This window comes from Tachyglossus aculeatus, chromosome 8, assembly GCF_015852505.1.
Source record: "Tachyglossus aculeatus isolate mTacAcu1 chromosome 8, mTacAcu1.pri, whole genome shotgun sequence".
Lineage (NCBI taxonomy): Eukaryota > Metazoa > Chordata > Mammalia > Monotremata > Tachyglossidae > Tachyglossus > Tachyglossus aculeatus.
Genome location: NC_052073.1, coordinates 35380013 through 35521916, shown reverse-complemented (window position 1 = coordinate 35521916; position 141904 = coordinate 35380013). Strand labels below are relative to the sequence as shown.

Here is a 141904-nt window from a genome sequence, read left to right as displayed (position 1 = left end):
TTCGGGGGACGGGGGGCGGGGGGAGGCCGGGAGTGGCGACGTGGTTCACCCATCACAACGCAAGCGGGGTCGGGAGGGAGGGTGAGGGGGACCGAATCCCGTCATCCTGGGAGGGTGGGGGGCTCGCCCAAGGAAAACCCAGCCGGGGATGGGGGGGGGGGGGGCGTCCGCGACCCCCTCCCGTCCCCCCCTCCGACCCGCGGGATCCATCGGAGCCCATTAGGGCCGCCACGATCCAAACCTGAGGGGAGGCCCGGCCCCGTCTCGTCTAAGCGCTCAGCGCAGTGCTCCGCACACAGTGGGCGCTCAATAAATACGACAGTGAATGAATGAGTCCGGGGGGGGTCCCGCGTCCCCGGGGGACGAGGCCCGCCGCCGGCGGCCCGAGCCCAGAAAGCCCACCCGCCCCCGCGCAAAAGAAAAAATATACATTATATCCGACGGGAGTAGGGTTTCTAGACGGGGCCGGTGGAGAGGGGGGAGTGGGGTGGACGGAAGCGGGGGGGGGTCCGGGGGTCCGGACGGACTCGGGGGGCGTTTCTTTCAAGCTGACGTTCTGGATTCGGCGACGGTCCGAGCCTGGAGGAGACACGGTAACGGGGGGTGGGACCGGTCCCCATCTCGCCCCGCCCCGAGACCCTGACCGAGAAGCGGGGCGGCCCGGCGGGTACATATATGTGTATATTCATTCATTTGTATTTATTGAGCGCTTACCATGTGCAGAGCACTGGACTAAGCGCTCGGGAAGTCGGCAACATCTAGAGACGGTCCCTACCCGACAGCGGGCGTATTTATTACTCTATTTTATGCAATAATAATAATGTTGGCATTTGTTAAGCGCTTACTATGTGCAAAGCCCTGTTCTAAGCGCTGGGGGGGGATACAAAGCGATCAGGTTGTCCCATGTGGGGTTCACAGTCTTAATTCCCATTTTACAGATGAGGGAACTGAGGCTCAGAGAAGTTAAGTGACTTGCCCAAGGTCACACAGCAGACATGTGGTGGAGTCACAATTCGAACCCATGACCTCTGACTCCAAAGCCCGGGCTCTTTCCACTGAAGCAGCGTGGCTCGGTGGAAAGAGCCCGGGCTTTGGAGTCGGGGGTCGGGGGTTCGAATCCCGGCCCCGCCAGCTGGGTGACTTTGGGCAGGTCGCTTCACTTCTCGGGGCCTCGGTGACCTCATCTGGGGAATGGGGATGAAGACTGTGAGTTTTTAGACTGTGAGCCCACTGTTGGGTAGGGACCGTCTCTAGATGTTGCCAACTTGGACTTCCCAAGCGCTTAGTCCAGTGCTCTGCACACAGTAAGCGCTCAATAAATACGATTGATTGATTGACTGGGAGCGCCCCGTGGGGCAACCTCATCCAGCACTTAGAACAGTGCTTTGTGCATAGTAAGCGCTTAATAAATGCCATTATCATCATTATTATATATATATATATATATATATGTATTTATGACTATTTTATGTGTACATATTTATTCTGTTTATTTTCTTTTGTTAATATGTTTTGTTTTGTCGTCCGTCTCCCCCTTCTAGACTGTGAGCCCGCCGTTGGGTAGGGACCGTCTCTAGATGTTGCCAACTTGGACTTCCCAAGCGCTTAGTCCAGTGCTCTGCGAACAGTAAGCGCTCAATAAATACGACTGATTGACTGATTGACTGATTGCCCCTTCTAGACTGTGAGCCCGTTGGGTAGGGACTGTCTCTGTATGTTGCCAACTTGTACTTCCCAAGCGCTTAGTCCAGTGCTCTGCGCACAGTAATCGCTCAATAAATACGACTGATTGATTGATTGATTGACTGATTGCCCCTTCTAGACTGTGAGCCCACTGTTGGGTAGGGACTGTCTCTATATGTTGCCAACTTGGACTTCCCAAGCACTTAGTACAGTGCTCTGCACACAGTAAGCGCTCAATAAATACGAATGAATGAATGAGGGTTCTCCTCCCGGCTCCGCCCCTTGTCTGCTGCGGGACCTTAGACCGCTCACTTCATTTCTCCGGGCCTCAGTTTCCTCCTCTGTCATATGGGGATGAAGCCCGCGAGCCCCCACGCGGGACAGGGACTGGGTCCAATCTGTTGAGCCCGTTGTTGGGTAGGGACCGTCTCTATCTGTTGCCGACTTGTACTTCCCAAGCGCTTAGTACAGTGCTCTGCACACAGTAAGCGCTCAATAAATGATTGAATGAATGAGCCCGGACAATGATAATAATAATGGTATTTGTTAAGCACTTACTATGTGCCAAGCACTGTTCTAAGCGTGGGGGGGGGGTACAAGGTGATCAGGTTGTCCCACGTGGGGCTCACAGTCTTCATCCCCATTTGACGGATGAGGTAACAGGCTCAGAGGATAATAATAATAATAATAATGATGATGGTGTTAAGCGCTTACTCTGTGCAAAGCACTGTTCTAAGCGCTGGGGAGGATACAAGGTGATCGGGTTGTCCCACGTGGGGCTCACAATCTTCATCCCCATTTGACAGAAGAGGGAACTGAGGCCCAGAGAAGTGAAGTGACTTGCCCAAAGTCACACAGCTGGCAAGTGGAGGATCTACCCTGGTGCTTAGTACAGTGCCTGGCACATAGTAAGCGCTTAGCTCTCCTATTGAGAGCTCCCCTCCTCCAGGAGGCCTTCCCAGACTGAGCCCCCTTTTTCCTCTCCTCCTCCCCATCCCCCCCGCCCTATCTCCTTCCCTTCCCCACAGCACCTGGATATATATATATATATATATATATACTTGTACAGATTTATTACTCTATTTTACTTGTCCATATTTACTACTCTATTTTGTTAATGATGTGCATCTAGCTTTACTTTTATTTATTCTGATGACTTGACCCCTGTCCACATGTTTGGTTTTGTTGTCTGTCTCCCCCTTCTAGACCGTGAGCCCGCTGTTGGGTAGGGACCGTCTCTAGATGTTGCCGACTTGCACTTCCCAAGCGCTTAGTACAGTGCTCTGCACACAGTAAGCGCTCAATAAATACGACTGAATGAATGAATGAATGAATGAAAGAATGGAGTCAGAGGTCATGGGTTCAAGTCCCTGCTCCCGCCACTTGTCAGCTGGGTGACTTTGGGCCAGTCACTTCAATTCTCTGGGCCTCAAGTGACCTCATCTGGAAAATGGGGATGAAGACTGTGAGCCTCCCGTGGGGCAACCTGATCACCTTGTAACCTCCCCAAGCGCTTAGAACAGTGCTTTGCACATAGTAAGCACTTAATAAATGCCATTATTATTATTATTACTATTATCTTCACCCCCATTTTTCAGATGAGGGAACTGAGGCGCAGAGAAGGGAAGAGACTGGCTCCAGGTCACCCGGCAGGGCCGTGGCGGAGCTGGGAGGGGAACCCTGGTTAATCTGCTTCCCGGGCCCCGGGCTCTACCTGCTAGGCCACACTGCTTCTCGCTACACCAGTCGTTAGCCATGCGTCCCCTGCCAGCGCTTAGAACAGTGCTATGCACATAGTAAGCGCTTAATAAATGCCATCATTATTATTATCATCATCATCAACAAGCTCACCTACACGCGGACTCCAAAATTCGCCATTTTGGCCACTCCCATTTCTATTATTATTATTAGCATGGTATTTGTTAAGCGCTTGCTCTGTGCCAGGCACTGTGCTGAGCGCTGGGGTGGATCCAAGCTAACTGGGTCGTACCCGGTCCCCCGTGGGGCTCAGGGTCTCCATCCCCATTTGAGGCAACCGAGGCCCAGGGAAGGGAAGGGAGCCGGGATGAGAGTTGTGGCCTTCCGGCTCCCTTCTCTTTCCTGTTGTTTTCCCATTTGTGCCCCTGGGGCCCGGCCCGACCCAGCCTGTACTTCCCAAGCGCTTAGTACAGTGCTCTGCACACAGTAAGCGCTCAATAAGTACGATCGAATGAATGAATGACCCCTGCCCGCCCGCCCCCCACCCCCTCTCCAGGTCTTCCTCTGCCGGGCTGGCGGTTTCTGCGGGGGCGGGAACGGGGAGGAGGAGGAGAAAAAGCAGGAGGAGGAGAGGAGGAAGATGAGGGGAGGAGGACAAAGGAGGAGAGGAAGAAGAGGAGGAGAGGAAGAGGAGAAAAGGAGGTGCAGGAGAGGGGGATGAGGAAGAAGATGAGGACGAGAAGAAGAGAGGAAGAGGAGAAAAGGAGGTGGAGGAGAGGGGATGAGGAAGAAGATGAGGAAAATGAGGAGAAGAAAAGGAGGAAGAGGAGGAGGAAGATGAGGAGGACAAAGGAGGAGAGAAAGAAGACGAGAAGAAGAGGAGATGAGGAAGAAGATGAGGAAAATGAGGAGGAGAAGAAAAGGAGGAAGAGGAGGAGAAAGGTGAGGAGGACAAAGGAGAAGAGGGAGAGGACGAGGAGGAGAAGAATAAGAGAAAAGGAGGTGGAGGGGAGGGGATGAGAAAGAAGATGAGGAAAATGAGGATGAGAAGAAAAGGAGGAAGAGGAGGGGAAGAGGAGGAGAAAGATGAGGAGGACAAAGGAGGAGAGGGAGAAGGCGAGGAGGAGGAGAGGAAGAGGAGAAAAGGAGGTGGAAGAGAGCAGGGATGAGGAAGAAGATGAGGAAAATGAGGATGAGAAGAAAAGGAGGAAGATGAGGGGAAGAGGAGGAGAAAGATGAGGAGGACAAAGGAGGAGAGGGAGAAGAAGAGGAGAGGAAGAGGAGAAAAGGAGGTGGAGGAGGAGAGAGGAGATGAGGAAGATGAGGAAAATGAGGAGAAAAGGAAGAGGAGGAGGAGAAAGATGAGGAGGACAAAGGAAGAGAGGAAGAAGACAAGAAGAGGAGGAGAGGAAGAGAAGAAAAGGAGGTGGAGGAGGAGAGAGGAGATGAGGAGGAAGATGAGAAGGAGGAGAGGAGAAAAGGAGGAAGAGGAGGAAAACAAGAAGGATGACAAAGGAGAAGAGGAGGGGAGCAGGGAAATGAGGAGAAAAGGAAGAGGAGGAGGAGGAGGAGAAGAAGATGAGAAGAGGAGGAGGAGAGGAAGAAAAGAAGGTGGAGGAGGAGAGAGGAGATGAGGAGGAAGATGAAAATGAGGAGGAGGAAGGAGGAGGAAAATAAGGAGGATGACAAAAGAGGAGAGTAGGGGAGGAGGAGAAGAGGGGGAGGAGGAGGAGGAGAAGAGGGGGAGGAGGAAGAGAAGAGGAGGAGGGGAGGAGGATGAGGCGGCGGGTTGGGCCTTGTGGCCCCGCTCCTGACTCGGCCCTTTCCGGTCTCCGTTCCCAACCAAGCCTGCACTGTAAACTTCCTCTTCCTTCCTTCCTTCCTTCCTTCCTTCCTTTTGGGGGCCCAGATGTCTCAGCGACTACAATGGTGGGGACCCCCCCTGCTCCCCCTCCTGCTCCCGGGTCGGACCCGTCCCCCGCCGCACCCTCCCCGCGCAAAGCCGGCGGGCCAACTGGGCGCCCCGCCCGCTCGCACACAGCAAACGCCAGCTGCCGCCTCGGGGAGCAGCAGCGCGGGCCTGGGCGTCACGGGGACCCGGGTTCTAATTCCGCCTCTCTGCCGTGTGACCCTGGCCCGGTCACTTCCCTTCCCCGGGCCTCAGTTCCCTCCGTCAAATGGGGGTCGGAGCCCGTGAGGCCCACGGGGGACGGGATCCGCCCCAGTGCTTCGAACGGCGCTTGGCACCTAGTAAGCACGTAACAAATACCGTCATCATTAATAATAATGAAGCAGCGTGGCTCGGTGGAAAGAGCCCGGGCTTTGGAGTCAGAGGTCATGGGTTCGAATCCCGACTCTGCCAATTGTCAGCTGGGTGACTTTGGGCGAGTCACTTCGCTTCTCCGTGCCTCAGTTCCCTTGTCTGGAAAATGGGGATTAAGACTGGGAGCCCCATGTGGGACAATCTGATCACCTTGGAAACTCCCCAGCGCTTACAGCAGTGCTTTCCACGCAGCAAGTGCTTAATAAATGCCATCATTATTATTAACAATAATAATTAATTAAATACTTAATAATAATAATGATGGTGACATTTATTAAGTGCTTACTACGTGCAAAGCACTGTTCTTACTATACTTATAATAATAATTATTATTATTAACAGTGCTTTGCATCTTGTAAACTCCCCAGTGCTTAGAACAGTGCTTTGCACATAGTAAGTGCTTAATAAATGCCACCGTTAATAACAATAATAATAAATTAAATAATTGATAATAATGATGATGATATTTATTAAGCACTTACTACATGCAAAGCACGGTTCTTATTATATTTATAATTATTATTATTATTATTATCAGTGCTTTGCACCTTGTAAACTCCCCAGCGCTTAGAACAGTGCTTTGCACATAGCAAGTGCTTAATAAATGCCATCATTATTATATTATATATTATTAACACTATTAATATAATATATCATTAATATATAACATATTATTAAATTATACATTGTATTATTATTATTGATAATAATGATGATGACATTTATTAGGCGCTTACTATGTGCAAAGCACTGTTCTTATTATACTTATAATAATAATAATAATTATTATTATTAACAGTGCTTTGCACCTTGTAAACTCCCCAGCGCTTAGAACAGTGCTTTGCACATAGCAAGCGCTTAGTAAATGCCACCATTATTATATCATATATTATTATATATTATTAATATAATATATTAATATAATATATTACATATCAAATTATACATTGTATTATTATTATTATTAATAATGATGATGGCATTTATTAAGCGCTTACTATGTACAAAGCGCCGGGGTGGTTACAAGGTGATCAGGTTCATCCATTCACTCACTCAATTGTATTTATTGAGCGCTTACTGTGTACTGTGTATGTACTAAGGTTGTCCCACGGGGGGGCTCACAGTCTTCACCCCCATTTCCCAGATGAGGTAACTGAGGCCCAGAGAAGTTAAGTGACTTGTCCAACGTCACACAGCTGACAACTGGCGGATTATTACCATTCCTATTACTAATAGTAATACTATCACTACCCTGACTTACCCCGGGGCGGGGGGCGTGCGGGGGTCACTCCAGCTTGAGGAGCTCCACGTCGAAGATGAGGGTGGCGTTGGGCGGGATGATGCCCGGGTGGCCGGTGGCACCGTAGGCGAAGTCGGGCGAGATGGTCATCTTGGCTCTCTGGCCCACGCTCATCTGAAAACGGACAAGAGGCGGCGGCGGCGGTGGCCGGACTGAACGCCGGGGAGCATCCAACGCAGTCCCCCGCGCACCGATCCCCGCCCACAAGGCGCGGACGGTCGATCTTTAGACTGTGAGCCCACTGTTGGGCAGGGACCGTCTCTATATGTTGCCAATTTGTACTTCCCAAGCGCTTAGTACAGTGCTCTGCACACAGTAAGCGCTCAGTAAATACGATTGATGACGATGATGATCGACCGTACGTACTGAACACCCGTTACGATAATAATAATGGCGTTTGTTAAGCGCTTCCTATGTGCGAGCGCTCAGGACAGTGCTCTGCACACAGTAAGCGCTCAGTAAATACGATTGAATAAATGAAGGAAATCAATCAATCAATCAATCGTATTTATTGAGCACTTACTATGTGCAGAGCACTGTACTAAGCGCTTGGGAAGTACAAATTGGCAACACATAGAGACAGTCCCTACCCAACAGTGGGCTCACAGTCTAAAAGGGGGAAAGCACTGTTCTAAGCACTGCGGAGGTTACAAATCTGGTTGTCCCACGGGGGGGCTCCCAGTCTTCATCCCCATTTTCCAGAGGAGGGAACTGAGGCCCAGAGAAGTGAAGTGACTTGATGATGATGATGGCATTTGTTAAGCGCTTACTATGTGCAAAGCACTGTTGTAAGCGCTGGGGGAGGTTACAAGGTGATCAAGTTGTCCCACCAGGGGCTCACAGTTTTAATCCCCATTTCACAGATGAGGTAACTGAGGCCCAGAGAAGTGAAGTGACTTGCCCGAAGTCACACAGCTGACAGTCGGCAGAGCCGGGATTTGAACCCATGGTCTCTGACTCCAAAGCCCGGGCTCTTTCCACTGAGCCACGCTGCTTGCCCAAAGTCACCCAGCTGACAATTGGCGGAGCCGGGATTTGAACCCATGACCTATGACTCCAAAGCCCGGGCTCTTTCCGTTGAGCTACACTCCTTCTCTGTTATTCTCACTATGGGAGGAGCAGCAGACTGAGCACTTGGAGAGTCGGTAGACGCCATCCCTGCACTCGAGATCTTACTATCGACGGTCAGCTCCTTGTGGGCAGGGAACGGGTCGTGGGTTCAAATCCCAGCTCTGCCCATTGTCAGCTGTGTGACTTTGGGCAAGCCACTTCACTTCTCTGGGCCTCAGTTCCCTCATCTGTCAAATGGGGATTAAGAGTGTGAGCCCCCCGTGGGACAACCTGATCACCTTGTAACCTCCCCAGGGCTTAGAACAGCACATAGTCAGCGCTTAATGCCATCATTATTATTATTTATTATTATTTATTGTTGTGCCGTCCTCTCCCGATCGCCTACTACAGTGCTCCGCACACAGGAAGCGCTCAATAAATACGAACGAATGGCGTGAACAGGATCGCACGCCGCTCCGTGCAGAGCACTGGGGAGGGAGCGCGAGGGTCGGTGGCCACGGCAGTCGAGTGCTTATTAATGATAATAATCATAGCATCATAATTGTGGTGCTTGTTAAGCACTTACTACGTGCCAATTGTGGTGCTTGTTAAGCACTTACTATGTGCTGGGCACTGTACTAAGCGCTGGGATGGAGACGAGCAAATCAGGTTGGACACGGTCCCTGCCCCGCGTGGGGCTCACGATCTTCACCCCCCTTTTACAGCTGAGGTCGCTGAGGCCCAGAGGAGTGACGTGACTCGCCCAAGGTCACACGGCAGATAAGGGGCACAGTCGGGATTAGAACCCATGACCTTCTGAGCCCGAGGCCCGGGCTCTACCCTCGACGCCATGCCGCTTCTCCAACAGTTTAGCCCAAAGGCCCTGACCGGCATGCGGACGCCACCTCAATCCGTGCTATTTAGGGGGCGCTTACGGCGTGCAGAGCGCACTGTACTAAGCGCTTGGGGGAGTCCAATCCAGCTGCTTCGAGAAGCAGCGTGGCTCAGTGGAAAGAGCCCAGGCTTTGGAGTCAGAGGCCACGGGTTCAAATCCCTGCTCCGCCGATTGTCAGCTGTGTGACTTTGGGCAAGTCACCTCACTTCTCCGGGCCTCAGTTCCCTCATCTGCAAAATGGGGATGAAGACTGGGAGCCCCAAGTGGGACAACCTGATCACCTTGTATCCTCCCCAGCGCTTAGAACGGCGCTTTGCACATAGTAAGCGCTTAACAAATGCCGTCGTCATTATTATAACTAAGAGAAGCAGTGTGGCTCAGTGGAAAGAGCCCGGGCTTTGGAGTCAGAGGTCACGGGTTCGAATCCCGGCTCCGTCACACGTCTGCTGTGTGGCCTTGGGCAAGTCGCTTAACTTCTCTGAGCCTCAGTTACCTCATCTACAAAATGGGGATGAAGACTGTGAGCCCCACGTGGGACAACCTGATCACTTTGTATCCCCCCAGCGCTCAGAACGGCGCTTTGCACATAGTAAGCGCTTAACAGATGCCAACATTATTATTACTATTATTATTTATTATTGACAACACGTCCGGGCCCATGTCGTCTCCCCGGTTAGAACGGCAGCCCCCCGTGGGCGGGAAACGGGTCCCTTCTCCGTCTTCTCCCGTCCCTGGCGCTCAGTACGCTGCCCCGCGCCCGAGGGGCGCTCGGTAAAGCCCACAAAGGCTACTAGACCGTTCACTAAGTAGTCCCGCTGGGTGGACGCCGGCGGGAAGGCAGGCGGGCCAGCTCTTCCGCTAAACGGGATAAAGCCACATGTGGTCGGAGGGAGGGGGATGAGGGAGACGCCGCCTGCCAGAGAGAGACGATCGCAGGGAGACAGAGACAAAGAGACGGAAACAGAGACACGGAGAGGGAGAGAGAGGTGGGGATGGGGCACACCTGGGCGACGCCTTCCTCCCAGCCGCGGATGACTTCCTGTTTGCCCATGACGAACTTGAAAGGTTTGTTCCTGTCCCGCGACGAGTCGAACTTCTTCCCGTCTTCGAGCAACCCTGGGAGACGCCGAGGGAAGGGATCGTCCGGGAGCCGGCCCGGGATTGGGGTGGGGGGGACCGTCCGGGATGGGGAGCCTGTCCCGAGGGAGTCCGCTGAGGGGGGAACCCCCCGGCCCCGGGGAGCGCCTGCCGGAGGGGAGATCTCTGAGGGGGGAGATGGCCGGCCGAGGGGCGCCCGCCGGAGGGGACATCTCTGGGGGAGAGATGGCCGAGGGGAGAGTCAGGCCGGGGGAGCCGGCCTGAAGGGAGCCCGCTGAGGGGAACCGGCCGGCTGAGGCGGGGGCCTGCCAGGAGAGATGGGTGAGGGGAGAGCCGGCTGAGGGGAGACCACCTGAGGGGAGACCACCTGAGGGGAGCCTGCCGAGGGGAGAGCTCGGCTGAGGGGAGAGTGCGGCTGAGGGGAGAGTGCGGCTGAGGGGAGACTGCCGAGGGGAGAGCTCGGCTGAGGGGAGTCCACCTGAGCGGAGAGCTCGGCTGAGGGGAGTCCGCCTGAGGGGAGAGCCCAGCTGAGAGGAGAGCCGGTTGAGGGGAGAGCCCGGCTGAGGGGAGTCCACCTGAGGGGAGAGCTTGGCTGAGGGGAGAGCCCAGCTGAGGGGAGTCCTCCTGAGGGGAGAGCCCGGGTGAGGGGGGAGGCCGGCTGAGGGGAGAGCCCAGCTGAGGGGAGTCCTCCTGAGGGGAGAGGCCGGGTGACAGGGGAGGCCGGCTGAGGAGAGAGCCCAGCTGAGGGGAGTCCTCCTGAGGGGAGAGGCCGGTTGAGGGGAGCCTGCCTGAGGGGAGCTCGCCTGAGGGGAGAGCCAGCTGAGGGGAGTCTGCCTGAGGGGAGAGCCAGCTGAGGGGGGAGCCCGGTTGAGGGGAGAGCCCGGCTGAGGGGAGTCCACCTGAGGGGAGAGCTCGGCTGAGGAGAGTCCGCCTGAGGGGCGTCCACCTGAGGGGAGAGCCGGCTGAGGGGAGACCGCCTGTGAGGGAGCCCAGTTGAGGGGAGACCACCTGAGGGGAGCCTGCCAAGGGGAGAGCTCAGCTGAGGGGAGTCTGCCTGAGGGGAGAGCCAGCTGAGGGGGGAGCCCGGCTGAGGGGAGTCCGCCTGAGGGGCGTCCACCTGAGGGGAGAGCCGGCTGAGAGGGAGCCCGGCTGAGGGGAGTCTGCGGAGGGGAGTCTGCTGAGGGGAGTCTGCTGAGGGGAGTCCGCCTGAGGGGAGAGCTCGGCTGAGGAGAGTCCGCCTGAGGGGCGTCCACCTGAGGGGAGAGCCGGCTGAGAGGGAGCCCGGCTGAGGGGAGAGGCCGCCTGTGAGGGAGCCCAGCTGAGGGAAGACCACCTGAGGGGAGTCTGCCAAGGGGAGAGCTCGGCTGAGGGGAGTCTGCCTGAGGGGAGAGCCAGCTGAGGGGGGAGCCCGGCTGAGGGGAGTCTGCCTGAGGGGAGAGCCAGCTGAGGGGGGAGCCCGGCTGAGGGGAGTCTGCCTGAGGGGAGAGCCAGCTGAGGGGGGAGCCCGGCTGAGGGGAGTCCGCCTGAGGGGCGTCCACCTGAGGGGAGAGCCAGCTGAGAGGGAGCCCGGCTGAGGGGAGTCCGCCTGAGGGGAGTCCGCCTGAGGGGAGAGGCCGGCTGAGAGGGAGACCACCTGAGGGGAGACCACCTGAGGGGAGTCTGCCAAGGGGAGAGCTCGGCTGAGGGGAGAGCCGGCTGAGGGGAGAGGCCGCCTGAAGGGCGTCCGCCTGAGGGGAGAGCTCGGCTGAGGGGAGAGCTCGGCTGAGGGGAGTCCGCCTGAGGGGAGAGCTCGGCTGAGGGGAGTCCGCCTGAGGGGAGAGCTCGGCTGAGGGGAGTCCGCCTGAGGGGAGTCCGCCTGAGGGGAGAGGCCGCCTGAGGGGAGAGGCCGCCTGAGGTGAGTCCGCCTGAGGGGAGAGGCCGGCTGAGGGGAGTCCGCCTGAGGGGAGAGGCCGGCTGAGGGGAGTCCGCCTGAGGGGAGAGGCCGGCTGAGGGGAGTCCGCCTGAGGGGAGAGGCCGGCTGAGGGGAGTCCGCCTGAGGGGAGAGGCCGGCTGAGGGGAGTCCTCCTGAGGGGAGAGGCCGGCTGAGGGGAGTCCGCCTGAGGGGAGAGGCCGGCTGAGGGGAGTCCGCCTGAGGGGAGAGGCCGGCTGAGGGGAGTCCGCCTGAGGGGAGAGGCCGGCTGAGGGGAGAGCTCGGCTGAGAGGAGTCCACCTTAGGGGAGAGTCCACCTGAGGGGAGCCTACCTGAGGAGAGAGCCCGGCTGAAGGGAGCTCACCTGAGGGGAGAGCCCACCCGAGGGGACAGCCGGCTGAGGGGAGTCCACCAAAAAGGTGGCCTCCGAGGGGAGTCGGCTGAGGGGAGCCCACCACAACGGAGCCAGCCCAGGGGGAGAGCCCCCGCCACGGGGACAGCCGGCTGAGGGGAGCCCAGCGGAGGCCGCCACATTTGCACTCGCGCTTTTTGTTCCAAACTTCCAAAAGTCCTCGTACGGTCAGCCTGGGCCCGTCCCCACCCACAGACCCAGACCCTCTCCCTTCCCCCTGGCCCACCTGCGGCACCGTTTTGGCTTTTAACGGTATTCGTTAGGTGCTCACTGTGTACCGGTCTCGCTTACTAAGCGCCGGGGCTAGATCCAGCTAATCGGGTCGGACGACATTCCGCACCCCTCGCCATTTGACCCGCGGGGGGGGGAACCGAGGCCTAAGGGAGTGAAATGACTGGTCCAAGGTCACCCGGCTGAGGAAGGGCAGGATAAGAACCCGGGTCCCGGCCCCCTGGGTCGTAGCCGCTAGGCCGCAGTGCTTCTCGGGGGGCGGGGGGGGGAAGGTGGGCGAGGCCGGACTGAGGACCCCCAAATCTTGGGGGCTGCGCCCCATCTTGCTCTTTCCCACGTGCTCCTTGTGACGTCGCGACTCACCGTGGCACACGACAAGGAACCAACGTGACGCGAGCGGGTTCTCCCTAAGCGCTCAGTACAGTGCCCCGCATGGAGCAGCTGCTCCATAAATACCATCGACTGTCTCCTAACTCCTCCCCAACGCCCAGCAGGTGCTCAATAAGTAGCACCGGCCGACTCTTCCCTAACCGACGGACTCTCCCGAGCGTCCCGTACAGTGCCCCCCGCGTAGCGGCGGCTCCGTGAGTGCCACTGCCTGTCTCCCCAGCAGCGTGGCTCAGTGGGAAGAGCCCGGGCTTTGGAGCCGGGTCATGGGTTCCAATCCCGGCTCCTCCAGTTGTCGGCTGTGTGACTTTGGGCAAGCCGCTTCACTTCTCTGGGCCTCAGTGACCTCATCTGGAAAATGGGGATGACGACTGGGAGCCCCCCGTGGGACAACCTGATTACCTTGTAACCTCCCCAGCGCTTAGAACAGTGCTTTGCATGTAGTAAGCGCTTAATAAATGCCATTATTATTATTATTATTATCCCAACTCTATCGGACTCCCCCAAACGCTCAGTACAGTGCTCTGCACACAGCAGGTGCTCGATAAACGCCACCGCTGGGTTGCCAGATGGTCAGCTCCTTGAGGACAGGGATTGCCTCTTCTAATTCGATCGGACTCTCCCAGACGCTCACCGCAGCGTTCTGCCCACGGTAGGCGCTCAATAAATAACGGGAATCTACTGGCTGATGGCGCGGAGGCTCCTCGTTGTTTGGAGCTGTCCCAAATGGTCAGCCCGGTGCTCTGCACACCGTAGGCGCTCTATAAGCTCCCCAAAGGCAGGGACGGCGTCCACCGACACTACGGGGCTCAGCCCGGCGCTCTGCCCGCCGTGGGCGCTCAGCAAGTAGAACCATCAGCCGACCGAGCTGAGCGCTGGGGCGGATTTGTGGCCCCGAGCTCGGCCCCGATGGGGCAAGGGGAAGTCGAGGGACTCGTCCAAGGTCACCCGGCCGGACCGGGGGCGCGGCCCGCGGTGCCAACCGTCTCGCTGGCTCCGGTCTGGGGAACGGGGCAGAGGCGTGTGCGACTGTGGGGAGCGTGAGAGACGTCCCCCTCGTGTCCCCCCGGCCCCGCAGACCCGGGACCGGGGGAGGAGGAGGATGGGGGAGACGCTGGGAGATGTTTGGACCCTACCTCCTGAGGGGGCTGGCGGGTGGCAGGTGTGTAGCGGGCAGAAGGAGAAAGGAAAATGCCCTCTGCCCGGCCGCCCCCGATGGGGCACTCACCTGTGTAGTGGACCACGCACGTCTGGCCGCGTTTCGGGAAGGTGCGTCCTGCGGGGGGACACGGGGGGGGGGGGACACGGTCAGGGGGTGAAAGGGGATGGGGGAGACCCCAGGCCCGGGGGGAGCACTGCCGGGGGGAGGGGAGGGGAGGAGAGCACAGACGGGGGCGGGGGGGGGAGCACGGGGGAGGAGGGAGACAGACAGAGACAGAGAGAACCCAGGCGGGGAGGAGGCCGGGGGCGGCCAGAACATAGGGTACTGGGGGGGGGGGGGGGAGGGGACTGCGGGGGACGGGGGCGCTGAGCAAGCCGGGGAAGGCGGGGGGCGGGGCGGAGGGAGGGAGGGAGGAGGGGGGCAGGGGGAGCACTGAGGGGGAGGAGGAAGGGGGGACAAGGGAGCACTGAGAAGGGGGAGGAAGAGGAGGAGGAAGAGGAGCAGGGGAGCGGGGAAGAGGAGGAAGGAAAGGGGGCAGGGGGGCACGGGGGAGGGGAGGAAGAGGAGGAGGAAGAGGGGCAGGGGAGCCCCGTGGGGGAGGAAGGAGGAAAAAGGGCAAGGGGGCGAGGAGGAGGAGGAGGGGGAGGAGGAGGAGGAGGAAAGGGGCAGGGGGGGCACCGAGGGGGAAGGAGAGGGAGCAGGGGGGCACGGAGGAGGGAGGAAGGAAAGGGAGCAGGGGAGCACCATGGGGGGGAGTGAAATGGAGGGAGCAGGGGAGCACTGAGGGGGGAGGAAGAGGGGTAGGGGGGCACTGAGGAGGAAGAGGGACAGGAGAGCACTTGGCGAGAGGAAGAAACGGGAGGAGGGGAGCACCGCGGGGAGGAGAGGGACCACCGGTGGGGGAGGAAGAAGAGCAGGGAAGCACCGAGGGCGAGAGGAAGGGGGGAGGAAGGAGAGGGAGAAGGGGAGCACTGAGAGGGGAGGAAGAGGGGCAGGGAGGTCGGGGAAGGAAGGAGAGGGAGAAGGGGAGCACCGAGAGGGGAGGAGGGGGAGCAGGGAGGTCGGGGGAGGAGGAAGAGGGGCAGGGGAGCACAGAGGAGGAGGAAGAAGGGGGCAAGGAGGACGGAGGAGGGAGGAGGAAGAAGGGCTGGGGAGCATCAAGGGCAGAGGAAGGAAAGGGAACCGGAGCGCTGAGGGGGGGGGGAGGAGGAGGAGCAGCAGCAGGGGAGCACAGAGAAAGAGGAGGAGGAAGAAGGGGGCAGGGGAGCACCTACGGGAGAGGAAGGAAAGGGCTCAGGGGAGCACTGAGGGGGGGAGGAGAGGAGCAGGGAGGGCGGGGGAGGAAGGAGAGGGAGCAGGGGAGCACTGAGAGGGGAGGAAGGGGAGCAAGGGAGAACGGCGGAGGAGGAGGAAGAAGAGGGGCAGGGGAGCACGGAGGAGGAAGAGGCGCAGGGGAACACTGGGGGGGGAGAAGAGGAGCAGGGCGGGCGGGGGAAGGAGGACAGGGCGCGGGGGAGCACCGAGGGGGAGGAGGAAGAGGGGCGGGGGAGCACGGAGGAGGAGGAAGGAGACAGGGGAGCACCATGGGGAGAGAGGAAGGAGAGGGAGCAGGGGAGCACTGAGGGGGGAGGAGGAAGGGGGCAGGGGAGTACGGAGGAGGAAGAGGGGCAGGGGAGCACTGAGGGGGGAGGAAGAGGAGCGGGGAGGACGGGGGGAAGGAGAGGGAGAAGGGGAGCACGGGTGGGGGAGGAGGAAGAGGGGCAGGGGAGCACCATGGGGACAGGGGAAGGAGAGGGAGCAGGGGAGCACTGAGGGGGGGAGGAAGGGGAGCAGGAGAGCACAGAGAAGGAAGAGGAGGAGGGAGGACGGGGAGGAAGGAGAGGGAGCAGGGGAGCACCGAGGGCGGAGGAGGAAGAGGGGCAGGGGAGCACCATGGGGACAGAGGAAGGACAGGGGAGAACTGAAGGGGAGGAAGAGGAGCAGGGGAGCACAGAGGAGGAGGAGGAAGAGGAGCCGGGGAGCACTGAAGGGGGAGGAAGAGGAGCCGGGGAGCACTGCAGGAGGGAGGAAGGAGAGCAGGGGAGCACTGCAGGAGGGAGGAAGGAGAGCAGGGGAGCACTGCAGGAGGGAGGACGTGGGTCCGGGTGTGGGCGATGGTCGTCTCACCGTCTCCGGGGGCGATGGTCTCCACGTGCACGCCCATGGCGGGGGGGGGGGGGGGGGGGGCTCTGTGTGTGTGTGTCTGTGTGTGTGTGTCTGTGTCTGTGTCCGTGTGTGTGCGCGCGCGATAGGCTGCGCGAGGCGCTGCGGTCGCCTGTCGTGGCCGGACTGCTCGCCCGCCCGCCCGCCCGCCCGCGCCCAGCGAGAGGAGGGGCGGCGCACGTGCGCGCCCCCGCGTCCCGCCCCCGCCCCGGACGTGGCCACGCCGCCGCCGCGGGGGCGCGCACGCACACACGTCACGCACGCGCGTCACGCCCGCCCTCCCGCCCGCCATCTTGGGCCTCCACAGCCAACCCGGGCCTGGGCGTCGTGTGGGAGGCGCCCACACGGGGACGGGGGGAAACTGAGGCCCCGAGTTCATAATAATAACAATAATGATAATAATGGTGGTTTTGGTTAAGCGCTTACTAGGTGCAAAGCACCGTTCTAAGCGCTGGGGAGGTTACAAGGGAACTGAGGGAGCTGAGGCGCAGAGAAGTTAATGATAATAATAATAATAATAATGAGGGCATTTATTAAGCGCTTACTATGTGCAAGGCACTGTTCTAAGCGCTGGGGAGGTTACAAGGTGATCAGGCTGCCCCACGGGGGCCTCACAGTCTTCATCCCCATTTGACAGATGAGGGAACTGAGGCCCGGAGAAGTTGAGTGACTCGCCCAAAGTCACCCAGCTGACAACTGGGAGAGCCGGGATTTGAACCCATGACCTCTGACTCCCAAGCCCGGGCTCTTTCCACTGAGCCACGCTGCTTCACTCATTCCATCGTATTTATTGAGCGCTCCCTGTGTGCAGAGCGCTGTACTGGGCGCTTGGGAAGGCCAAGTCGGCACCAGATAGAGACGGTCCCTACCCAACGACCGGCTCACGGTCTAGAAGGGGGACAGAGACGACAAAATATGTGGTTCCCAAGCGCTTAGTACAGTGCTCTGCACACAGTGAGCGCTCAATAAATACGATTGAATGAATGAAGGTGGTCGGGCGTCAAGTCATCGGAATAAACCAAGCCCTGTGCTAGGCACTGGGGCTGAGGCCGAATAATCAGGGCCTTCGTGGGGCTCGCAGTCTCAGTAATAATAATAATTGGGGTGTTCTTTTAAGGAAAAATACTCCTAGAAAGGCAGCGTGGCTCAGTGGAAAGAGCCCGGGCTTGGGAATGAGAGGTCACGGGTTCAAATCCCGCCCCCGCCACTTGTCAGCTGGGTGACTCTGGGCGAGTCACTTCACTTCTATGGGCCTCGGCGACCTCGTCTGGAAAATGGGGATGAAGATTGTGAGCCCCGTGGGGGACAACCTGATCACCATGTATCCTTCCCAGCACTTAGAACAGTGCTTTGTGCATAGTAAGCGCTTAATAGATGCCATTATCGTTATTATTGAGGCCGAAGAATCAGGTCCTTCCTGGGGCTCGCCGTCTTAGTAATGATAATAATAATTGTCTTTTTTTAAGGAAAACCAGTCTTAGTGGTAGTAATGCTAATGACTGTGGCACTTTGTTAAAGGCTTACTATGTGCCAGGCACTGTAATAATAATAATAATAATAATAATAATAATAATAATAATAATGATTGTGGTATTTTCTCAAAGGCTATGTGCCAGGCACTGTAATAATAATAATAATAATAATAATAATAATAATAATTGTGGTATTTTGTCAAAGGCTCACTATGTGCCAGGCACTGTAATAATAATAATAATAATAATAATTGTGGTATTTTGTCAAAGGCTCACTATGTGCCAGGCACTGTAATAATAATAATTGTGGTATTTTGTCAAAGGCTCACTATGTGCCAGGCACTGTAATAATAATAATTGTGGTGTTTTGTCAAAAGGCTCACTATGTGCCAGACACTGTAATCATCATCATCATCAATTGTATTTATTGAGCGCTTACTGTGTGCAGAGCACTGTACTGAGCACTTGGGAAGTACAAGTTGGCAACATAGAGAGACAGTCCCTACCCAACAGTGGGCTCACAGTCTAAAAATTATTGTAATAACAATAATAATAATGGTGGTGTTTCGTAAGTCTTACTGTATGACAGGTACTGCGATGATAACAATAATAGCGATCATTGTGGTATTGGTTAAATAATAATGGTATTTGTTAAGCGCCTACTATGTGCCAAGCACTGTTGTAGGCACTGGGGGAGACACAAGGTGATCGGGTTGTCCCACGGGGGGCTCGCGGTGTTCACCCCCGTTTTACAGATGAGAGAACTGAGGCCCAGAGAATAATAATGATGGCATTTGCTAAGCACTTACTATGTGTTTTAAAACCCTGTTCTAAGCGCTGGTTGAGGGGGGATACAAGGTGATCGGGGTGTCCCCCGTGGGGCTCAGTCTTCATCCCCATTGTAAAGATGAGGTCACTGAGGCCCAGAGAAGTGAAGTGACTCACCCAGAGTCACACAGCTGACAAGTGGCGGAGTGGGGATTATTCATTCATTCATTCAATCGTATTTATTGAGCGCTTACTGTGTGCGGAGCACTGCACTCAACCCACGACCTCTGACTTCCAAGAGAAGCGACTCGCCCCAAGTCACCCAGCTGACAGGCGATAGAGGCGGGATTAGAATCCACGACCTCGGACTCCCAAGGGAATAATAACGTTGGTATTTGTTAAGTGCTTACTGCGTGCCAAGCACTGCTCTAAGCGCTGGGGCAGATACAAGGTGATCAGGTTGTTCCACGTGGGGCTCCCGGTCTTCACCCCCATTTGACAGATGAGGCCACTGAGGCCCAGAGAAGTGAAGTGACTCGCCCAAAGTCATGCGGCGGACAAGTGATAGAGGCAGGATTAGAATCCACGACCTCTGCCTCCCAAGAGAAGTGAAGCGACTCGCCCGAAGTCACGCGGCGGACAGGTGATAGAGGCGGGATTAGAATCCACGACTTCTGCCTCCCAAGAGAAGTGAGGCGACTCGACCAGTCACGCGGCGGACCGGTGATAGAGGTAGGATTCGAACTCACAGCCTCGGATTCCCAAGCCCAGGCTCTTGCCACTGAGCCACGCTGCTTCTTGGCTTACTCTGCGACCGAAAATGGACTACTGCTCCTACTAACTGCGGTATTTGTTAAAGACTTACTACGCGCAAGGCACCGTACTACTGATGATGATGGTATTTATTAAGCACCTACTATGTGGCAGGCGCTGTGCTGAGCGCCGAGGTGGATCCAAGCTAATGGGGTTGGACCCGGTCCCCATCCCCCGTGGGGCTCACCGTCTCCATCCCCGTTTTCCGGATGAGGGAACCGAGGCCCGGAGAGGGGAAGTGACCAGCCCAAGGTCACACGGCGGACGAGCGAGGATTAGAACCCAGGACCTGGTTCTACCCACTCCGCCGTGCCGTTCCTACGCGCTCAGTATGTGCTAAGCGCTGGGGGCGATTCACGGCAATCAGGCCCCACAGTCTGAATAATAACAATAATGATGACAGTGGTATCTGATCAGCACTTACTATGCACCAAGCCATGTGTTAAGCGCTGGGGCAGACGCATTCAATCGTATTTATTGGGCGCTTACAGTGTGCAGAGCACTGTACTAAGCGCTTGGGAAGTACAAGTTGGCAACATATAGAAACGGTCCCTACCCAAGAGAGAATAATCAGTCCCCGATGGAGCTCGCCGTCTTAAGAAATGATAGTAATAATTGCGGTGTTTGAGCCGCTGACAGTCTTATTCCACGGCACCTGTGTATATATACATATATATATATATATATATATATATATATATATATGTATATATATATATATATATATATACACACAAACATACATACATATATATATATACACATATATATATATACACAAACATACATACATATATGTTTGTACATATTTATGTATATGTTTACGTATTTATTCTTCTCTTTTATTTGTAGATATTTATTCTATTTTATTTTGTTAATATGTTTTGTTTTGTTCTCTGTCTCCCCCTTCTCGACTGTGAGCCCGCTGTTGGGTAGGGACCGTCCCTAGATGTTGCCAACTTGGACTTCCCAAGCGCTTAGTACAGTGCTCTGCACACAGTAAGCGCTCAATAAATACAATTGAATGAATGAATGTTGGATAGGGACCGTCTCTAGATGTTGCCAACTTGTCCTTCCCACACGCTTAGTACAGTGCTCTGCACACAGTAAGCGCTCAATAAATATGACTGAATGAATGTTGGGTAGGGACCGCCTCTAGATGTTGCCAACTTGTCCTTCCCAAGCGCTTAGTACAGTGCTCTGCACACGGTAAGCGCTCAATAAATACGATTGAATGAATGTTGGGTAGGGACCGTCTCTAGATGTTGCCCACTTGGACTTCCCAAGCGCTTAGTACAGTGCTCTGCACACAGTAAGCGCTCAATATGATTGAATGAATGAAGTAGTAATAATAATAAAACGGTGATGATAATAATTGTGGTATTTGTTAAGCGCTTCCTACGTGCCAGGCACTGTACTAAGCGCTGGGGTGGATCTAAGCTAACCAGGTGGGACCCGGGCCCCATGGCCCACTACATCCATCCCCACTTGACAGTGGAGGGAACGGAGGCCCAGACAAGTGAAGTGACTTGGCCAAGGTCACACAGCAAATCTAGTGCTTGGTACATATAATAAGCGCTTAATAAATACCATTATTATTATTATTAGATAAGGGCAAGTCTTCACTCCTCTGGGCCTCTATTTCCTCCTCTGTCAAATGGGGATGAAGACCGTGAGCCCCATGGGGGACAACCTGACCTGATCGCCTTGTATCTCCCCCAGCGCTTAGAACAGTGCTTGGTACATAGTAAGTGCTTAACAAGTGCCATCATTATAAGGGGGTGGAGCTGGGATGAGAATAATAATAATGGTATTCGATAGGTGCTCACTATGTGCCGCACACTGTTTATTACTTTATAGTAATTATTAATCAATCAATCAATCGTATTTATTGAGCGCTTAGTGTGTGCAGAGCACTGTGCTAAGTGCTTGGGAAGTACAGGTTGGCAACATATAGAGACGGTGCCTGCCCAACAGTGGGCTCACAGTCTGAAAGTAATTTATTTATTTTATTTGTACCTATCTATTCTATTTATTTTATTTTGTTAGTATGCTTGGTTTTGTTCTCTGTCTCCCCCTTTTAGACTGTGAGCCCACTGTTGGGTGGGGCCTGTCTCTATAGGTTGCCAACTTGGACTTCCCAAGCGCTTAGTACAGTGCTCTGCACACAGTAAGCACTCAATAAATACGATTGATATATAGTATATCTGTATATATCTGTATGTATTTATTACTCTATTTTACTTGTACATATCTGTTCTATTTATTTTATTTTGTTAGTATGTTTGGTTTTGTTCTCTGTCCCCCCCCTTTTAGACTGTGAGCCCACTGTTGGGTAGGGACCGTCTCTCTATGTTGCCAGCTTGTACTTCCCAAGCGCTTAGTACATTGCTATGCACACACTAAGCGCTCAATAAATACGATTGATTGATTGTTCTAAGCACTGCCGAACCCAGGTCCTTCTGGCGGCCGAGTCCGGGCTCTCCCCGGCACAGAGCAGCGTGGCTCCGTGATGACAGCCCGGGCTTGGGAGTCGGAAGTGGTGAGTTCTAATCCCACCCCCGACCCGCTCGGCTCGGACCCAACCCGGCGCTTAGTACTGGGCCCGCCGCCTAGTAAGTTCTCAACACGTACCGCGACGACGACGACGGATTATTCCTATTATCCTCTCCGCGCCCCAACGGTTGGAGCGAAGGCTGTGCGGCGGCCTACTGGGTGGCCTCGGGCCCGCCGCTCGACCTCTCTGGGCCTCGGTTTCCCCCTCTGTAAAATGGGGCCGGGCCCCCTTAATCACAGCTGCAGGATTTCTGAAGCGCTCACTACGAGCCGTACTAAGCGCCGAGGTGGATCCGAGCAGATCCGGTCCCCCGTGGGGCTCACCGCCGTCACCATCATCATCATCAGTCGTATTTATTGAGCGCTTACTGTGTGCAGAGCGCTGGACTAAGTCATCATCCCCGTTTTCCGGATGAGGGAAGCGACCGTCCCGAGGTCACCCGGCAGACGACCTCCTCCCGTCCCGGTCCCTGGCGGGAAAGGGATGCCCCCATTCCCGCCCCGCTTGCCCCCAACAGTTCATTCATTCAATCGTATTTACTGAGCGCTTCCTGTGTGCAGAGCGCTCAATACTGCGCGATAATATATTACACAATTCTAATTAATCACACGTTACTTCCCAAGCGTAGTCCAGTGCTCTGTGCAATAATATTATATTACACAATTCTAATTAATCACACATTACTTTCCAAGCGTGGTCCAGTGCTCTGCACCCAGTAAGCGCTCAATAAATACGATTGAATGAATGAACATACAGTATTATATAATATTATATATCAATAGAATAGTAACGTTATATTGTGATGATCCAGTGCTCTGCACCCAGTAAGCGCTCCATAAATACGATTGAATGACCATATAGTATTATATAATATTATCTATCAATAGAATAGTAACATTATATTGTGATGATCCAGTGCTCTGCACCCAGTAAGCGCTCCATAAATACGACTGAATGACCATATAGTATTATATAATATTATCTATCAATAGAATAGCGACATTATATTGTGATGATCCAGTGCTCTGCACCCAGTAAGCGCTCCATAAATACGACTGAATGACCATATAGTATTATATAATATTATCTATCAATAGAATAGCGACATTATATTGTGATGATCCAGTGCTCTGCACCCAGTAAGCACTCCATAAATACGACTGAATGACCATACAGTATTATATAATATTATATATGCAGTACCTGTCATACAGTAAGACTTACGAAATCCCACCATTATTATTATTGTTATTACAATAATTTTTAGACTGTGAGCCCACTGTTGGGTAGGGACTGTCTCTATATGTTGCCAACTTGTACTTCCCAAGCGCTTAGTACAGTGCTCTGCACACAGTAAGCGCTCAATAAATGATTGATGATGATATATCAATAGAATAGTAACATTATATTGTGATGATCCAGTGCTCTGCACCCAGTAAGCGCTCCATAAATACGATTGAATGACCATATAGTATTATATAATATTATCTATCAATAGAATAGTGACATTATATTGTGATGATCCAGTGCTCTGCACCCAGTAAGCGCTCCATAAATACGACTGAATGACCATATAGTATTATATAATATTATCTATCAATAGAATAGCGACATTATATTGTGATGATCCAGTGCTCTGCACCCAGTAAGCGCTCCATAAATACGACTGAATGACCATATAGTATTATATGATATTATATATCAATAGAATAGTGACATTATATTGTGATGATCCAGTGCTCTGCACACAGTAAGCGCTCCATAAATACGACTGAATGACCATATAGTATTATATAATATTATCTATCAATAGAATAGTGACATTATATTGTGATGATCCAGTGCTCTGCACACAGTAAGCGCTCCATAAATACGACTGAATGATGACATAGTATTATATAATATTATCTATCAATAGAATAGCGACATTATATTGTGATGATCCAGTGCTCTGCACCCAGTAAGCGCTCCATAAATACGACTGAATGACCATATAGTATTATATATTATCTATCAATAGAATAGTGACATTATATTGTGATGATCCAGTGCTCTGCACCCAGTAAGCGCTCCATAAATACGATTGAATGACCATATAGTATTATATATTATCTATCAATAGAATAGTAACATTATATCGTGATGATCCAGTGCTCTGCACCCAGTAAGTGCTCCATAAATACGACTGAATGACCATATAGTATTATATAATATTACCTATCAATAGAATAGTGACATTATATTGTGATGATCCAGTGCTCTGCACCCAGTAAGCGCTCCATAAATACGATTGAATGAACATATAATATTATATAATATTATATATGCAGTACCTGTCATACAGTAAGACTCACGAAATCCCACCATTATTATTATTACAATAATTTTTAGACTGTGAGCCCACTGTTGGGTAGGGACCGTCTCTATATGTTGCCAACTTGTAATTCCCAAGCGCTTAGTACAGTGCTCTGCACACAGTAAGCGCTCAATAAATGATTGATGATGATACATCAATAGAATAGTAACATTATATTGTGATGATCCAGTGCTCTGCACCCAGTAAGTGCTCCACAAATACGACTGAATGACCATATAGTATTATATAATATTATCTATCAATAGAATAGTGACATTATATTGTGATGATCCAGTGCTCTGCACCCAGTAAGCGCTCCATAAATATGACTGAATGACCATATATTATATAATATTATCTATCAATAGAATAGTGACATTATATTGTGATGATCCAGTGCTCTGCACCCAGTAAGCGCTCCATAAATATGACTGAATGACCATATAATATTATATAATATTATCTATCAATAGAAGTGACATTATATTGTGATGATCCAGTGCTCTGCACCCAGTAAGCGCTCCATAAATACAATTGAATGAACATATATTATATATTATATATCAATAGAATAGTAACATTATATTGTGATGATCCAGTGCTCTGCACACAGTAAGCGCTCAATAAATATGACTGAATGACCATATAGTATTATATAATATTATCTATCAATAGAATAGTGACATTATATTGTGATGATCCAGTGCTCTGCACCCAGTAAGCGCTCCATAAATACGATTGAATGACTATATAGTATTATATGATATTACCTATCAATAGAATAGTAACATTATATTGTGATGATCCAGTGCTCTGCACCCAGTAAGCGCTCCATAAAGACGATTGGATGACCATATAGTATTATATAATATTATCTATCGATAGAATAGTGACATTATATTGTGATGACATCTCAATAACATGGAGCGCTCAATACTCAATACCGTGTGCCGAGCGCAAGGGTGCGAGTGCGAGGGCGGTGCGCTTTTGTCGCTTGACCTCTCTGGGCCTCGGTCTTCCTCCGTCCTCCGCGCCCTCCCTCCCGCCCGGCGTGCCCGGATCCGGCTCCCGGCTCCTCCTCACGTTGTCTTTTTTATTCGTTTCTCTCTTTCCAAGTCCACCGCGATGCCAACCGGAGGGGTGGGGAAAGGGGGGGAGATTTGGGGGCGGAGGGGAGGAGGAGGAGGAGGAGGAGGAGGAGGAGGAGGAGGAGGACGCGGCCGGAGGGTCACACTAGCCGCTGGACGATGACGGCGTTGAGGAGGTCGGCTTCCTTGAGCGTCTGGCTCTCGTCCGTGAGCTCTTTGTTGGGGAAGGCGGTGGTCAGCACGAAGCCCGTGGCGGCCATGGCCGGGCACGCGGCCACGATGAAGAGGCGGACGTCCCGGACCCTGCGCGGGGGAGACCCGACCGGCCGGCCGGCGGGGCGGGGTTGGGGGGTCGGCCCAATTTCCGGCGCCCTCCGTCTTGGGGAGACCGAGGCAGGCACTGGGGGACGGGTTCGGCCCCCCTCCCCTGCCAAATTGGGGACCCCGCCAAAAGCGCTTTTTGTGGTGTCCGTTAGACGCTTCCTCTGTGCCCGGCACCGTACTAGGCGTTGCGGTAGACACAAGAGGATGATGATAACATTCTCTATAATCAATCATATTTATTGAGCGCTTACCGGGTGCAGAGCACCGTAGTAATAATAATAATAATGATGGGATTTATTAAGCGCTTACTATGTGCAAAGCACCGTTCTAAGCGCTGGGGAGGTTACAAGGTGATCGGGTTGTGCTCCCAGTCTTCATCCCCATTTGACAGATGAGGGAACTGAGGCCCAGGGAAGTGAAGTGACTCGCCCAAAGTCACCCAGCTGACAGTTGGCGGGGCCGGGATTCGAACCCATGACCTCTGACTCCAAAGCCCGGGCTCTTTCCACTGAGCCACGCTGCTTCTCTTACGTACTAAGCGCTTGGGAAGTCCAAGCTGGCAACACATAGAGACGGTCCCTACCCAACAGTGGGCTCACAGTCTAAAAGGGGGAGACAGACAACAAAACCAAACATACTAACAAAATAAAATAAATAGAATAGATAGGTACCAGTAAAATAAATAGAGTAATAAATATGTACAAACATATATACAGGTAAAACGGTGGGCCCGCTGTTGGGTAGGGACCGTCTCTATATGTTGCCAACTTGTACTTCCGAAGCGCTTAGTGCAGTGCTCTGCACACGGTAAGCGCTCAATAAATACAGCTGAATGAATTAAACAGTAATAATAATGCTGGTATTTGTGAAGCGCTTACTATGTGCGAAGCACTGCTCTAAGCGCTGGGGGGGGGGGGGCGGGATACAAGGTGATCAGGTTGTCCCCCATGGGGCTCCCGGTCTTCATCCCCATTTTCCAGATGAGGGAACTGAGGCCCAGAGAAGTGAAGTGACTTGCCCAAAGTCACCCAACTGACAAGCGGCGGAGGCGGGATTAGAACCCACAACCTCCGACTCCCAAGCCCGGGCTCTGGCCACTAAGCCGTGCCGCTTCTTTAACTGGGGTGTCTGTTAGGGGCTCACCCTGTGCCGGGCACCGTACTAAGTGCTGGAGGAGATACAAGCGAATAATAATAGTAATAAAAATAATAATAATAATAATAATAATAATGATGGTATTTATTAAGCACTTACTATGTGCAGAGCACTGTTCTAAGCGCTAGGGAGGTTACCAGGTGATCAAGTTGTCCCACAGGGGGCTCACAGTCTTAATCCCCCATTTTACAGATGAGGGAACTGAGGCCCAGAGAAGTGAAGTGACTCGCCCAAAGTCACCCAGCTGACAACTGGCAGAGCCGGGATTTGAACCTGTGACCTCTGACTCCAAAGCCCGGCCTCTTTCCGCTGAGCCACGCTAGTAATGAGGCATTACTAAAATTATCGATTATTATTATTTTTAACATTACCGTGATATCTGTTAAACGTCTACTGTGTGCCCAGCACAGTACTAAGTGCTGGGAAAGAAGCCCGGGCTTTGGAGTCAGAGGTCGCGGGTTCAAATCCCGGCTCCACCACTTGTCAGCTGGGTGACTTTGGGCAAGTCACTTGGCTTCTCTGGGCCTCAGTGACCTCATCTGGAAAATGGGGATGGAGACCGTGGGACAACCCGATCACCCTGTAACCTCCGCGGCGCTTAGAACAGTGCTTTGTGCATAGTAAGCGCTTAATAAATACCATCATTATTATTATACAAGATGATAAGGATAATAATAATAATGGCTATACGAAACGCCGGGGTAGATACGAGCAGACGATTATTATATATGTTAAGAAAAAAGAAGCAGCGTGGCTCAGTGGAAAGAGCCCGGGCTTGGGAGCTAGAGGTCAAGGGTTCGAATCCCGGCTCCACCACTTGTCAGCTGTGTGACCTTGGGTGAGTCACTTCACTTCTCTGAGCCTCAGTTCCCTCATCTGTAAAATGGGGATTAAGACTGTGAGCCCCACGTGGGACAACCTGATCACCTTGTATCCCCCTCCAGCGCTTAGAACAGTGCTTCGCACATAGTAAGCGCTTAACAAATACTATTATTATTAATTTTATTATAATATAATATAAATCGAGAGAGAATATATTATAATATAATATGTTAATAAATATATTGTATTATATTATATTACATTATATATTAATGATATAATAATAATGATAATAATGGCATTTGTTAAGCGCCTACTATGTGCGAAGCACTGTTCTAAGCGCTGGGCGTTCCCTACGTCCCGGGCACTGTACTAAGCGCAGGAGTAGAAACGAGCAAATAATAATAGCAGTGTATTATCAAACTTATTATTATTATTACGGTATCTGTTAGGTGCTTACTACGCGCCCGGCACACCGCCGAGCGCTGGGATAGACGCAAGCCGACAGTGACAACGCTCATCGCCGTTGTATTCGTTCAGCGCTTCCTACGTGCGGGGGCGGATCCGAGCCCACCCCGGGGCTCCCGGGCTTCGCCCCCATTTTCCAGAGGGGGGAACCGAGGCCCGGAGGAGGGAAGTGACCCGGAAGATGAGGGAGGGGAACCCGGGAGCTCCCTAGGCCGCGCCGCTTCCCTCCCGGCCGGCCCCGATCTCGCTCGCCTCCCCGTCCAGACGGGCAGCTCCCCGAGGGCAGGGACGGCGCCGACCCACTCCGTTGGGCTCCCCCAGAGCGCTCAGTACAGTGCTCCGCGCACGGTGGCTCTTTTAAGGAGGGGAACGGGCCCTTTCTCCATCCCGTCTTTTCCGCGGCGCCGACGACGGTACCCCACCCCGGCGACCGGACCGCCCCGGGGGTCCCACTGACCTGTGGCTGTGGTTGAACCTGTGGACGAGCCTCCGTCCGTCGGCGAGGCGCACCTGGACGTTGGTGGTGGGCTGCGACTCGTCCAGGGCCGGGCTGGGGGCCGCGGGGGCGGGGGCGGGCGCCGAGGAGGAGGAGGAGGACGAGGCGGCGGCGGCGGCGGCGGCGGCGGGGGCGGCGGACGGGGCGGGGGGCTCGGACGCCCCCCAGCCCGCCGGCTCCGCGCCCAGCACCTGAGGGGCCGTGCTGGGGAGGGACGGAAGGAAAGGGATTCGATGACCGCTCTGGCCCGCCTCCTCCGGGACGCCTTTCCGGGCTTCTCTCTCCATCAATCAATCAATCAATCGCATTTATTGAGCACTTACTGTGTGCTGAGCACTGGACTAAGCGCTTGGGAAGTCCAAGTTGGCAACATCGAGAGACGGCCCCTACCCGACGGTGGGCTCACGGTCTAAAGGACCGTGAGAGTCTAAAAGACTCTCCCCTCCCCACCCCCGCCGCCTCCGGGACGCCTTTCCGGGCTTCTCTCTCCATCAATCGATCAATCGATCATATTGATCGGGCGCTTACTGTGTGCAGAGCACTGGACTAAGCGCTTGGGAAGTCCAAGTTGGCAACATCGAGAGACGGCCCCTACCCGACGGTGGGCTCACAGTCTAAAGGACCGTGAGAGTCTAAAAGACTCTCCCCTCCCCGCCCCCGCCGCCTCCGGGACGCCTTTCCGGGCTTCTCTCTCCATCAATCGATCAATCGATCATATTGATCGGGCGCTTACTGTGTGCAGAGCACTGGACTAAGTGCTTGGGAAGTCCAAGTTGGCAACATCGAGAGACGGCCCCTACCCGACGGTGGGCTCACAGTCTAAAGGACTGTGAGAGTCTAAAAGACTCTCCCCTCCCCGCCCCCGCCGCCTCCGGGACGCCTTTCCAGGCTTCTCTCTCCATCAATCGATCAATCGATCATATTGATCGGGCGCTTACTGTGTGCAGGGCACTGGACTAAGCACTTGGGAAGTCCAAGTTGGCAACATCGAGGGACAGTCCCTACCCGACAGTGGGCTCACAGTCTAAAGGACTGTGAGAGTCTAAAAGACTCTCCCCTCCCCCGCCTCCTCCGGGACGCCTTTCCGGGCTTCTCTCTCAATCAATCAATCGATCGTATTTATTGAGCACTTACTGTGTGCTGAGCACTGGACTAAGCGCTTGGGAAGTCCAAGTTGGCAACATCGAGGGACGGTCCCTACCCCACAGTGGGCACACAGTCTAAAGGACTGTGAGAGTCTAAAAGACTCTCCCCTCCCCGCCCCCGCCGCCTCCGGGATGCCTTTCCGGGCTTCTCTCTCAATCAATCGATCGTATTGATTGGGCGCTTACTGTGTGCAGGGCACTGGACTAAGCGCTTGGGAAGTCCAAGTTGGCAACATCGAGAGACGGTCCCTACCCGACAGTGGGCTCACGGTCTGTGAGAGTCTAAAAGACTGTGAGAGTCTAAAAGACTGTGAGAGTCTAAAAGAGTCTCCCCTCCCCGCCCCCCGCCGCCTCCGGGAAGCCCTCCGGGACTGGCCTCACCTGCCCAGCTTCTGTCCCTGGCCCGTGAAGGCCCTGAAGGAGCCCTTGGGCTTGACGAAGTCCTCGTCGCGGTGGTCCTCCATGTCCAGGTTCACCTGCCCGCCCCGTGCCAGCCGACGCAGCTCCGCCGGGACCTCCCTGGGGGTCGGGGGTCGGGGGTCAGAGGTCAGGGGTCAGGCCGGGACCCCCCACCCCCCACCCAGAGGGGAGACAGTTCTTCCGGGGGATCTGCCCGCTGGTCCGCCCCTCGCCCGGGGTGTGATAAGCAGCGTGGCTCAGTGGAAGAGGCAGAGGCCGTGGGTTCAAATCCCGGCTCCGCCCACTGTCATCATCAATCGCATTTACTGAGCGCTTACTGTGTGCAGAGCACTGTACTGAGCGCTTGGGAAGTCCAAGTTGGCAACATCTAGAGACGGTCCCTACCCAACAGTGGGCTCACAGTCTAAAAGGGGGAGACGGAGAACAAACATTGTCGGCTGGGTGACTTTGGGTGAGTCACTTCACTTCTCCGGGCCTCAGTTCCCTCCTCTGAGAAATGGGGATGGAGACTGTGAGCCCCCCCACCGTGGGACCTGATTCATTCATTCATTCAATCGTATTTATTGAGTGCTGTGTGCAGAGCACTGTACTAAGCACTTGGGAAGTACAAGCTGGCAACGTATATATATATATATATATATACATATATATATATATATATATATATAGGTGATATATAACCTATATATGATAACCTGATAACCTTCTAACATCCCCGGCGCTTAGAACAGTGCTTTTTTTTTTTAAAAAAAGGCATTTATTAAGCGCTTACTATGTGCCAAGCACTGTTCTAAGCGCCAGGGAGGTTACAAGGTGATCAGGTTGTCCCATGAGGGGCTCATGGTTTTAATCTACATTTGACAGATGAGGTCACTGAGGCCCAGAGAAGTGAGGTAACTCACCCCAAGTCACCCAGCTGGCCATCGGCGGAGCCGGGATTTGAACCCATGACTTCTGACTCCAACCCCCGGGCTCTTTCCACTGAGCCACGCTGCTTTGCACATAGTAAGCGCTTAATAAATGCCATTGTTATCAGCAATTAGGACAGTGCTTTGCACATAGTATGCGCTTAATAAATGCCATCATTATTATTATGTGGGTGTCTGTGAGAGGTCTTCTGTGTGTGTGTGCATGCGCACGTGTGCGCATGGGAGAGTATGTGTGAGATTGTGTGCGTGTGTGTGAGAGAGAGAGAGAGGGCAGGTGATTGATTGGGTGTGTATGAAAATGGGACTGGGTGAAGGCGGGCAGGAGGGCAGGGGAGAGATTGTGGGGCTGCGTGGGAGTGTGTGGGGAGCAGAGTGAGGCTCTGTGTGGGTGTGTGTGGGTGAGATTGTGTGTCCGTGGGAGAGTGTGGGTGAGTGCCTGGGAGATAACTGTGTGTGGGAGAGAGAGGGCAGGTCATTGTGCGTCTATGAAAATGAGACTGGGTGAGAGAGTGTAGGAGGACAGGGGAGAGATGGTGGGACTGCCTGGGGATCAAAGGGAGGCTGTGTGTGGGTGGGAAATTGTGTGTGTGTGTGTGTGCGTGCATGGGAGAGTGTGTGTGAGTGCCTGGGGGATTGTGTGAGAGAGAGAGAGGGAGAGCAGGTCACTGTGTGTGTATGAAGATGAGACTGAGTGAGAGCGTGTAGGACGGCAGGGGAGAGATTGTGGGACCGCCTGGGGATCAAAGTGAGGCTGTGTGTGTGTGAGAGATTGTGTGTGTGCATGGGAGAGTGTGTGTGAGTGCCTGGGGGATTGTGTGTGTGTGTGTGTGAGAGAGAGAGAGAGAGAGAGAGCAGGTCCCTGTGTGTGCATGAAAATGAGACTGAGTGAGAGCGTGTAGGACGGCAGGGGAGAGATCGTGGGACCGCCTGGGGATCAGAGTGAGGCTGTGTGTGTGTGTGAGATTGTGTGTGTGCATGGGAGAGTGTGTGTGAGTGCCTGGGGGATTGTGTGTGTGTGTGTGTGAGAGAGAGAGAGAGAGAGAGAGAGAGAGAGAGAGAGAGAGAGAGAGAGAGAGAGCAGGTCCCTGTGTGTGCACGAAAATGACACTGAGTGAGAGCGTGCAGGAGGACAGGGGAGAGATTGTGGGACTGCCTGGGGATCAAAGGGAGGCTTTGTGTGTGTGTGAGATTGTGTGTGTGCATGGGAGAGTGTGTGTGAGTGCCTGGGGGATTGTGTGTGAGAGAGAGAGAGAGCAGGTCACTGTGTGTGTATGAAGATGAGACAAGTAAGTGTGTGCAGGACGCAGGAGAGAGATCGTGGGACTGTGTGGGGATCAAAATGAGGCTGTGTGTGTGTGTGAGATTGTGTGTGTGCATGGGAGAGTGTGTGTGAGTGCCTGGGGGATTGTGTGTGAGAGAGAGAGCAGGTCACTGTGTGTGCATGAAGAGGAGACTGAGTGAGAGAGCGTGCAGGACGGCAGGGGAGAGACTGTGGGACCGCCTGGGGATCGGAGTGAGGCTGGGGGTGTGGGGGTGTGAGACGGGGAAGGCGTGTAGCGCCCCAGGCCCGCCGGCGTCCCCCGATCGCAGGCCGCAGCGGCTTCCCCGTCCCCCCCCCCCGAGCGCCCGGCCCGACGGACCCCGCTGCGCGCCGTACCCTCTGCGGATGGACTCGAGGAACTGTGCGTTGGCGGGGTCCTGGTAGCCCCGCAGCTGGCCCTGGTCCAGGCTGAAGCCTCCCTTCCACAGCTTCAGCACCACGTGCACCTGGCCCGCGCGGGAACACGCGGGGCACACGCGTGGGCCTGCCCGCCGGTGGGCTTTCTGGGGGCGCCGGGGGCGTCCTCTCCCCCGGCGCCCCGCACGTGGGGGTCGCGCCGCCAATCCCACCCGCCGAGCGGAGGGACGGGCCCCGGGCGGCTACTCACGTCCTGCGCGGCCTGTTGCTGTTGCCTCCTCTCCCCGGCCACGTAGGCCGACTCCTCCTCCGGGCCGGCGCCCAGGCGGTACCCGCCCCCGGCGAACGGCTGGGGGGACCCCAAGGTGGCGGTCGGCGGCGGCAGAGGGGGCCGGGCGTCCCCCACCACCGCCCACCCCGGCCCCCCGACCTCCGCACCTTGGGCCCGTCGGTCTCCGCGGCCCCCTTGGCGGTGCGGTCGATGGCGACGGCCCCGTGCTCCTTGGCCCCGCGGAAGAGGTCCTCCACCAGCTCGTTGGGGCTCCGCTTGCGCGGGGGGCCCACGATCTGCTGACCACTGCGCTCCGAGCCCCCGGCGTAGAACCTGGACCGCCCCCCACGGCCCGGGCGGACGTCGGTGGTCGGGTTGGGGGACCCCCCCCAGCCATCCCCACCCCGCGCCCCGACTCCCGGAGACTCTCCCGAGCGCTCAGTACAGCGCTCTGCGCCCCGGAGACGGTCAGCTCCTGGAGGGCGGGGATCCCCCGGCGCTCAGCACAGTGCTCTGCACGTCAGAGGTCGTCGGCTCCCGTGAGGGTGGGGGGCATCTCTACCAACTCCCCCGAGCCCGCGATACAGTGCTCTGCGCGCGTGGGGTGCTCGGTAAACGCCGCTCCGTACAGCGCTCCGCGTCCAATCGACGCCACGGACTGACGGAGACGGGGTGCTCAGTAAGCGCCCCTCCGTACAGCGCTCCGCGTCCAATCGACACCACAGACTGACAGAGACGGGGTGCTCAGTAAGCGCCACTCTGCATCCAATAGACGCCACAGACTGACAGAGACGGGGTGCTCAGTAAGCGCCGCTCCATACAGCGCTCCGTGTCCAATAGACGCCACAGACTGACGGAGACGGGGTGCTCAGTAAGCGCCACTCTGCATCCAATAGACACCACAGACTGACGGAGACGGGGTGCTCAGTAAGCGCCCCTCCGTACAGCGCTCCGCGTCCAATCGACACCACAGACTGACGGAGACGGGGTGCTCAGTAAGCACCACTCCGTGTCCAATAGACGCCACAGACTGACGGAGATGGGGTGCTCAGTAAGCGCCACTCCGTACAGCGCTCTGCGTCCAATAGACGCCACAGACTGACAGAGACGGGGTGCTCAGTAAGCGCCGCTCCATACAGCGCTCCGTGTCCAATAGACACCACAGACTGACGGAGACGGGGTGCTCAGTAAGCGCCACTCCGTACAGCGCTCCGCGTCCAATCGACACCACAGACTGACGGAGACGGGGTGCTCAGTAAGCACCACTCTGCATCCAATAGACGCCACAGACTGACAGAGACGGGGTGCTCAGTAAGCGCCCCTCCGTACAGCGCCCCGCGCCCAATAGACGCCACGGACTGACGGAGACGGGGTGCTCAGTAAGCGCCACTCCGCACAGCGCTCCGCGTCCAATAGACGCCACAGACTGACGGAGACGGGGTGCTCAGTAAGCGCCACTCTGCATCCAATAGACGCCACAGACTGACAGAGACGGGGTGCTCAGTAAGCGCCACTCCGTACAGCGCTCCGCGTCCAATCGACGCCACGGACTGACGGAGACGGGGTGCTCAGTAAGCGCCACTCTGCATCCAATAGACGCCACAGACTGACAGAGACGGGGTGCTCAGTAAGCACCCCTCCGTACAGCGCTCCGCGTCCAATCGACGCCACCGACTGACGGAGACGGGGTGCTCAGTAAGCGCCACTCTGCATCCAATAGACGCCACAGACTGACGGAGACGGGGTGCTCAGTAAGCGCCGCTCCGTACAGCGCTCCGCGTCCAATCGACACCACAGACTGACGGAGACGGGGTGCTCAGTAAGCACCACTCCGTGTCCAATAGACGCCACAGACTGACGGAGATGGGGTGCTCAGTAAGCGCCGCTCCGTACAGCGCTCCGCGTCCAATAGACGCCACAGACTGACGGAGACGGGGTGCTCAGTAAGCGCCGCTCCGTACAGCGCCCCGCGTCCAATAGACGCCACGGACTGACGGAGAAGGGGTGCTCAGTAAACGCCGCTCCGTACAGCGCTCCGCGTCCAATCGACACCACGGACTGACGGAGATGGGGTGCTCAGTAAGCGCCACTCCGTAAAGCGCTCCGCGTCCAATAGACGCCACAGACTGACGGAGACGGGGTGCTCAGTAAGCGCCCCTCTGTACAGCGCCCCGCGCCCAATAGACGCCACAGACTGACGGAGACGGGGTGCTCAGTAAACGCCCCTCCATACAGCGCTCCGCGTCCAATCGACACCACGGACTGACGGAGACGGGGTGCTCAGTAAGCACCACTCCGCGTCCAATAGACGCCACAGACTGACGGAGACGGGGTGCTCAGTAAGCGCCGCTCTGCATCCAATAGACGCCACAGACTGACAGAGACGGGGTGCTCAGTAAGCGCCGCTCCGTACAGCGCCCCGCGTCCAATCGACGCCACAGACTGACGGAGACGGGGTGCTCAGTAAACGCCGCTCCGTACAGCGCTCCGCGTCCAATAGACACCACAGACTGATGGAGACGGGGTGCTCAGTAAGCACCACTCCGTACAGCGCTCCGCGTCTAATACACATCACAGGCTGACAGAGACGGGGTGCCCAGTAAGCGCCCCTCCGTACAGCGCTCCGCGTCCAATAGACCCCACCGACTGACGGAGGGAGACGGGGGGCTCCGCGAGGGCAGGGAGCGGGCCTCCCCCAAGCGGTCGGCACCCACGGCAGGCGCTCAGTACACGCTCCCGTTCGGATGGACGCGCCGGGGGCGGGAGACGAGCGGGGCGGGCTGGGGGAGACGGCTCGAAGGGCGGTCTTTACCTCTGCCCTTCCTCGTCCTCCTCCTCATCTTCCTGGGCGTGCACAAGGTCTCTGAAGGACGTCACCCCCCGGTGTTCGCTGGAATCAATCAATCGCATTTATTGAGCGCCTACTGTGTGCGGAGCACGGGACTAAGCGCTTGGGAAACATAAAGAGACAGTCCCTACCCAACAGCGGGCTCACAGTCCAGAAGACTAGACATCATCATCATCATCGTCATCAATCGTATTTATTGAGCGCTTCCTGTGTGCAGAGCACTGTACTAAGCGCTCGGGAAGTCCAAGTTGGCAACATATAGGGACGGTCCCGACCCAACAGTGGGCTCACAGTCTAGACATCTAGGCCATCTGAAATACGGGGACCCCCCCCAACCCCCACCCCCAGACAGCTTGGCTCGGGTCCTCCGGCCCCCCACACTCTCTAACCCAGTATTATTCATTCATTCATTCATTCATTCATTCTGCCCCTCCGCCAAGCTCGCTCTCTTCCTCCCTTCAAGGCCCTGCTGAGAGCTCACCTCCTCCAGGAGGCCTTCCCACACTGAGCCCCTTCTTTCCTCTCCCCCTCATCCCCCTCTCCATCCCCCCGTCTTCCCTCCTTCCCTTCCCCACAGCACCTGTATAGATGTATATATGGTTGTACATATTTATCACTCTATTTATTTATTCATTTTACCTGTACATTTCTATCCTACTTATTTCGTTTTGTTGGTATGTTTGGTTCTGTTCTCCGTCTCCCCCTTTTAGACTGCGAGCCCGCTGTTGGGCAGGGACTGTCTCTATGTGATGCCAACTGGTACTTCCCAAGCGCTTAGTACAGTGCTCTGCACATAGTAAGCGCTCAATAAATATGATTGATTGATTGATTCATTCATTCAATCGTATTTATTGAGCGCTTACTGGACGAAGCGCTTGTCATTCATTCAGTCGTTTTACAGATGAGGTCCCCGAGGCCCGGAGAAGTCCAGCGACTGGCCCAAAGTCACCCAAGCTGACCCGTGGCGGAGCCGGGATTAGAACCCACGACCTCCGACTCCCAACCCGAGGCTCCTTTCGCCGCGCCGCTTCTCCTCCGGTGCCCGGCCCCCGGTAAGTGCTCCGCGAAGACCACTGCCGGGCCGGCTGATTGTCCGGGCCTCGGTTTCCCGCACCTCAGAAAGGACGGGGGGGTCCTCACCTGTGGGGGGGCTCTCGGGGCCCGGTGAGGGTCACGATGTCTTCGTCCCCTCCGTCCTCGTAGAAGCTGGCCAGGGCGATCTGAAATACGGGGACCCCCCACCCCGCACCCCCAGACAGCTTGGCACGGGTCCTCCGGCCCCCCAGTATCATTCATTCATTCAATCGTATTTATTGAGCGCTTCCTGTGTGCGGAGCACTGGACTAAGCGCTTGGGAAGTCCAAGTTGGCGACATAAAGAGACGGTCCCTACCCAACAGTGGGCTCACAGTCTAGTAGTAGTTCCCCCTCTCCATCCCCGTCTTCCCCCTCTCCATCCCCGTCTTCCCTCCTTCCCTTCCCCACAGCACCTGTATATATGTATATATGGTTGTACATATTTATTACTCTGTTTATTTATTTATTTATTTATTTTACTTGTACATTTCTGTCCTATTTATTTTATTTTGTTGGTATGTTTGGTTCTGTTCTCTGTCTCCCCCTTTTAGACTGTGAGCCCACTGTTGGGTAGGGACCGTCTCTATATATTGCCAACTTGTACTTCCCAAGCGCTTAGTCCAGTGCTCTGCACACAGTAAGCGCTCAATAAATACGATTGATTGATTGATTGATAGTAGTATGGGCTAAGCACTGTGCTAAGCGGTAGGGTGGACAGATCGGGTTGGGGTGGGTTGGTGCTTGCGATAATGATAATGAGGGCATTTATTAAGCGCTTACTATGTGTAAAGCACATAGACTGTGAGCCCTAGGGACTGTCTCTATATGTTGCCAACTTGTACTTCCCAAGCGCTTAGTCCAGTGCTCTGCACACAGTAAGCGCTCAATAAGTACGACTGATGATAAAGCACTGGGCTATGTGCTAAGCGCAGGGATCTGGTGGGACCCAGTCCCCGTCCCACGGGGGCTCCCAGCCTTGGTGGGGAGGGAGAGCGGGAGTAACGGGGGGCACTTCCGTCCCTGTTGGTGCTTACTATGGGCCAAGCCCTGTGCTAAACGCCGGGACGCATACGGTCTGGTGGGACCCAGTTCCCCCGCCCCGCCCTGCAAATCGATCAATCAATCAATCGTATTTATTGAGCGCTTACCGTGTGCAGAGCACTGTACTCTTAGAGAGAGTCTCTCAGTACAGTGCTCTGCACACGGTAAGCGCTCAATAAATACGATTGATTGATTGATTAGACTGTGAGCCCACTGTTGGGTAGGGACTGTCTCTATATGTTGCCAACTTGTACTTCCCAAGCGCTCAGTACAGTGCTCTGCACACAGTAAGCGCTCAATACGATTGATTGATTGATTAGACTGTGAGCCCACTGTTGGGTAGGGACTGTCTCTATATGTTGCCAACTTGGACTTCCCAAGCGCTCAGTCCAGTGCTCTGCACACAGTAAGCGCTCAATAAATACGATTGATTGATTGACTGATTAGACTGTGAGCCCACTGTTGGGTAGGGACTGTCTCTATATGTTGCCAACTTGGACTTCCCAAGCGCTCAGTCCAGTGCTCTGCACACAGTAAGCGCTCAATAAATACGATTGATTGATTGATTGATTAGACTGTGAGCCCACTGTTGGGTAGGGACTGTCTCTAGATGTTGCCAACTTGGACTTCCCAAGCGCTCAGTACAGTGCTCTGCACACAGTAAGCGCTCAATAAATACGATTGATTGATTGATTAGACTGTGAGCCCACTGCTGGGTAGGGACTTTCTCTAGATGTTGCCAACCTGGACTTCCCAAGCGCTTAGTCCAGTGCTCTCCACACAGTAAGCGCTCAATAAATACGATTAGTGGTGATGTACTAAGCGCTTGGGAAGGACAAGCCGGCAACACAAATGGCTCTCGGTCTCGTGGGGAGGGGAAGCAGGGGTACCAGGATCGTGACCGTCCCTGTTGGCTGCTTACTTTGAGCTAATTAATGATAGCATTTATTAAGCGCTTACTATGTGCAAAGCACTGTGCTGAGTGCCGGGAGGGAGGGAATCGGGGGGGACCCGGCCCCCGCCACCGTTTGGGGCTCATTATGTGCTAAGCGGCAGGATGGATACGATCGGAGGGGACCCAGTCCCCCTGTTTGGTGCTTACTATGGGCTAGGCACTGTGCTAAGCGGTGGGATGGATAAAATCCGGTAGGACCCCCCTCCCACCCCAATTTGGCGCTTAGTATGGGCTAAGCACTGTGCTGAGCGACGGGATGGATCGAATCGGGTGGGACCCGGCCCTCCCTCTCGGCTATTTGGTGCTTATTACGGGCCAAGCGGTAGGATGGATAGAACCAGTTGGGACCCAGTCCCCCTGCTTGATGCTTACTATGGGCTAAGCGCTGTGCTAAGCAGTGGGATAGATTTTAGACTGTGAGCCCACTGTTGGGGAGGGACTGTCTCTATATGTTGCCAATTTGTACTTCCCAAGCGCTTAGTCCAGTGCTCTGCACACAGTAAGCGCTCAATAAATACGATTGATGATGATGATAGAATCAGGTGGCACCCTGTCCCCCCCCACATCTGGTGCTTACTATGGGTTAAGCGCTGTGCTAAATGCCGGGATGGGTGGAATCAGGTGGGACTCGCCCCCCCCCCCCCCCCCCCCGCCACTATTTGGTGCTTACTATGTGCTAAGCGACAGGATGGATAGAACCAGTTGGGACCCAATCCCCCTGCTTGATTATTACTACGGGCTAAGCGCTGTGCTAAGCAGTAGGATGGATGGAATCAGGTGATACCCTGTCCCCCCGTTTGGTGCTTACAATGGGCTGAGCGCTGTGCTAAGCGATGGGATGGATAGAATCGGGGGGACCCGGCCCCCCCAACTATATGGTGCTTATTATGGGCTAAGCACTGTGCTAAGCGGTAGGATGGATAAAGCCAGTTGGGTCCCAATCCCCCGGCTTGATGCTTACTACGGGCTAAGCGCTGTGCTAAGCAGTGGGATGGATAGAAGCAGGTGGTACCCTGTCCCCCCGTTTGGCGCTTACTGTGGGCTAAGCGCTGTGCTAAGCGCCGGGATGGATAGAATCAGGTGGGGCCCAGGCCTCCCAACTATTTGGTGCTTACTAAGGATTAAACACTGTGCTAAGCAGTGGGATGGATAGAACCAGGCGGTACCCTGTCCCCCCGTTTGGTGCTTACTATGGGCTAAGCGCTGTGCTCAGCGCTGTGATGGATAAAATCTGGTGGGGCCCAACTATTTGGTGCTCACTGTGGGCTAAGCACTGTGCTAAGCAGTGGGATGGATTGAACCAGGTGGTACCCTGTCCCCGTTTGGTGCTTACTATGGGCTAAGCACTGTGCTAAGCAGTGGGATGGATAGAACTGGGTGGTACCCTGTCCCATTTGGTGCTTACTGTGGGCTAATAATAATAATAATAATAGCATTTATTAAGCGCTTATTATGTGCCGCGCACTGTTCTAAGCGCTGGGGAGTTTACAAGGTGATCAGGTTGTCCCACAGGGGGGCTCACAGTCTTAATCCCCATTTTACAGATGAATCCCCATTTTACAGATGGGCTAAGCGCTGTGCTAAACAACGGGATGGACAGAATCAGGTGGGGCCCAGCTCCCCCCCAACTATTTGGTGCTTACTATGGACTAAGCGCTGTGCTAAGCAACGGGATGGATAAAATCAGGAGGGCCCCCCCCCCCCAACTATTTGCTGCTTACTAAGAGCTAAGCACTGTACTAAGCAGTGGGATGGATAAAACCAGGTGGTACCCTGCCACCACCCCCCCCCGTTTGGTGCTTACTATGGGTTAAGCGCTGTGCTAAACGACATAACCCAGCCCCCAACCCCCCTAAGGGGCTCCTAGCCTGGGGGAGGGCGGGGGTTGGACGCCCCCCCCCCCTTTACAGAGGGGGAAACCGAGGCCCAACCAGGGGAAGTGACTCGTCCAAGGTCTCTCCATCATCTGGAGAAGCAGCATGGCTCGGTGGGAAGAGCCCGGGTTTTGGAGTCAGAGGTCATGGGTTCAAATCCCTGCTCCACCACTTGTCAGCTGGGTGACTTTGGGCGAGTCACTTGACTTCTCCGGGCCTCAGTTCCCTCATCTGTAAAATGGGGGTGAAGACTGTGAACCCCCCCACGGGACAACCTGATCACCTTGTAACCTCCCTAGCGCTTAGAACAGTGCTTTGCACATAGTAGGCGCTTAATAAATGCCGCCATCATCATTATTATTATCATCCCTTCCCCCTTCCTCCAGGAGGCCTTCCCAGACTGAGCCTCTTCCTTCCTCTCCCCCTTGTCCCCCCTCCATCCCCCATCTTACCTCCTCCCCTTCCCCACAGCATCTGTATAGATGTATATGTGTTTGTACATATTTATTACTCTATGTATTGATTTATTTCACTTGTACATACCTATTCTACTTATTTTATTTTGTTAATATGGTTTGATTTGTTGTCTGTCTCCCCCGTCTAGACCGTGAGCCCGCTGTCGGGTAGGGACTGTCTCTAGATGTTGCCAACTTGTACTTCCCAAACGCTTAGTCCAGTGCTCTGCACACAGTAAGCGCTCAATAAATACGACTGATTGATTGATTCTCGGGGCCTCAGTCCCCTCATCTGGAAAATGGGGATGAAGACGGTGAGCGACCCCCCCCCCCCCCCCCCACGGGACAACCTGATCACCTCGTAACCTCCCTAGCGCTTAGCACAGCGCTTGGCACATAGTAAGCGCTTAATAAATGCCGCCGTCATCATTATTATTATTATAATAATGATATTGGGTAGGGACTGTCTCTCTATGTTGCCAACTTGTACTTCCCAAGCGCTTAGTACAGTGCTCTGCACACAGTAAGCGCTCAATAAATACGACTGATTGATTGCTTCCCTGGGCCTCAGTCCCCTCATCTGGAAAATGGGGATGAAGACGGTAAGCCCCCCCCCCCCATGGGACAACCTGATCACCTCGTAACCTCCCTAGCGCTTAGCACAGCGCTTGGCACATAGTAAGCGCTCAGTAAGTGCCGCCGTCATCATATTATTATTATAATAATGATATTGGGTAGGGACTGTCTCTCTATGTTGCCAATTTGTACTTCCCAAGCGCTTAGTACAGCGCTCTGCACATAGTAAGCGCTCAATAAATATGATTGATTGATTGATTATTGAGCCAGGGGGCTGCCCACGCCTCGAAAAATCAGGCCAAGGGCCGCCACTTCCGGTGGGCGCGGCCTCACTTCCGGTGGGCGCGGCCTCACTTCCGGTGGGCGCGGCCTCACTTCCGGTGGGCGGGGCCTCCCCCGCCCCCTCATGACGCTGCGGATCTGAGGCTCCCCTCCCCCTCCCCCACTGCGCGCGCGCGCCCCCGGCCTCTCCCCCCCCCCATTGCGCGCGCGCACCCGCGGCTCCGGCGGGGGTGGGGGGGGGTCACCTGCAGGTCCCCGCCCGCGGACTCGAGGAAGAAGCGGGCGCGGTCCTCCTCCGCCCCGGTCACCGCCACGAACTCCCTCAGCGCCTCCTGACGCTCCGCCATCTTCCGCGGCCCGGCGCCCGGCCGGAAGTCGTCCGGGCCGGAAAGCCGTCCGACCGGAAGCCGCCGCGAAAATCCCTCCGCCCGCCACCAGGGGAGGGGGGGGAAACGGACCGCGTCTGCGCCTGCGCCTCAGCGCCCCCCTCCACCCCGCCCTGCCTGCGTCTGCGCCTGCGCCTCAGCGCCCCCCTCCACCCCGCCCTGCCCGCGTCTGCGCCTGCGCCGCCCCCATCCACCCGCCCTGCCCTCGTCTGCGCCTGCGTCCAGACTGAGCGCCCCCCCCCCCACCTTCCGCCTTCCTTTAATAATAATAATAATGTCGGTATTTGATAAGCGCTTACTGTGTGCAAAGCACTGTTCTAAGCGCTGGGGAGGCTACAAGGTGTTCAGGTTCCCTTCCCCACAGCACCTGTATATATGTATATATGTTTGTACATATTTTTTACTCTAGTTTATTTGTACCTATCTATTCTACTTATTTTATTTTGTTAGTATGTTTGGTTTTGTTCTCTGTCTCCCCCTTTTAGACTGTGAGCCCACTGTTGGGTAGGGACTGTCTCTAGATGTTGCCAATTTGTACTTCCCAAGCGCTTAGTACAGTGCTCTGCACATAGTAAGCGCTCAATAAATACGATTGATGATGATGATGATGATGATCAGGTTGTCCCACGGGGGGCTCACAATTTTAATCCCCGTTTTACAGATGAGGTAACTGAGGCACAGAGAAGTTAAGTGACTTGCCCAAAGTCACACAGCTGACAGTTGGCAGATCTGGGATTTGAACCCATGACCTCTGACTCCAAAGCCCACAGGTTCTTTCCACTGAGCCACCATATAGCATTTATTAAGCGCTATGTGCAAAGCACTGTTCTAAGCACCTGTATATATGTATATATGATGTTTGTACATATTTATTATTCTATTTATTTATTTTGCTTGTACATATTTGCTACCCTATTTATTTTATTTTGTTAATATGTTTTGCTTTGTTGTCTGTCTCCCCCTCCTAGACTGTGAATCCGCTGTTGGGTAGGGACCGTCTCTAGATGTTGCCAACTTGTACTTCCCAAGTGCTTAGTACAGTACTCTGCACACAGTAAGCGCTCAATACATACGACTGAATGAATGAATGCGCCTCAGCTCCACCCCGCCCTTCCCGCTTCTGCGCCTGCGCCTCAGCGCCCTTCATCCACCTCGCCCTGCCCAGGTCTGCGCCTGCGCCTCAGCAACCCCCTCCACCCCGCCCTGCCCGCGTCTGCGCCTGCGCCTCAGCGCACCCCTCCCACCCCGCCCTGCCCGCGTCTGCGCCTGCGCCTCAGGGCCCTTCATCGACCCCGCCCTGCCCAGATCTGCGCCTGCGCCTCAGCGCCCCCTCCACCCCGCCCTGTCTTCGTCTGCGCCTGCGCCTCAGCTCCCCCTCTCGCGTCTGCGCCTGCGCCTCAGCGCCCTCCTCCCACCCCGCGTCTGCGCCTGCGCCTCAGCGCCCTTCCTCCACTCCGCCCTGCCCGCGTCTGCGCCTGCGCGTAGACTGAGCCACCTTACCACAGCACCTGTGTATATGTATATATGTTTGGACGGATTTATTACTCTATTTATTTATTTTATTTGTCCATATTTATTCTATTTATTTTATTTTGTTAATATGTTTTGTTTTGTCGTCTGCCTCCCCCTTCTAGACCGTGAGCCCGCTGTTGAGTAGGGACCGTCTCTCTATGTTGCCAACGTGTATTTCCCAAGCGCTTAGTAATAATAATAATAATGATGATGTGATTTATTAAGCGCTTACTATGTGCAAAGCACTGTTCTAAGCGCTGGGGAGGTTACAAGGTGATCAGGTTGTCCCACGGGGGGCTCACAGTCTTCATCCCCATTTTACAGATGAGGGAACTGAGGCTCAGAGAAGTGAAGTGACTTGCCCAAGGTCACACAGCAGACATGTGGCGGAGCCGGGATTCGAACCCATGACCTCTGACTCCAAAGCCCGGGCTCTTTCCACTGAGCCACGCTGCTTCCCTGTACAGTGCCCTGCACACAGTAAGCGCTCAATAAGTACGATTGAATGAATGAAAATGAATGAATACTATTTATTTATTTTATTTTGTTAATATCTTTTGTTTTGTCGTCTGTCTCCCCCTTCTAGACTGTGAGCCCCCTGTTGGGTAGGGACCATCTCTTTATGTTGCCAACGTGTGCTTCCCAAGCGCTTAGTACAGTGCCCTGCACACAGTAAGTGCTCAATAAGTACGATTAAATGAATGAAAATGAATGAATATTCTATTTATTTTATTTTGTTAATATGTTTTGTCATCTGTCTCCTCCTTCTAGACTGTGAGCCCGCTGTTGGGTAGGGACCGTCTCTCTATGCTGCCAACCTGTGCTTCCCAAGCGCTTAGTACAGTGCCCTGTACACAGTAAGCGCTCAATATATATGATGGAATGAATGAAAATGAATGAATACTATTTATTTTATTTTGTTAATATGTTTTGTCATCTGTCTCCCCCTTCTAGACTGTGAGCCCGCTGTTGGGTAGGGACCGTCTCTCTATGCTGCCAACCTGTGCTTCCCAAGCGCTTAGTCCAGTGCCCTGCACACAGTAATCGCTCAATAAGTACGACTGAATGAATGAACATAAATGAATACTATTCTATTTATTTTATTTTGTTAATACGTTTTGTTTTGTCGTCTGTCTCCTCCTTCTAGACCGTGAGCCCGCTGTTGGGTAGGGACCGTCTATGTTGCCAATGTGTACTTCCCAAGCGCTTAGTCCAGTGCCCTGCACACAGTAAGCGCTCAATATATATGATTGAATGAATGAAAATGAATTAATACTATTCTATTTATTTTATTTTGTAAATATGTTTTGTTGTCTGTCTCCCCCTTCTAGATTGTGAGCCCGCTGTTGGGTAGGGACCGTCTCTAGATGTTGCCAACATGTGCTTCCCAAGCGCTTAGTCCAGTGCCCTGTACACAGTAAGCGCTCAATATATATGATTGAATGAATTAAAATGAATGAATACTATTTATTTTATTTTGTTAATATGTTTTTTTTGTCGTCTGCCTCCCCCTTCTAGACCGTGAGCCCGCTGTCGGGTAGGGACCGTCCCTAGGTGTTGCCGACTTGGACTGCCAAAGCGCTTAGTCCAGTGCCCTGCCCACAGTAAGCGTTCAATAAATACGATTGAATGACTGAATGACCCGCCCCGTCACTTAACCTGCTCCGGCATCACGTTGCTGCCCTATGTGGGCGTGGTCGGCGTGTGGCCCGCCCACCAGTCACGTGCTCCCAAATAACGTGTATGCCCCCCCGATGGGCGTGGCCTGCGTGTGCCCCCGCCCCGAACCACGCGCTCCGCCCCTCGGTCACGTGCTCTTACATCACGCGCCCCCCATGGGCGTGGCCTGCTCATGGCCCCGCCCCCTCGGTCACGTGCTCCCACACCACTCGGCTGCCCCCGTGCACCTGGCCTGCGTGTGGCCCCGCCCCCCCGGTCACGTGCTTCAACGACACGTGCCCCCCACGTGGGCGTGGCATGCGCCGGGCCCCCGCCCCTCGGCCACGTGCTCCGCCCCCCACCCACGTGCTCCGCCCTCGGTCACGTGCTTGGGGCGTGGCCGGCGTGTGGCCTCGCCCCTCAATCACGTGCTCCGCCCCCTCGATCACGTGCTCCGCCCCCTTCCGCTCTCCACAGGCGGCGGCGGCCCCGCGCGCGCACTGCTGGTGTTGGCCACCAGGGGGCTCTGCGGAGCGACGGCAGGGGCATTGCCTGCTAGGGAGGGGCGGCCCCCGGGCTTGGGGGGGCATTCATTCATTCATTCACTCACTCACTCACTCACTCATTCATTCATAGTAATAATAATAATAGTAATAATAATATTGGTATTTGTTAAGCACTTCTTACTATGTGCCAAGCACTGTTCTAAGCGCTGGGGTAATATTAATTATAATAATGGTATTTGTTAGGCGCTTACTACTACTACTAATAATAATAATGGTATTTGTTAAGCGCTCACTACTACTACTACTACTAATAATAATGATGGTATTTGTGAAGCACTTACTATGTGCCAAGCACTGTTCTAAGCGCTGGGGTAATAATAATTATAATAATGGTATTTGTTAGGCGCTTACTATTACTACTACTACTAATAATAATAATAATAATGGTATTTGTTAAGCGCTCACTTCTACTACTACTACTAATAATAATGATGGTATTTGTGAAGCGCTTACTATGTGCCAAGCACTGTTCTAAGCGCTGGGGTAATAATAATTATAATAATGGTATTTGTTAAGTGCTTACTCTTACTACTACTACTACTAATAATAATGGTATTTGTTAAGCGCTCACTACTACTACTACTAATAATAATAATGATGGTATTTGTGAAGCGCTTACTATGTGCCAAGCACTGTTCTAAGCGCTGGGGTAATAATAATTATAATAATGGTATTTGTTAGGCGCTTACTACTACTACTACTACTAATAATAATGATATTTGTTAAGCGCTCACTACTACTACTACTACTAATAATAATAATAATGGTATTTGTGAAGCGCTTACTATGTGCCAAGCACTGTTCTAAGCGCTGGGGTAATAATAATTATAATAATGGTATTTGTTAAGTGCTTACTCTTACTACTACTACTACTAATAATAATGGTGTTTGTTAAGTGCGCACTACTACTACTACTACTAATAATAATAATGATGGTATTTGTGAAGCGCTTACTACGTGCAAAGCACCATTCTAAGCACTGGGGCAATAATAATAATACTGGTATTTGTCAAGCACTTACTGTGTGTCAAGCACTGTTCTAAGCGCTGGGGTAATAATAATAATAATAATAATGTTATTTGTTAAGCGCTTACTACTCCTAATAATAGTGATGGTATTTGTTAATCGCTTACTACTACTACTACTAATAATGATGGTATTTGTGAAGCGCTTACTATGTGCAAAGCACTGTTCTAAGCGCTGGGGTAATAATAATAATAATAATAATAATGTTATTTGTTAAGCGCTTACTACTCCTAATAATAGTGATGGTATTTGTTAATCGCTTACTACTACTACTACTAATAATGATGGTATTTGTGAAGCGCTTACTATGTGCAAAGCACTGTTCTAAGCGCTGGGGTAATAATAATATTGGTATTGGTCGAGCACTTACTATTTGCCAAGCACTGTTTTAAGCACTGGGGTAATAATAATAATAATAATGTTATTTGTTAAGCGCTTGCTACTACTACTAATAATAGTGATGGTATTTAATAATAATAATAATGATGGCATTTATTAAGCGCTTACTATGTGCAAAACACTGTTCTAAGCGCTGGGGAGGTTACAAGGTGATCAGGTTGTCCCCCGGGGGGCTCCCAGTCTTCACCCCCATTTTCCAGATGAGGCAACTGAGGCCCGGAGAAGTGAAGTGACTGGCCCAAGGTCACCCAGCGGACAAGCAGCGTGGCTCAGTGGGAAAGAGCACAGGCTTTGGAGTCGGAAGTCATGGGTTCAAATTCCAGCTCTGCCACGTCAGCTGGGTGACTTTGGGCAAGTCACTTCACTTCTCTGGGCCTCAGTTCCCTCATCTGTAAAATGGGGATGAAGACTGGGAGCCCCACGGGGGACAACCTCATCAAGCTGTGTGACTTTGGGCAAGTCACTTCACTTCTCTGGGCCTCAGTTCCCTCATCTGGAAAATGGGGATGAAGACCGGGAGCCCCACGGGGGACAACCTCATCACCTTGTATCCCCCCCCAGCGCCTAGAACAGTGCTTTGCGCATAGTAAGCGCTTAACAAATGCCATCATTATTATTATTATTAAGCGGCGGAGCGGGAATTCGAACCCACGACCTCTGACAGCCCTGTTGGATTGGACTCTCCCCAGCGCTCAGTCCAGTGCTCAGCGCACAGGAAGCGCTCAGTAAATGGCAGCGGTGGATTGACGGGCTGGCCCGCCCTCACTCCGCTCATTCATTCATCCAATGGTATTGATTTATTACTCTATTTATTTATTAATTTTATTTGTCCATATTTATTCTATTTATTTTATTTTGTTAATATATTTCGTTTTGTCGTCCGTCTCCCCCTTCTAGACCGCGAGCCCACCGTCGGGTCGGGCCCGTCTCTCGATGTCGCCCACTTGGCCTTCCCAAGCGCTCAGTCCAGTGCCCTGCCCGCAGGAAGCGCTCAATAAATACGATGGATTGATTGATTGATTGATTGAGCGCTTACTGTGGGCAGAGCACTGTACTGAGCGCTCGGGAAGAGACAGTCCCTACCCAACAGCGGGCTTACGGTCTTAGGCCCTCTGGCCGAGGCCTCGAAACCCCCAGGGTCCAACCGGGTGCGGGCACCCCTAGAAACCGCCCCGAGCCCGGCGTTGGTCTCCTGCGACGGTTTCAAGCCCCCTCTCCCGGGGCGGTCAGCTTCCCGAGGGGAAGGGAATATTTGACGGGCAACCACTTCCTCTTCTGCCAGGCCTATGTAGTGGCCGGTGGCTCCGTCAACTGGCCGGGCGCTCAGTAGGTTGGTCGGTCAAGAGGGCGGCAAGCTGGTGCCCCCCGCCATTCACCCAGCCCGTCGTATTGATTCATTTATGGAGTAAGCGCTCAATAAATAGGATGGAATGAGTGAATGAATGACTTTATTGAGCACCCGCTGTGGGCAGGGCACTGTACTGAGCGCCTCGTGCCGGCATGGCCCGCCCGGGCCCCGGGGCCGTGACCTTGCTGACCTTTCTGGCCGGCGTCCTTGGGCTCGGTGAGTGACCGCGGCGGCGGGGACGGGTCTGGAGGGGTGGATGTGTTCACTCCGTCGTACTTATTGAGCGCTTCTTGTGTGCGGAGCACTGTACTGAGCGCTTGGGGAGTCCCAGTTGGCCCTACCCAACAACGGGCTCGCAAGGGTCCAGTGGAGGCCTTTCCCCAAGCCCCAGCGCTCAGCACAGGGCTTAGCAGCTAGGGAGCGTCCAATACACCTGTCCAGGAGGACCGTCCAGTCTACTGTGGGCAGAGGATCAATCAATCAATCGTATTTATTGAGCGCTTACTGTGTGCAGAGCGCTGGACTAAGCGCTTGGGAAGGACATAGAGAGACATATAGGATGGCACTGTTTATTGTTGTCTTGTACTTTCCCAAGTGCTTAGTACAGTGCTCTGCACACAGTAAGCGCTTAATCAATCAATCAATCAATCGTATTTACAATTGTACTTGGGAACGTACAGGACAACAATAAATAAATACCAAAATTATTATTGTTATTATTATTATAAAGCGCTTACTGTGTGCAGAGCACTGGACTAAGCGCTTGGGAAGTCCAAGTTGGCAACGTCTAGAGCCCCACAGTGGGCTCACAGTCTAGAAGGCTTAATAATAATAATGATAATCATAATAATAATTTTGGTATTTGTTTATTGTTGTATTGTACTTTCCCAAGTGCTTAATACAGTGCTCTGCACGCAGTAAGCGCTTTATAATAATAATAATAATGATTTTGGTATTCGTTTATTGTTGTATTGTGCTTTCCCAAGTGCTTAGTACAGCGCTCTGCACACAGAAAGTGCTTTATAATAATAATAATTTTGGTATTTGTTTATTGTTGTCTTGTACTTTCCCATGTGCTTAGTACAGTGCTCTGCACACAGAAAGCGCTTTATAATGATAATAATAATAATTTTTGTATTTGTTTATTGTTGTATTGTACTTTCCCAAGTGCTTAGTACAGCGCTCTGCACACAGCAAGCGCTTAATAATAATAATAATAATAATTTTGGTATTTGTTTATTGTTGTATTGTACTTCCCAAGTGGTTAATGCAGTGCTCTGCACACAGAAAGCGCTTTCTAATAATAATAATAATGATTTTGGTATTTGTTTATTGTTGTATTGTACTTTCCCAAGTGCTTAGTGCAGTGCTCTGCACACAGAAAGCGCTTTATAATAATAATAATAATTTTGGTATTTGTTTATTGTTGTATTGTACTTTCCCAAGTGCTTAGTACAGTGCTCTGCACACAGAAAGCGCTTTATAATGATAATAATAATAATTTTGGTATTTGTTTATTGTATTGTACTTTCCCAAGTGGTTAGTACAGCGCTCTGCACACAGAAAGCGCTTTATAATAATAATAATAATAATTTTGGTCTTTGTTTATTGTTGTATTGTACTTTCCCAAGTGGTTAGTACAGTGCTCTGCACACAGAAAGCGCTTTATAATGATAATAATAATAATTTTGGTATTTGTTTATTGTTGTATTGTACTTTCCCAAGTGCTTAGTACAGCGCTCTGCACACAGAAAGCGCTTTATAATAATAATAATAATTTTGGTATTTGTTTATTGTTGTATTGTACTTTCCCAAGTGCTTAGTACAGTGCTCTGCACACAGAAAGCGCTTTATAATGATAATAATAATAATTTTTGTATTTGTTTATTGTATTGTACTTTCCCAAGTGGTTAGTACAGTGCTCTGCACACAGAAAGCACTTTATAATAATAATAATAATAATAATAATAATTTTGGTATTTGTTTATTGTTGTATTGTACTTTCCCAAGTGGTTAGTACAGTGCTCTGCACACAGAAAGCGCTTTATAATAATAATAATAATAATTTTGGTATTTGTTTATTGTTGTATTGTACTTTCCCAAGTGCTTAGTCCAGTGCTCTGCACACAGCAAGTGCTTAATAATAATGATAATTATTATAATTTTGGTATTTGTTTATCGTTGTATTGTACTTTCCCAAGTGGTTAGTACAGTGCTCTGCACCCGGAAAGCGCTTTATAACAATAATAATAATAATAATGATAATAATTTTGGTATTTGTTTATTGTTGCATTGTACTTTCCCAAGTGCTTAGTCCAGTGCTCTGCACACAGTAAGAGCATAATAATAATAATAATTTTGGTATTTGTTTATTGCTGTATTGTACTTTCCCAAGTGCTTAGTCCAGTGCTCTGCACACAGTAAGAGCATAATAATAATAATAATTTTGGTATTTGTTTATTGCTGTATTGTACTTTCCCAAGTGCTTAGTACAGTGCTCTGCACACAGAAAGCGCTTTATAATAATAATAATAATAATAATTTTTGTATTTGTTTATTGTTGTCTTGTACTTTCCCAAGTGCTTAGTCCAGTGCTCTGCACACAGAAAGCGCTTTCTAATAATAATAATAATGATTTTGGTATTTGTTTATTGTTGTCTTGTACTTTCCCAAGTGCTTAGTCCAGTGCTCTGCACACAGTAAGCGCTTTATAATGATAATAATAATTTTGGTATTTGTTTATTGTTGTATTGTGCTTTCCCAAGTGCTTAGCACAGTGCCGGCCGGGTAGTGAGCGCCTTCACAAAAACCATAAAAGCGGAACGACGGACCCCAGCAAAGGTTTCAGGGATCGGTTTCCCCTTTTGGGCCGCGGATGACGCCGGTTTTTCCACGTGGGCGGACGGCGGAGCTTCCTCACGAGGGGCGGTCGGGGAATATTCCTCAAGCTTCTAAAAATAGGGGAGACGATGGAAAGAAACCCAGAAATTCATTCTTTCCACCGTATGTATTGAGCGCTCACCGAGAGCGCTTGGGAGAACGCCTCCCCCGGGGTTGGAAGGAGGACGGTTTGGGAATCAATCAATCAGGCGCTTAACAAAGGCTACTACCATTATTATCAATCAATCGGATTTATTGAGCGCTTACTGTGTGCAGAGCACTGTACTAAGCGCTTGGGAAGTCCAAGTTGGCAACATAGAGAGACGGGCCCGACCCGACAGTGGGCTCACAGTCTAAATTATTATTAATAACACACACCATCATTAGGGTCTGATCGCCCCCTCGTAGACTGCGAGCCCGTCGTTGGGTAGGGACCGTCTCTATATGTCACCAATTTGCACTTCCCAAGCGCTTAGTACAGTGCTCTGCACACGGTAAGCGCTCAATAAATATTATAACAGACACCATCATTAGGGTCTGATCTCTCCCTCGTAGACTGTGAGCCCGTCGTTGGGTAGGGACAGTCTCTATATGTCGCCGACTTGTACGTCTCAAGCGCTTAGTACAGTGCTCTGCACACAGTAAGCGCTCAATAAATATTCTCTATATGTCGCCGGCTTGTACTTCCCAAGCGCTTAGTACAGTGCTCTGCACATAGTAAGCGCTCAATAAATATTAGTCATAATAAACACCATCATTAGGGTCTGATCTCCCCCTCGTAGACTGCGAGCCCGTCGTTGGGTAGGGACCGTCTCTATATGTCGCTGACTTGGACTTCCCAAGCGCTTAGTACAGTGCTCTGCACACAGTAAGCGCTCAATAAATATTCTCTATATGTCGCCGACTTGTACTTCCCAAGCGCTTAGTACAGTGCTCTGCACACAGAAAGCGCTCAATAAATATTCTCTATGTGTCGCCAACTTGTACTTCCCAAGCGCTTAGTACAGTGCTCTGCACACAGTAAGCGCTCAATAAATATTAGTCATAATAAACACCATCATTAGGGTCTGCTCTCCCCCTAGTAGACTGCGAGCCCGTCGTTGGGTAGGGACCGTCTCTATATGTCACCAATTTGTACTTCCCAAGCGCTTAGTACAGTGCTCTGCACACAGAAAGCGCTCAATAAATATTCTCTATGTGTCGCCAACTTGTACTTCCCAAGCGCTTAGTACAGTGCTCTGCACACAGTAAGCGCTCAATAAATATTAGTCATAATAAACACCATCATTAGGGTCTGCTCTCCCCCTCATAGACTGCGAGCCCGTCGTTGGGTAGGGACCGTCTCTCTATGTCGCCGACTTGTACTTCCCAAGCGCTTAGTACAGCGCTCTGCACACAGTAAGCGCTCAATAAATATTATTCATAACAGACACCATCATTAGGGTCTGATCTCCCCCTCGTAGACTGTGAGCCTGCTGTCGGGTAGGGACCGTCTCTATATGTCGCCGACTTGGACTTCCCAAGCGCTTAGTACAGCGCTCTGCACACAGTAAGCGCTCAATAAATATTCTCTATATGTCGCCGACTTGGACTTCCCAAGCGCTTAGTACAGTGCTCTGCACACAGGAAGCGCTCAATAAATATTATTCATAACAAACACCATCATTAGGGTCTGATCGCCCCCTCGTAGACTGTGAGCCCGCTGTTGGGTAGGGGACTGTCTCTATATGTCGCCGACTTGGACTTCCCAAGCGCTTAGTACAGTGCTCTGCACACAGTAAGCGCTCAATACGACTGAGTGAATGAATGAATGCCGTGTGACCTTGGGCCGGTCGCGTCACTTCTCCGGGCCTCGGTTCCCTCCTCTGGAAAATGGGGATGGGGACGGTTGGCCCCACGAGCCCCAGGAGCAGCGCTTGACACATAGTAACGCTCAACGAGTATCATTATTATTATTATTATTATTCGTGGATTGGTGGATTGATGGGAGTCAGAGGTCGTGGGTTCTAATCCCGGCTCCGCCGCTTGTCAGCTGCGTGACTTTGGCGAGTCCCTTCACTTCTCCGGGCCTCAGTTCCCTCATCTGTCAAATGGGGATGAAGACCGTGAGCCCCCCGTGAGACAACCTGATCACCTTGTAACCTCCCCGGCCCTTAGAACAGTGCTTTGCACATAGTAAGCGCTTAATAAATGCCATTATTATTATTATTACTATTGATTTCTAGATTGTCGGTTCCTGAGAGGCAGGAATCGTGTCTACCCACTCTATTGGCCTCTTATAATAATAATAATAATAATAATGATGGCATTTATGAAGCGCTTACTATGTGCCAAGCACCGTTTTAAGCGCCGGGGAGGTTACAAGGTGATGAGGTGGTCCCACGGGGGGCTCCCAGTCTTCATCCCCATTTGACAGATGAGGGAACTGAGGCCCGGAGAAGTGAAGTGACTTGCCCAGAGTCACACAGCTGACCCAGCTTAGTAGGCCGCCCGCTCCCGACCCCCACCATCATTATTATTATTATTATTATTACTATTGATTTCTAGATTGTCGGTTCCTGAGAGGCAGGCATCGTGTCTACCCACTCTATTGGCCTTTTATAATAATAATAATAATAATAATAATAATAATAATAATAATAATAATGATGGCATTTATGAATTGCTTACTATGTGCCAAGCACCGTTTTAAGTGCCGGGGAGGTTACAAGGTGATGAGGTGGTTCTACGGGGGGCTCCCGGTCTTCACCCCCATTTGACAGATGAAGGAACTGAGGCCCGGAGAAGTCAAGTGACTTGCCCAGAGTCACACAGCTGACCCGGCTTAGTAGGCCGCCCGCTCCCGACCCCCACCAATATTATTATTATTATTACTAATTGATTTCTAGATTGTCGGTTTGTGAGAGGCAGGCATCGTGTCTACCCACTCTATTGGCTTCTTATAATAATAATAATAATAATAATGATGGCATTTATGAAGCGCTTACTATGTGCCAAGCACCGTTCTAAGCACCGGGGAGGTTACAAGGTGATGAGGTGGTCCCACGGGGGGCTCCCGGTCTTCATCCCCATTTGACAGACGAGGGAACTGAGGCCTGGAGAAGTGAAGTGACTTGCCCAGAGTCACACAGCTGACCCGGCGGGTAGACCACTCGCTCCCGACCCCCACCATCATTATTATTATTATTATTATTACTATTGATTTCTAGATTGTCGGTTCCTGAGAGGCAGGCATCGTGTCTACCCACTCTATTGGCCTTTTATAATAATAATAATAATAATAATAATAATAATAATAATAATAATAATGATGGCATTTATGAATTGCTTACTATGTGCCAAGCACCGTTTTAAGTGCCGGGGAGGTTACAAGGTGATGAGGTGGTTCTACGGGGGGCTCCCGGTCTTCACCCCCATTTGACAGATGAAGGAACTGAGGCCCGGAGAAGTCAAGTGACTTGCCCAGAGTCACACAGCTGACCCGGCTTAGTAGGCCGCCCGCTCCCGACCCCCACCAATATTATTATTATTATTACTAATTGATTTCTAGATTGTCGGTTTGTGAGAGGCAGGCATCGTGTCTACCCACTCTATTGGCTTCTTATAATAATAATAATAATAATAATGATGGCATTTATGAAGCGCTTACTATGTGCCAAGCACCGTTCTAAGCACCGGGGAGGTTACAAGGTGATGAGGTGGTCCCACGGGGGGCTCCCGGTCTTCATCCCCATTTGACAGACGAGGGAACTGAGGCCTGGAGAAGTGAAGTGACTTGCCCAGAGTCACACAGCTGACCCGGCGGGTAGACCACTCGCTCCCGACCCCCACCATCATTATTATTATTATTACTATTGATTTCTAGATTGTCGGTTCCTGAGAGGCAGGCATCGTGTCTACCCACTCTATTGGCCTCTTATAATAATAATAATAATAATGATGGCATTTATGAAGCGCTTACTATGTGCCAAGCACCGTTCTAAGCGCCGGGGAGGTTACAAGGTGATGAGGTGGTCCCACGGGGGGCTCCCGGTCTTCATCCCCGTTTGACAGACGAGGGAACTGAGGCCCGGAGAAGTGAAGCGACTTGCCCAGAGTCACACAGCTTAGTAGGCCGCCCGCTCCCGACCCCCACCGATATTATTATTATTATTATTTCTATTGATTTCTAGATTGTCGGTTCCTGAGAGGCCGGCACGGAGTCTACCGACCGCACCGGGCTGTCCCCAGCGCTGAGCTTAGCGCCCTTCGCCCGGTAGGCCTCCCGCTCGTGACCTCTGACCCCCGGGCATCCCCGTCCCCGTCCCCGGCGGGCCGCGACCGGGCCGTCCACCAGCCGCTGCGCTGGACGTCGGTCCGGGCGGGAGGCCGGGTGACCCTGCCCTGCCTGGTGGAGGCCCGGGAGCCCCCCGGGCCCGTGCTGTGGTTCCGGGGGTCCGGGCCGGGCCGGCGCCTGGTGTACGGCGGGAGGGCGGCCCCCTCCCCGGCCCCGAGGGTCACCCGCCTCCGTGCCGACAACCGGGACTTCTCCATCCGCCTGGACAACGTGTCGGCCGCCGACGCGGGCGTCTACTTCTGCGTCAAGTTCCGGGCCCGGGCGTCCGGCCTAGTCCAGCTGGGCTCCGGGCCCGGGACCCGCCTGCTCCTGCTCGTCCGTCGGAGCCACGGGACAGGTCAGGGACGCCGACGACGATGACGCCACCGGGCCACCCTCCTCCCGGGTCCTCCCGCGTCCTCCGCCGAGCGCTTAGCGCGGGGCCGCGGAGACCGTTTCTACTGCTCCTTTCGCGGCTACTACAGCTTCGGCTCCTGCCGCTCATCTTATTCCTCCAGCGATCCTCCCTAAATAGGATTTCTCCTCTTCCTCCTCCTCTCTTCTCCTCCTCCTCTCTTCTCCTCCTCCTCTTTCTTCTCCTCCTCCTCTTTCTTCTCCTCCTCTTCCTCCTCTCTTCCTCCTCTCCTCCTCCTCGCCCCTCTCCTCTTCTTTCTCCTCTTCTCTTCCTCCACTCTTCCTCCTCCTCCTCTCTTTCCTTCTCCTCTTCCTCCTCCTCTCTTTCCTTCTCCTCTTCCTCCTCCTCTCTTTCCTTCTCCTCTTCCTCCTCTCCCTCCTCCTTCTCCTCCTCTCTCTGATCTCCCATCCTCGTGTCTCTCTCCACTTCAATCCATACTTCATGCTGCTGCCCGGATTATCTTTGTCCAGAAACGCTCTGGACATATCACTCCCCTCCTCAAAAACCTCCAATGGCTACCGATCAATCTGCGCATCAGGCAGAAACTCCTCACCCTGGGCTTCAAGGCTCTCCATCCCCTCGCCCCCTCCTACCTCACCTCCCTTCTCTCCTTCTACTGCCCAGCCCGCACCCTCCGCTCCTCCACCACTAATCTCCTCCCCGTACCTCGCTCTCGCCTGTCCCGCCATCGACCCCCGGCCCACGTCCTCCCCCGGGCCCGGAATGCCCCCAATCCCTCTGCCCCTCCGCCAAGCTCGCTCTCTTCCTCCCTTCAAGGCCCTGCTGAGAGCTCACCTCCTCCAGGAGGCCTTCCCACACTGAGCCCCTTCTTTCCTCTCCCCCTCGTCCCCCTCTCCATCCCCCCGTCTTACCTCCTTCCCTTCCCCACAGCACCTGTATATATGGATATATGGTTGTACATATTTATTACTCTATTTATTTATTTATTTATTTATTTATTTTACTTGTACATTTCTATCCTACTTATTTTATTTTGTTGGTATGTTTGGTTCTGTTCTCTGTCTCCCCCTTTTAGACTGTGAGCCCACTGTTGGGTAGGGACTGTCTCTATGTGATGCCAATTTGTACTTCCCAAGCGCTTAGTACAGTGCTCTGCACATAGTAAGCGCTCAATAAATAGGATTGATTGATTGATTGATTGAACGAACAGTGCTTGGCACACAGTAAGCGCTTAACAAGTACCATCATTATTATCATCATCGTCATCATCAATCGTATTTCTTGAGCGCTTCCTGGGTGCAGAGCACTGTACTAAGCGCTTGGGAAGTACAAGTTGGCAACATCTAGAGACGGTCCCGACCCGACGGCGGGCTCACAGGCTAAAAGGGGGAGGCAGAGAACCAAACCAAACATACTCACAAAATAAAAGAAATAGAATAGATATGTAATAAATAGAATAGATAGGTAATAAATAGAATAGATAGGTAATAAATAGAATAGATATGCAGATAATAATATGCAATCATTATAATAATTAATTAATATTAATTAATATATCTAATTAATTATATATTATAATATACAATATATTGTATATTATAATTATATATTATATATAATATAATATATTGTATAATTATATATAATTTATATATTATTATTATTATTATTATTATTATTATTATTATTCCCTCTCCCCAGCCCCCCGCCACCGGCTACAACCCTTGACCCCAGGCCTCGTCGTGACCCCTGGGGGTCAAGCCCCTGCCCCAGGACACCCCCTCGTCCCCCCAAATCCATCCCACAGCCCCCCAAATCCATCCCTCGTCCCCCCAAATCCATCCCACCCCATCCCTTCCTCCTCCTGCAGGGCTGCTGGCAGTGCTCGCCTCCTTCCTCCTCCTCCTCATCCTCACCGCGGCCATCTTCATCCTCCTCCGCCGGGCCTCAGGTAATAACGACGCCATCCATCCTATTTATTGAGCTCCCCCAGCGCGCAGAGCAGTGGGCTGAGCGCTCGGGAGAGTCCAGTAATAAGAATAATGACGACCTCAGGTGGTAACGACGCTATCCATCCTATTTATTGAGCACCCCCAGCGCGCAGAGCAGTGGGCTGAGCACTCGGGAGAGTCCAGTAATAAGAATAATGACGACCTCAGGTAATAATGACGCTATCCATCCTATTTATTGAGCGCCCCCAGCGCGCAGAGCAGTGGGCTGAGCGCTCGGGAGGTCCAGTAATAATAATAATGACGACCTCAGGTAATAATGACGCCATCCATCCTATTTATTGAGCGCCCCCGGCACACAGAGCAGTGGACTGAGCGCTCGGGAGAGTCCAGTAATAATAATAATGATGACCTCAGGTAATAATGACGCTATCCATCCTATTTATTGAGCACTCCCTGTGTGCTCAATATTGGAGAGTCCAATAATAATAATAATGACGACCTCAGGTAATAATGACGCTATCCATCCTATTTATTGAGCACTCCCTGTGTGCTCAATATTGGAGAGTCCAATAATAATAATAATGACGACCTCAGGTAATAACGACGCTATCCATCCTATTTTGAGCACCCCCAGCGCACAGAGCAGTGGGCTGAGCGCTCGGGAGAGTCCAGTAATAATAATAATGACGACCTCAGGTAATAACGACACTATCCATCCTATTTATTGAGCACCCCCAGCGCACAGAGCAGTGGGCTGAGCGCTCGGTAGAGTCCAGTAATAATAATAATGACGACCTCAGGTAATAATGACGCCATCCATCCTATTTATTGAGCGCCCCCGGTGCGCAGAGCAGTGGGCTGAGCGCTCGGGAGAGTCCAGTAATAAGAATAATGATGACCTCAGGTAATAATGACGCTATCCATCCTATTTATTGAGCACTCCCTGTGTGCTCAATATTGGAGAGTCCAATAATAATAATAATGACGACCTCAGGTAATAACGACGCTATCCTTCCTATTTATTGAGCGCCCCCAGCGCGCAGAGCAGTGGGCTGAGCGCTCGGGAGAGTCCAGTAATAATAATAATGATGACCTCAGGTAATGATGATGCCATCCATCCTATTTATTGAGCGCCCCCGGCGCGCAGAGCAGTGGGCTGAGCGCTCGGGAGAGTCCAGTAATAATAATAATAATGACAATCTCAGGGAATAATGACGCTATCCATCCTATTTATTGAGCGCTCCCAGCGCGCAGAGCAGTGGGCTGAGCGCTCGGGAGAGTCCAGTAATAATAATAATGACGACCTCAGGTAATAATGACGCTATCCATCCTATTTATTGAGCACTCCCTGTGTGCTCAATATTGGAGAGTCCAGTAATAAGAATAATGACGACCTCAGGTAATAATGACGCTATCCATCCTATTTATTGAGCACTCCCTGTGTGCTCAATATTGGAGAGTCCAATAATAATAATAATGACGACCTCAGGTAATAATGATGCTATCCATCCTATTTATTGAGCGCCCCCAGGGCGCAGAGCAGTGGGCTGAGCGCTCGGGAGAGTCCAGTAATAATAATAATGACAACCTCAGGTAATAACGACGCTATCCATCCTATTTATTGAGCACCCCCAGCGCGCAGAGCAGTGGGTTGAGCGCTCGGGAGAGTCCAGTAATAATAATTATGACGACCTCAGGTAATAATGATGCTATCCATCCTATTTATTGAGCACCCCCAGGGCGCAGAGCAGTGGGCTGAGCGCTCGGGAGAGTCCAGTAATAATAATAATAATGACGACCTCAGGTAATAACGACGCTATCCATCCTATTTATTGAGCACCCCCAGCGCGCAGAGCAGTGGACTGAGCGGTCGGGAGAGTCCAGTAATAATAATAATGATGACCTCAGGTAATAATGACGCCATCCATCCTATTTATTGAGCGCCCCCGGCGCGCAGAGCAGTGGGCTGAGCGCTCGGGAGAGTCCAGTAATAATAATAATAATGACGACCTCAGGTAATAACGACGCTACCCATCCTATTTATTGAGTGCCTCCAGCGCGCAAAGCAGTGGACTGAGCGCTCGGGAGAGTCCAGTAATAATAATGATGATGACCTCAGGTAATAATGATGCCATCCATCCTATTTATTGAGCACCCCCAGCATGCAGAGCAGTGGGCTGAGCACTCGGGAGAGTCCAGTAATAAGAATAATGACGACCTCGGGTAATAATGATGCCATCCATCCTATTTATTGAGCGCCCCCGGTGCGCAGAGCAGTGGGCTGAGCGCTCGGGAGAGTCCAGTAATAATAATAATGACGACCTCAGGTAATAATGACGCTATCCATCCTATTTATTGAGCACTCCCTGTGTGCTCAATATTGGAGCGTCCAATAATAATAATAATGACGACCTCAGGTAATAATGACGCTATCCATCCTATTTATTGAGCACTCCCTGTGTGCTCAATATTGGAGAGTCCAATAATAATAATAATGACGACCTCAGGTAATAATGACGCTATCCATCCTATTTATTGAGCGCCCCCAGCACGCAGAGCAGTGGGTTGAGCGCTCGGGAGAGTCCAGTAATAATAATTATGACGACCTCAGGTAATAATGACGCTGTCCATCCTATTTATTGAGCGCCCCCAGCACGCAGAGCAGTGGACTGAGCGCTCGGGAGAGTCCAGTAATAATAATTATGACGACCTCAGGTAATAATGATGCTATCCATCCTATTTATTGAGCGCCTCCAGCGCGCAGAGCAGTGGGCTGAGCGCTCGGGAGAGTCCAGTAATAATAATAATGACGACCTCAGGTAGTAATGACGCCATCCATCCTATTTATTGAGCGCCCCCAGCGCGCAGAGCAGTGGGCTGAGCGCTCGGTAGAGTCCAGTAATAATAATAATGACGACCTCAGGTAATGATGATGCTATCCATCCTATTTATTGAGCGCTCCCAGCGCGCAGGGCAGTGGGCTGAGCGCTCGGGAGAGTCAACAGCGGGCTCACAGTCACCATCATTATTATTGTTTGATGATGATGATGATTATTATTATTATAACCGTCGTAGTTGTGAAGCCATACACACCTGTATATCTGACACATACACCTGTATATATGTATCACCTGTATATATGCATATATACTTTCCCAAGCGCTTAGTACAGTGCTCTGCATACAGTAAGTGCTCAATAAATACGATTGATTGATTGAATGATATATGTTCGTACGTATTTATTACTCTATTTTATTTGTACATATTTATTCTTTTTATTTTATTTTGTTAATATGTTTTGTCTTGTTGTCCGTCTCCCCCTTCTAAACTGTGAGCCCGCTGTTGGGGAGGGACCGGCTCTCTAGGTTGCCGACTTGTCCTTCCCAAGCGCTTAGTACAGTGCTCTGCATACAGTGAGCGCTCAATAAATATGATTGAATGAATGAATGAAGCGTGAAGTCTTGAATGAATGAATGAATGAATGAATGAATGGACACGGGGCTCCCAGTCTTCATCCCCACTTGACGGAGGAGGGAACCGAGGCACAGAGGCCGGGTCACCTCCCCAGCGCTTAGAACAGTGCTTGGCACCTAGTAAGCGCTTAATCAATGCCACCATCACTCAGCAGATTCTCTGTGCCTCAGTTCCCTCATCTGGAAAATGGGGATAAAGACTGTGAGCCCCCTGTGGGACACCCTGATGGCCTTGTCACCTTCCCAGCGCTTAGAACAGTGCTTGGCACATAGTAAGCGCTTAATCAATGCCACCATCACTCAGCAGATTCTCTGTGCCTCAGTGACCTCATCTGGAAAATGGGGATGAAGACTGTGAGCCCCCTGTGGGACAACCTGATCACCTTGTAACCTCCCCAGCGCTTAGAACAGTGCTTGGCACATAGTAAGCGCTTAATAAATGCCATTATTATTATTATTATTATTATTATTATTATTAATAATAACACTTTCCCTGTCGGCCTCCGGGCAGACCGCTGACCCTCTGTCCGCTTTGCCTCCTCTAGGGCGGAGACCCTGCCTGGACAGGTGAGTGTCCTGGACGCCCCTGCCCCACTTCCCGTCTCCCAAGGAGGAAGAGGAACAGAAAACTCCCAGAAGCCTCAGGGGCTTCCCCCAGGAAGGAGGAATTGTTTGTTTCTTTCAATTCTTTCATTCAGTCGTTCGTTCGATCCTATTTATTGAGCGCTTACTATGTGCCAAGCACTGTTCTAAGCACTTGGGAGAGTCCAACAGAACAAAAAACAGACCCGTTCCCTGCCCACAGCAAGCTGACGGTCTAGACTGAGGGGGAGACGGACATTTTCAATGATACTTGTCAAGCATTTACTCCGTGTCAGGCACTGTACTAAACGCTGGGGCGATACAAGGAGGACACAGTCCCTGTCAATCAATCAATCAATCAATCGTATTTATTGAGCGCTTACTGTGTGCAGAGCGCTTGGGAAGTCCAAGTCGGCAACATATACCCTGTCCCACCTGGGGCTCTCTGTCTTAATCCCCATTCATTCATTCAATTTATTTATTTATTTATTTATTGAGCGCTCACCGTGTGCAGAGCACTGTGCTAAGCGCTTGGGAAGCCCAATTTGGCAACACAGAGAGACGGTCCCCTACCCAACGGCGGGCTCACAGTCTAGAACAGTGCTTGGCACATAGTAAGCGCTTAATAAATGCCATCATTATCATTATTATGACTACCCCAGTGGTTAGAACGGTGCCGGGCCCATAGTAAGCGCTTCGCAAAATACCAACATCGTCATTTACTGAGCGCTTACCGTGGGCAGGGGGCTGTACTGAGCGCTCGGGAGAGCCCGAGTTAGAAGACGTGATCGCTGCCCTCAAGGAGCTGACGGCGTGCCGTGTGCCAAGCACTGGACTGAGCGCTCGGGGGAGCGTATTGGACGCAGCCCCCGCCTTTGAGGGGGATAAACGGCGCTCTGCGCGGACACCTCGTGACGGCCCCTTCTCTCTCCCCCCTCAGCTCGGACTCCCGGCTTCCCGCTAAGGCCCGGAGGAAGGTGAGAGCTGCCGTCGGCCCCTCGGGGGTATTTACTGAGCGCCCACGGGGTGCGGAGCGCTGAACCGCTCAGAGGGCGGGGTGGGTGGGGAGAGGGACCGGCCGGAGGCCGGTCGATGGCATTCGCTGAGCGCCCCGGGTGCGGGGCGCTGTACTGAGCGCTTGGGAGGGTCCGAGAGACTTGGCGGCCGTGTGGGCCGGCCCGTCGGTGGGGGGGGGGGGCCCTTCCCCGCCTCAGCGGCCCCTTGTGTTTCCCTCCCAGGGCCCGCCCCAACAAGACATCGTCTACGTCGACCTAAGGGTGGGGGCGGCCGGACGGGCGGACCAGAGTCCTCCGGGGCAACGGGAAGGCCGCTCCGGACACCCGGTTGGCCCGCCGGACCAGAATCCTCCGGGGCAACAGGAATACCCGGTTGGCCGGCCTTCCCAGAATCCTCCGGGGCAACGGGAAGGCCGCTCCGAATACCCGGTTGGCCGGCCGGACCAGAATCCTCCGGGGCAGCACGAGGGCCGCTCAGAGCACGTGGGCGGCCGGCCTTCCCAGAATCCTCTGGGGCAGCACGAGGGCCGCTCAGAGCACGTGGGTGGCCGGCCTTCCCAGAATCCTCTGGGGCAACAGTTAGGCCACTCCGAATACCCGGTTTTCTGGCCTTCCCAGAATCCTCTGGGGCAGCGCGAGGGCCTCTCAGAGCACGTGGGCGGCCGGCCTTCCCAGAATCCCCTGGGGCAGCACGAGGGCCGCTCCGTATACCCGGTCATCTGGCCTTCCCAGAATCCTCTGGGGCAGCGCGAGGGCCGCTCAGAGCACGTGGGCGGCCGGCCTTCCCAGAATCCCCTGGGGCAGCACGAGGGCCGCTTCGAATACCCGGTTGGCTGGCCTTCCCAGAATCCTCTGGGGCAGCACGAGCGCCGCTCAGAGCACGCGGGCGGCCGGCCTTCCCAGAATCCCCTGGGGCAACAGGAAGGCCGCTTCGAATACCCGGTTGGCTGGCCTTCCCAGAATCCTCTGGGGCAGCATGAGGGCCGCTCAGAGCACGCAGGCGGCCGGCCTTCCCATAATCCTCTGGGGCAACAGGAAGGCCGCTTCGAATACCCGGTTGGCTGGCCTTCCCAGAATCCTCTGGGGCAGCATGAGGGCCGCTCAGGGCACGCTGGCGGCCGGCCTTCCCAGAATCCTCTGGGGCAACAGGAAGCCCGCTCCGAATACCCTGTTGGCCGGCCTTCCCAGAATCCTGTGGGGCGACCCGAAGGCCCCTCCAAGTACCTGGTTGGCCAACCTTCCCAGAATCCTCTGGGGCAACAGGAAGCCCGCCCCGAATACCCTGTTGGCCGGCCCTCCCAGAATCCTCCGGGGCAGGCGGAGGGCGGCTCTGAATATGCCACCATCTGGGCCCAGTAACCCAGGTGAGGCGGCGGGGAGGCCTCAGACACCCCGTGGGAAGGCTGTTGGGGGCTAGAGCTCGTCCCGTGCAAGAGAGGGGGTTATTAAGCGCTTACAATAATAATAATAATAATAATAATAATAATAATAGTAATGGCATTTATTAAGCGCTTACTACGTACCAAGCCCCATTCTAAGCGCCGGGGTAGAAACGAGGTCGTCAGGTCGTCCCCCGTGGGGCTCGCGGTCTTCATCCCCATTTGACAGAGGAGGGAACTGAGGCACCGCAAGCGCTTAGTCCAGTGCCCCGCGCTCGGTAAGCGCCCAGTAGATACGGTTGGACGAATGAATGAATCCCCATTTGACAGTGGAGGGAACCGAGGCCCGGAGAGGGAAGGAGTGACCGGCCCAAGGTCACACGGCGGGCAAGCCGTATACGTCGTATGTCAGAGAAGCCGCGTGGCTCAGTGGAAAGAGCCCGGGCTTTGGAGTCCGAGGTCGTGGGTTCGAATCCCGGCCCCGCCAGTTGTCAGCTGGGTGACTTTGGGCGAGTCGCTTAATTTCTCTGGGCCTCAGTGACCTCATCTGGAAAATGGGGATGAAGACTGGGAGCCCCCCGTGGGACAACCTGATCACCTCATAACCTCCCCAGCGCTTAGAACAGTGCTTGGCACATAGTAAGCGCTTAATAAATGCCATTATTATTATTATCATTATTATTATTATTATTATTACAAATGGCTGGGACGGGAACCCAGATCCTCCCGGCTCCCGGGCCTGGGCTCTACCCGCTAGGCCAGGCTGCTTCTCTGTACTGAGCGCCTGGGAGAGTCCAATACAGTGAGCGGACACCCTCCCTGCCCTCAAGGAGAGTGGGAGAATCGAGAATCCAGGCCATAATGGACAATGCTTTTTCCCCACGCGGGACCCGAGGAGCTTGTATCCAACCCCGTCTCCGCCCCTCGCCTGCTGTGTGACCTTGGGCGAGCCACTTCCCTTCTCCGGGCCTCAGTTCCCTCCTCTGGAAAACGGGATGGGGACGGCGTCCGACCCGATTGGCTGGGATCCGCCCCGGCGCTCGGGGTGGCACGTAGTAAACGCTTATTAATAACAATAATAATAATCATCATCATCATCATCAATCGTATTGAGCGCTTACTATGTGCAGAGCACTGTACTAAGCGCTTGGGATAATAATGATGGCATTTATTTAGCGCTTACTATGTGCAGAGCGCCGTTCTAAGCGCTGGGGAGGATACAAGGTGATCGGGTTGTCCCACGGGGGGCTCACAGTCTCCATCCCCATTTCACAGATGAGGGAACTGAGGTCCAGAGAAGTGAAGTGACTTGGCCAAAGTCACCCAGCCGACAAGTGGCAGAGCGGGGATTTGAACCCGTGACCTCTGACTCCAAAGCCCGGGCTCTTTTCCACTGAGCCGCGCTGCTTCTCACGCCGCTTAACTCACACCACAATCACCGTCATTATTCGCGCCCGCCCCAGCGCTTAGTACAGTGCTCGGCCCAGAGTCGGCGCTTCGCAGGTACCACGGGCCAAACAGTAGCCAGCGCGGTGGATGATTGTCACCTCCGTCACCGCAGGTAGTCCGGGGGCGGTCTTCTCCGAGGACGCCCATCTTGACGCGGAGACCCCGGGGAAACTGAGGCACGTGGGCCGCGCTAGCGGCCTGATCTCGACCGGCCTTTGGGACCTGAAATCGGCTCCGTGGGCGGCGGGGCGTGTCCACCAACTCTATACTGGACTCTCCCCAGCGCTTAAGACAGTGCTTAGCGTAGCTCGGTGGAAAGAGCCCGAGCTTTGGAGTCGGAGGTCACGGGTTCGAATTCCGGCTCTGCCACTTGTCAGCTGGGTGACTTTGGGCAAGACACTTCACTTCTCTGGGCCTCAGTCCCTTCACCTGTAAAATGGGGATGAAGACTGGGAGCCCCCCGTGGGACAACCCGATTGCCTTGTAACCTCCCCGGCGCTTAGAACAGTGCTTTGCACATAGTAAGCGCTTAATAAATGCTATCATCATTATTATTATTACTCAATAAATGCCACCGATCGACAGATTGGTAGATTGATTGCGGGCGAGGAACACGGCGGCCAACTCGGCTACCGTGGCTAGGCCCCGAGCCCGGCAGTCGGAAGGTCCTGGGTTCTAATCCCGACCGCACCACTCGTCCGCTGGGTGACCTTGGGCCGGTCGCTTCCGCTCCTCCGGCCCTCTGTTTCCTCTTCCGCAAAACGAGAATTAGAACCCAGCTCCTCGGCCTCTCGGCCTCGGGCCCTTTCCACTGGGGCCGCGCCGTGCCCGCGTTACCTTGGGTGAGTCGTTTCACTTCTCCGCTGTGGAGGGAGGAAGGAGGGGGGGTCCACTAGTTCATTCGATGATCGCACTTATTGAGCGCTCCCCGGGCGCTTGGGAGAGGCCGACGGATCCGTCAACGGGCCCATTCCCTGCCCACCACGGGCTGACAGTCTAGAGGGGGAGGCAGACAAGAAGAGAAAAAAATAAATTACAAACATAGCAGATAAATTACAGATATAGGACATAAATTACACGTACAGCAAACGAATTACAGATATGGTAGATAAATCACACATACGGTAAACAAATGACAGATATAGAAGATAAATTACAGATACAGTAAATAAATTACACGTACAGCAAACAAATTACAGATATAGTAGATAAATCACACATACGGTAAACAAATGACGGATATAGTAGATAAATTACAGATATAGTAGATAAATTACAGATATAGTAAACAAATTACAGATATGGTAGATAAATCACACATAAGGTAAACAAATGACAGATATAGAAGATAAATCACAGATATAGTAAATAAATTACATGTACAGCAAACAAATTACAGATATGGTAGATAAATCACACATACGGTAAACAAATGACAGATATAGAAGATGTTACAGATATAGTAGATAAATTACAGATATAGTAAACAAATTACAGATACGGTAGATAAATCACACATAGGTAAACAAATGACAGATATAGTAGATAAATTACAGATATAGTAAACAAATTACAGATATGGTAGATAAATCACACATAGGTAAACAAATGACAGATATAGAAGATAAATCACAGATATAGTAAATAAATTACATGTACAGCAAACAAATTACAGATATGGTAGATAAATCACACATACGGTAAACAAATTACAGATATAGTAGATAAATTACAGATATAGTAAATAAATTACACGTACAGCAAACAAATTACTGATATGGTAGATAAATCACACATACGGTAAACAAATGACAGATATAGTAGATAAATTACAGATATAGTAAACAAATTACAGATATGGTAGATAAATCACACACAGGTAAACAAATGACAGATATAGAAGATAAATTACAGATATAGTAAATAAATTACATGTACAGCAAACAAATTACAGATATGGTAGATAAATCCCACATACGGTAAACAAATGACAGATATAGTAGATAAATTACAGATATAGTAAACAAATTACAGATATGGTAGATAAATCACACATATGGTAAACAAATGACAGATATAGTAGATAAATTACAGATATAGTAGATAAATTACAGATATAGTAAACAAATTACAGGTATGGTAGATAAATCACACAAACGGTAAACAAATGACAGATATAGTAGATAAATTACAGATATAGTAGATAAATTACAGATATAGTAAACAAATTACAGATATGGTAGATAAATCACACATACGGTCAACAAATGACAGATATAGAAGATAAATTACAGATATAGTAAGTAAATTACACGTACAGCAAACAAATTATAGATACGGTAGATAAATCACACATACGGTAAACAAATGACAGATATAGAAGATAAATCACAGATATAGTAAATAAATTACATGTACAGCAAACAAATTACAGATATGGTAGATAAATCATACATACGGTAAACAAATGACAGATATAGAAGATAAATCACAGATATAGTAAATAAATTACATGCACAGCAAACAAATTACAGATATGGTAGATAAATCACACATAGGTAAAGAAATGACAGATATAGAAGATAAATTACAGATATAGTAAATAAATTACATGTACAGCAAACAAATTACAGATATGGTAGATAAATCACACATACGGTAAACAAATGACAGATATAGAAGATAAATCACAGATATAGTAAATAAATTACACATACAGCAAACAAATTACAGATATGGTAGATAAATCATACATACGGTAAACAAATTACAGATATAATAGATAAATTACACATACAGTAAACAAATTACACATACAGTAAACAAATCACACATACAGCAAACAAATTACACATATGGTAGATAAATCACACATACGGTAAACAAATTACAGATAGATATAATAGATAAATTACACATACAGTAAACAAATTACACATACAGCAAACAAATTACAGATATAGTAGAGAAATCACACATAGGTAAACAAATTACAATTAATCAATCAATCAATGGTATTTATTGAGCGCTTCCTGTGTGCAGAGCACTGGACTAAGCGCTTGGGAAGTCCAAGTGGGCAACATCTAGAGACGGGCCCTACCCAACAGCAGGCTCACGGTCTAGAAGGGGGAGACAGAGAACAAAACCAAACATATTAACAAAATAAAATAAATAGAATAGATATGGACAAGTAAAATAAATAAATAAATAATAAATAAATAAATAACATCTAGAGACCGTCCCTACCCAACAGCGGGCTCACAGTCTAGAAGGGGCACATAGAGAACAAAACACATTAACAAAATAAAATAAATAGAGTAACTAAATACGTACAAACATCTATACATTCATTCAGTCGTTCATTCAATCGCATTTATTGAGCGCTTACTGTGTGCACAGCACTGGACTAAGCGCTTGGGAAATACAAGTCGGCAACATCTAGAGACGGGCCCTACCCGACAGCGGGCTCACGGCCTAGAAGGGGGAGATAGAGAACCAAACCAAACATGTTAACAAAATAAAATAAATACAATAGATAGGTACAAGTAAAATAAATAAATAAATAAATAAATAAATAAATAAATAAATAAATAAATAAATAAATAAAATACAGAGACAGTCCTTACCCAACAGCGGGCTCACAGTCTAGAAGGGGCAGACAGACAGCAAAACAAAACACATTAACAAATAAAGTAAATAAAATAAATATGCACAAATAAAATAAATGGAGTAACTAAATACGCACAAACATATATACATTCATTCATTCGTTCATTCAATCGTATTTATTGAGCGCTTCCTGTGTGCAGAGCACTGTACTAAGCGCTTGGGAAGTCCAAGTTGGCAACATCTAGAGACAGTCCCTACCCGACAGCGGGCTCACAGTCTAGGAGGGGGAGAAAGAGAATAAAACAAAACATATCAACAAAATAAAATCAATAAAAGAAATATGTACAAGTAAAAGAAACGGAGTAGCTAAATACGTACAAACATTTCTACATTCTTTCATTCATTCAATCGTATTTATTGAGCGCTTCCTGTGTGCAGAGCACTGGACTGAGCGCTTGGGAAGTCCAAGTCGGCAACATCCAGAGACGGGTCCCGACCCAACAGTGGGCTCACGGTCTAGAAGGGGGGAGACAGAGAACAAAACAAAACGTATTAACAAAATAAAATAAATAGAATAAATGTGCACAAATAAATAGAGCAATAAATCTGTCCAAACACGTGTACATCTACCCAGGTGCTGTGGGGAGGGGAAGGAGGATGGACTGTTCGGGCGTTCGGGTCGTTGGGGCGCTCGACTGTTCGGCCCTTCGACTGTTCGGCCGTTCGGGCGTTCGGCTCGGCCGTTGGGGCGCTCGGCTGTTCGGGCCGTTGGAGCGCTCGGCTGTTCGGCCATTCGGGCGTTCGGCCGCTCGGCTGTTCGGTCGCTCGACTGTTCGGGCGTTCGGCTGTTCGGGCGTTCGGCTGTTCGGCCGTTCGGGCGTTCGGCCGCTCGGCCGTTGGGGCGCTCGGCCGTTCGGCTGTTCGGGCGCTCGGGGGGCGGTGCGGGGGCGGGCCCCGGGGGCGGGGCTGCGGCGTTTGTGGGGGCGGCCGGGACCCCTCCCCCTCCTTCTCCCCCCGCCCTCCTCCTCCTCCCCCCCAAATCCGTGTCCCCAGAAGGCGGCGCCGGGGGGAAAAGGGGGACACACACAGACATACACAGACACACACACACACACAGACACACACACACAGACACACACACACAGACACACAGACACACACCACACAGACACCCACAGCGGTGCCGGCGGTGGCGATGGAGCCCCCGCGGCCTTTCCCCGTGCTGCTGGTGGCCGCGGCCCTCCTCAACACCCCAGGTCGGTGCGCCCCCCCCCGCCCCCGCCCCCTGACCCCTGACCCCTGACCCCTGACCCCTTCGGCCTCCCTGCCCTTCGCCCGTCCTGTCCCGCCTCTCTCCTCCTCCTCCTCCTCCTCCTCTCCTCTCCATCCCCTCTTCTCCCTGGCCCCCCTTTTCCCCTTCTCCCCCCTCTTTTTCCCCTCCCCCCCTTTCCCATTCCCCTCTCCCTTTTCCCCTCCCTTTCCCCCTTCTCCTCTTTTCCCCCTTCTCCTCCCCTCTTTTTCCCCCTTCTCCTCCCCTCTTTTTCCCCCCTTCTCCTCTTTTCCCCCTTCTCCTCCCCCTCTTTTTCCCCCTTCTCCTCCCCTTTTTCCCCCTTCTCCTCCCCTCTTTTTCCCCCTTCTCCTCCCCTCTTTTTCCCCCTTCTCCTCTTTTCCCCTTCTCCTCCCCTCTTTTCCCCCTTCTCCTCCCCTCTTTTCCCCCTTCTCCTCCCCTCTTTCCCCCCTTCTCCTCCCCTCTTTTCCCTCTTCTCCTCCCCACTTTTCCCCCCTTCTCCTCCCCTCTTTTCCCCCCTTCTCCTCCCCTCTTTTCCCCCTTCTCCTCCCCTCTTTTCCCCCTTCTCCTCCCCTCTTTTCCCCCTTCTCCTCCCCTCTTTTCCCCCCTTCTCCTCCCCTCTTTTCCCCTCTTCTCCTCCCCTCTTTTCCCCCTTCTCCTCTCCCTTTCCCCCTTCTCCTCTCCCTTTCCCTTCTCCTCTCCCTTTCCCCCCTCTCCTCTCTCTTTCCCTCCCTTCTTCTCTCCCTTTCCCCTCTTCTCCTCTCCCTTTCCCCTCTTCTCCTCTCCCTTTCCCCTCTTCTCCTCTCCCTTTTCCCCGTTCTCCTCTCCCTTTTCCCCGTTCTCCTCTCCCTTTTCCCCGTTCTCCTCTCCCTTTTCCCCGTTCTCCTCTCCCTTCCCCCCCGTTCTCCTCTCCCTTCCCCCCCTTCCCCCCCTTCCCCTTTTCCCTTCCCCTTTCCCTTCCCCCTCCCCCCGTGCCCTTCTCCCTCCCCCCTTTCCCTTCCCCCTCCCCCTCCTTTCCCTCTCCCCTCCCCCTCCTTTCCCTCTCCCCCTCCTTTCCCCCTTCCCCCCTTTTCCCTCCCCCCTTTTCCCATTCCCCCTCCCCCCTCTTCTCCTCTCCCTTTCCCCTCTTCTCCTCTCCCTTTTCCCCGTTCTCCTCTCCCTTTTCCCCGTTCTCCTCTCCCTTTTCCCCGTTCTCCTCTCCCTTTTCCCCGTTCTCCTCTCCCTTCCCCCCCGTTCTCCTCTCCCTTCCCCCCCTTCCCCCCCTTCCCCTTTTCCCTTCCCCTTTCCCTTCCCCCTCCCCCCTTTCCCTTCTCCCTTCTCCCTCCCCCCCTTTCCCTTCCCCCTCCCCCTCCTTTCCCTCTCCCCTCCCCCTCCTTTCCCTCTCCCCCTCCTTTCCCCCTTCCCCCCTTTTCCCTCCCCCCTTTTCCCATTCCCCCTCCCCTTCCCTCTTTTCCCCTTCCCTTCTCCCTTTTCCTCCTCCCCATCCCCTCCTCCTCCTCCTTGCTCTGGCCCCTCCCCCTCTTTTCCCTGTCTCCTCCCCCTCCTTTCCCCCTCTTCTCTCTCTTTTCCCCTCCTCCTCTTCCCTTCCTTCCCCATCCCTTCCCGCCCCCCCGCCACCTCCTCTTCTCCCTGTCCCCTCCTCCCCTCCCCGCTTTCCTCCCTTTCCCACCCCCTTCCTCTCCCCGTCCTTCCTCCATCCCCTCCCCCTTCTTCCCTCTCCCTTTCCCAGCCCCTTCCTCCTCCCCCTTTCCCCTCCATCCCCTCCCCCTTTCCCCTCCATCCCCTCCCCCTTTCTTCCTCCCTCTCTCCTCCTCCCTTCCCCATCCCCCCCCCCCCCACAACCCCCAACAACCCACTTCCGACTCTGAAATATTTCTGCCCCTTTCGGAGGGGAGAAGAGTTGGGAGTGGGGGGGAGGGGGCGACTTGCCCCCGCCCTGGGGCTAATGTCCGGGACTGGGATTGGTTTTCTGTAACTTTGGGTGGGTGGGGGAGGGAAGGTGACCTCTGACCCCCCCCCCACACGCTTGACCCCCTGAATGCCAGAGGGGAGGGGGCCGCCAGCTCTGACAGGTGCCTGGGGCTCTGGGTGGGCGTTGGGCGGGCGTTGGGCGGGCAAGCTTCTTCCAGGACAGGATGGCCTCTAATACCCACGCAAATGTCTGTTTTCCAGGAGCAACCCCTAGGCTTCACCTCCCCGCCACCCCCCAAAAAGACCTGGCTCAAAATGGCCTTTCTTCCTCCCAGACGGCCTCGCTTCTTCTCCGCCCCCCACAATCCCCACTTCCTTCCCATCGGTTCTTCTTCCCCCTGGGCCCAAATCCCACGGCGGGCCTGGTGAGCCTCTTCTGCCCGCGGAAGCCAAAAACCTTCCCACCGACTTGGGCACAGCCGGGCTTCCCTCTCCCGCCAGCTGGCCTGCCCGCCCGCCTCAGGGTCCTGAGGCCAAGGATGAGTTGTGTGGGGGGGTCTTGCCAAGGCCATGGAGTGGGAGGGTCCCACACAGAGACCAGGGCGAGAGTTGGGGGGGGGGGGGGTCCCACAGGGAAAGGGAGGGTCCCATGGGAAGCTGTGGGGAGGGGAGGATGAGGGGGCAGGAAGAAAGAGAGGGTTCCTCACAGGGGTCAGGAAGAGAGAGAGAGAGAGAGGGGATCCCATCAGGAAAGAGGGGGAAGGAAGAGGGTCTCTCGTAGAGGTCGGGGGGTCTGAGAGAGAGAGGGTCCCACAGGGAGAGAGGGGAAGGAGGGGGTCACTCACAGAGGTCAGGGGGACAGAGACAGAGAGAGAGGGTCCCTCCTGGGGAGAGGGGGTGGTCCCATGGGGAGAGAGAAAGAGAGCGAGACAGGGGAAGGAAGAGGGTCTCTTACAGAGGTCTGGGAGGAGAGACAGAGACACAGAGAGAGACAAAGAAAGAGAGAGGGTCCCACAGGGAGAGGGAAAGAGGGAGAGGCTCCCCTAGGGAGAGAGAAAGAGAGAGAGAGGATCCCACCGGGAAAGTGGGGGAAGGAAGAGAGTCTCTCCGAGAGGTCAGAGGGGAGAGAGACAGAGAGAGAGAGGATCTTTCCCACCGGGAAAGAGGGGGAAGGAACAGGGTCTCCCACAGAGGTCGGGGGAGAGAGACGGAGACACAGAGAGAGAGAGAAAGAGAGAGGGTCCCATAGGGGGAGGGAGAGAGGGGGAGGGTCCCCTAGGGAGAGAGAAAGAGAAAGAGAGAGGATCTTTCCCACCGGGAAAGAGGGGGAAGGAAGAGGGTCTCTCACAGAGGTCAGAGGAGAGAGAGACAGAGAGAGAGGGAGGGTCCCACCGGGAAAGAGGGGGTAGGAAGAGGGTTTCTCACGGAGGTCAGAGGGGAGAGAGACAGACAGAGAGAGAGGATCCCACTGGGAAAGAGGGGGAAGGAAGAGGGGTCAGAGGGGAGAGAGACAGATAGAGACAGAGAGAGAGGATCCCACTGGGAAAGAGGGGGAAGGAAGAGGGTTCTCCCGGAGGTCAGAGGGGAGAGAGACAGACAGAGAGAGACGATCCCACTGGGAAAGAGGGGGAAGGAAGAGGGTCTCTCAGAGGTCTGGGGGGCAGAGAGAGGGAGAGAGAGGGAGGGTCCCACAGGGGAGGGAGAGAGGGGGAGGGTCCCATAGGGACAGAGAAAGAGAGAGGATCCCACCAGGAAAAAGGGGGTAGGAAGAGGGTCTCTCACAGAGGTCAGAGGGGAGAGGGACAGACACACAGAGAGAGAGAGAGAGAGAGAGAGAGAGTCCCACAGGGAGAGGGAGGGAGGGGGAGGGTCCCCTAGGGAGAGCGAGAGAGAGAGAGAGAGGATCCCACCAGGAAAGAGGGGGAAGGAAGAGAGTCTCTCAGAAAGGTGAGAGGGGAGGGAAACAGAGAGACAGACAGACAGAGAGAGGATCCCACTGGGAAAGAGGGGGAAGGAAGAGGGTCTCTCACAGAGGGCTCAGAGGGGAGAAAGACAGACAGAGACACAGAGAGAGAGGATCCCACTGGGAAAGAGGGGGAAGGAAGAGGGTCTCTCACAGAGGTCAGAGGGGGGAGAGAGACAGAGACAGAGAGAGAGAATCCCACTGGGAAAGAGGGGGAAGGAAGAGGGTCTCTCATGGAGGTCAGAGGGGAGAGAGACAAACAGAGAGAGACAGAGGATCCCACCGGGAAAGAGGGGGAAGGAAGAGGGTCTCTCGCGGAGATCAGAGGGGAGAGAGAGAGAGAGAGGATCCCACCGGGAAATGGGGGAAGGAAGAGGGTCTCTCACAGAGGTCAGAGGGGAGAGAGACAGACAGAGAGAGACAGAGAGAGAGGATCCCACCGGGAAATGGGGGAAGGAAGAGGGTCTCTCACAGAGGTCAGAGGGGAGAGAGACAGAGAGAGAGAGGATCTTTCCCACCGGGAACGAGGGGGAAGGAAGAGGGTCTCTCACAGAGGTCAGAGGGGAGGGAGACAGACAGAGAGAGACAGAGTATCCCACTGGGAAAGAGGGGGAAGGAAGAGGGTCTCTCACAAAGGTCAGAGGGGAGGGAGACAGACAGAGAGAGAGAGAGAGGGTCCTGCCGGGAAATGGGGGAAGGAAGAGGGTCTCTCACAGAGGTCAGAGGGGAGAGAGACAGACAGAAAGAGAGAGAGGATCCCACCGGGAAAGAGGGGGAAGGAAGAGGGTCTCTCACAGAGGTCAGAGGGGAGAGAGACACAGAGAGAGAGAGAGGATCCCACCGGGAAAGAGGGGGAAGGAAGAGGGTCTCTTACGGAGGTCAGAGGGGAGGAAGACAGACAGAGACAGAGGATCCCACTGGGAAAGAGGGGGAAGGAAGAGGGTCTCTCACAGAGGTCAGAGGGGAGAGAGAGAGAGAGAGGGTCCCCCAGGGAGAGGTGGTGGGTTCTCATCCCGGCTCCGCCACCTGCCTGCTGTGTGACCGTGGTCCAGTCACTTCACTTCTCTGGGCCTGCTCTGTGAGATGAAGGCAGGGAGCCCCGATCCTCCTTTCCTGGAAGAGAAAGCCAAAAAGCATTAACCTCCCCAGCGCTTAGAACAGTGCCTTGCACATAGTAAGCGCTTAATAAATGCCCTCGTTATTACTTAAGGAAGCAGCGCCCGGGCCGGGAGCCGGGGGGCCCCGGGTTCTAATCCCGGCTCCGCCGCCTGCCCGCCGGGTGACCTCGGCCAAGTCATTTCCTTTCTCTGGGCCTCCATTTCCCCCCCCCCTGCAAAATGGGGATTCGGCCCCGGGTCTCCGGGGACTGGGTTCGACTCGATGATCTTGCGTCCCCCCCGCCCCCGGTGCTCAGCACAGTGCTGGGCACAGGGTAGGCGCCGAACGGGTGGCTCAGTGGAAAGAGCCCGGGCTTTGGAATCAGAGGTCATGGGTTCAAATCCCGGCTCCGCCACTTGTCAGCTGGGTGACTTTGGGCAAGTCACTTCACTTCTCTGGGCCTCAGTGACCTCATCTGGAAAATGGGGATGAAGACTGGGAGCCCCACGGGGGACAACCCGATCACCTTGTAAGCTCCCCGGTGCTTAGAACAGTGCTTTGCACATAGTAAGCGCTTAATAAATGCCATTATTATTATTATTATTATTATTATTATCTCAGCATTGGGTTGATTAAGTCCTTCCCAAACTATGGTTTCTCCCCCTCTAGACTCCAAGCTCCTCGTGGGCAGGGATCACGTCTTCCAAACTGTTCTGTTGGACTCTCCCAAGCGCTCAGTACAGTGCCCTGCACGCAGTAGACAATAAATAGCAGCGTCCGCGTGGCTCAGTGGAAAGAGCCCAGGCTTTGGAGTCAGTGGTCATGGGTTCAAATCCAGGCTCCGCCAGTTGTCAGCTGGGTGACTTTGGGCAAGTCACTTCACTTCTCTGGGCCTCAGTTCCCTCATCTGTAAAATGGGGATTGACTGTGAGCTCCACGGGGGACAACCTGATCACCTTGTCACCTCCCCAGCGCTTAGAACAGTGCTTTGCACATAGTAAGCGCTTAGTAAATGCCACTATTATTATTATTATTATTATTATTATTATTGTTATTATTATTATTATTACCGAGCTGCGGCCGGAACATTGTTGGGAGAAGAGAGGGAGACGCATTGATAGGCAGCTCCTTGAGGGCGGCGATTGTGGCTACTGACCCTATTGAACGCTCCAAAGCGCTCAGTACAGTGCCCTGCTCACAGGAAGTGCTCGATAAATTCAACCGACTGATTTAGTACCGACTTGTACTTCCCAAGCGCTCAATAAATACGATTGATTGATTGATTGATTTAGCGGAGGCTCCTCGAGGGCAGGGATCGTGTCTCCTATTGGACTCTCCCAAACGCTCAGCCCAGTGCTCTGCACACAGTAGGCGCTCAGTAGATACTATGGAGATCGTCTCTATATGATGCCAACTTGTGCTTCCCAAGCGCTTAGTACAGTGCTCTGCACACAGCACTCAATAAATACGATTGAATGAATGAATGAATGGAGTGTAATAATAATAATAATGATGGCTTTTGTGACGTGCTTACTATGTGCTAAGCGCTGGGGGGGGATACAGAGTATAAAGTCCTTGATTGTTGTCTGCTAACTGTATTGGACTCCCCCAAAGTGATCAGTACAACGACCTGCACGCAGGAGACCGTCAGCTCCTTGAGGGCGGGGAGGGCGTCTAAGTAACTCTTCCAGCGCTTAGAACAGTGCTTTGCACATAGTAAGTGCTTAATAAATGCCATTATTATTATTATTATTATTATTGGACCCGCCCAAGCGCTCAGTCCAGTGCTCTGCACGCAGTAAGCGCTCAATAAATACCATCCCTGGACTGATAGACTGTTAACTCGTTGTGGGCAGGGAATGTGTCTATTAGAATCTCTGTTCTATTAGACTCGTATTTATTGAGCGCTTACTCTGTGCAGAGCACTGGACTGAGCGCCGGGGAGAGTCATTCACTTATTTAATCGTATTTATCGAGCGCTTACTGTGTGCAGAGCACTGTACTGAGCGCCGGGGAGAGTCATTCACTCATTTAATTGTATTTATCGAGCGCTTACTGTGTGCAGAGCACTGGACTGAGCGCCGGGGAGAGTCATTCACTCCTTCAGTAGTGTTTATCGAGCACTTACTGAGTGCAGAGCACTGTACGGAGCACCGGGGAGAGTCATTCACTCATTTAATCGTATTTATCGAGTGCTTACTGTGTGCAGAGCACTGGACTGAGCGCCGGGGAGAGTCATTCACTCATTTAAGCGTATTTATCGAGCGCTTACTGTGTGCAGAGCACTGGACTGAGCGCCGGGGAGAGTCATTCACTCATTTAATTGTATTTATTGAGCGCTTACTGAATGCAGAGCACTGTACTAAGCGCCAGGGAGAGTCATTCACTCATTTAATCATATTTATCGAGCGCATACTGTGTGCAGAGCACTGTACTGAGCGCCGGGGAGAGTCATTCACTCATTTAATCGTATTTATCGAGCGCTTACTGTGTGCAGAGCACTGTACTAAGCGCCAGGGAGAGTCATTCATTCATTTAATCGTATTTATCGAGCACTTACTGTGAGCAGAGCACTGTACTAAGCGCCGGGGAGAGTCATTCACTCATTTAATCGTATTTATCGAGCGCTTAATGTGCGCAGAGCACTGGACTAAGCGCCGGGGAGAGTCATTCACTCCTTTAATCGTATTTATCGAGCGCTGACTGTGTGCAGAGCACTGAACTGAGCGCCGGGGAGAGTCATTCACTCATTTAATCGTATTTATCGGGCGCTCACTGAGTGCAGAGCACTGGACTGAGCGCCGGGGAGAGTCATTCACTCCTTTAATTGTATTTATCGAGCGCTTACTGAGTGCAGAGCACTGTACTAAGCGCCGGGGACAGTCACTCACTCATTTAATTGTATTTATCGAGCGCTTACTGTGCGCAGAGCACTGGACTTTAGTGCCGGGGAGAGTCATTCACTCCTTCAATCATATTTATCGAGCACTGACTGTGTGCAGAGCACTGTACTGAGCGCCGGGGAGAGTCATTCACTCCTTTAATCGTATTTATCGAGCGCTGACTGTGTGCAGAGCACTGAACTGAGCGCCGGGGAGAGTCATTCACTCATTTAATCGTATTTATCGGGCGCTCACTGAGTGCAGAGCACTGGACTGAGCGCCGGGGAGAGTCATTCACTCCTTTAATTGTATTTATCGAGCGCTTACTGAGTGCAGAGCACTGTACTAAGCGCCGGGGACAGTCACTCACTCATTTAATTGTATTTATCGAGCGCTTACTGTGCGCAGAGCACTGGACTTTAGTGCCGGGGAGAGTCATTCACTCCTTCAATCATATTTATCGAGCACTGACTGTGTGCAGAGCACTGTACTGAGCGCCGGGGAGAGTCATTCACTCATTTAATCGTATTTATCGAGCACTGACTGTGTGCAGAGCACTGTACTAAGCGCCGGGGAGAGCCATTCACTCCTTCAATCGTATTTATCAAGCGCTGACTATGTGCAGAGCACTGAACTGAGCGCCGGGGAGAGTCATTCACGACTCCGCCACTTATATCCCCACTCCGCCACTTGTCAGCTGTGTGACTTTGGGCAAGTCACTTTGCTTCTCTGTGCCTCAGTTTCCTCATCTGTCAAATGGGGATGAAGGCTTTGAGCCCCAAGGGGGACAACCCGATCACCTTGTAACCTCCCCAGCGCTGCTTTGCACATAGTAAGCGCTTAATAAATGCCGTTATTATTATTCCATCGTACTTATCGAGCGCTTACTGGGTGCAGAGCACCGGACTGAGCGCTTGGGAGAGCGCGATCGAATCATCATCATCATCACCATCAATCGTATTTATTGAGCGCTTACTGTGTGCAGAGCACTGGACTAATGGCTTAAGCGCGATTGAATGAGTAGCTATTATAATTAATGCTCCCTCTCTCTGGGCCTCAGTTTCCTCCACTGTCAAATGGACCGGGGGGGGGGGGGGGGTCCGATCCTCGTTCTCCTCCCGCCCCCTGAGTCCAGGACCACTGGGATGGCATCCCACCGGAGCGCGGCGGATTCCCAGCGGCACCCAGCGGGGCCTTCGACGCCCAGTTGGCGTCAAATAGACGCCCCTCGGAGCGGTGGAAACTGGTAGGCCGCCCCCCACCCCCCACGAGCCGTGAGTCAGCGAAGGGGGTCTCGTGGATGGATGGGAGGGACTTTTATAGACCGCCCGCCTCACCCGCCCCCTCCACCATCTGTCGGAAAGGGCACCGAGGAGAGACGGGGGAGGAAGATTCCGCTTTTGGATCCGAAAACTCCCCTGGGCTGAACCAAGGGGGCCCTCGTTCGAAAGACGCGAGTCCGCCGGCCGGCCGGGGCTGTGTACTGAGCGCTTCCCGGGGCCTGCGGGACTCTCCGGGCCGTGAGCTCCTCGTCGTCGTCGTCGTCGTCGTGGGCAGGGAATGCGGCTGCTGGTGGTTGTATTGTTAATGGTGATGATGATGATGATGATGATGATGATGATGACGATGATGATAAGAGAAGCAGCGTGGCTAAGTGGAAAGAGCACAGGCTTTGGCACACACACAGATATACACATATACACACATATATACGTACACATACATATATATACATACTCCAAAGCCTGTACACACGTATATGTATATATATGTATACATATATATACATATACATGTGCATACATGTATGTACGTGTATATATGTATACATATACACACTCCAAAGCCTGTATACATGTATATGCATATATGTATACATATATATACGTACATACATATATACATATGTATATGTATATATATGTGTGTATACATATATGTGTGCATGTATGTATACATGTGTGTATATATACACATGCACACATACACACATATGTGCATATACACACACACATATACACTCATGCACACATATATACACTCCAAAGCCTGTATACATGCATATCTATATATGCATGCATATATACATATATACGTATATATATGCATGCATATATATAAGCATACATATATATACATATAGACGTGTATATATACACGTCTATATGTGTATATATGTATGCATATATACACACATATGTATATATATGCATACATATGTATATATATATAAGTATACATACATATACATATGCATATAGACGTGTATATATACGTATATATGTGTATATATGTTTGTACAGATTTATTACTCTATTTTACTTGTACATATTCTATTTATTTTACTTTGTTAGTATGTTTTGTTTTGTCATCTGTCTCCCCGTTTTAGACTGTGAACACACTGTTAAGTAGGGACCGTCTCTATATGTCGCCGACTTGGACTTCCCAAGCGCTGAGTCCAGTGCTCTGCACACAGTAAGCGCTCAATAAAGACGACTGAATGAATGAATTTGGAGTCAGAGGTCACGGGTTCAAACCCCGGCTCCGCCAATTGTCAGCTGGGTGACTCTGGGCAAGTCACGCCACTTCTCTGGGCCTCAGTGACCTCATCTGTAAAATGAGAATGAATAATAATAACGATGGCATTTATTAAGCACTTACTACGTGCAAAGCACTGTTCTAAGCGCCGGGGAGGTTACAAGGTGATCAGGTTGTCCCACGGGGGGCTCACAGTCTTCTTCCCCATTTTACAGATGAGGTCACTGAGGCCCAGAGAAGTGAAGTGACTTGCCCAAAGTCACCCAGCTGACAATTGGCGGAGCCGGGGTTTGAACCCATGACCTCTGACTCCTCTTTCCACGGAGCCACGCTGCTTCTGTGAGTCCCCCGTGGGACAACCTGATCACCTTGTAAGCTCCCCTGCGCTTAGAACAGCGCTTTGCACATAGTAAGCGCTTAATAAATGCCATTATTATTATTATTTGTTAAGCGCTTAATAAATGCCATTATTATTATTATCATTAGTTAAGCACTCACTAGGGTTCAGACACTGGACTAAGCACAAATCTAGATGGGATTTGTCCCTGCCCCACGTTGGGCTCTCCGTCTCCATCCCCATTTGACAGAAGAGGGAACTGAGGCCTGGAGAAGGGAAGTGACTTGTCCGAGGTCACACGGCAGACGAGGGGCGGAGTCAGAATTAGAACCCGGTTCCTTCTGACTCCCGGGCTCTGCCCACAATGCCCGGCTGCTTTTCAATACTGAATAATGTTCAATATAATGATATTGAAGAAGAATAATAAATGGGGGTGAAAGGTTGTGAGCCCCGGGTGGGACAGGGACTGTGTCTGTCCTGAGAATCGTATATAATAATAATAAAAATAATGATGGCATTTATTAAGCGCTTACTGTGTGCCAAGCACTGTCCTAAGCGCTGGGGAGGTTACAAGGTGATCAGGTTGTCCCACGGGGGGCTCGCAGTCTTCATCCCCATTTTACAGATGAGGGAACTGGGACACAGAGAATAATAATAATAATAATAATAATGGCATTTATTAAGCGCTTACTACGTGCCAAGCGCTGTCCTAAGCGCTGGGGAGGTTACAAGGTGATCAGGTTGTCCCACGGGGGGCTCGCAGTCTTCACCCCCATTTTACAGATGAGGTAACTGGGACACAGAGAATAATAATAATAATAATAATGGCATTTATTAAGCGCTTACTACGTGCCAAGCACTGTATATATGTATATAGGTTTGTACATATTTATTACTCCATTTATTTATTTATTTTACTTGTACATATCTATTCTATTTATTTTATTTTGTTAATATGTTTGGTTTTCTTCTCTGTCTCCCCCTTGTAGACTGTGAGCCCGCTGTCGGGTAGGGACCGTCTCTAGATGTTGCCCACTTGTACTTCCCAAGCGCTTAGTCCAGTGCTCTGCACACAGTAAGCGCTCAATAAATACGCGTGATTGATTGATGTGAGGGGAAGATGGCAAGGTGGACTGTCAAGGGACGTGGGGACCGCATGGGTTCTAATCCCGGCCCCGCCAACTGTCAGCTGGGTGACTTTGGGCAAGTCACTTCTCTGGGCCTCAGTTCCCTCATCTGTAAAATGGGGATTCATTCATTCACTCAGTCGTATTTATTGAGCGCTTACTGTGTGCAGAGCACTAGACTAAGCGCTTGGCAAGTCCAGGTTGGCAACATAGAGAGATGGTCCCGACCCAACAGTGGGCTCACAGTCTAGAAGGGGAAGACAGACGACAAAACAAAACATAGTAACAAAATAAAATAAATAGAATAAATATGGACAAATAAAATAAATAGAGTAATAAATACGTACAAACATATATACAGGTGCTGTGGGGAGGGGAAGGAGGTAAGGCGGGGGGGACGGGGAGGGGGAGGAGGGGAATAAATTCGATCATATTTATTGAGCACTTACTGTGTGCAGAGCACTGTACTAAGCGCTTGGGAAGTCCAAGTTGGCAACATATAGCAGACGGTCCCTACCCAACAGCGGGCTCACGGTCTAGAAGGGGGATGAAGACTGGGAGCCCCCCCGTGGGACCACCTCATCACCTTGCATCCTCCCCAGCGCTTAGAACAGTGCTTGGCACATAGTAAGCGCTTAACGGATACCGTTATTATTATTATGGGGAGGACTGGGAGGGGATGTGGGGGGGATGAGGGGAGACGTGGCGGCCGGGTAAGGGATGTGGGGGACTGTGAGGGGATGTGGGGGGCTGTGATGAGGGGATTTGGGGGCCGGGGAGGGGATGGGGGAGATGAGGGAGATGATGTCTAGAGAGAAGCTGCGTGGCTCAGTGGAAAGAGCCCGGGCTTTGGAGTCGGAGGTCATGGGTTCAAATCCCGACTCCGCCACTTGTCAGCTGTGTGACTTTGGGCAAGTCACTTAACTTCTCTGGGCCTCTGTTACCTTATCTGTCAAATGGGGATTAAGACTTTGAGCCCCCCCCGTGGGACAACTTGATCACCTTGTAACCTCCCCAGCGCTTAGAACAGTGCTTTGCACATAGTAAGCGCTTAATAGATGCCGTTATTATTATTATTATTATGAGGGAGAGAAAAGGCGGCCAGGGAAGGGAGGTGGGGGACTGTGAGGGGACCTAAGGCCCAGAGAAGGGATGAGGGGAATATGGAGAGGGGATGTGGGGGAGACATGGCGGCCAGGGAGGGGGTGTGGGGGACTGTCAGGGGACCTAAGGCCCGGAGAGGGGATGTGGGGGGCTGTGATGAGGGGATTTGGGGGCGTGGGGGACTAGGAGCGAGAGAGGCCAAAGAGGGGATGTGAGGGGAAGACATGGCGGCCGGGGAGGGCGCGGGGGGACTGTCAGGGGATGTGGGGAGACATGGGGGCCTGAGGGAAGAGGGGAACCAGGGGATGTGGGGGACTCTGAGGGGATTTGGGGACCGGGGAATGGATGTGGGGGGCGTGAGGGACTCTGAGGGGACGGAAGGCCCGGAGAGGGGACGATGTGGGGGGTTGTGAGGGGATGTGGGGTCTGGAGAGGAGATTGGGGGGCTCTGAGGGGAAGACATGGCGGCCGAGGAGGGCACGGGGCGGGGGGGGACTGGCAGGGGGCGTGGGGACCCCAGAGGGCATGGGGAGGACCTGGAGGGGATGTGGGGGGCGGTGGTGAGGGGATTTAAGGGCCAGGGAGGGGATTGGGGGGGAGACACGGGGGCCGGGGAGGGGCCAAAGAGGGGATGGGGGGCTTTGAGGGGAAGGCATGGCGGCCGGGGGGGGACTGGCAGGGGACGGAAGGCCCGGAGAGGGGATGTGGGGGGCTATGGTGAGGGGATTTGGGGGGCGTGGGGGACGGGGAGGGGACGAGGGGAACGGAGAGGGGATGTGGAGGACCATGAGGGGATGTGGGGGGGGGTGAGGGGATTGGGGGTCTGGAGAAGGGACTGGGGGCTTTGAGGGGAAGACGTGGTGGCCGGGGAGGGCACAGGGGGGGACTGTCAGGGGACATAAGGCCCGGAGAGGGGATGTGGGGGACCGGGAGGGGATTTCGGGGCCAGGGAGGGGATGTGGGGGAGACATGGGGGCCGGGGAGGGGCCAGAGAGGGGATGGGGGGGCTGCGAGGGGAAGACATGGCGGCCGGGGAGGGCGTAGGTGGGGGGACTGTCAGGGGACATAAGGCCCGGAGAGGCGATGTGGGGGGCGTGGGGGACTGGGAGGGAACGTGGGGGTCGGGGAGGGGACGAGGGGAACGGAGAGGGATATGGAGGACTGGGATGAGGGGATTTGGGGGACTGTGAGGGGACGAGGGGAGTGGACAGGTGATGTGGAGGACCGTGAGGAGATGTGGGGGGTGGTGAGGGGATTTGGGGGCCGGGGAGGGGGCGTGGGGGGCCAAGGAGGGGAGGTGGGGGTTGGAGAGGGGACGAGGGGAACGGAGAGGGATATGGAGGACTGGGATGAGGGGATTTGGGGGACTTCGAGGGGACATGGCAGACTGTGAGGGGACGAGGGGAGTGGAGAGGTGATGTGGAGGACCGTGAGGAGATGTGGGGGGTTGTGAGGGGATTTGGGGGCCGGGGAGGGGGCGTGGGGGGCCGAGGAGGGGAGGTGGGGGCTGGAGAGGGGACGAGGGGAACGGAGAGGGATATGGAGGACCGGGATGAGGGGATTTGGGGGACTTTGAGGGGACATGGCAGACTGTGAGGGGTCGAGGGGAGTGGAGAGGTGATGTGGAGGACCGTGAGGAGATGTGGGGGGTTGTGAGGGGATTCGGGGGCCGGGGAGGGGGCGTGGGGCCTAGAGATGGGACTGGGGGCTTTGAGGGGAAGACATGGCGGCCGGGGAAGGGACGTGGGGGGCCAAGGAGGGGATGTGGGGCCTAGAGAGGGGACTGGGGGCTTTGAGGGGAAGACATGGCGGCCGGGGAGGGCGTAGGGCGGACTGTCGGGACGGAAGGCCCGGAGAGGGGATGTGGGGGACCGGGAGGGGATGTGGGGGGCGGTGATGAGGGGATTTGGGGGCCAGGGAGGGGGCGTGGGGGCTAGAGGGGGGACGACTGTGAGGGGTCGTGGGCGGGTGAGGTTAGTGAAGCACTGACTATGTGCCAACCGCCGGTCTGGGCACTGACGTAGAGGCGCCACGATGACTGATGGTAATAACCATAACTGTGGTATTTATGAAGCGCTTACTGTGCGCTAAGCACTGGAGGAGACGCGGCACAACGAGAGGCAGCATGGCAGAGCCTGCTGGGAGTCGGAAGGCCGTGGGTTCAAATCCCGGCTCCACCGCTTGTCTGGCGCGTGACCTTGGCTTCCGTTCATTCATTCAACCGTATTTATTGAGCGCTTCCTGTGTGCAGAGCACTGGACTAAGCGCTTGGGAAGTACAAGTGGGCAACATATAGAGACGGTCCCTACCCAACAACAGGCTCACGGTCTAGAAGGGGGAGAACTATGTGCAAAGCACTGTTCTAAGCGCTGGGGAGGTTACAAGGGGATCAGGTTGTCCCTCCGGGGGCTCACAGTCTTCATCCCCATTTTCCAGATGAGGTCACTGAGGTGCAGAGAAGTGAAGTGACTCGCCCAAAGTCACACAGCTGACAAGTGGTGGAGCCAGGATTTGAACCCATGACCTCTTCATAAATGCCATCATTACTATTATTATTATTATCTAGCTTAAATGCTTAGCGCTTAATAAATGCTATCATTACTATTATTATTATTATCTAGCTTTACTTCTATTTATTCTAATGACTTGACACCCGTCCACATGTTTAGTTTTGCCGTCCGTCTCCCCCTTCTAGGCTGTGAGCCCGTTGTTGGGTAGGGACCATCTCTAGATGTTGCCGACTTGGACTTCCCAAGCGCTTAGTCCAGTGCTCTGCACACAGTAAGCGCTCAATAAATACAATTGATTGATTGATTGATTGTATATGTTGCCAGCTTGGACTTCCCAAGCGCTTAGTCCAGTGCTCTGCACACAGTAAGCACTCAATAAATACAATTGATTGATTGACCGTCTCTGTTGCCAACTTGTACTTCCCAAGCGCTTAGTCCAGTGCTCTGCACACAGTAAGCGCTCAATAAATACGATTGATTGATTGATTGATGGATTGACCCTGGAGGATCCACGGCAGGGGAGTGGCGTGGTTGGGGGGGGTGGAGATCTGCGGCAGGGAAGGGGTGTGAAGTCTACTCTCTTAAGCTCCGCCACTTTTTATTTTATTTTGTTCGTATGTTTGGTTTTGTTCTCTGTCTCCCCCCTTTTAGACTGTGAGCCCACTGTTGGGTAGGGACTGTCTCTATATGTTGCCAATTTGTACTTCCCAAGCGCTTAGTACAGTGCTCCGCACACAGTAAGCGCTCAATAAATACGATTGATGATGATGATGATGATGATGACAGGGACTGTGTCCAACCTGATTTGCTTGTGTTTACCCCAGGGCTTAGTACAGTGCCTGGCACATAGTAAGCACTTAATAAATACCATAAAAACAAAAACAAACACTTGTGTGTGTATATGTTTGTCTCTCTATGTTGCCAACTTGGACTTCCCAAGCGCTTAGTCCAGTGCTCCGCACACAGTAAGCGCTCAATAAATACGATTGATTGATTGATTGTATATGTTGCCAACTTGGACTTCCCAAGCGCTTAGTCCAGTGCTCTGCACACAGTAAGCGCTCAATAAATACGATTGATTGTCTCTATCTGTTGCCTGTATATATGTATATATGTTTGTGCATATTTATTACTCTATTTATTTATTTATTTATTTTATTTGTACATATCTATTCTATTTTATTTTCTTAGTATGTTTGGTTTTGTTCTCTGTCTCCCCCTTTTAGACTGTGAGCCCACTGGTGGGTAGGGACTGTCTCTATAGGTTGCCAATTTGTACTTCCCAAGCGCTTAGTACAGTGCTCTGCACATAGTAAGCGCTCAATAAATACGATTGATGATGATGATGACAGGGACTGTGTCCAACCTGATTTGCTTGTATTTACCCCAGGGCTTAGTACAGTGCCTGGCACATAGTAAGCACTTAATAAGTGCCATAAAAACAAAAACACTTGTGTGTATATATGTTTGTCTCTTTATGTTGCCAGCTTGGACTTCCCAAGCGCTTAGTCCAGTGCTCCGCACACAGTAAGCGCTCAATAAATACGACTGATTGATTGATTGTATATGTTGCCAACTTGGACTTCCCAAGCGCTTAATCCAGTGCTCTGCACACAGTAAGCGCTCAATAAATACGACTGATTGATTGATTGATTGACTGTCTCTATCTGTTGCCTATATATATGTATATATGTTTGTACATATTTATTACTCTATTTATTTATTTATTTATTTTATTTGTACATATCTATTCTATTTATTTTATTTTCTTAGTATGTTTGGTTTTGTTCTCTGTCTCCCCCTTTTAGACTGTGAGCCCACTGTTGGGTAGGGACTGTCTCTATATGTTGCCAACTTGGACTTCCCAAGCGCTTAGTCCAGTGCTCCGCACACAGTAAGCGCTCAATAAATACGATTGATTGATTGATTGTATATGTTGCCAACGTGGACTTCCCAAGCGCTTAGTCCAGTGCTCTGCACACAGTAAGCGCTCAATAAATACGATTGATTGATTGTCTCTATCTGTTGCCTGTATATATGTATATATGTTTGTGCATATTTATTACTCTATTTATTTATTTATTTATTTATTTTATTTGTACATATCTATTCTATTTTATTTTCTTAGTATGTTTGGTTTTGTTCTCTGTCTCCCCCTTTTAGACTGTGAGCCCACTGGTGGGTAGGGACTGTCTCTATAGGTTGCCAATTTGTACTTCCCAAGCGCTTAGTACAGTGCCCTGCACACAGTAAGCGCTCAATAAATACGATTGATGATGATGATGACAGGGACTGTGTCCAACCTGATTTGCTTGTATTTACCCCAGGGCTTAGTACAGTGCCTGGCACATAGTAAGCACTTAATAAATACCATAAAAACAAAACCAAACACTTGTGTGTATATATGTTTGTCTCTCTATGTTGCCAACTTGGACTTCCCAAGCGCTTAGTCCAGTGCTCCGCACACAGTAAGCACTCAATAAATACGATTGATTGATTGATTGATTGACGGTCTCTGTTGCCAACTTGGACTTCCCAAGCGCGTAGTCCAGTGCTCTGCACACAGTAAGCGCTCAATAAATACGATTGATTGATTGATCGACCGAATGCATGCCTGTCATCCTCAGGAGGCGGCGGCGGGGCGGAGGAGGCGGCGGAGCTGGAGGTGAGGCAGCCGGCGGGCCCGGTGTCGGCGGCGGCGGGGGAGACGGTCACCCTCAACTGCACGCTGACGGCCCTGGTGCCCCCCGGCCCGGTCCGCTGGTACCGGGGTAACGGGACCCACCGCTGGGAGATCTACAACTTCAAGGAAGGCTCCTTCCCAAGGGTGACCCCGGCCACCCTGCCCCGCTCCGGGGCCGAGCTGGACTTCTCCGTCCGCCTCCGGGCCATCGCCCCCGCCGACGCCGGCGTCTACTACTGCGTCCGGTTCCGCCGGGGGAGCCCCGTCGACGTGGAGTTCCGCTCCGGGGGCGGCACGGAGCTGACCGTGAGCGGTGAGTGACCCCCAGCTCGGACTTCCCAAGAGCTTAGGACAGGGCTCTGCACACAGTAAGCGCTCAAGAAATACGATTGAATGAATGAATGAATGAGACTGTGAGCCCACTGTTGGGTAGGGACCGTCTCTAGATGTTGCCAACTTGGACTTCCCAAGCGCTTAGCACAGTGCTCTGCACACAGTAAGTGCTCAATAAATCCGATTGATTGATTGACTATATATGTTGCCGACTTGTACTTCCCAAGCGCTTAGTCCAGTGCTCTGCACACAGTAAGCGCTCAATGAATACGATTGATTGATTGATTGACTGTCTCTATATGTTGCCGACTTGGACTTCCCAAGCGCTTAGTACAGTGCTCTGCACACAGTAAGCGCTCAATAAATACGACTGATTATTTGATTGACCATCTCTATATGTTGCCAACTTGGACTTCCCAAGCGCGTAGTCCAGTGCTCTGCACACAGTAAGTGCTCAGTAAATACGACTGATTGATTATTTGATTGACCATCTCTATATGTTGCCAACTTGGACTTCCCAAGCGCTTAGTCCAGTGCTCTGCACACAGTAAGCGCTCAATGAATACGATTGATTGATTGATTGACTGTCTCTATATGTTGCCGACTTGGACTTCCCAAGCGCTTAGTCCAGTGCTCTGCACACAGTAAGCGCTCAATAAATACGATTGATTGACTGTATACGTTGCCGCCTTGGACTTCCCAAGCGCTTAGTCCAGTGCTCTGCACACAGTAAGCGCTCAATCAATACGATTGATTGATTGATTGATTGATGGATTGACCCTGGAGGATCCACGGCAGGGGAATGGCGTGGTTGGGGGGGGGGGTGGAGATCTGCGGCAGGGAAAGGGTGTAAAGTCTACTCTTAAGCTCCGCCACTTATGTGTATATATGTTTGTCTCTATATGTTGCCAACTTGTACTTCCCAAGCGCTTAGTACAGTGCTCTGCACACAGTGAGCGCTCAATAAATACGATTGATTGATTGATTGATTGAAGGTAGATCTGCGGCAGGGGGATGGCGGGCGTGAGGGCAAGGGCAGACGTCGCCTGACGCCGCGTGACGTCACGACGTACGGCGTCACGACGCGTGACGTCACCGCGCGTCTCTCCTCTCCCCCCCTCCCTCCCCAGCGCGTCCGTCACTTCCGGTGGTGACGGCCCCGGCGGGCCGGCTGCTGCCCGGCCAGGAGGGGGCGTTCACGTGCCGGGCGTCCGGCTTCTCCCCGCGCGCCATCCGCCTCACGTGGTTCAAGAACGGCAACCAGCTCCCGGCGGCCCCCGCGCGGGTGGCCCCCAGCGGCGGGGAGGGCGTGGCCTACGCCGTGTCCAGCACGGTGCGCGTGCGCCTGGCCGCCGACGACGTCCGCTCGCAGGTCATCTGCGAGGTGGCGCACAGCACGCTCCAGGACCCCCTGCGCGGCTCCGCCAACCTCTCCCACACCCTCCGAGGTGAGTCCCGCCCGGCGCTCGGACACGTCCCCTCGATCAATCAATCAATCAATCGTATTTATTGAGCGCTTACTGGGTGCAGAGCACTGGGCTAAGCGCTTGGGAGGTACAAGGTGGCAACATCTAGAGCCAGTCCCTATCCACCAGTGGGCTCCGCCCTGTCGACCTGCCCCACCCTCTCCACCGCTGGGCCACGCCCACACACCACCCAGCCAATCAGAGACGGGCCACGCCCACTTCCGGCTCCGCCCCCGCCGACCTGCCCCACCCTCGCCGAAGCGAGTCCCGCCCACCGCTGGGCCACGCCCACACACTGCCCAGCCAATCAGAAATGGGCCCCATCCACTTCTGGCCCCACCCCATCGACCTGCCCCGCCCCACCCCGCCCCATCGACCTTCCCCACCCCACCCCGCCCCATCGACCTTCCCCACCCCATCGACCTGCCCCACCCTCTACGGAGCGAGTTCTGCCCACCACTGGGCCACGCCCACTCACCTCCCAACCAATTAGAGGTCAGGCTTGCCCACCCTCAAGCCCCGCCCACCCGCTCGGCCACACCCAATCACCGCCCAGCCAGAGACGGGCCCCGCCCACTTCTGCCCCCGCTGTCAATCAATCAATCAATCATATTTATTGAGCACTTACTGTGTGCAGAGCACTGTACTAAGCGCTTGGGAGGTACAAGACGGCAACATCTAGAGACAGTCCCTACCCAACAGTGGGCTCCGCCCTGTCGACCTGCCCCACCCTCTCCACCGCTGGGCCACGCCCACATGCTGCCCAGCCAATCAGAAACAGGCCCCATCCACTTCCGGCCCCGCCCCATCGACCTGCTCCATCCTCCACAAAGCGAGTTCCACCCACCACTGGGCCACGCCCACTCACCTCCCAACCAATCAGAGGCCAGGCTTGCCCACATGCAAGCCCCGCCCACCCACTCGGCCACGCCCACTCACCACCCAGCCAATCGGAGGTCAGGCTCGCCCACCTGCAAGCCCCGCCCACCCACTCGGCCACGCCCAATCACCTCCCAGCTAGAGGCGGGCCCCGCCCACTTCTGCCCCCGCTGTCAATCAATCGTATTTATTGAGCACTTACTGTGTGCAGAGCACTGTACTAAGCGCTTGGGAAGTACAAGTTGGCAACATATAGAGACAGTCCCTACCCAACAGCTGTCCTGCCCCGTACTTTCCGAAGTGAGTTCCGCCCACCGCTCGGCCACGCCCACCCACCGCCCAGCCAATCAGAGGCCAGGCTCTGTGTGCCAAGCACTGTTCTAAGCACTGGGGGGGATACAAGGTGATCAGGTTGTCCCACAAGGGGCTCACAGTCTTCATCCCCATTTTCCAGATGAGGGAACTGAGGCACAGAGAAGTGAAGTGACTTGCCCAAAGTCACACAGCAGACAAGTGGCGGAGGCAGGATTAGAACCCATGACCCCTGGCTCCCAAGCCCAGGCTCTATCCACTGAGCCACGCTGCTTGTATTCCCCCCCCCCCAGTGCTTAGAACGGTGCTTTGCACACGGTAAGCGCTTAGCAAATGTCATCATTATTATTATTATTATTATTATTATTATTATTATTTATTATGAACTCATCACCTGCCTTATGGCCCCGCCCACAATTCCCTGACCCACCCGGCCACGCCCAAATTCAATCACCCACCCGATGGCCCTGCCCACAAATCCTGCCCCCTCCCTTGACCAGGCCCTCAATGTCCTGCCCTTACTGGCCCCGCCCACACCTAATCACCTGCCTGTTGGCCCCGCCCCCTCTCATCACCCACCCCTGGTCCCTCCCACAACTTCCGACCCCGCCCCTGACCCCGCCCACAGCTTCTGCTCCTGACCCCTACCATTCATTCAGTCAGTCATATTTATTGAGCGCTTACTGTGTGCAGAGCACTGGACTAAGCGCTTGGGAAACCCAAGCTGGCAACCTATAGAGACATTCCCGACCCAACAACGGGCTCACAGTTTCCCACATCTCCCCCGTCCCTCCCTTGAACCCACCCACAACTCCCCCCCTTTGCCCCGCCCACACCTCATCACCCACCAGGGCCCCGCTCACAATTTCCGGATCGGCCCCGTCATTCCCACAACATCCGGTCCCGCCCAAGGCCACGCCCACAACCCCGCCGCCCCTCCTGTCCCCACCCACAGTGTCCCTCCCTTTGGTCCACAACCTCTGGCCCCGCCCACTTCCCCCATCACTCACGATGGCCACGCCCACAGCTTCCTGTTCCGTCCATGACCACGCCCACAACTTCAGGCCCCACCCCTGACCCCGCCCACAACTTCCGGTCCCGCCCCTGACTCCGCCCACAGCCCATCACCACCACCCCCTCTTCCCCACAGCTTCCGGTCCCGCCCCTGACCCCGCCCCCAAAGCCCCTCCCTTTGCCCCGCCCACAACTTCCGCCCCCCCCACATGCCCTCCCCCTCCTGACCCCACCCAGAACCTCCGGTCCCACCCTCGCCCACACCATCCTGCTCTCTGCCCCGCCCAAGCCCCTGGCCCCGCCCACGCCTCTGGCCCCCACCCACACCCCCACCCCTGACCCTGCCCCCAACTTCCGGTCCCGCCCCACCCACAATTTCCGGTCCCTGGCCCCGCCCATCACATCCCTCCCTCTTCCCCACCCACAACTTCTGGTTCCGCCCACACGGCCTCCCCCCCTCCCGACCCCGCCCACAACTTCCGGTCCCTCCCCCTACCCCCCAAACTCACACCCTCCCCCCAAAAAACACCTCTGTACCCCTCCCTTTCACCTCCTGCCCCCCCCAATCATTCATCCATCCATTCAATGGTATCTATGGAGCCCCAACAGTGTGCAGAGCACTGGACTGAGCACTTGGAAAGGACACTTCAACAGGAGAGAGACAATCCTCTCCTCCCAGCGCCCCCTTTCCCCGGGGCATCTCCCAGTCCCCCTCTTCCTGGGCGTCTCTCTCCCCCCACCTCCACCCCTCCAGGGCCCCCCAAATCATTCATTCATCCATTCAGTGGTATTTACGGAGCCCCGACAGTGTGCAGAGCACTGGACTGAGCGCTTGGAAAGGACAGTTCAACAGGAGAGAGACAATCCCTACCCACCATAGGGCTCTCCTCCCAGCGCCCCCTTCCCAGGGGCATCTCCCAGTCCCCCTCTTCCTGGTGGTCTCTCCTTCCTCCCCTCCCACCCCTCAGGGGCCCCCCAAATCATTCATCCATCCATTCAACGGTACCTATTGAGCCCTGACAGTGCGCAGAGCACTGGACTGAGCACTTGGAAAGGACAGTTCAACAGAAGAGAGACAATCCTCTCCTCCCAGCGCCCCCTTGCCCGGGGCATCTCCCAGTCCCCTTCTTCCTGGGGGTCTCCCTCTCCTTCCCCCACCCCTCAGGGACCCCCCAAATCATTCATCCATCCTTTCAATGGTATCTATTAGCCCCGACAGTGCGCAGAGCACTGGACCGAGTGCTTGGAAAGGACAGTCCTTCCCCGGGGCATCTCCCAGTCCCCCTCTTCCTGGGCCCAGGGTGGCGGTCCCCCCATCCTCCTCCTCCCCGGGGGGCAGGGGTTGGCGGTGGCCCCCCGCCTCCCGCCCCTCAGCCCGCGGGGCGTGTCGGGGTCCGGTGGCAGTGCCCCCCGAGGTGTCCGTGCGGCAGACGGCCGGCCCCCGCGCCCCGCCGCCCGGGGAGGGGTCCCCGCCGCCCCTGACGGTCACCTGCCTGGCGAGCCGCTTCTACCCCGCCGCCGTGCGCGTCAGCTGGCTGGAGAACGGCACGGGCACCGGCCCGGGCATCGGCGGCGGCGGCGGCGGGGGTCCCGCCCGGCCCCGCGAGAACAAGGACGGCACCTTCAGCCTGGAGAGCCCCCTGCAACTCAACGCCTCGGCCCTGAGGACCCCCACCCAGCTGACTTGCCTGGTGGAGCACGACGGGCAGCCCCCCGCCCGGGCCAGCCTCACCCTCCGCCCCGTGTCCGCCGACGACGCCCGCGCCGGACCCCCGGGTGAGCGGCCCCGGCCAGGTCGGGGGGACCCACGCTCGCCATCCCCGTCTGCAAGCAGAGAAGCAGGGCGGCTTGGGACTCAGAGGAGGGGAGTTCCTTCATTCAGTCCTACTTATTGAGCTCCTCCTGCGTGCAGAGCGCTGGACTAAGCGCTTGGGAAGGACAAGTCGGCAGCGTACAGAGGCAGCCCCTACCCGACAGCGGGCTCGCAGTCTGGAATAATGATAATGATAGCGTTTATTAAGCGCTTACTATGTGCAAAGCACTGTTCTAAGCGCCGGGGAGGTTACAAGGTGATCGGGTTCATTCATTCAGTCATTTATTGAGCGCTTACTGTGTGCAGAGCACTGTACTAAGCGCTTGGGAAGTACAAGTTGGCAACACATAGAGACGGTCCCTACCCAACAGTCTAGAAGGGGGAGACAGACAACAGAACCAAACATATTAACAAAATAAAATAAATAGAATATGTAGTAATAATAATAATGATGATGGCATTTGCTAAGCGCTTACTATGTGCAAAGCACCGTTCCAAGCGCTGGGGAAGGATACAAGGCTGTCCGGTCTTAATCCCCATTTTCCCGATGAGGGAACTGAGGCCCAGAGAAGTGAAATGACTTGCCCAGAGTCACACAGTTGACAAGTGGTGGAGCCGGGATTTGAACCCAGGACCTCGGACTCCAAAGCCCGGGCTTTTCCCACTGAGCCACGGGGCCGGGCGGGAGGGAGGTGGGAGCGAGGCAGGGGTGGGTTGGGTGGGATTGGGGTGACGAGCCCGGGGGGCGATCCCTCCTCTTCCATCCCGCTTCCCGCTTCCCGATTCCCGCTTCCCGATTCCGCTTCCCGCCGGTGTGGAGGAGCAGGGGGTCCCGGCCCGTCGTCTCCGGTGCTGATCGTGGTGAGCTCGGTGTGCGCGCTCCTCTCCGCCCTGCTCGTCGCCGCCGTCTACGCCGTCCGCCTCAACCACAGGAAAGGTAGGGCGGGGGAGACGCCCCTCCCCACCCTCCCAGCCAACGGACTTACTGAGCGCCTCCCGGGAGCGGGGCGCTGGACCCGGGGGAGTCCTGTACAGCGGAGAAGACGTGATCCCGCCTCCCCCACATGTCTGCCGTGTGACCTTTTAGACTGTGAGCCCACTGTTGGGCAGGGACCGTCTCCATATGTTGCCAATTTGTACTTCCCAAGCGCTTAGTACAGTGCTCTGCACATAGTAAGCGCTCAATAAATACGATTGATGATGATGATGACCTTGGGCAAGTCACTTCACGTCTCTGTGCCTCAGTTCCCTCATCTGGAAAACGGGGATGAAGGCCGTGAGCCCCCCGTGGGACAACCTCATTTCCTCGTGTTTCCCCCAGCGCTTAGAACAGTGCTTGGCACATAGTAAGCGCTTAACAAATGCCAACATTATTATTCTTCCCTGCTCTCAGGGAGCTGACGGGCGGAGCACTGGGCTGAGCGCCTGGGGGAGTCCAATAAAGTTACCAGGCACGATCCCCGCCTGCAGGGAAGCGACAGTCTGCCAGCCAGTCTCTATATGTTGCCAACTTGTCCTTCCCAAGCGCTTAGTACAGTGCTCTGCACACAGTAAGCGCTCAATAAATACGATTGATTGATTGATTGAGCCTCTACTGGGTTTAGGGCACTGTACTGAGCGCTTAAGAGAGAGTACAGTGCAGTAGAGCCGGTACTCAAGAAACTTACGGTCTGCCGGCCAGCCGGTGGTGTTTATTGGGCGCCTACTGCATGCGGAGCGCTGTACTGAGCGCCTGGGAGAGCAGCAAACAGACGCATTCCTGCCCACGACGAGCTGCCGGTCTAGAGGGGGAGACGGACGTGAATAGAAATAGGTCAATAAATCAATCGTATTTATTGAGCGCTTACTGTGTGCAGAGCACTGTACTAAGCGCTTGGGAAGTCCAAGTCGGCAACATCTAGAGACGGTCCCGACCCAACAGTGGGCTCACAGTCTAAAAGGTAAATAAATCAACGGATTCATAATAACGATGGTATTTGCTGAGCGCTTGCAACGACCAGCTGGTGGTCTAGAGGGGGAGGCGGACCTGAATAGAAATAGGTAAATAAATCAATGTATTCTTAATAATGATGGTACTTGCTAGATGCCAGGGACTGTACTAAGCGCCGGATTACAGATATAAACGTATGTGCCCGGGGAGGATGGGAGGGAGGATGGCGCCCAGGCTTGGGCTAACTAGGCCCCGCTGCCTTCTGTGTGCGTCTGACCCGATTCCCTTGTGTCGGTCGCAGCGCCTAGCACAGTGTTGGGTTCGGAGCAAGCGCTCAGCAAATAGCCGGGGTTCGGCTCGTTGATTTCTGTTCTCTTTATTTCAGCTAAAGGGTCCATGTCTTCCACAAGGTAAGTATTGGAGACGGGCTGGGTGACACCCACAGGCCCCCCCACCCCCCCCCCCGACTGTTTACAGACCACTGTACTGAGCGCTCTGGGACACAGTCCCTGCCCTTGACGGTGTCCAGAGCGCTGGACTGAGCGCTCGGGAGCGTCCGGCGCAGTTCCTAGTCGCGATCCCCGCCCTCGGGGGGCTGTCGATCCCAAGATAAAAATAACCGTGACGGCGCCTGTTAAGCGCTTGCTACGGGCCCGGCACTGTAGTGAGCGTCGGGATGATGAGCACCCCCACCCCGGCGCTCCATCCGGAGCCCCCTCCGGCCTCCCCGCCCAAATCCGGGGACCTCGAACCGGGAGCCACTGATGAGCTGTCTCTGTATGTTGCCAGTTTGTCCTTCCCAAGCGCTTAGTACAGTGCTGTGCACATAGTAAGCGCTCGATTGATGATGAGCTCCTCCTCTTCCTCCGTCCAGGTTACACCAGCCCGAGAAGATCACGAGAGACGTCTCCCAGGTACCGTCCTCCCCTGACCCTCCTCCAGAATAATAATATTTCATCCATTCATTCAGTCGTATTTACTGAGCGCTTACTGTGAGCAGAGCACTGTACTAATCAATCAATCAATCAATTGTATTTATTGAGCGCTTACTGCGTGCAGAGCACTGTACTAAGCGCTTGGCAAGTCCAAGTTGGCAACATACAGAGACGGTCCCTACCCAACAGTGGGCTCACAGTCTAGAAGACTAATATTGAGCGCTTACTATGTGCCAACTTATATGTTGCCAACTTGGACTTCCCAAGCGCTTAGCCCAGTGCTCTGCACACAGTAAGCGCTCAATAAATACGATTGATTGATTGGTTGATTGTGCCGAGCACTCTTCTAAGCGCCAAGGGAGATACGAGGTCATCAGGCCGTCCCCCGGGGGACTCACGGTCTTCACCCCCGTTTTCCAGATGAGGAAACTGAGGGCCGGAGAACAGTAATAATGATAATGATGGTATTTGTGAAGCGCTTACTATGTGCCCAGCATTCAGCCGATCGTATTTATTGAGCGCTTACCATGGGCAGGGCACTGTACTAAGCGCTTGGGAAGTACAAGTCGGCAACCTAGAGAGACGGTCCCGACCCAACAACGGGCTCACGGTCTAGAAGGGGGAGACTGACGACAAAACAAAACATTGTTCTAAGCGCTGAGGGAGATACGGGGGCGTCAGGTTGCCCCCCGTGGGGCTCGTGGTCTTCATCCCCATTTTCCAGATGAGGAAAGTGAGGCCCAGAGAACAATAATAATAATAATGATGGTATTTGTGAAGCGCTTACTAGGTGCCAAGCACTGTTCTAAGCGCTGAGGGAAATACGGGGTCATCAGGTGGTCCCCCGTGGGGCTCGCGGTCTTCATCCCCATTTTCCAGATGAGGTAACTGAGCCCCAGAGAACAATAATAATAATAATGATGGTATTTGTGAAGTGCTTACTACGTGCCAAACACTGTTCTAAGCGCTGAGGGAGATGCAGGATCATCAGGTGGCCCCCCATGGGGCTCGCGGTCTTCATCCCCGTTTTCCAGATGAGGAAAATGAGGCCTGGAGAACAATAATAATAATAATGATGGTATTTGTGAAGCACTTACTACGTGCCAAGCGCTGTTCTGAGCACTGATGGAGATACAGGGTCATCAGGTGGTCCCCCGTGAGGCTCGCGGCCTTCATCCCCATTTTCCAGATGAGGAAAGTGAGGCCCGGAGAACAATAATAATAATAATAATGATGGTATTTGTGAAGCGCTTACTACGTGCCAAGTGCTGTTCTAAGCGCTGAGGGGATATGGGGTCATCAGGTTGTCCCCCGTGGGCCTCGCGGTCTTCATCCCCGTTTTCCAGATAAGGAAACTGAGGCCCGGAGAACAATAATAATAATAATGATGGTATCGGTGAAGCGCTTACTAGGTGCCAAGCACTGTTCTAAGCGCTGAAGGAGATACAGGGTCATCAGGTGGCCCCCTGTGGGGCTCGCGGTCTTCATCCCCATTTTCCAGATGAGGAAAGTGAGGCCCGGAGAACAATAATAATAATAATGATGGTATCGGTGAAGCGCTTACTACGTGCCAAGCACTGTTCTAAGCGCTGAGGGAGATACGGGGTCATCAGGTGGTCCCCCTTGGGGCTCGCGGCCTTCATCCCCATTTTCCAGATGAGGAAAGTGAGGCCCGGAGAACAATAATAATAATAATGATGGTATTTGTGAAGCGCTTACTACGTGCCAAGCACTGTTCTAGGCGCTGAGGGAGATACAGGGTCATCAGGTTGTCCCCCTTGGGGCTCTCGGCCTTCATCCCCATTTTCCAGATGAGGGAGCCGAGGCCCAGAGAAGTGAAGCGGCCGGCCCGGGGTCACCCAGCAGACAGGAGTCGGGGGGCGGGATTCGAACCCAGGCTCCCCGACCCCCAAGCGCGGGCCCTGTCTGTGGGAGAGCCCGGTAGGGTGGTGGAGTGTGCGGAGCACTGGACTGGGCGCCTGGGAGCGTCCAGTAGAGTCGGCGGCCCCGCTCCCCGCCCTGAAGGACCCCCTTCCCGTCCCCCCCGCCCGCCCAGGCGCCGGACGCCCAAGACCTGAACAGCGACATCACGTACGCGGACCTGAGCCTGCCCCAGGGGAAGCCCAGCCCGCCGCCGGCCCGGCCCGCGGACGACACGCTGGCCTACGCCGACCTGGACATGGTCCACCTCAACAGGGAGGCCAAGAAGGCCGGGCCCAAGGACGACAGCCCGCCCTCCGAGTACGCCTGCGTCCACGTGCGGCCCCGGGGGCCTTGACCGGGCCCGCGCGCCCGCCGCCGCCGCCGCCGCCTCCTCTCCCCGGCCCGGAGCCGCTTCCCGTCTCCGGGACCGCCGCCCCGCCATCTTGCTCCTTTGGGGAGCGAGGCGGTCCCGTCTCGTCATTTTGAGTCACCCAGGCCTCCATCCCCAGAGAAATCCCCCGAGGATGGCGTTCTTTCGCGTCCTCTCGGCCAGAGAGGCGCGAGGAGCGGCCATCTTGGATTTCGGGGCCGCGGCGGAGGCCATTTTGAGTCACTAAGGCCCTTTCCTAAGAGAAATCCCCCGAGGATGGCGTTCTCTCGCGTCCTCTCGCCGGAGAGGCGCGAGGAGCGGCCATCTTGAATTTGGGGGCCGCGGCGGGGGCCATTTTGAGTCACCGAGGCCCTTTCCTCAGAGAAATCCCCCGAGGATGGCGTTCTTTCGTGTCCTCTCGGCCGGAGAGGCGCGAGGAGCGGCCATCTTGAATTTGGGGGCCGCGGCAGAGGCCATTTTGAGTCACTAAGGCCCTTTCCTCAGAGAAATCCCTCAAGGATGGCATTCTCTCACGTCCTCTAAGCCAGAGAGGCGCAAGGAGTAGCCATCTTGAATTTGGGGGCCACGGCGGAGGCCATTTTGAGTCACCAAGGCCCTTTCCTCAGAGAAATCCCCCGAGGATGGCGTTCTCTCACGTCCTCTCAGCCGGAGAGGTGTGAGGAGCAGCCATCTTGGATTTCGGGGTCGCGCCGGAAGCCATTTTGAGTCACCCGGGCCTCCATCCCCAGAGAAATCCCCCGAGGATGGCGTTCTTTTGTGTCCTCTCAGCCAGAGAGGCGCGAAGAGCGGCCTTCTTGAATTTGGGGGCCACGGCGGAGGCCATTTTGAATCACCAAGGCCCTTTCCTCAGAGAAATCCCCCGAGGATGGCGTTCTCTCGCATCCTCTCGGCCAGAGAGGCGTGAAGAGTGGCCATCTTGGATTTCGGGGTCGTGCTGGAAGCCATCTTGAGTCACCCAGGCCTCCATCCCCAGAGAAATCCCCCGAGGGTGGCGTTCTCTCGCGTCCTCTCAGCCAGAGAGGCGCGAGGAGTGGCCATCTTGAAGTTGGGGGCCGCGGCGGAGGCCGTTTTGAGTCACCAAGGCCCTTTCCTCAGAGAAATCCCCCGAGGATGGCGTTCTTTCGTGTCCTCTCAGCCGAAGAGGCGCAAGGAGCAGCCATCTTGAACTTCGGGGCCACGGCGGAGGCCATTTTGAGTCACTAAGGCCCTTTCCTCAGAGAAATCCCCCGAGAGTGGCGTTCTCTCGCGTCCTCTCAGCCAGAGAGGCACGAAGAGCGGCCATCTTGAATTTGGGGGCCGTGGTGGAGGCCATTTTGAGTCACCAAGGCCCTTTCCTCAGAGAAATCTCGAGGACGGCGTTCTCTTGCATCCTCTCAGCCAGAGAGGCGCGAAGAGCAGCCATCTTGAATTTGGGGGCCAAGGCGGAGGCCATTGTGAGTTAATTAAGCACTTTCCTCAGAGAAACCCCTGAGGATGGCGTTCTCTCGCGTCCTCTCGGCCGGAGAGGCGCGAAGAGCGGCCATCTTGAATTTGGGGGCCGCGGCGGAGTCCATTTTGAGTCACCCAAGGCCCTTTCCTCAGAGAAATCCCCCGAGGATGGCGTTCTCTCGCGTCCTCTCGGCCGGAGAGGCGCGAAGAGCGGCCATCCTGAATTTGGGGGCCGCGGCGGAGGCCATTTTGAGTCGCCCGGGCCTCCTTCCTCAGAGAAATCCCCCGAGGACGGCGTTCTCTCGCTCTCTCAGGCGCGAAGAGCAGCCATCTTGGACTGTTTGGATGATGGGGGGGGGGAACGAGGGCGACCCCCCCATCTTTGACAGGGTCTCCCCTCAACCCCCGTCCCCGGCTAGACAGCCCCGCAACCCGCCAACCCTCCCGTGCCCCCCGCGTTTCCTCCCGCTTTGTAAATTATCCGGAAGCGCGACCGGCGCCATCTTGACCGCCCCCCGGGGCGTCGGGGAAATTCCCTTTGTGGGGTGGGGTGGGGTCGGGGGTCGGGTCCGGGGACGCCCCCCTTTCTGCATGTGATTTTTGGGGGGCGCGGGGGCGAAGGGCACTGTACTGAGCGCCGGGAGAGCCCCCAGGGCGTCAGGCGGGACGCGGAGGGGGGAACAGGGATCGGATATCCCCATTTTACAGAGGAGGAAACCGAGGCCGCACGACAGGCACGTGGGATTAGAACCCGGGTCCATCCGGCTCCCGGCCCGCAAACGCCGGCTCTCGGGGAGGGAAAAAGACGCCTCCGTCTCCTCATGGTGTTTGTTAAGCGCCAGCAAGCATCGTGCTGAACGCCGGGGTGGATACAAGCGCTTAGAACAGTGCGCATAATAAGCGCTTAATAAATGCCATCATCATTATTATTATTATTACCAGGTCATCGCTTCGGACACCGTCCGATCCTTCACCGTCCTTCATCCCCGTTCTACCGGTGCGGGAGCCGAGGGACAGAGCAGTGAAGTGACTGGCCCAAGGTCACACAGCAGACAGGCGGCGGGGCCGGGATTAGAACCCGGATCCTCTGGCTCCCAGCCTCGGTCCCTTCCCGCTTCTTCCCTAAGCTCCCCCAATACCCTTGTACGGGTGAGGTAACTGGGGCCCAGAGAATAATAATGATGGCGTTTATGAAGCGCTTACTATGTGCCAAGCACTGTTCTAAGCAGCCCATCTCTCTACGTTGCCAACTTGTACTTCCCAAGCGCTTAGTACGGTGCTCTGCACACAGTAAGCGCTCAATAAATGCGATTGAATGAATGAATACGAGGTTGTCCCACGTGGGGCTCACGGTCTCCATCCCCATTTTACAGATGAGGCAAATTAGTAATAATAATAATGACGGCATTTATGAAGCGCTTACTATGTGCCAAGCACTGTTCTAAGCAGCCCGTCTCTCTACGTTGCCAACTTGTACTTCCCAAGCGCTTAGTACAGTGCTCTGCACACAGCGCTCAGTAAATACGATTGAATGAATGAATGAATACGAGGTCGTCGGGTTGTCCCACGTGGGGCTCACGGTCTCCATCCCCATTTTACAGATGAGGTAAATTAGAAATAATAATAACGACGGCATTTATGAAGCACTTACTATGTGCCAAGCACTGTTCTAAGCTGCTCATCTGTCTATGTTGCCAACTTGTACTTCCCAAGCGCTTAGTACAGTGCTCTGCACACAGTAAGCGCTCAGTAAATACCATTGAATGAATACGTGGTCGTCAGGTTGTCCCACGTGGGACTCACAGTCTCCATCCCTATTTTACAGATGAGGTAAATTAGTAATAATAATAATAATGACGGCATTTATGAAGCGCTTACTATGTGCCAAGCACTGTTCTAAGCGCCGGGGAGGTTACAAGGTGATCAGGTGGTCCCACGGGGGGCTCACAGTCTTCATCCCCATTGTACAGATGGGGGAACTGAGGCCCAGAGAAGTGAAGCGACTTGCCCAAAGTCACCCAGCTGACAGTCGGCAGGGCTGGGATTCGAACCCACGACCGCCGACTCCCCAGCCCGGGCTCTTTCCACTGAGCCGCGCTGCTTCTTAGTACGATGCTAAGCGTTTAGTCCAGTGCGAGCGCTCAGTAAATACGATTGAATGGATGAAGTGAGGCCCAGAGAAGTGAAGTGGCTTGCCCTAGGTCACCCAGCAGGCACGCGGCGGCGGTGGCGGGATCAGAACCCAGCTCCTCTGACCCCCGGACCGGCCGGGGGCCGAGGCCGTAGACCCTCCTCCCGTAGGCCGTGATAAGCTCGTCACGGGCGAGGAAAGCGCCTGCCGATTGTTGGATCACCCTCTCTCGAGTGTTCAGTACAGTGCTCTGCACGCAGGAAGCGCTCAATAAGTACCACTGACCGGCCCGGTGATTTCCCTGGGCCCGGGGAGAGGTGGAATTGGAAGATGGCGGGGCCCGGCACCCTCCGACGGCTTCTTGGTGGGCAACTAGACGCCCCCAAAGATGGGAGCGTCTAGTCTATCCAGAGCGGCCCACCGGGCCTAGCTTAGCTCGAGGAGGAATCGGGAGATGGGGGGGCCGCCGGCACCTTCGGACGGCTTCTAGGTGGGAAACTAGACGCCCCCAAAGATGGGAGCGTCTAGTCTATCCAGAGCGGCCCACCGGGCCTAGCTTGAGGAGGAATCGGGAGATTGGGGGGCCGCCGGCACCTTCGGACGGCTTCTGGGGGGAAACTAGACGCCCCCAAAGATGGGAGCGTCTAGTCTATCCAGAGCGGCCCACCGGGCCTAGCTTAACTCGAGGAGGAATCGGGAGATGGGGGGGCTGCCGGCATCTTCGGAAGGCTTCTAGGGGGGAAACTAGATGCCCCCAAAGATGGGAGCGTCTAGTCTATCCAGAGTGGCCCACCGGGCCTAGCTTAACTCGAGGAGGAATCGGGAGATGGGATGGGAGGGACCCGATACCCTCCGACGGCTTCTAGGGGGGAAACTAGACGCCCCCAAAGATGGGAGCGTCTAGTCTATCCAGAGCAGCCCACCAGGCCTAGCTTGAGGAGGAATCGGGAGACGGGGTGGGAGGGTCCCGATACCCTCCGACGGCTTCTAGGTGGGAAACTAGACGCCCCCAAAGATGGGAGCGTCTAGTCTATCCAGAGCGGCCCACCAGGCCTAGCTTGAGGAGGAATCGGGAGAGGGGGTGGGAGGGTCCCGATACCCTCCGACGGCTTCTAGGTGGGAAACTAGATGCCCCCAAAGATGGGAGCGTCTAGTCTATCCAGAGTGGCCCACCAGGCCTAGCTTAACTCGAGGAGGAATCGGGAGATGGGGGGGCCACCGGTACCTTCGGACGGCTTCTGGGGGGAAACTAGACGCCCCCAAAGATGGGAGCGTCTAGTCTATCCAGAGCGGCCCACCGGGCCTAGCTTGAGGAGGAATCGGGAGATGGGGGGGCCGCCGGCACCTTCGGGCGGCTTCTAGGTGCGAAACTAGACGCCCCCAAAGATGGGAGCGTCTAGTCTATCCAGAGCGGCCCACCAGGCCTAGCTTAACTCGAGGAGGAATCGGGAGATGGGATGGGAGGGACCCGATACCCTCCGACGGCTTCTAGGTGGGAAACCAGACGCCCCCAAAGATGGGAGCGTCTAGTCTATCCAGAGCGGCCCACTGGGCCTAGCTTCGCTCGTCTCCCTCTTCGGCTCTTTTCCCCGTCGGATCCCGTTCCCGCTCCGGCCGGAATTCCCGACGAGGAGGGTGGCCGTCCCCAGGCCCCGGTCTCCCCCACCGCGTGGCGCGGAAACGTCTCTTGGGGTGTTTTTCTTTTTGGTGCGTTCGGTCGTTCCTGGCTTGCAGACTATTTTTGTAACACAGATTTTTTCCGGGTAGTGAGAAGAATTAAAAACGTTTGAAGTGTCCACGGCTCGTCTGTGCCGGGTCGCGGGGTCGGGGGCGGCGGGAGCCAGGGGGTCTGGGAAAAGCGAGGGGTGGGCAAAGATGGTTGCTTAGTACGCGGTAGGCGCCCAATAAATACGACTGAACGGGTGGTAAGTCGAGGAAAGGTGGGGTGGCTTGGTGGAGGGCGCGTGGGGGACGGGGGAGACGTGAGTTTGGATCTCGGGTCCGGCCGCGGGACCTCGGGAAGGGGGCCCGACCCCTCTCTCCATCCCCATTTGACGGATGAGGGAACTGAGGCCTGGAGAAGGGAAGTGACTGGCCCAAGGTCACCCAGCAGGCCGGTGGCATTAGAACCTGGGTTCTTAATAATAATAATAATAATGATAATAATGACATTTATTAGGTGCTTACTATGTGCAGAACACTGTTCTAAGCGCTGGGGAGGTTACCGGGTGATGAGGTGGTCCCACCGGGGGCTCACAGTCTTCATCCCCATTTTCCAGATGAGGTCACTGAGGCCCAGAGAAGTGAAATGACTTGCCCAAAGTCGCACAGCTGTTGGTTGGCGGACTCGGGTTCTTCGTGGTGTGGGGATAGAGGGAGGCAGGAGGTCAGAGTAAGCGCTCAATAAATAATAATGACGATGATGGCATTTATTAAGCGCTTACTCTGTGCCAAGCACTGTTCTAAGCGCTGAGGAGGTTACCAGGTGATCAGGTTGTCCCACGGGGGGCTCACAGTCTTCACCCCCATTTTACAGATGAGATAACTGAGGCACAGAGAAGTGACTTGTCCAAAGTCACACAGCTGACAATTGGCGGAGTCGGGTTCTTCATGGCGTAGGGGATAGAGGGAGTTGGAAGGTCAGAATAAGCGCTCAATAAATAATAATAATAATAATGATGATGGCATTTATTAAGCGCTTACTCTGTGCCAAGCACCGTTCTAAGCACTGGGGAGGTTACCAGGTGATGAGGTGGTCCCACGGGGGGCTCACAGTCTTCATCCCCATTTTCCAGATGGGGGAACTGAGGCACAGAGAAGTGACTTGCCCAAAGTCACACGGCTGACAATTGGCGGAGTTGGATTCTTCATGGCGTAGGGGATAGAGGGAGTCAGAAGGTCAGAGTAAGCGCTCAATAAATAATAATAATGATGATGGCATTTATTAAGCACTTACTCTGTGCCAAGCACTGTGCTAAGCGCTGGGGAGGTTACCAGGTGATGAGGTTGTCCCACGGGGGGCTCACAGTCTTCATCCCCATTTTCCAGATGAGGGAACTGAGGCCCAGAGAAGTGAAGTGACTCGCCCAAAGTCACCCAGCTGACGGCGGAGCTGGGATTCGAACCCGTGACCTCGGACTCCAAAGCCCGGGCTCTTCCCACTGAGCCACCCTGCTTCTCTACGATCAACGCCCCGGAGCTTCTGAAAGTGACAGTCGCCAAAAAGTGTTTGTTGAGTGTCTATTACGTGCAGAGCTCTTGGGCGACTTGTACTTCCAGTCATGTATGTTGCCAACTTGTACTTCCCAAGCGCTTAGTACAGTGCTCTGCACACAGTAAGCGCTCAATAAATACGATTGATGATGATGATGATGATGGGCGAGTCCAGGAGAGTTGGCGGACGCGGGCCTAGCCCTCAAAGAGGTGACACTCTTTCAATCAATCAATGCTATTTATTATTATTAATATTATTCATAGTTCTTAAGTGCTATGTTCTAAGCGCTGGGGGAGAATCAAGATCATAAGAATAATAACGATGTCATTTATTAATAATAATAATAATAATGATGGTATTAAGCGCTTACTATGTGCCAAGCACTGTTCTAAGCGCTGGGGAGGTTACCAGGTGATCAGGTTGTCCCGCGGGGGGCTCACAGTCTTCATCCCCATTTTCCAGATGAGGGAACTGAGGCCCAGAGAAGTGAAGAAGTGACTTGCGCTTACAATGTGCAGAGCACTGTTCTAAGCGCCGGGGAGGTTACGAGGTGATCAGGTTGTCCCCCGGGGGGCTCACAGTCTTCATCCCCATTTTCCAGATGAGGGAACTGAGGCCCAGAGAAGTTAAGTGACTTGCGCTTACCACGTGCCAAGCACTGTTCTAAGCGCCGGGGAGGTTACAAGGTGATGAGGTTGTCCCCCGGGGGGCTCACAGTCTTCATCCCCATTTTCCAGATGAGGGAACTGAGGCCCAGAGAAGCGAAGTGACTTGCACTGACTATGCGGAGAAGCAGCGTGGCTCAGTGGAAAGAGCCCAGGTTTGGGAGCCAGAGGTCATGGGTTCGAATCCCGACCCCGCCACTTGTCAGCCGTGTGACCTTGGGCAAGTCACTTCACTTCTCTGAGCCTCAGTTCCCTCATCTGTCAAATGGGGATGAAGACTGTGAGCCCCCCGTGGGACAACCTAATCACCTTGTATCCCCCCAGCGCTTAGAACAGTGCTTTGCACATAGTAAGTGCTTAACAAATGCCATTATTATTATTATTATTATCATTATTATGTGCAGAGCACTGTTCTAAGTGCTGGGGACGTTACAAGGTGATCAGGTTGTCCCGCGTGGGGCTCACAGTTTTAATCCCCATTTTCCAGATGAGGGAACTGAGGCCCAGAGAAGTGAAGTGACTTGCGCTTACTACGTGCAGAGCACTGTACTAAGCGCCGGGGAGGTTACAAGGTGATCAGGTTGTCCCACGTGGGGCTCACAGTCTTCATCCCCATTTTCCAGATGAGGGAACTGAGGCCCAGTGAAGTGACTTGCGCTTACTACATGCAGAGCGGCCTCCCAATCCATGCAGACCGTTCTCGAGGGTAGTTATCGTCCAGCACTCAGAACAGTGCTTTGCACGTAGTAAGCGCTTAACAAATACCATTATTATTATTATTATTATTGTTATTATTATTACTCTCCGGGACTCCCAGGTGCTCAGTACCGTGCCCCGCACGCAGTAAGCGCCCAATAAATACCATCAACTGATGGATTCCTTTTCCATCTGTCCAATTTGTTCTCGCGGAGCTCTCTCGGGGATAATTATACACCGTGATAACGCCTCTTATACCTTGAGTTTGGATGCGTAACCGAATAATTCCTTATTATCCAGAAGGCGGTAGGAGGATATCATCATTCCAGGGACAGAAATCCCATCTAAAATCCAAAACACGGCCCCAGCCGACGATTTCGTGTTACCAAGGCAACGGAAACTTGGAAATTTCTTCATTTTTGGTGGGTTTTTTTTTTAAAAAATGGTACTCGTTCATTCATTCATTCAATCGTATTGATTGAGCGCTTACTGTGTGCAAGACACTGGACTGAGCGCTGGGGTGGATCCCAGCTGATGGAGTCCCCGGCCCCCGTGGGGCTACCGGTCTCCGTCCCCATTTGACAGAGGAGGGAACTGAGGCCCGGAGAATAATAATAATAATAATAATGATAATAATAATAATAATGGCATTTATTAAGCGCTTACTATGTGCAAAGCACTGTTCTAAGCGCTGGAGAGGTTACAAGGTGATCAGGTTGTCCCACGGGGGGCTCGCAGTCTAAATCCCCATTTTACAGATGAGGGAACTGAGGCCCAGAGAAGGGAAGTGACTTGCCCAAAGTCACCCAGCTGACAATTGGCAGGGCTATTTGAACCCATGACCTCTGACCCCAAACCCAGGCTCTTTTGACTGAGACACGCTGTTCCCCAGCGCTTAGAACAGTGCTTTGCACATAGTAAGCGCTTAATAAATGCCATCATTATTATTATTATTATTATTATTATTATTATTGTTATTTTAAAAACCACCACCAGGGGGCTCCTCCTCCGCAGGGGCGTCTCGCCGCTGCAGCAAATGGACACTAGGTGGCGATGGTGAACCACGCATCATCATCATAATAATGCTAATAATAATAATAATAATGGTATTTGTTAATCAATCAATCGTATTTATTGAGCGCTTACTGTGCGCAGAGCACTGGACTAAGCGCTTGGGAAGTACAAGTTGGCAACATATAGAGACAGTCCCTACCCAACAGTGGGCTCACAGTCTAAAAGGGGGAGACGGAGAACAAAACCAAACATACTAACAAAATAAAATAAATAGAATAGATATGTACAAGTAAAATAAATAAATAAATAAATAGAGTAATAAATATGTACAAACGTATGTACATATTTACAGGATATCCATATATATATATATGTATACATATGTACATTGTTAAGCGCTTACTATGTGCCAAGCACTGGTCTAAGCGCTGGGGGAGGTTACAAGGTGATGAGGTTGCCCCACGTGGGGCTCACAGTCTTCATCCCCATTTTACAGATGAGGGAATTGAGGCCCAGAGAAGAAGAAGAAGAATAATGATGGTATTTGTTATGCGCTTGCTATGTGCCAAGCACTGTTCTAAGCGCTGGGGGAGATCCAAAGTCATCGGGGTGTCCCACGCGGGGCTCACAGTCTTCATCCCCATTTTACAGATGAGGAAACTGAGGCCCAGAGAAGTGAAGCGACTCGCCCAAAGTCACACAGCAGACAGGTGGGGGGAAACAGGGATTAGAACCCATGACCTCTGACTCTCCTGGGCTTTTTCCACCTCTCCCACGCTGCTTCCCTAACCCCCATTTCCCAGTTGAGGAAACCGAGGCCTAGAGAAGGTAAGTGACTCATCCAAGGTCACACAGCAGACAGGTGGGGGGAAACGGGGATTAGAATTCAGACCCTCTGACTCCCCTGGGCTCTTTCCACCTCTCCCACGCTGCTTCTCTAACCCCCATTTTCCAGCTGAGGAAACCGAGGCCCGGAGAAGGTAAGTGACTCATCCAAGGTCACACAGCAGACAGGTGGGGGGAAACGGGGATTAGAACCCAGATCCTCTGACTCCCCTGGGCTCTTTCCACCTCTCCCACGCTGCTTCTCTAACCCCCATTTTCCAGTTGAGGAAACCGAGGCCTAGAGAAGGTAAGTGACTCATCCAAGGTCACACAGCAGACAGATGGGGGGGAAACGGGGATTAGAATTCAGACCCTTTGACTTTCCTGGGATTTTTCCACCTCTCCCACGCTGCTTCTCTACCCCCCATTTTCCAGTTGAGGAAACCGAGGCCCGGAGAAGGTAAGTGACTCATCCAAGGTCACGCAACGGACAGGCGGCGGAGCCGGGAGGAGAACCTCCTCCTACTAGGCCGCGCCACCTCTCCCGGGGTTCGGATCCTCGCGGAGCCAACGGGAAGGGGGCGGATTTCCAACCTCGGCTCTCGGGGCGCGTCGGGAGCTAAAACGGGATGGGGAAAAAGGAGCCTGGACGCTTGGAGAGAGAACGTCGGCTTCAGGTTGGGTGAGTCACGGAAAAATCCGAGGACGGGGATCGAGTTGACGCGCGTGAAGAGGTGGCGTCCTCTACAGCCACGGGATCATTATCCTTATTATTTTTATTATGAGAGGAGCCGGGGGTTGGCAAGGGGGGGGATAGGTTGCCGTGGAAACCGTGCATCATTAGAACCCGTCGCTTGAAGACGGGTTCTTGAAGACGTCTCTATATGTTGCCAATTTGTACTTCCCAAGCGCTTAGTACAGTGCTCTGCACATAGTAAGCGCTCAATAAATGCGATTGATGATGATGATGAAGAGGGTCACGTTTCCATCTTCGCCCGCTCGTCTCGGCGAGAATCGCTGGCGTCCTTGTTGGGCCCTGACTCTGTACTAAGCGCCGGGGTAGAATAATAATCGTAATAACGACGGTATTTGTTGAGCACTTACCGGGTGCCAAGCGCCGTTGGGGACACAACAACAATAGAGAAGCAGCGTGGCTCAGTGGCAAGAGCCCCGGCTTTGGAGTCAGAGGTCACGGGTTCGAATCCCGGCTCCACCACAAGTCTGCTGTGTGGCCTTGGGCCGGCCGCTTAACTTCTCGGAGCCTCAGTTACCTCATCTGTAAAACGGGGATGAAGACTGTGAGCCCCACGTGGGAAAACCTGATCACCTTGTAACCTCCCCAGCGCTTAGAACAGTGCTTTGCACATAGTAAGCGCTTAATAAATGCCGTCATTATTATTATTATTATTACAAGGTCATCGGGCTGTCCCCCATGGGGCTCACGGTCTTCCTCCCCATTTTCCAGATGAAGGGACTGAGGCCCAGAGAAGTGAAGCGACTGGCCCAGGGTCGCCCAGCTGACAAGCGGCGGAGGCGGGATTCGAACCCACGACCTCCGACGCTCTGGCCACTGAGCCGCGCCGCTTCTCTCGGCAGCTAAGCGTACTAAGCGGGAGGGAGAGCGGGGATCGACTCCCCTTTTTAATCGTTAATAATTATAATCAGCGTGGCTCAGGGGAAAGAGCCCGGGCTTGGGAGTCCGAGGTCGTGGGTTCAAATCCCGGCTCCGCCGATTGTCAGCTGGGTGACTTCGGGCAAGTCGCCTCGCTTCTCTGGGCCTCAGTTCCTTCATCTGGAAAATGGGGAGGAAGACCATGAGCCCCATGGGGGACAGCCCGATGACCTTGTAATAATAATAATAATAATGACGGCATTTATTAAGCGCTTACTATGTGCAAAGCACTGTTCTAAGCGCTGGGGGGATACAATGTGCCTCAGTGACCTCATCTGGAAAATGGGGGATGAAGACTGCGAGCCCCCCGTGGGACAAACTAATCACCTTGTAACCTCCCCAGCGCTTAGAACAGTGCTTTGCGCGTAGTAAGCGCTGAATCAATGCTATTATAGAGAAGCAGCGTGGCTCAGTGGAAAGAGCCCGGGCTTTGGAGTCAGAGGTCATGGGTTCAAATCCCGACTCCGCCAATTGTCCGCTGTGTGACTTTGGGCTTGTCGCTTCACTTCTCTGGGCCTCAGTCCCCTCATCTGTAAAATGGGGATGAAGACTGGGAGCCCCCCGTGGGACCACCTAATCACCTTGTAACCTCCCCAGCGCCTAGAACAGTGCTTTGCGCATAGTAAGCGCTTAATAAATGCCATTATTATTATTATTATTATAATATAATCGTGGGATTCGTTAAGCGCTTATTATGTGCCACTGTGCTAAGCAAATCAGGTTGGACGCAGTCCCTGCCCCCCGTGGGGCTCACGGTCTCCATCCCCATTTTCCAGATGAGGGAACTGAAGCCCAGAAATAATAATAATAATAACGATAATAATAATGGTATTTGTTAGGCGCTTACTACGTGCCAAGCGCTGTTCTAAGCGCTGGGGAAGACACAACGCTATCAGGTTGTCCCAAATGGGGCTCCCAGTCTTCATCCCCATTTTACAGAGGAGGGAACTGAGGCCCAGAGAAGGGAAGTGACTTGTCCGGGGTCACCCGGCAGACAGGTGGCGGAGCCGGGATTAGAACCCAGGACCTTCGGAGCAGTTTGGACGGAGAGGAGGGATTTGGGGGCAGGCGTTCCGATGACTTGACCCCCGTCCGCATGTTTTATTTCGTCGTCCGTCTCCCCCTTCTAGACCGTGAGCCCGTCGTCGGGTAGGGACCGTCTCTAGATGTTGCCGACTTGTCCTTCCCAAGCGCTTAGTACAGTGCTCTGCACACAGGAAGCGCTCAATAAATACCATTGAATGAATGAATGAATGAATATTCCCGTTTGAGCCTCAACTGGAGGCCCGAGATGGAAATAATTCCGACTTTCTAGGGATTGTCGGGGCGGGAGAATTTCCCCAGAATCCGTCACGGACGAGTTTCCTCTTGCACGAGCGAGTAGAGAAGCGGTGCGGCCTGGCGGCAAAACCCCGGGCTTGGGTTCTAATTCCGCCTCCCCCTTTTAGACTGTGAGCCCACTGTTGGGTAGGGACTGTATATGTTGCCAATTTGGACTTCCCAAGCGCTTAGTCCAGTGCTCTGCACACAGTAAGCGCTCAATAAATACGATTGATGATGATGATCTGCTGGGTGACCCTGGGCCAGTCACTTCACCTCTCTGGGCCTCGGTTCCCTCACCCGGAGAAGGGGGACGGAGACCGTGAGCCCCGCGTGGGACGGGGACTGGGCCCGACCTGAAACAACGTAAGCGCTCAATAAATTCATTCATTCAGTCGTATTTATTGAGCGCTTACTGTACGCAGAGCGCTGTACTAAGCGCCTGGGAAGTACAAGATGGCAACATCTAGAGACGGTCCCTACCCGACAACGGGTTCACGGTCTGGAAGGGGGAGACGGACAACAAAGCCAAACACGCGGACGGGTGTCAAGTCGTCAGAATAAATAGAATCAATCAATCGATCGTATTTATTGAACGCCTACTGGGTGCAGAGCGCTGTACTAAGCGCTTGGGAAGTACAAGTTGGCAGCATGTAGAGACGGTCCCTACCCAACAGTGGGCTCACAGTCTAAAAGAATGAAAGCTGGTGAGCTCATAGGATTGAATGAATGAACGAATAGCTCGTCTCCGTCCCAGCGCTTAGAACAGCGCTTGGCACATAGTAAGCGCTTAACGGACGCCAGAAAGAAGAAGAGATAGACGAATCCCACCCTACGTAAACCTACCGTGTAAACCCCTCGTGGGCAGGGAGCGTGTCTACTAAACTGGATCGGACTCTCATTCATTCATTCAATCCTATTTATTGAGCGCTTACTGTATGCGGAGCACTGTACTGAGCGCCTGGAAAGTACTCTCCCAAGCGCTCAGTCCGACGCTCTGCCCACGGTTGACTGCAGCGCCTTGAGGGCAAAGGTTAGGGCCTGCTAGCTGTACTGGACTCTCCCAAGCGCTCAGTACAGCGTTCGGCACGGTGGAGACGCTCAATAAAGTGGCACCGCTCGATCCTCTCGGGAGCGACGTTTTGGGCCGGTCGGGAGAAAGGGGAGAGTAGAAAGAAGAGGCAAGAATCACCCACTCGTCGTCAACATCACCTTTTTTTAATTGAGGATACAGAAAGAAGCGAGCCGCGACCCCCGCAGCCCAATCAGACCGGAGTGGAAATAATAATAATAATAATAATAATAATAATAATAATAATAATTGTGGCATTTAAGTGCTTACTATGTGCACTGTACTGAACGCCGGGGTGGATCCAAGCAAATCGGGTCGGACACGGTCCCCGTCCCCCGTGGGGCTCGCGGTCTCCGTCCCCGTTTTCCGGAGGAGGGAAAACTGAGGCCCGGAGAAGTGAAATGACCGGCCCAAGGTCACCAGGAGCTGGGTGGCGGGGCCGGGATTCGAACTCACGTCCTCTGACTGCCAAGCTCGGGCTCGCCCCACAAGGCCGGGCTGCTCCTTTTAAGAGCGCATAGTAAGTGCCTCTTGCTATGAGGGTGTTTCAAGTTATTTTGAGGGTGTTTATGTTGCCAACTTGGACTTCCCAAGCGCTTAGTACAGTGCTCTGCACACAGTAAGCGCTCAATAAATACGATTTATTGATTGATTGATTGATTGTGGGGTAATGTGAGTGTGGTGGAGGCGGGAAGCGGGGGGTCTTGGTCTCTAGTCTCTCCTCTTGGGCCTGCGGGGGTGGGCGCTGGGCGACGGAGGTGAATTTGGGTCACGGGCACAGGGATTTGGGTGGGCACGGGAAGTGAATTTAAGTCGGGCGGCCGGGGGAGCGGGTGGGCCCTGGGAGTCGATGAATCACGCGTCTGGTGGGCACCGAAAGCGAATGTGAGTCATGTATCTGGTGGGCACCAGAAGAGAATCCGAGTCGGCGGCGGGTGGGCACTGGAAGTGAATTTGAGTCGTGCGGACGGGGCATCGGGTGGGTGCGCCAAGTGAGTTTGCGTCGTGTGGCTAGCGGGCACCGGGCGTGAGTCTGAGTCATCGAGCCGGGGCAGTGGGTGGGCACTGGAAGTGAATCTGAGTCCTATAGACTGGGCATCGGGTGGGCACTGGAAGTGAATCTGGGTCACGGGTCTGCTGGGCACCGGACGCGGATCGGAGTTGGGCGGGAAGGCCGTGGGGTGGGCACCAGAAGTGAATTGGAGTCAAGTGGCCCGTGGGCAACTGAAGTGAATCTGAGCCAGGGCATCGGAAGTGAATCTGAGTCCTATAGACTGGGCACTGGGTGGGCACTGGAAGTGAGTCTGAGTCATGGGTCTGCTGGGCACCGGACGTGAATCGGAGTTGGGCGGAAAGGCTGTGGGGTGGGCACCACAAATGAATTGGAGCCAAGTGGCCGGTGGGCAACTGAAGTGAATCTGAGCCAGGGCATCGGAAGTGAATCTGAGTCCTATAGACTGGGCATCGGGTGGGCATTGGAAGTGAATCTGAGTCACGGGTCTGCTGGGCACCGGACGTGGATCGGAGTTGGGCAGAAAGGCCATGGGGTGGGCACCAGAAGTGAACTGGAGTCAAGTGGCCCGTGGGCAACAGAAGTGAATCTGAGCCGGGGCATCAGGTGGGCACCAGAAGTGACTCTGGGTCCTATAGACTGGGCATCGGGTGGGCACCAGAAGTGACTCTGGGTCCTATAGACTGGGCATCGGGTGGGCACTGGAAGTGAATCTGAGTCACGGGTCTGCTGGGCACCGGACGCGGATCTGAGTTGGGTGGAAAGGCCGTGGGGTGGACACTAGAAGTGAATTGGAGCCAGGTGGCCGGTGGGCAACTGAAGTGAATCTGAGCCGGGGTATTGGAAGTGAATCTGAGTCCTACAGACTGGGCATCGGGTGGGCACTGGAAGTGAATCTGAGTCACGGGTCTGCTGGGCACCGGACGTGAATCGGAGTTGGGCAGAAAGGCCATGGGGTGGGCACCAGAAGTGAACTGGAGTCAAGTGGCCCGTGGGCAACAGAAGTGAATCTGAGCCAGGGCATCGCGTGGGTACCAGAAGCGACTCTGAGTCCTGTAGACCGGGCATCGGAAGTGAGTCTGAGTTGGGCGGAAAGGCCGTGGGGTGGGCACCAGAAGTGAATCGGAGCCACGTGGCCCGTGGGCAGCAGAGTTGGATCTGAGCCGGGGCATCGCGTGTCCTGTGTCCGGTGGGCGCCGGGACCGAATCCGAGTCGGGCGGGCAGGGCACCGGAGGAGGAGAAACCGAGTCCCGCGGCCGGGGCGCCGGAGGTGAACTTGGCGTCTCGTGGACGGGGCGAGGGCGAAGCGGGGGCGGGGGGGGCGCCCAGGTGGGCCGGTCTGGGGCGCGAGGGGGTGTCTCCATTCCTCCTCCTTCCCGCCTTTTTTTTTGTTGGGGGGGCGTCCTACAGGTCCACCCCCTCCCCCCGGGCCACCAGCTTGTAGGGGCGCGGCCGGACGGCGCCGTAACGCTTCTGGTTGTCCCACCTGAGCTTGGGGCGGACCCTCCTCATGAAGCCCCCGTAGCGCTTGTGGGGCCCGTCCCCCCCGGGCGGGCTGCTCTTGGGGTACCTGCGCAGGAAGCCCCCGTACCTCTTCCCCTCGGCCTTCCGGCCCCCGCCGGCCCCGTAGGCCCCGGCCGGAGCCCGCCGGTCCTCGTCCTCCCGCGGGCCTCGGGCCGGGCCTACTAGGCCGAGGCCTCCCCGCCGGGCCCGGGGCTCCTCTTCGGGGTCCCCGGCGGGCGGCTCCGGCCGGCTGGGGCTCCGGGGGCCGAGGAGGGCGCCCAGGGGGGACAGGATCAGCCGGCATCTCCCCCACTCCCTGCCGGACATCGGGGACGCCTCGCACTCCAGCGTGCAGATCTGCGCCAAACCGGAAAGAGACGGCCCGCCGGCGGGCGGGAGGGTCTGGGTAGGGACTGTCTCTAGGTGTTGCCAATTTGTACTTCCCAAGCGCTTAGTACAGTGCTCTGCACATAGTAAGCGCTCAATAAATACGATTGCTGCTGATGATGATGATGATCCACCGAGGGCGTCTACTGAGCGCCTACTGTGGGCAGACCACCAGACTGAGCGCTTGGGAGAGTTGAATCAAACCATAATAGGTTTTATTGAGCGCTGGACGCTTTCTCATTCTCTCTTTTTCCTTTCTCTCGTTCTTTCTCAATCAGTCAATCGTATTTACTTCTCCTACTTCTGTCTCTCATTCTCTCTCTCCCCTTCTGTCCCTCGTAAACTCTTCCTCTGCTTCTGACTCTCCCTCCGCTTCTCTCTCTTTCTCTCTGCTTCTGTCTCTCATTCTATCTCTACTCTGTCTCATTCTCTCTCTGCTAATGTCTCTCATTCTATCTCTATTCTGTCCCATTCTCTCTCTGCTAATGTCTCTCATTCTATCTCTATTCTGTCTCATTCTCTCTCGGCTCCTGTCTCATTTTCTCTCTCCCCTTCTGTCTCTCGTTATCTTTTCCTCTGCTTCTTTCTCTCTGCTTCTCTTTCATTCTCTCTTTCTGCTTCTGTTTCTCATTCTCTCTTTATCTCTGTTCTGTCTCATTCTCTCTCTGCTCCTGCCTCTCATTCTCTCGCTCCCCTTCTGTCTCTCATTATCTCTTCCGCTGCTTCTCTCTCGTTCTCTCTGTCTCATTCTTTCTCTTTATCTCTGCTTCTGTCTCATTCTCTCTCTGCTTGTCTCTCACTCTCCCCCCTTCCCTCTTGTTTTTTCTCTCTGCTTCTGTCTCTCCTTCTCTCTCTCCTCTTCTGTCTCTCCTGCTTTCTCTGCTTCTGTCTCACTCTCTCTCTGATTCTGTCTCATGTTCTCTTTCTTTCTAATATGTCTCTCATTCTCTCTCCGCTCCTCCTCTTCTTTCTTTGTCTCATTCTTTCTCTTAGTTCCTTCTCTCCTCTCTTTCTCCCTGCTTCCGTTTCTCATTCTTTCTCCTTCTCTCTTGCTCTCTCTATCTCTGCTTCTCTTTCTCTCATTCTCTCTCCCCCTTCTGTCTCACTCTATCTCTGCTTCTCTCATTTGCTCTTTCTCTCTGCTCTGTCTCTCATTCTCTCTCTATCTCTGCTTCTGTCTCATTCTGTTTCTCATTCTCTTTCTGTCTCTCATTGTCTTTCAGCTTCTGTATCATTCTCTTTCTGTCTCTCATTCTCTCCTTCTCTCTGCTCTGTCATTCTCTCTCTGCTTCTGTCTTTCATTCTTTCTGTCCTCGTTCTCTCTTCATCTCTGACTCTGTCTCGTTCTCTCTGCTTCTGGCTCTCATTCTCTCTGGTCTGTCTCTCAATCTCTCTGTTTTTGATTCATTCTCTCTCTGCTTCTGTCTCTCTGCTTCTGTCTCGTTCTCTCATTCTCTCTGCTTCTGTCATTCTTTCTCTGCTCTGTCATTCTCTCTGCATCTGTTTCGTTTTCTCTGCTTCTGTCTCTCATTCTCTCTATCTCTGCTTCTGTGTCTCATTCTCTGCTTCTGTCTCTCATTCTTTCTGCTTCTGTCTCATTCTCTTTCTGTCTCTCGTTCTCTCATTCTCTCTGCTGTCTCATTCTCTCTCTGCTTCTGTCTTGTTCTGTCCTTGTTCTCTTTATCTCCAACTGTCTCCCGTTCTCTCTGCTTCTGTCTCTCATTCTCTGCTTTTCTTATTCTCTGCTTCTGTCTCTCATTCTCTCTGTCTCATTCTCTTTCTTTCAGCTTCTGTCTCATTCTCTCTCTCCACTCCTCTCTTTCCTATTCTTTCTGCTTCTGTCTCTTGTTCTCTCTTGATCTCTGCTTCTGTGCCTCATCTCTCTGCTCTTCTCTCTCCTTCTCTTTCTGCGTCTGCCTCTTGTTCTCTCTTTATCTCTGCTTCTGTGTCTCATTCTCTCTCTCCGCTTCCCTCTCCTTCTCTTTCTGCATCTGTCTCTTGTTCTCTCTTGATCTTTGCTTCTGTCTCCTTCTCTCTCCCCGCTCCTCTCTCTCCTTCTCTTTCTGCTTCTGTCTCTTCTTCTCTCTATCTCTTCTTCTGTGCCTCATCTCTCTCTCCGCTCTTCTCTCTCCTTCTCTTTCTGCTTCTGTCTCTTATTCTCTCTATCTCTTCTTCTGTGTCTCATTCTCTCCGCTCTTCTCTCTCCTTCTCTTTCTGCTTCTGTCTCTTGTTCTCTCTTTATCTCTGCTTCTGTGTCTCATTCTCTCTCTCCACTCTTCTCTCTCCTCTTTCTGCTTCTGTCTCTTGTTCTCTCTTGATCTCTGCTTCTGTGTCTCATTCTCTCTCTCTGCTCCTCTCTCTCCTCCTCTTTCTGCTTCTGTCTCTTGTTCTCTCTTTATCTCTGCTTCTGTGCCTCATCTTTCTCTGCTCTTCTCTCTCCTTCTCTTTCTGTCTCTTGTTCTCTCTTTATCTCTGCTTCTGTGCCTCATCTCTCTCTGCTCTTCTCTCTCTCCTTCTCTTTCTGCTTCTGTCTCTTGTTCTATATCTCTGCTTCTGTATCTCATTCTCTTTCTCAGCTCCTCTCTCTCCTTCTCTTTCTGATTCTGTCTCTTGTTCTCTCGATCTCTGCTTCTGTGTCTCCTTCTCTCTCCCCGCTCCTCTCTCTCCTTCTCTTTCTGCTTCTGCCTCTTGTTCTCTCTTGATCTCTGCTTCTGTGCCTCATTCTCTCTCTCTGCTCCTCTCTCTCTTTCTCTTTCTGCTTCTTTCTCTTGTTCTCTCTTGATCTCTGCTTCTGTGCCTCATCTCTCTCTCCGCTCCTCTCTCTCCTTCCCTTTCTGCTTCTGTCTCTTGTTCTCTCTTGATCTCTGCTTCTGTGTCTCCTTCTCTCTCTCCGCTCCTCTCTCTCCTTCTCTTTCTGCCTCTGTCTCTTGATCTCTGCTTCTGTGCCTCCTCTCTCTCTCTGCTCTTCTCTCTCCTTCTCTTTCTGCTTCTTGTTCTCTCTCTAGCTCTGCTCCTGTGCCTCATCCCTCTCCTTCTCTTTCTGCTTCTGTCTCTTGCTCTCTCTTAATCTCTGCTTCTGTGCCTCGTCTCTCTCTCTGCTCCTCTTTCTGCTTCTGTCTCGATCTCTGCTTCTGTGCCTCATCTCTCCCTCTGCTCTTCTCTCTCCGTCTCTTTCTGCTTCTGTCTCTTGTTCTCTCTTTATCTCTGCTTCTGTGTCTCATTCTCTCTCTCCGCTCTTCTCTCTCCTTCTCTTTCTGTCTCTTGTTCTCTCTTTATCTCTGCTTCTGTGCCTCATCTCTCTCTCCGCTCTTCTCTCTCCTTCTCTTTCTGCTTCTGTCTCTTGTTCTCTCTTGATCTCTGCTTCTTTGTCTCATTCTCTCTCTCCACTGTTCTCTCTCCTTCTCTTTCTGCCTCTTGCTCTTTATCTCTGCTCCTGCGTCTCATTCTCTCTCTCCACTTCTGTCTCCTTCTCTCTCCACTCTTCCATCTCCCTCCACGGGCCGCGTTCCCCTCATTCCAACCTCCCCTCCACCCCAACGCCCCTTCCTCCAAACCCGCCCCCGACCCCCCAAGACCCCCAGGACACCTACCAGCGGGTCGAGGGGCTCCGGCAGGCCCTGGGTCCGGTCGGAGCAGCGCGAGCACTGAGAGGAGCACTGTGCTGAGGCCGAGGAGAGCGCGCCCAGCCACAGGGGCAAGGCCAGGAACAACAAGTGCCACTCCATGGGTGGTCGCACCGTCTGCCCGACAGAGACACATTGAGGAGAGACAGACACACAAGGGCATCTGGTAAGCGCTTACTCTGTGATGATGATGATGGCATTTATGAAGCGCTTACTACGTGCCAAGCACTGTTCTAAGCTCTGGGGAGGTGACAAGGCGATCGCGTTGTCCCACGTGGGGCTCCCAGTCTTCATCCCCCTTTTACAGATGAGGTAACTGAGGCCCAGAGAATAATAATAATAATAATGTTGGTATTTGTTAAGCGCTTACTATGTGCCAAGCACTGTTCTAAGCGCTGGGGAGGTTACAAGGTGATCAGGTTGTCCCACGCGGGGCTCCCAGTCTTCATCCCCGTTTTACAGATGAGGGAACCGAGGCCCAGAGAATAATAATAATAATGGCGGCACTTATTAAGCGCTTACTACGTGCAAAGCACTGTTCTAAGCGCTGGGGAGGCTACAGGGCGATCGGGTTGTCCCACGGGGGGCTCCCAGTCTTCATCCCCGTTTTACAGATGAGGTAACCGAGGCCCAGAGAATAATAATAAGAATGTTGGTATTTGTTAAGCGCTTACTATGTGCCAATCACTGTTCTAAGTGCTGGGGAGGATACAAGGCAATCGGGTTGTCCCACGGGGGGCTCCCAGTCTTCATCCCCGTTTTACAGATGAGGGAACCGAGGCCCAGAGAATAATAATAGTAATGACGGCATTTATTAAGCGCTTACTATGTGCAAAGCACTGTTCTAAGCGCTGGGGAGGTTACAAGGCAATTGGGTTGTCCCACGGGGGGCTCCCAGTCTTCATCCCCATTTTACAGATGAGGTAACCGAGGCCCAGAGAATAATAATAATAATAATGTTCGTATTCGTTAAGCACTTACTATGTGCCAATCACTGTTCTAAGCGCTGGGGAGGTTACAAGGCGATCGGGTTGTCCCACGGGGGGCTCCCAGTCTTCATCCCCGTTTTACAGATGAGGTAACCGAGGCCCAGAGAATAATAATAATAATGTTGGTATTTGTTAATATGTTTTGTTTTGTCGTCTGTCTCCCCCATCTAGACTGTGAGCCTGCTGTTGGGTAGGGACCGTCTCTACATGTTGCCAACTTGGACTTCCCAAGCGCTTAGTCCAGTGCTCTGCACACAGTAAGCCCTCAATAAATACGATTGAATGAAACGAATGAATCCCCATTTTACAGATGAGGTAACCGAGGCCCGAGAAGTGAAGTGACTTGCCCAAAGACACACAGCTGACAATTGGCGGAGCCGGGATTTGAACCCATGACGTCTGACTCCAAATGATGATGATGATGGTATTTGTTCAGCGCTTACTATGTGCAAAGCACTGTTCTAAGCGCTGGGGAGGTTACAAGGTGATCAGGTTGTCCCACGGTGGCGGGGCTCACAGTTTTAATCCCCATTTTACAGATGAGGGAACTGAGGCCCAGAGAAGTGAAGTGACTTGCCCAAAGTCACACAGCTGACAATTGGCGGAGCGGGGATTGCCATTATTATAAATGCCATTATTATTATTATTTATCATCAACACAATAAATAGAACAGTAAATACATACAAGTAAAATGAAAAGAGCAATAAATCTGGGCCCATAATAAATGCCATTATTGTTATTATTTATCATTAACAAAATAAACAGAACAGTAAATCCGTAGAAGTAAAATGAATAGAGCAATAAATCTGGGCCCATAATAAATGCCATTATTGTTATTATTTAGCATTAACAAAATAAACAGAATAGTAAATATGTACAAGTAAAATGAATAGAGCAATAAATCTGGGCCCATAATAAATGCCATTATTATCATTATTTATCATTAACAAAATAAATAGAATAGTAAATATGTAGAAGTAAAATGAATAGAGCAATAAATCTGGGCCCATAATAAATGCCATTATTATTATTATTTATCACAACAAAATAAACAGAACAGTAAATACGTAGAAGTAAAATGAATAGAGCAATAAATCTGGGCCCATAATAAATGCCATTATTATTATTATTTATCATTAACAAAATAAATAGAACAGTAAATACGTAGAAGTAAAATGAATAGAGCAATAAATCCGGGCCCATAATAAGTGCCATTATTATTATTATTATTTATCATTAACAAAATAAACAGAATAGTAAATCCGTAGAAGTAAAATGAATAGAGCAATAAATCTGGGCCCATAATAAATGCCATTATTATTATTACTTATCAACAAAATAAATAGAATAGTAAATATGCACAAGTAAAATGAATCAAGCAATAAATCTGGGCCCACAATAAATCATCATCATCATCAATCGTATTTATTGAGCGCTTACTGTGCGCAGAGCACTGTACTAAGTGCTATTCATCATTAACAAAATAAATAGAACAGTAAATACGTACAAGTAAAATGAATAGAGCAATAAATCTGGGCCCATAATAAATGCCATTATTATTATTATTTATCATCAACAAAATAAACAGAACAGTAAATACGTACAAGTAAAATGAATAGAGCAATAAATCCGGGCCCATAATAAATGCCATTATTATTATTATTTATCATCAACAAAATAAACAGAACAGTAAATACATAGAAGTAAAATGAAGGGAAGTGACCGGCCCAAGGTCACTCAGCGGAGCCGGGATGAGAGCCCAGTCCTCTTGACGCCCGGGCCCACTAGGCCGCACCGCCCTTCCGCCCTTCTCATCGCTATTATGATGAGGGAAAAATTGGAGCGGAGACCCCCCCTTTTCCACCCCTCTGTCCTCCTCCCATTTTATCCCGTTTAATCGGGACAAAATTAAAAAACAAATCAGGAGTCGCCCTCCGAGAGGCCACCCGAGGCCCGCCGGCTTGGCCGGAGAAGTGAGAGGCGGAGAGGTCAGCGGAGAGGTGACGGGTTATTTAGCCGAGCGGGAAAGATGGGATTCATTAAAAACAGGTGAATTATTCCCCCCGGAATGCCGCCGGCCGTTGAGGGCCCTCTCCGCCAAACTCTCCCACGCACAAGTGGGATGAGATTCGCTGATGGAGCGGGCCGGGAATTGGGGAAAAGCCGGCTCGTTCCTAATCCTCCTTTCCAGAGGGAGCTCATAAAATTATAATAACGATAATATTTTAGGCTGCGAGCCCGCTGTTGGGTAGGGACGGTCTCTAGATGTTGCCAAGTTGGACTTCCTAAGCGCTTAGTACAGTGCTCTGCACACAAGAAGCGCTCAATAAATACGATTGATTGATTGATAATAATGACGACGGCATTTATGAAGCGCTTACTATGTGCCAAGCACTGTTCTGAGCGCCGGGGAGGTTACAAGGTGATCAGGTTGGCCCACGGGGGGCTCACATTCATCCCCATTTGACAGGTGAGGGAACTGAGGCCCAGAGAAGAATAATAATAATAATGATGGCATTTATTAAGCGCTTACTATGTGCCAAGCACTGTTCTAAGCACTGGGGAGGTTACAAGGTGATCGGGTTGTCCCACGGGGGGCTCACATTCATCCCCATTTGACAGGTGAGGTAACTGAGGCCCAGAGAATAATAATAATAATAATAATAGCATTTATTAAGCGCTTACTATGTGCCAAGCCCTGTTCTAAGCGCTGGGGAGGTTACGAGGTGATCAGGTTGTCCCACGGGGGGCTCACATAATAATAATGGCATTTATTAAGCGCTTACTACGTGCAAGTGCTTGGCACATAGTAAGCGCTTAACAAATGCCATCATTTTTATTATTCTCTGGGCCTCAGTTCCCTCATCTGGAAAACGGGGATGAAGACCGTGAGCCCCACGGGGGACAACCCGATCACCTTGTATCCCCCCCGGCGCTTAGAACAGTGCTTGGCACATAGTAAACTATTAATCAATCAATCAATCATATTTATTGAGCGCTTCCTGTGTGCAGAGCGCTTGGGAAGGACAAGATGGCAACATCTAGAGACGGTCCCTATCCAACAGTGGGCTCACAGCTTAACAAATGCCATCATTATTATCATCAATCATATTTATTGAGCGCTTCCTGTGTGCAGAGCACTGTACTAAGCGCTTGGGAAGTACAAGATGGCAACATATCATCATCAATCGTATTTATTGAGCGCTTACTATGTGCAGAGCACTGTACTAAGCGCTTGGGAAGTACAAGATGGCAACATATCATCATCATCAATCGTATTTATTGAGTGCTTACTGTGTGCAGAGCACTGTACTAAGCGCTTGGGAAGTACAAGATGGCAACATATCATCATCATCAATCGTATTTATTGAGCGCTTACTGTGTGCAGAGCACTGTACTAAGCGCTTGGGAAGTACAAGATGGCAACATCTAGAGACGGTCCCTACCCAACAGTGGGCTCACAGCTTAACAAATGCCATCATTATTATCCTCAATCGTATTTATTGAGCGCTTCCTGTGTGCAGAGCACTGTACTAAGCGCTTGGGAAGTACAAGATGGCAACATATCATCATCAATCGTATTTATTGAGCGCTTACTGTGTGCAGAGCACTGTACTAAGCGCTTGGGAAGTACAAATTGGCAACATATAGAGACGGTCCCTACCCAACAGTGGGCTCACAGCTTAACAAATGCCATCATTATTATCCTCAATCGTATTTATTGAGCGCTTCCTGTGTGCAGAGCACTGTACTAAGCGCTTGGGAAGTACAAGATGGTGACATCATCATCATCATCATTCGTATTTATTGAGCGCTTACTATGTGCAGAGCACTGTACTAAGCGCTTGGGAAGTACAAATTGGCAACGTATAGAGACGGTCCCTACCCAACAGTGGGCTCACAGCCTAACAAATGCCATCATTATTATGATGCTCCGGGCCTCAGTTCCCTCATCTGGAAAATGGGGGTGAAGACCGGGAGCCCCACGGGGGACAACCTGATCACCTTGTATCTCCCGCGGCACTTAGTACATAGTAAGTGCTTCACAAGCACCATCAGTCTCAGGATTGTGGGGTCAAAGCCTCCGGGAGAGACGGAAGAACGGGGGGAAGACAACATGGGAGGGCGAGAGATGAGACGGCGGTTGTTCAGTCGTCTTTAGCGGGCGCTGGGCACTGTACTGAGCGCTCGGGAAGAGGGAGACGGGCAGGGGAAGTTCAGGAGGAAGGGAGGGATCGTTCCGGGAAGCGGCCTGGTGTGCGTGCGGGTGAGAGGTGGCCTGCAAATATCCAATTAACCTTTCCTTCCACCCCCTCACAGATCTGTGGGCGCGTTTTCACGGTCGACGTGCCGTCATCTTTGGGGGTGAAGGACGAAGGCCGAGTGAGTGCCAGCTGAACGCCCACGGGCGGCTAAACAGCTCCCTCCACAAAGCAGGCCTCGATGAGGACCGGGGGCTGAACGCGATCGGCCCGGTCCAGGGCTCTGCGCTCGGGAGAGCGCTCAACGAATACCATCATTATTAGCATTATTATGGGTTGGAATCCCAAGCTGTGTGACCTTGGGTGAGTCACTTGGCTTCTCTGGGCCTCAGTTTCCTCACCTGTCAAATGGGGATGGAGACCGGGAGCCCCACGGGGGACAACCTGATCACCTTGTCTCTCCCCCAGCGCTTAGAACAGTGTTTGGCACATAGTAAGCGCTTCATAAATGCCATTATTATTATTTTTTTTCACTGTGCCTCGGTTTCCTCATCTGTCAAATGGGGACGAAGACCGGGAGCCCCACGGGGGACAACCCGATCACCCTGTCTCTCCCCCAGCGCTTAGAACAGTGTTTGGCACATAGTAAGCGCTTCATAAATGCCATTATTATTATTATTTTTCACTGTGCCTCGGTTTCCTCATCTGCCAAATGGGGACGAAGACCGGGAGCCCCACGGGGGACAACCCGATCACCCTGTCTCTCCCCCAGCGCTTAGAACAGTGTTTGGCACATAGTAAGCGCTTCATAAATGCCATTATTATTATTATTTTTCACTGTGCCTCAGTTTCCTCATCTGCCAAATGGGGATGAAGACCGGGAGCCCCACGGGGGACAACCCGATCACCCTGTCTCTCCCCCAGCGCTTAGAACAGTGCTTGGCACATAGTAAGCGCTTAATAAATGCCATTATTATTATTATTTTTCACTGTGCCTCAGTTTCCCCATCTGTCAAATGGGGATGGAGCCCCACGGGGGACAATCCGATCACCTTGTCTCTCCCCCAGCGCTTAGAACAGTGCTTGGCACATAGTAAGCGCTTAACAAATACCATCATTATTAGTATTATTATGGGTTGGAACCCCAATCGACGGGGAGGCGGTGGGAGCGTTAAGGCGGCGCCTCCGTCTCTTTTTGGAGAATTATGTCATCAGGATGATGGTATTTGTGGAGCGCTTACTATGTGCCAAGCACTGGTCTAAGCGCTGCGGGAGAGACAAGGTGATCAGGCTGTCCCCCGTGCGGCTCCCGGTCTCCATCCCCATTTGACAGATGAGGAAACTGAGGCCCGGAGAAGCGAAGTGGCTCACCCAAGGTCACACAGCTTGGGGTTCCAACCCATAATAATACTAATAATGATGGTATTTGTTAAGCGCTTACGATGTGCGAAGCACTGTTCTAAGCGCTGGGGGAGAGACAAGGTGATCGGGTTGTCCCCCGTGGGGCTCAGTCTCCATCCCCATTTGACGGATGAGGAAACTGAGGCCCGGAGAAGCAAAGTGGCTCGCCCAAGGTCACACAGCTCGGGATTCCAACCCATACTAATACTAATAATGATGGTATTTGTTAAGCGCTTAGTATGTGCCAAGCACTGGTCTAAGCGCTGGGGGAGAGACAAGGTGATCGGGTTGTCCCCCGTGCGGCTCCCAGTCTCCATCCCCATTTGACAGATGTGGAAACTGAGGCCCAGAGAAGTGAAGTGACTGGCCCAAGGTCACACAGCTTGGGATTCCAACCCATTATAATACTAATAATGATGGTATTTGTTAAGCGCTTATGATGTGCCAAGCACTGGTCTAAGCGCTGGGGGAGAGACAAGGTGATCAGGTTGTCCCCTGTGCGGCTCTCGGTCTCCATCCCCATTTGACAGATGAGGAAACTGAGGCACAGTGAAAAATAACAATAATAATAATAATAATAATGGCATTTATTAAGCGCTTACTATGTGCCAAGCACTGGTCTAAGCGCTGGGGAAGAGACAAGGTGATCAGGTTGTTCCCCGTGCGGCTCCCGGTCTCCATCCCCGTTTGACAGATGAGGAAACTGAGGCCCGGAGAAGCGAAGTGACTGGCCCAAGATCACACAGCTTGGGATTCCAACCCATAATAATACTAATAATGATGGTATTTGTTAAGCGCTTACGATGTGCCAAGCACTGTTCTAAGCGCTGGGGGAGAGACAAGGTGATCGGGTTGTCCCCCGTGGGGCTCACAGTCTCCATCCCCGTTTGACAGATGAGGAAACTGAGGCCCAGAGAAGCGAAGTGACTCGCCCAAGGTCACACAGCTTGGGATTCCAACCCATAATAATACTAATAATGATGGTATTTGTTAAGTGCTTACGATGTGCCAAGCACTGGGGGAGAGACAAGGTGATCAGGTTGTCCCCTGTGAGGCTCCCGGTCTCCATCCCCATTTGACAGATGAGGAAACTGAGGCCCAGAGAAGCGAAGTGGCTCTCCCAAGGTCACACAGCTTGGGATTCCAACCCATAATAATGCTAATAATGATGGTATTTGTTAAGCTCTTACTATGTGCCAAGCACTGTTCTAAGCGCTAGGGGAGAGACAAGGTGATCGGGTTGTCCCCTGTGGGGCTCCCGGTCTCCATCCCCGTTTGACAGATGAGGAAACTGAGGCCCAGAGAAGCGAAGTGGCTCACCCAAGGTCACACAGCTTGGGATTCCAACCCATAATAATACTAATAATGATGGTATTTGTTAAGCGCTTACGATGTGCCAAGCACTGGTCTAAGCACTGGGGGAGAGACAGGTGATCAGGTTGTCCCCTGTGCGGCTCTCGGTCTCCATCCCCATTTGACAGATGAGGAAACTGAGGCACAGTGAAAAATAACAATAATAATAATAATAATAATAATGGCATTTATTAAGCGCTTACTATGTGCCAAGCACTGGTCTAAGCGCTGGGGGAGAGACAAGGTGATCAGGTTGTCCCCCGTGGGGCTCCCGGTCTTCATCCCCGTTTGACAGATGAGGAAACTGAGGCCCAGAGAAGCCAAGTGACTCGCCCAAGGTCACCCAGCTGACAAGTGGCGGAGCTGGGATTCCAACCCATAATAATACTAATAATGATGGTATTTGTTAAGCGCTTACTATGTGCCAAGCACTGTTCTAAGCGCTGGGGGAGATACAAGGTGATCAGGTTGTCCCTCGTGGGGCTCCCGGTCTTCATCCCCATTTTCCAGAATAAGGGAACTGAGGCACAGTGAAAAATAACAATAATAATAATGATGGTATTTGTTAAGCGCTTACTATGTGCCAAGCACTGTTCTAAGCGCTGGGGGAGATGCAAGATGATCAGGTTGTCCCCCGTGGGGCTCACAGTCTCCATCCCCATTTGACAGATGAGGAAACTGAGGCCCAGAGAAGCAAAGTGACTCGCCCAAGGTCACCCAGCTGACAAGTGGCGGAGCTGGGATTCGAACCCACGACGAATCGCAGACACATTCCCTGCCCAGAGAAGCAGCGTGGCTCAGTGGAAAGAGCCCGGGCTTTGGAGTCAGAGGTCATGGGTTCAAATCCCCGCTCCGCCACTTGTCAGCTGGGTGACTTTGGGCAAGTCACTTCACTTCTCTGTGCCTCAGTTCCCTCATCTGTAAAATGGGGATGAAGACTGTGAGCTCCCTGTGGGACAACCTGATCACCTTGTAACCTCCCCAGCGCTTAGAACAGTGCTTTGCCCATAGTAAGCGCTTAATAAATGCCATCATCATTATTATTAACAAGCTGACGGTCTAGAGGAGTTTACTCTCTACCAATCAATCGTATTTATTGAGCGCTTACTGTGTGCAGAGCACTGTACTAAGGGCTTAACATTGTACATTGTAAGCGCTCAACAAATGCCAGTTATTCTAATCCCGGCCCCACCACTTGTCTGCCGTGTGACCTTGGGTAAGTCACTTCCCTTCTCTGGGCCTCAGTTCCCTCGTGGCTCCGTGGAAAGAACCCGGTCTTTGGAGCCACAGGTCATGGGTTCAAATCCCGGCTCCGCCCCTTGTCAGCTGGGTGACTTTGGGCGAGTCCCTTCACTTCTCTGGGCCTCAGTTCCCTCATCTGGAAAATGGGGATGAAGACTGTGAGTCCCCCATGGGACAACCTGATCACCTTGTAACCTCCCCAGCGCTTAGAACAGTGCTTGGCACATAGTAAGCGCTTAACAAACGCCATTATTATTATTATTATTATTAGAAAACGGGGATTAAGAGTGTGAGCCCCACGGGGGACAGGGATTGTGTCCAACCCGATTTGCTTGTATCCACCTCAGCGTCTAGTACAGCGCCTGTCGCATAGTAAGCACTTAAATATTATTAGTAGTAGTATTGAGAAGCAGTATGGTGCAGTGGCTAGAGCCTGGGCTTGGAAGCAGAGGACCTGGGTTCTAATCCTGCCACTGCCACACGTCTGCTACCAGGTGCCACTATTTTGTACTTCCCAAGCGCTTAGTACAGTGCTCAGCACACAGTAAGTGCTCAATAAATACGATTATCAAATATTATTTTTGATATTGATAATATGGATATGATAATATTTGATATTGATATCAATATTATCAAATATTGCAATTGTTATCATTAGTCACTTCTTCGTGCCTCAGTTTCCTCTACAGTGCTCTGCACACAGTAAGCGCTCAATACGACTGAATGAATGATGAAATATTGCAATTATTATTATTATCATTAGTCACTTCTCCATGCCTCAGTTTCCTCTTTCATAAAGTGGAGATGAAATCCCCATCCTCCCTTCGATTTAGACTGTGAGCCCCACGTGGGACAGACACTGTGTCTAGCCGGACCCCGGCGATTAGTACAGTGCCTGGACACATAATAATAATGGCACTGATTAAGCGCTTACTATGTGCAAAGCACTGTTAGCGCTTAACCAATGCGATAACAATAATTATTAATTATTGTCACATATTAAGTCATTTCACGTCTCTAATAATTATTAATTATTGTCACCTATTGTTACTTCACGTCTCTGGGCCTCAGTTTCCTCCTCTGTAAAATGGGGATTCAATCCCCGTTCTCCCTCTTCCTTAGACAGGAGGGACGGGAATTTGCGTCTGATAAGATCCGTACTTTTCCCAGCGCTTAGGACAGTGCTCGGCACACAGTAGGCGCGGAACAAATCCCACGACGCGCTTCAACCGGGGCGCAGAGAGCGGCCTCCAAAGCTCCGGCCTCCCAGAAGCCGGGATCCTCCCGGAGTGAACTAGACTCCCCCGATCCACGTCGATTTTCCCGCCGGGGCCTTCGTCCCAATTCTCGGAGCATCGCCCGAAATAGATGGGAAGACGAGGAGAAGGGGGAGACGGGAATGAAAACCCGGGAAAGACGCCGAAGGGGAGAGGAAAACATGGCGGTCAAAGCCAGGCCCGTCTCTCCCATGCCCGAGCGTTCAGTACAGTGCTCTGCCACAGGAAGCGCTCAATAAATACCGTGGATGGTGACGATAGGGAATCCGAAAAGGCCGCACGTTCTGCTGCTTGATGGGAGGAATTTGGGGGGCTGCGGAGGGAGGGAGGGAAGGAGGGCTTCTCAACGTACCTGTCCAGGCCCAGGAGATGTTTTGGACGAAAGAAGGTCACCGCCGCCTCCTCCGAGAAGCAGAATCGAGTTTTCGGGAGCTTTCAAGCGTCTCCGTCCGTGGGGAATCCCGCCGCCTGGGAAGAACCCATGGATTCCCCCCCATCTGGAAAACATTCCTTTGCCCTTCTTCCCTCCTCCTCTGGGTTCTCTCTCTGTCTCTCTTTCTCTGTCTCCCTCTGTCTCTTTCTCCTTCTATCTCTTTCTCTCTATCTCTATTTCTCTGTCTATATCTCTCTGTCTGTTTCTTCCTCCGTCTCTGTCTTCTTCTGTCTCTTTCATTCTCTCTCTGTCTCTGACTATTTCTTTGTCCCTCCGTGTCTACCTGTGTTTCTTCCTCTCTCTGTTTCTTTCTCTCTCTATCTTTCTCCCTGTCTCTTTCTTTGTCTCTTTCTCTGCCTCTTACTCTGTTTCTTTCTGTCTCTTTCCCTTTCTCTGCTTCTCTCTTTTTCTCTCTTTCTCTCTATAATGATGACATTTATTAAGCGCTTACTATGTGCAAAGCACTCTGTTTCTACCTGTCTCTTTCCCTTTCTCTGCCTCTCTCTGTTTCTGTCTCTATCTCTGTCTCTGTTTCTTTCTCTTTATCTCTGTTTCTCTCTGTTTCTTTTGGTCTCTTTCTCTCTATTTCTGTTTCTCTGTCTCTGTTTCTCTCTGTCTGTTTCTCTCTGTCTGTTTCCATCTCTCTCTTTCTGTCTCTCTGTCTCTCTCTCTCTATCCCTATCTGTTTCTCTCTGTCTTTGTCTTTCTGTTTCTCTCTCTGTCTCTTTCTCTCTATCTCTGTTTCTCTCTCTGTCTCTCTCTTTTTGTCTCTATTTGTTTCTCTCTGTCTCTCTTGCTATCTCTTTCTCTCTGTCTCTCTCTGTCTATCTCTGTTTCTCTGTCTCTCTCTCTCTGTTTCTCTCTGTCTCTTTCTGTCTCTCTATCTCTGTTTCTCTCTCGGTCGCTTTCTCTGTATCTCTGTTTCTCTCCAAGTCACTTTCTATCTCTGTTTCTCTCTCGGTCTCTCCGTCTCTTTCTAACTCTGTTTCTCTCTCGGTCTCTCCGTCTCTTTCTATCTCTGTTTCTCTCGCTGTCTCTTTCTCTCTCTGTCTCTCCGTCTCTTTCTCTCTCTGTCTCTCTCTCTGTCTCTCCGTCTCTATCTCTGTCTCTCTCTGTCTCTCCGTCTCTATCTCTCTTTCTCTCTCTGTCTCTCCATCTCTTTCTATCTCTGTTTCTCTCTCTGTCTCTCCGTCTCTATCTCTGTCTCTCCGTCTCTATCTCTGTCTCTCCATCTCTTTCTAGCTCTGTTTCTCTCTGTCTCTCCGTCTCTTTCTATCTGTCTCTCTCTGTCTCTTTCTATCTCTGCCTCTCTCTGTCTCTCTCTCTCCGTCTCTTTCTATCTCTGTCTCTCTCTCTCCATCTCTTTCTACCTCTCCATCTCTTTCTATCTCTGTCTCTCTCTCCATCTCTTTCTATCTCTGTCTCTCTCCATCTCTTTCTATCTCTGTCTCTCTCTCTCCCTCTCTGTCTCTCCATCTCTTTCTATCTCTGTCTCCCTCTCTGTCTCTCCATCTCTCCCTGTCTCTGTCTCTCTGTCTCTTTCCACCCCCGTCTCTCTCTGTCTCTGCCTCTCCCCCCCCACTCACCCCCCACTTTCTGACTCCTTAAAACGGCAAAAAGGCGTGTGTGGCCCTTGAAAATTCTCCCCTCCACCTTCCCCCCTCTGGTCTGCTTCTCCCGTTTTCCCGTCCGTTTTCCCGTTTGTCCCCCCGTTTTCCCATCCGTTCACCCGCCGGGAAAAAATCCCCCCAAAACAGCCCACTTGGACTTGCCCCCCGGAGCCAGAATCCATCCATCCAACCATCCATCCAGTTACACGAGCGCTTACTACGTGCCAAGCACTGTATTAAACGCTCCGGGGGAAAGGACGTGTTCCCGTCGTGGACGCCCCCGGGCGCTTAGTCATTCATTCAATCGTATTCCTTGAGCGCTTCCTGTGTGCAGAGCACTGTACTAAGCGCTCGGGAAGTCCAAGTCGGCAACATATAGAGACGGTCCGCCCACGGTAGGCGCTCAGCAAATACCAGGCGTGATAGATGCTTTCTTCTAGCTGCCGTTTCTTTCCTCGCCTGCCTCCTCGCGCTCCGCTGAGCGCTCAGTACAGCGCTGTGCCCGTAGTAAGCTCCGCTCCCTATCGGACGCTCCCGCGCGCTCAGTCCAGCGCCCTGCCCCCGGTAGGCGCTCAATAAATAGCCCCGCTCGAGCGACAGACTGTGAACTCCTCCAGGGCAGCGATGGCGGAGCTTACAGCGCTCCGCACACGGTGGGCGCCGGGGAATATCGGGTGCCCGACGGCATTCATTCGTTCAGTCGTATTTATTGAGCGCTCCTTGGGTGCAGGGCACTGTACTGAGCGCTTGGGAAGTCCAAGTTGGCAACAGCTAGAGACGGTCCCGACCCAACAGCGGGGGGACAAAACAAACTACATCCGTCCCCAGCGCTCAGCACAGTGCTCCGCGCCCAGCGGGGCGATGGAGAGAACGGGGATCTATTGGACTCCCCCGGGGCGCTCAGTACAGTGCCCCGCGCGCGCGCGGCGCTCAATAAGCACTGCCGGCCGGATGCGGGGATGGAAATCGCTCACAACAGTGCTTTGCACGTGGAGTGGCTCGGTGGAAATTAATAATAATAATAATAATAGCATTTATTAAGCACTTACTATGTGCAAAGCACTGTTCTAAGCGCTGCGAAGATCCCGGGCTTTGGAGTCGGAGGTCCTGGGTTCCAATCCCGCCCCCACCAACTGTCAGCTGGGTGACTTTGGGCGAGGCGCTTCGGCGTGGCTCAGGGGAAGGAGCCCGGGCTTGGGAGTCCGAGGTCGTGGGTTCGAATCCCGGCTCCGCCGCTTGTCAGCTGGGTGACTCTGGGCGAGTCACTTCACTTCTCGGGGCCTCAGTGGCCTCATCTGGAAAATGGGGATGAAGACTGTGAACCCCCCCCCCCCCATGGGACAACCTGATCACCTTGTAACCTCCCCGGCGCTTAGAACAGTGCTTCGCACATAGTAAGCGCTTAATAAATGCTATCATTATTATTATTATTATTATAAATGCCATCGTTATTATTATTGTTATTATTCTCTGGGCCTCAGTGACCCCCTCTGGAAAATGGGGATGAAGACTGTGAACCCCCACCATGGGACAACCTGATCACCTTGTAACCTCCCCGGCGCTTAGAACAGTGCTTCGCACATAGTAAGCGCTTAATAAATGCGATCATTATTATCACTATTATTATAAATGTCATCATTATTATTACTGTTATTATTCTCTGGGCCTCAGTGACCCCATCTGGAAAATGGGGATGAAGACTGGGAGCCTCCCAGGGGACAACGTGGTCACCTTGTAACCTCCCCAGCGCTTAGAACAGTGCTTTGCACATAGTAAGAGTTTAATCAATGCTACCATTATTATTATTATAAATGCCATAATTAGCGCTTAGTACAGTGCTCTGCACACAGTCAGCGCTCAATAAATACGATTGATTGATTATTGGTTATTATTCTCTGGTCCTCAGTGACCCCATCTGGAAAATGGGGATGAATCAATCAATCCATCAATCGCATTTATTGAGCGCTTACTGTGTGCAGAGCACTGTACTAAGCGTTTGGGAAGTCCAAGTCGGCAACACACGAAGACCGGGAGCCCCCCCGGGGGACAACCTGGTCACCTTGTAACCTCCCCAGCGCTTAGTACAGTGCTTGGCACGTAGTAAGCGCTTTAGAAATGCCATTATTATTTCTTATTAGTAGTAGTAAGCGCTTAATACATGTCATTATTATTCAAGCGCTTAGTACAGTGCTCTGCACATAGTAAGCGCTCAATAAATACGATTGATTGATTATTATAAATCCGCGGGGCGGCGGGGGTTACCTGGGCGATGGTGGTGGTCTCGGGGTGCGGTGTGGACGGCAGCGGTGTAGACGCCCTGGGGGGGAGGGAGCGGACCCCCGATCCCCGCCCTTTTATCCGCGCCCGCCACCTGTCAATCACGCACGCCCCCTCCCCTCCCCCCCGCCCGCTGGGGGAGGGGCGTGCGCGTGCGCGCGTGCGCGCGTGCGGGCGGGGCGCGAGCGCGCGTGTGTGTGTGGTGTTGTGACCGGATGTGGCTGTGGGGGCGCGCGCGCGCGCGCGTGTGATTGTGGTGCTGTGTTCGTGGTTGTGGGTGTTTGTTGTGTGTGTGTGTGCGCGCGCGTGTGAGAGAAAGAGAGAGACACCAGTGTCCGTGTATTCATTCATTCATTCACTCAATTAATTCATTCAATCGCATTTACTGAGCGCTTACTGTGTGCAGAGCGCTGTACTAAGCGCTTGGAGAACCCCAAGTCGGCAACCTCTAGAGACGGTCCCGACCCGACAGGGGCTCACGGTCTAGAAATGTGTGTGTGTGTTTGTGTGTGTGTGTGTGTTGGGGGGGTGAATGTGCGTTTGTGGCAGCGTGCCGTGTGTTTGTGTGTGTGTTAGTGGCAGCGGGTCCTCTGCGTGTGTGTGAGAGACACCAGTGGTCGTGTGTGTGAGTGTGTGTGTTGAATGTGCGGTTGTGGTAGCGTGTCGTGTGTGTGTGTGTGAGACAGAGAAAGACACCAGTGGCTGTGTGGGGTGTGTGCGTGTTGAATGTGCGTTTGTGGCAGCGGGTCCTCTGTGTGTGTGTGTGTGTGTGTGTGAGAGAGACACCAGTGGCCGTGTGTGGTGTGTGTGTGTTGAATGTGCGTCTGTGGCAGCGGGTTCTCTCTGTGTGTGTGTGTGTGTGAGAGAGAGAGAGAGAAAGACACCAGCAGCCGTGTGTGAGTGTGTGCGTGTTGAATGTGCGTTTGTGGTAGCGTGTCCTCTGTGTATGTGTGTGTGAGAGAAAGACACCAGTGGCCGTGTGTGGTGTGTGTTGAGTGTGCGTTTGTGGTAGCGGGTCCTCTGTGTGGGTGTGTGTGAGAGAGAGAAAGACACCAGTGGTTGTGTGTGTTGAATGTGTGTTTGTGGCAGCGGGTCCTCCGCGTGTGTGTGTGTGTGAGAGAAAGACACCGGGGTGTGTGTGTGTGTGTGTGTGTTGAATGTGCGTCCGTGGTAGCGGGTCCTCTGCGTCTGTGTGGGAGAGAAAGACATCAGGGGCCGTGTGGGGTGTGTGTGTGTGTGTGTGTGTTGAATGTGCGTTTGTGGCAGCGTGTCCTCTGCGTGTGTGTGAGAAAGACACCAGTGGCCGTGTGGGGTGTGTGTGTGTGCGTGTTGAATGTGCGTCTGTGGCAGCGGGTCCTCTGTGTGTGTGTGTGTGTGTGTGTGAGAGAGAGAGAAAGAAACCAGTGGCCGTGTGTGGGGTGTGCGTGTTGAATGTGTGCTTGTGGCAGCGGGTCCTCTGTGTGTGAGAGAAAGACACCAGCGGCCGTGTGTGGCGTGTGTGTGTGCGTGTTGAATGTGCGTTTGTGGCAACGGGTCCTCTGTGTGTGTGTGTGTGTGTGTGTGTGAGAGAGAGAGAGAGAGAGAGAAAGACACCAGGGGCCGTGTGTGGTGTGTGTGTGTGTGTGTATGTGTTGAATGTGCGTCTGTGGCAGCGGGTCCTCTGCGTGTGTGTGTGACAGAAAGACATCAAGGGCTGTGTGGGGTGTGTGTGTGGTGTGTGTGTGTTGAATGTGCGTTTGTGGCAGCAAGTCCTCTGTGTGTGTGTGTGTGAGAGAGAGAGAGAAAGACACTAGTGGCCGTGTGTGGTGTGTGTGTGTTGAATGTGTGTTTGTGGCAGCGTGTGGGAGAGAAAGACACCAGCGGCCGTGTGGGGCGTGTGTGAGTGTGTGTCTGGGTGAGAGAAAAAGACATCAGGGGCTGTGTGGGGTGTGTGGGGGTGTGTGTGTGTTGAATGTGCGTTTGTGGCAGTGGGTCGTCTGTGTGTGTGTGTGTGTGTGTGTGTGTGAGAGAGAGAGAGAGAGAAAGACACTAGTGGCCGTGTGTGGTGTGTGCGTGTTGAATGTGCGTTTGTGGCAGCGTGTGTGAGAGAAAGACACCAGCGGCCGTGTGTGGCGTGAGTGAGTGTGTGTGTGTGTGTGAGAGAAAGACATCAGGGGCTGTGTGGGGGTGTGTGGGGGTGTGTGTGTGTTGAATGTGCGTCTGTGGCAGCGGGTCCTCTGTGTGTGTGTGTGTGAGAGAGAGAGAGAGAGAAAGACACTAGTGGCCGTGTGTGGTGTGTGCGTGTTGAATGTGTGTTTGTGGCAGCGTGTGTGAGAGAAAGACACCAGCGGCCGTGTGTGGCGTGAGTGTGTGTGTGTGTTGAATGTGCGTTTGTGGTAGCGGGTCCTCTGTGTGTGTGTATGAGAGAAAGACACCAGCGGCCGTGTGTGGGGGGGGGTTGTGTGTTGAATGTGCGTTTGTGGTAGCGGGTCCTCTGTGTGTGGTGTGTGTGTGTGTGAGAGAGAGAGAAAGACACCAGGGGCCGTGTGTGTGTGGTGTGTGTGTGTGTATTGAATGTGCGTCTGTGGCAGCGGGTCCTCTGCGTGTGTGGAGAGAAAAAGACACCAGGGGCCGTGTGGGGGGTGTGTGGGTGTGTTGAATGTGCGTCTGTGGCAGCGGGTCTTCTGCGTGTGTGTGTGTGAGAGAGAGAAAAAGACACCAGGGGCCGTGTGGGGTGTGTGTGGGGGTGTGGGTGTTGAATGTGCGTCTGTGGCAGCGTGTCCTCTCCGTGTGTGTGTGTGAAAGACACCAGGGGCCGTGTGTATGTGTGTGTTTGTGGCAGCGGGTCCTCTGTGTGCGTGTGTGAGAGAAAGACACCAGGGGAGGTGTGTGTGTTTGTGGCAGGCGGGTCCTCTGCGTGTGTGTGTGACAGAAAGACACCAGTGGCCGTGTGGGGTGTGTGTGGGTGTGTGTGTGTTGAATGTGTGTTTGTGGCAGCGGGTCCTCTGCGTGTGTGTGTGAGAAAGAAAGACACCAGAGGCCGTGTGTGGTGTGTGTGTGTTGAATGTGAGTTTGTGGCAGCATGTGTGAGAGAAAGACACCAGCGGCCGTGTGTGGCGTGTGTGAGTGTGTGTGTGTTGAATGTGCGTTTGTGGTAGCGGGTCCTCTGTGTGTGTGTATGAGAGAAAGACACCAGCGGCCGTGTGTGGGGGTGTGTGTGTGTTGAATGTGCGTTTGTGGTAACGGGTCCTCTGTGTGTGGTGTGTGTGTGTGTGTGTGTGTGTGAGAGAGAAAGACACCAGGGGCCGTGTGTGGGGTGTGTGTGGGTGTGTTGAATGTGCGTCTGTGGTAGCGGGTCCTCTGCGTGTGTGGAGAGAAAAAGACACCAGGGGCCGTGTGGGGGGTGTGTGGGTGTGTTGAATGTGCGTCTGTGGCAGCGGGTCCTCTGCGTGTGTGTGTGTGAGAGAGAGAAAAAGACACCAGGGGCCGTGTGGGGTGTGTGTGGGGGTGTGGGTGTTGAATGTGCGTCTGTGGCAGCGGGTCCTCTGCGTGTGTGTGTGACAGAAAGACACCAGGGGCCGTGGGGTGGGGTGGGGTGTGGGTGTGTGTGTTGAATGTGCGTCTGTGGCAGCGTGTCCTCTCCGTGTGTGTGTGTGAAAGACACCAGGGGCCGTGTGTATGTGTGTGTTTGTGGCAGCGGGTCCTCTGTGTGCGTGTGTGAGAGAAAGACACCAGGGGAGGTGTGTGTGTTTGTGGCAGGCGGGTCCTCTGCGTGTGTGTGTGACAGAAAGACACCAGTGGCCGTGTGGGGTGTGTGTGGGTGTGTGTGTGTTGAATGTGTGTTTGTGGCAGCGGGTCCTCTGCGTGTGTGTGTGAGAAAGAAAGACACCAGAGGCCGTGTGTGGTGTGTGTGTGTTGAATGTGTGTTTGTGGCAGCATGTGTGAGAGAAAGACACCAGCGGCCGTGTGTGGCGTGTGTGAGTGTGTGTGTGTTGAATGTGCGTTTGTGGTAGCGGGTCCTCTGTGTGTGTGTATGAGAGAAAGACACCAGCGGCCGTGTGTGGGGGTGTGTGTGTGTTGAATGTGCGTTTGTGGTAACGGGTCCTCTGTGTGTGGTGTGTGTGTGTGTGTGAGAGAGAAAGACACCAGGGGCCGTGTGTGGGGTGTGTGTGGGTGTGTTGAATGTGCGTCTGTGGCAGCGGGTCCTCTGCGTGTGTGGAGAGAAAAAGACACCAGGGGCCGTGTGGGGGGTGTGTGGGTGTGTGGGTGTTGAATGTGCGTCTGTGGCAGCGGGTCCTCTGCGTGTGTGTGAGAGAAAGACACCAGGGGCCGTGTGTGTGTGTGTGTGTGTGTGTTTGTGTTTGTGGCAGCGGGTCCCCTGTGTGCGTGTGTGAGAGAAAGACACCAGGGGCTGTGTGTGTGTTTGTGGCAGCGGGTCCTCTGCGTGTGTGTGTGACAGAAAGACACCAGTGGCCATGTGGGGGGGGGGGGGGTGTTTGTGGCAGCGGGTCCTCTGCGTGTGTGTGAGAGAAAAAGACACCAGAGGCCGTGTGTGGTGTGTGTGTGTGTGTGTACGTTGAATGTGCGTTTGTGACAGCGTGTCCTCTGCATGTGTGAGAAAGACACCAGTGGCGGTGTGTGTGTGTGCGGAATGTGCGTTTGTGGTAGCGTGTCCTCCGTGTGTGTGTGTGACAGAAAGACACCAGTGTCTCTGTGTGTGTGTGTGAGAGAAAGACACCAGTGTCCGTGTGTGTGTGTGAGTGTGTGGAAGCGTGTCCTGTGTTTGTGGCCGTGTGTCCTGTGAATGTGTGTGTGAGGGAAAGACACCAGTGTCCGTGTGTGTGTGTGTGGGGGGGCAGCGTGTCCTGTGTGTGTGAGAGACACATCAGTGTCCCTGTATGTGTGGCAGCGTGTCGTGTGTGTGTGGTAGTGTGTCCGTGGGTGGGTGGGGGCTGAATGTGCGTTTGTGGCAGAATGTTCAGAGTGTGTGTGTGTGTGTGTGTGTGTGTGTGTGTGGAAGCGTGTCCTGTGTTTGTGGCAGTGTGTCCTGTGGATGCGTGTGTGAGGGAAAGACACCAGTGTCCGGGGGGGGGGGGGCAGCGTGTCCTGTGTGTGTGTGTCAGACACACCAGTGTCTGTGTGTGTGTGTGTGTGTGTGGCAGCGTGTCCTGTGTGTGTGAGAGAGACACATCAGTGTCCGTGTCCGTGTGTGTGGCAGCGTGTCCTGTGTGTGTGTGTGACACACTAGTGTCCGTGTGTGTGTGGCAGCGTGTCGTGTGTGTGTGGTAGTGTGTCCGTGGGTGGGTGGGGGCTGAATGTGCGTTTGTGGCAGTATGTTCAGAATGTGTGTGTGTTTGTGGTACTCTGTTTGGGTCCGTGTGTGTTGGTGTGGGTGTGTAGTCATTCATTCAATGGTATTTATTGAGCACTTCCTGTGTGCAGAGCACTGGACTAAGCGCTTGGGAGAGGACAAGTCGTCAACGTATAGAGACGGTGTGTGTGTGTGTGTGTGTGTATGGGGGGTGAATGTGTGTTTGTGGCAGGGTGGCACGCGCGTGTGAGTGTGTGGTACTCTGTTCGTGTTTGTGTGTGGGGGTGTGTGTGTCTGTGGCCTTGTGTCCCGTGTGAGCGTGTTTGTGGTGTTCTGTCCGTGTGTGTGAGTGAAAATGTGTGTTTGTGTCCGCGTATGTGCGTTTGCGGTGCTGGGTCCGTGTGTGTCAGTGTGCATGTGTGGTGAGGAGGTATGAATGTGTGTTTGTGGCAGTGTGTCCAGGGTGTGTGTGTGTTTGTGGTACTCTGTCCCTGTGGGTGTTTGTGAGTGTGTGTGTGAGGGGGCGGGTTGTGTGTCTGTGGCAGTGTGTCCCATGTGTGCATATTTGTAGTACTGTGGGCACGTGTGTGTGTGGGTTCGAATGTGCATTTGTGGCAGTGTGTCCTTTGTGTGTGTGTTTGTGGAACTGTGAACGCATGTGTGGCAGTGTGTGCATGTTTGTG

General features: G+C 53.0%; 4 protein-coding genes across 6 annotated transcripts in view; 1 reads left to right on the top strand and 3 right to left on the bottom strand.

Annotated features, from left to right (window-relative positions):
* FKBP1A (FKBP prolyl isomerase 1A) overlaps nucleotides 1-16482 on the bottom strand; it is a 16541-nt gene extending 59 nt beyond the window's left edge. Inside the window, exons 1-5 of the mRNA XM_038750353.1 lie at nucleotides 16315-16482; nucleotides 14215-14262; nucleotides 9953-10065; nucleotides 6966-7118; nucleotides 1-579 (exon numbers count right to left, since the gene is read on the bottom strand). The exon at nucleotides 1-579 is cut by the window's left edge and continues 59 nt beyond it. Coding sequence (XP_038606281.1) covers nucleotides 6990-7118; nucleotides 9953-10065; nucleotides 14215-14262; nucleotides 16315-16351 — 327 coding nt within the window. The 5' untranslated portion in view covers nucleotides 16352-16482 and the 3' untranslated portion in view covers nucleotides 1-579; nucleotides 6966-6989. The remainder of the gene's footprint in view (nucleotides 580-6965; nucleotides 7119-9952; nucleotides 10066-14214; nucleotides 14263-16314) is intronic.
* Nucleotides 16483-25395: 8913 nt separating this feature from the next.
* On the bottom strand, nucleotides 25396-42586 carry NSFL1C (NSFL1 cofactor). The gene is made up of 9 exons (XM_038750560.1): nucleotides 42465-42586; nucleotides 37101-37180; nucleotides 35925-36002; nucleotides 33280-33445; nucleotides 33092-33190; nucleotides 32821-32930; nucleotides 30196-30333; nucleotides 28631-28873; nucleotides 25396-25707 (listed from the first exon to the last, which is right to left on the bottom strand). The coding sequence occupies exons 1-9, from the start codon at nucleotides 42564-42566 to the stop codon at nucleotides 25545-25547; spliced, it is 1179 nt and encodes a 392-aa protein (XP_038606488.1). The 5' UTR covers nucleotides 42567-42586; the 3' UTR covers nucleotides 25396-25544.
* A 28705-nt stretch (nucleotides 42587-71291) lies between these two features.
* Nucleotides 71292-102543, top strand: LOC119931724 (tyrosine-protein phosphatase non-receptor type substrate 1-like). Its single transcript, XM_038750595.1, has 8 exons — nucleotides 71292-71402; nucleotides 89532-89900; nucleotides 91051-91368; nucleotides 94996-95367; nucleotides 96231-96341; nucleotides 97720-97744; nucleotides 98209-98248; nucleotides 100326-102543. The coding sequence occupies exons 1-8, from the start codon at nucleotides 71342-71344 to the stop codon at nucleotides 100545-100547; spliced, it is 1518 nt and encodes a 505-aa protein (XP_038606523.1). The 5' UTR covers nucleotides 71292-71341; the 3' UTR covers nucleotides 100548-102543.
* A 14482-nt stretch (nucleotides 102544-117025) lies between these two features.
* On the bottom strand, nucleotides 117026-135968 carry PDYN (prodynorphin). 3 transcript variants are annotated; one of them, XM_038750479.1, is made up of 4 exons: nucleotides 135917-135968; nucleotides 131964-132079; nucleotides 121114-121263; nucleotides 117026-117493 (listed from the first exon to the last, which is right to left on the bottom strand). In XM_038750479.1, exons 3-4 carry the CDS (start codon nucleotides 121246-121248, stop codon nucleotides 117038-117040), a joined length of 591 nt encoding a protein of 196 aa, XP_038606407.1. In that variant the 5' UTR covers nucleotides 121249-121263; nucleotides 131964-132079; nucleotides 135917-135968; the 3' UTR covers nucleotides 117026-117037. The 3 variants fall into 3 exon arrangements, with proteins under 3 accessions (XP_038606407.1, XP_038606406.1, XP_038606408.1); XM_038750478.1 differs by lacking the exon at nucleotides 135917-135968 and adding an exon at nucleotides 134704-134734; XM_038750480.1 differs by lacking the exon at nucleotides 135917-135968 and adding an exon at nucleotides 133873-133917.
* Nucleotides 135969-141904: the final 5936 nt, after the last annotated feature.

Coding starts and splice junctions, on each gene's coding strand:
- NSFL1C (XM_038750560.1), bottom strand. CDS start 42,566: ATGGCGGAGCGTCAGGAGGCGCTGAGGGAGTTCGTGGCGGTGACCGGG. Junction 37,181..42,464: donor CCGCGGGCGGGGACCTGCAG/GTGACCCCCCCC, acceptor CCCGTATTTCAG/ATCGCCCTGGCCAGCTTCTA. Junction 33,446..35,924: donor GAGGACGAGGAAGGGCAGAG/GTAAAGACCGCC, acceptor GGGGCGGTCCAG/GTTCTACGCCGGGGGCTCGG.
- LOC119931724 (XM_038750595.1), top strand. CDS start 71,342: ATGGAGCCCCCGCGGCCTTTCCCCGTGCTGCTGGTGGCCGCGGCCCTC. Junction 71,403..89,531: donor GGCCCTCCTCAACACCCCAG/GTCGGTGCGCCC, acceptor TGTCATCCTCAG/GAGGCGGCGGCGGGGCGGAG. Junction 97,745..98,208: donor GGGTCCATGTCTTCCACAAG/GTAAGTATTGGA, acceptor TCCTCCGTCCAG/GTTACACCAGCCCGAGAAGA.
- PDYN (XM_038750479.1), bottom strand. CDS start 121,248: ATGGAGTGGCACTTGTTGTTCCTGGCCTTGCCCCTGTGGCTGGGCGCG. Junction 117,494..121,113: donor CGGAGCCCCTCGACCCGCTG/GTAGGTGTCCTG, acceptor GGTTTGGCGCAG/ATCTGCACGCTGGAGTGCGA.